This window comes from Aristolochia californica, unplaced genomic scaffold (genome assembly GCF_029961685.1).
Source record: "Aristolochia californica isolate CCGP_79_NKW_82.1479 unplaced genomic scaffold, dmAriCali1.0.hap1 SCAF_12, whole genome shotgun sequence".
NCBI lineage: Eukaryota > Viridiplantae > Streptophyta > Magnoliopsida > Piperales > Aristolochiaceae > Aristolochia > Aristolochia californica.
The window spans coordinates 28,638,326-28,744,231 of NW_027181793.1; the positions used below are offsets into that span (position 1 = coordinate 28,638,326).

At 39.2% G+C, this 105,906-nt stretch overlaps 17 protein-coding genes and 1 pseudogene across 22 annotated transcripts; 7 read left to right on the plus strand and 11 right to left on the minus strand.

The window, feature by feature from the left end:
* Window positions 1-206: 206 nt before the first annotated feature.
* Window positions 207-4,375, minus strand: LOC137946188 (protein OBERON 4-like). Its single transcript, XM_068792398.1, has 2 exons — window positions 1,136-4,375; window positions 207-826 (listed from the first exon to the last, which is right to left on the minus strand). Exons 1-2 carry the CDS (start codon window positions 4,101-4,103, stop codon window positions 264-266), a joined length of 3,531 nt encoding a protein of 1,176 aa, XP_068648499.1. The 5' UTR covers window positions 4,104-4,375; the 3' UTR covers window positions 207-263.
* A 2,075-nt stretch (window positions 4,376-6,450) lies between these two features.
* On the plus strand, window positions 6,451-21,923 carry LOC137945964 (protein SEMI-ROLLED LEAF 2-like). Its single transcript, XM_068792083.1, has 20 exons — window positions 6,451-6,845; window positions 6,977-7,260; window positions 8,091-8,165; window positions 9,570-9,685; window positions 10,288-10,402; window positions 10,518-10,646; window positions 10,832-10,879; window positions 13,489-13,667; window positions 13,751-13,947; window positions 14,075-14,367; window positions 14,655-14,804; window positions 14,894-15,325; window positions 15,438-15,587; window positions 18,956-19,031; window positions 19,529-19,656; window positions 19,855-20,055; window positions 20,153-20,290; window positions 20,373-20,498; window positions 20,884-21,108; window positions 21,252-21,923. Exons 2-20 carry the CDS (start codon window positions 7,126-7,128, stop codon window positions 21,414-21,416), a joined length of 3,078 nt encoding a protein of 1,025 aa, XP_068648184.1. The 5' UTR covers window positions 6,451-6,845; window positions 6,977-7,125; the 3' UTR covers window positions 21,417-21,923.
* A 485-nt stretch (window positions 21,924-22,408) lies between these two features.
* Window positions 22,409-28,895, plus strand: LOC137945840 (peptidyl-prolyl cis-trans isomerase FKBP42). Of its 3 annotated transcripts, XM_068791895.1 has the most exons (9): window positions 22,409-22,521; window positions 22,839-22,919; window positions 23,570-23,755; window positions 24,534-24,623; window positions 27,098-27,282; window positions 27,367-27,489; window positions 27,585-27,737; window positions 28,054-28,389; window positions 28,667-28,895. In XM_068791895.1, exons 2-8 carry the CDS (start codon window positions 22,886-22,888, stop codon window positions 28,372-28,374), a joined length of 1,092 nt encoding a protein of 363 aa, XP_068647996.1. In that variant the 5' UTR covers window positions 22,409-22,521; window positions 22,839-22,885; the 3' UTR covers window positions 28,375-28,389; window positions 28,667-28,895. The 3 variants fall into 3 exon arrangements, with proteins under 3 accessions (XP_068647996.1, XP_068647995.1, XP_068647997.1); XM_068791894.1 differs by lacking the exon at window positions 28,667-28,895 and having other exon boundaries at window positions 28,054-28,656; XM_068791896.1 differs by lacking the exons at window positions 22,409-22,521; window positions 28,667-28,895 and adding an exon at window positions 22,562-22,740 and having other exon boundaries at window positions 28,054-28,656.
* A 1,581-nt stretch (window positions 28,896-30,476) lies between these two features.
* Window positions 30,477-33,125, plus strand: LOC137946838 (cation/H(+) antiporter 28-like). Its single transcript, XM_068793131.1, has 3 exons — window positions 30,477-30,629; window positions 30,812-31,804; window positions 31,917-33,125. Exons 1-3 carry the CDS (start codon window positions 30,477-30,479, stop codon window positions 33,123-33,125), a joined length of 2,355 nt encoding a protein of 784 aa, XP_068649232.1.
* A 231-nt stretch (window positions 33,126-33,356) lies between these two features.
* On the minus strand, window positions 33,357-36,314 carry LOC137946508 (uncharacterized). The gene is made up of 5 exons (XM_068792837.1): window positions 35,845-36,314; window positions 35,419-35,724; window positions 34,802-34,978; window positions 34,250-34,474; window positions 33,357-33,888 (listed from the first exon to the last, which is right to left on the minus strand). The coding sequence occupies exons 1-5, from the start codon at window positions 36,286-36,288 to the stop codon at window positions 33,469-33,471; spliced, it is 1,572 nt and encodes a 523-aa protein (XP_068648938.1). The 5' UTR covers window positions 36,289-36,314; the 3' UTR covers window positions 33,357-33,468.
* Window positions 36,315-38,366: 2,052 nt separating this feature from the next.
* LOC137946380 (zinc finger AN1 and C2H2 domain-containing stress-associated protein 16-like) lies at window positions 38,367-40,960 on the minus strand. 2 transcript variants are annotated; one of them, XM_068792647.1, is made up of 3 exons: window positions 40,755-40,960; window positions 38,791-39,562; window positions 38,367-38,639 (listed from the first exon to the last, which is right to left on the minus strand). In XM_068792647.1, the coding sequence occupies exons 1-2, from the start codon at window positions 40,851-40,853 to the stop codon at window positions 38,792-38,794; spliced, it is 870 nt and encodes a 289-aa protein (XP_068648748.1). In that variant the 5' UTR covers window positions 40,854-40,960; the 3' UTR covers window positions 38,367-38,639; window position 38,791. The 2 variants fall into 2 exon arrangements, with proteins under 2 accessions (XP_068648748.1, XP_068648747.1); XM_068792646.1 differs by having other exon boundaries at window positions 38,367-39,562.
* A 3,736-nt stretch (window positions 40,961-44,696) lies between these two features.
* Window positions 44,697-52,340, plus strand: LOC137945989 (uncharacterized). The gene is made up of 13 exons (XM_068792119.1): window positions 44,697-44,839; window positions 44,928-45,255; window positions 46,057-46,246; window positions 46,378-46,427; window positions 46,725-46,817; window positions 46,911-46,999; window positions 47,939-48,017; window positions 48,375-48,457; window positions 49,112-49,190; window positions 49,303-50,008; window positions 50,248-50,337; window positions 50,596-51,217; window positions 51,663-52,340. The coding sequence occupies exons 1-13, from the start codon at window positions 44,808-44,810 to the stop codon at window positions 51,811-51,813; spliced, it is 2,592 nt and encodes an 863-aa protein (XP_068648220.1). The 5' UTR covers window positions 44,697-44,807; the 3' UTR covers window positions 51,814-52,340.
* A 164-nt stretch (window positions 52,341-52,504) lies between these two features.
* On the minus strand, window positions 52,505-54,568 carry LOC137946410 (protein TAB2 homolog, chloroplastic). Its single transcript, XM_068792688.1, has 5 exons — window positions 54,053-54,568; window positions 53,879-53,948; window positions 53,293-53,464; window positions 53,037-53,180; window positions 52,505-52,889 (listed from the first exon to the last, which is right to left on the minus strand). Exons 1-5 carry the CDS (start codon window positions 54,565-54,567, stop codon window positions 52,630-52,632), a joined length of 1,161 nt encoding a protein of 386 aa, XP_068648789.1. The 5' UTR covers window position 54,568; the 3' UTR covers window positions 52,505-52,629.
* Window positions 54,569-59,511: 4,943 nt separating this feature from the next.
* LOC137945531 (probable inactive poly [ADP-ribose] polymerase SRO1) lies at window positions 59,512-69,203 on the plus strand. Its single transcript, XM_068791467.1, has 6 exons — window positions 59,512-61,849; window positions 64,191-64,432; window positions 64,561-64,664; window positions 64,828-65,007; window positions 65,088-65,183; window positions 68,917-69,203. The coding sequence occupies exons 1-6, from the start codon at window positions 60,171-60,173 to the stop codon at window positions 68,920-68,922; spliced, it is 2,307 nt and encodes a 768-aa protein (XP_068647568.1). The 5' UTR covers window positions 59,512-60,170; the 3' UTR covers window positions 68,923-69,203.
* Window positions 69,204-70,689: 1,486 nt separating this feature from the next.
* Window positions 70,690-73,354, plus strand: LOC137947013 (uncharacterized). The gene is made up of 3 exons (XM_068793306.1): window positions 70,690-70,889; window positions 70,980-73,039; window positions 73,134-73,354. The coding sequence occupies exons 1-3, from the start codon at window positions 70,826-70,828 to the stop codon at window positions 73,209-73,211; spliced, it is 2,202 nt and encodes a 733-aa protein (XP_068649407.1). The 5' UTR covers window positions 70,690-70,825; the 3' UTR covers window positions 73,212-73,354.
* A 155-nt stretch (window positions 73,355-73,509) lies between these two features.
* LOC137946918 (uncharacterized) lies at window positions 73,510-75,798 on the minus strand. Of its 2 annotated transcripts, XR_011111086.1 has the most exons (3): window positions 75,033-75,798; window positions 73,803-74,558; window positions 73,510-73,541 (listed from the first exon to the last, which is right to left on the minus strand). XR_011111086.1 is itself a non-coding variant. In XM_068793199.1 (2 exons), the coding sequence occupies exons 1-2, from the start codon at window positions 75,629-75,631 to the stop codon at window positions 73,898-73,900; spliced, it is 1,260 nt and encodes a 419-aa protein (XP_068649300.1). In that variant the 5' UTR covers window positions 75,632-75,798; the 3' UTR covers window positions 73,590-73,897. The 2 variants fall into 2 exon arrangements, 1 of the variants encoding a protein (XP_068649300.1); XM_068793199.1 differs by lacking the exon at window positions 73,510-73,541 and having other exon boundaries at window positions 73,590-74,558.
* A 3,574-nt stretch (window positions 75,799-79,372) lies between these two features.
* On the minus strand, window positions 79,373-81,088 carry LOC137945751 (bifunctional pinoresinol-lariciresinol reductase 2-like). Its single transcript, XM_068791753.1, has 5 exons — window positions 80,661-81,088; window positions 80,399-80,545; window positions 80,068-80,308; window positions 79,792-79,995; window positions 79,373-79,699 (listed from the first exon to the last, which is right to left on the minus strand). The coding sequence occupies exons 1-5, from the start codon at window positions 80,847-80,849 to the stop codon at window positions 79,536-79,538; spliced, it is 945 nt and encodes a 314-aa protein (XP_068647854.1). The 5' UTR covers window positions 80,850-81,088; the 3' UTR covers window positions 79,373-79,535.
* LOC137946839 (bifunctional pinoresinol-lariciresinol reductase 2-like) lies at window positions 80,873-83,949 on the minus strand (annotated as a pseudogene).
* Window positions 83,950-86,128: 2,179 nt separating this feature from the next.
* On the minus strand, window positions 86,129-88,179 carry LOC137945892 (profilin-1). Its single transcript, XM_068791967.1, has 3 exons — window positions 87,952-88,179; window positions 86,690-86,827; window positions 86,129-86,516 (listed from the first exon to the last, which is right to left on the minus strand). The coding sequence occupies exons 1-3, from the start codon at window positions 88,072-88,074 to the stop codon at window positions 86,382-86,384; spliced, it is 396 nt and encodes a 131-aa protein (XP_068648068.1). The 5' UTR covers window positions 88,075-88,179; the 3' UTR covers window positions 86,129-86,381.
* A 419-nt stretch (window positions 88,180-88,598) lies between these two features.
* LOC137945524 (profilin-3-like) lies at window positions 88,599-90,273 on the minus strand. The gene is made up of 3 exons (XM_068791458.1): window positions 89,924-90,273; window positions 89,255-89,392; window positions 88,599-89,011 (listed from the first exon to the last, which is right to left on the minus strand). The coding sequence occupies exons 1-3, from the start codon at window positions 90,044-90,046 to the stop codon at window positions 88,877-88,879; spliced, it is 396 nt and encodes a 131-aa protein (XP_068647559.1). The 5' UTR covers window positions 90,047-90,273; the 3' UTR covers window positions 88,599-88,876.
* A 589-nt stretch (window positions 90,274-90,862) lies between these two features.
* LOC137946022 (derlin-1-like) lies at window positions 90,863-95,726 on the minus strand. The gene is made up of 7 exons (XM_068792170.1): window positions 95,556-95,726; window positions 93,845-93,980; window positions 92,264-92,337; window positions 91,971-92,064; window positions 91,685-91,828; window positions 91,298-91,458; window positions 90,863-91,144 (listed from the first exon to the last, which is right to left on the minus strand). The coding sequence occupies exons 1-7, from the start codon at window positions 95,570-95,572 to the stop codon at window positions 91,030-91,032; spliced, it is 741 nt and encodes a 246-aa protein (XP_068648271.1). The 5' UTR covers window positions 95,573-95,726; the 3' UTR covers window positions 90,863-91,029.
* A 456-nt stretch (window positions 95,727-96,182) lies between these two features.
* On the minus strand, window positions 96,183-99,043 carry LOC137945754 (glucan endo-1,3-beta-glucosidase 13-like). The gene is made up of 4 exons (XM_068791756.1): window positions 98,880-99,043; window positions 96,984-98,255; window positions 96,680-96,710; window positions 96,183-96,479 (listed from the first exon to the last, which is right to left on the minus strand). The coding sequence occupies exons 1-4, from the start codon at window positions 98,941-98,943 to the stop codon at window positions 96,344-96,346; spliced, it is 1,503 nt and encodes a 500-aa protein (XP_068647857.1). The 5' UTR covers window positions 98,944-99,043; the 3' UTR covers window positions 96,183-96,343.
* Window positions 99,044-99,345: 302 nt separating this feature from the next.
* LOC137946429 (early nodulin-93-like) lies at window positions 99,346-103,405 on the plus strand. Of its 2 annotated transcripts, none has more exons than XM_068792712.1 (4): window positions 99,346-100,048; window positions 100,828-100,889; window positions 101,179-101,254; window positions 103,086-103,405. In XM_068792712.1, exons 1-4 carry the CDS (start codon window positions 99,940-99,942, stop codon window positions 103,175-103,177), a joined length of 339 nt encoding a protein of 112 aa, XP_068648813.1. In that variant the 5' UTR covers window positions 99,346-99,939; the 3' UTR covers window positions 103,178-103,405. The 2 variants fall into 2 exon arrangements, with proteins under 2 accessions (XP_068648813.1, XP_068648814.1); XM_068792713.1 differs by lacking the exon at window positions 103,086-103,405 and adding an exon at window positions 102,590-102,714.
* Window positions 103,406-105,906: the final 2,501 nt, after the last annotated feature.

A 105,906-nucleotide genomic window follows, 5' to 3' on the forward strand; every position in this document is an offset into this window, starting at 1 on the left:
GAACCATGCATAGCACAAAAGATGGAGCATTCACTGTACAAACTCCAGTGAGAGAGAGGGAGAGAAGGCAGAAAGCTAACAGCTAAGCTATTGTACATTATATGAAGTCTAAAACTGTATGTTGCATGGAACATGTGAACAGATAGTACAACCTAGATGCCTGTATTCACCAGAGACTCCCCCCCCCCCCCCCACCCCCCTAAAATGGTATAGTTACACTGTGATGAGTCCTCAAAATCTTGCAAATATATGAGTCATAGGTATCATGTACTAAGGTTACGCTTTGTTGCTTCCATTTTTAATAACAGATCTTTAATATCTGCTTCCATCCTAACCTTCATATTGAAATACTCAAGATGTGCTCTCTCTAGAACCTGAAATTCTTCAAGTTTCTGTCTTCGTCTTTCCTCTGTCTCAACCAAACGCAACTTTGTGATTCGGCTTGCATACTCTTCCTCTATCTTTTCATTCTTGGCAATTGCAATTCGTTTCAGGCCTTCAGCTTCTCTTCTTGCATCATCAGCCCTTGCCTGAAACATTTTGGCCTCTGCTTGTTTAATCCGTACAATGCTTTCCAGCTCATCCACAATAGGCTTCTTTTCAACATTTACTAGCAATTCTGGAACCACAACACTTCTTCTGGCCCCTGTCTTCTCCCAGTCCAGCATAGGGACCCCACCAGCAGTAGGAGCTTTCTCTGTGGATGCAGGTCTTAGCCAAGCTGGTTCCTGGGTTGGACCAGCCATTACATTACTTCCTTCACCGGGATTCTTCTGTGGTGGGGGCTCCTTTATCGGAAAAGATGGAGTCTTGTTATAGTCAGTTTCTGGATTTTAAGAGAGAAAAGGATCTCATGTAAGTGAAATTACAAATAATCAGAACTTGACTTCAACCTAAAGTTAAATACTATTGCCTCAAATATATAACACAATTTTTTTGAACAAAAAAATTAGAGAATAAACAGTAAGCTAATTATGGTTACAGAACATAATGCATTTCTTTATAACACAAGAATAAATCACTAAAAAGAGCAGGTGAAGTATATTTAATAATCTTTTGTCGTCCTATGACAATTTGTTTTAATAATGATTCGTTTTAGAGAGAGACAGAGAGAGAGAGAGATAAGCCAATTTACCTGACATGAATCCATTGATACAATTGAAGACTTCAGGAAGACTGGACTTGTTCTCTAATTTACTGAGCATCCGTATGGCCACATCATGCAGTTGCTTTCCCCTTGCATCCTCACTGGCACAAAAGATTCTCTTGACATACTCCAGTTCTTTGTAAAGTGTTTCAGCCTTCCACTCCTTTGCGCAGGTTTTGAAAACTTCCTTTACAAAGCCAAACATCTCTGAAGGATGATCACAGGCAACACAAAAGAACTGCATCTCTGTTGTTCCATGGGAACCAGTTATACTCCTTCCATTTCTAATTTGAGCACCACGTAATGCACAATCAGTATGACACCAATGCACGCAAACATCACAACCAACCCAACTACATGTATTGGATGCCATATCAAACTTTGAACAAACAATGCACATGCATGCACTGCAGAAGCCATTCTTCTGAGAGCAGACTTTGCAATCACATTCTTCCACAGGGAGGATACTGCTACAAGCGAGATTTCTACATTTCAAATTCAAAAAAATCTCCACTAGATCAGGAGAAGGAATACTAGTGGCCCGCCGAAGAAAATCACGGAGACCAGTCCTAAGTGCAACCAAGATCTCTAACTGGACTCGATGGCAGCTAGCCAAAGCTTCTAGTGTAAGGTCAGACCTCCTCTGAAGCATTTCCTGCATAGCTCGAAGCTTAAGTTCATTCTCTATCATCTCGGAGACGCTTTCCTTTAAACACACTACAGACTGCTCGGGCATTTCTTTTATTACCCTTGCCACAGATTGTATTGGGTCCAAGATTATCTTTGCAACATACCATTCTGCAACACCTGGCCCAAATTGTTCTGTTTCCCCTTGGCTACACCTAAATAAAACGCCACCACTATTTCTCTCTCTCAAGATCCGTTTACAATCCCTACTATGTTCTGATCTAGCATCATGAGAACCAATACTTTGAGAGGGAGACCTGACCTCTTCTTGCCTAAAATGCCCTGACATTTGTTTCTGAAGACTTGCTTGTCTGTCCAGGCTAGGGACTCCAGCAGTTCCAGATTGACCATTCAAAATCCCAGGAGACACCTGAGAAGAATTTAGAGCACCACTTCCATTCTGAATTGCTCTTTGGTAAAGAGACACTTCCTTGAGCTTAGTATCATTTGGATACTGTGCATGCCAACTCCCGTGGGAAACTTGATCGATACCCTGAAATATGGGATGACTACCAACTGATTGCTCAAAGTTTTCAAATGAGTTTTGTGTGAGAGAGCAGCTAGGGTTGTGTATGAATGTCTGGGAACCTGAAAAGGAGATTGAGGCAGTGAACCCATCAGAATTTGTACGGAAAGTAGTCGTAGGTAAAGAGTGGGCACTCCTTCCATGACTTGGTGACTTTGCACCTTGCTTGGAATTTTCATGGGAAGGAGCTACTGACACATTTGGTAATCCAAGAGACAGCTCCAGAGGTTCCATTTTCAACTTCTCTTCCTTCTTCTTATTAATTCCAGAATTGCTGACTTTTGCCTGTTTAGTTAAATCAGAAGAAAAGAATAACTTGAATCCACTAGTGCTTGGTCCTTCCATAGGATCTTCTCTCCCAGCCATCGGATCCCTTCCCATGCACCCACTATCTTCTATAGAGTTGCCTTCATGGGACAGCACAACAGCAAGACGTTTACCTTTGTCCTTCCCATTGTCCGTGTTCAACTTATTAGCAATAAACCTTGAAACTACTTCTAATGTGCCGTTTCCTTGAACAGATTCTTTATTCCTACTGGGTGAATCATTCTCCTCTGCTTGGACCTCGAGGTTGATATCCTTGCTCTCTTTTGACTCCTCCTCCAAAGGTAGGACCTTCTCAACATCTGCTGTCCCTGTTGTCTCCTCTTTTTCAGGGGAAGGAAGAGACAAAGTTTCTTCCTTAAGTTTCTCTTCCTGCACTTCATTTTCATCAGCTTTAACCTCCTGTTTCGCACCAATATCATTAACTGTTCCCTCAGAATCATCCAATGCCTTATCGATTTCTTCCACTTCACCTGCAATAGTTTCTGCAGTCCCATCATCCTGTTTAACATCGAAAATAGCCAACTTATCATTGTCAGTCTCAAAGTTCTCTTCACCTTGAGGATTCCTTTCTGACCCAACCAGAGCTTCCTTCTGTATCTGGGACTCCTCACCAACCTCTGATTTCACAACAGTAGGCGGATCAGGTTCCGATTCAGGTCTAGGTTCGGGCTCTGGCGCTGGCTCTGGCTCTGCTTCCTGCTCCGGCTCCAGCTCCCCTTCTTCCATTTCGCTACTATTACCGCTCTCTCCGTGGGTTTCCTCGCTCTTCTTCGTCTCAACGTGGGTTTCCTCACTCTTCTTCGTCTCAACACTCTTTGATCTCTCGCCACTAGAATCTTTCGACCATTGCGGTGATTTGACAGCCTCTCTATGGCCCGGCGGAGATCTCACACTTCCCCTGTCCTCAGAACCCAACCGATTCCCTTTATCCACACCAAATCTCATGTCTTCATCAGAGTCTTTGTTGGCGCTCGGTCTTCGCCACGAGGAATCACTGTCCTCCCGCCTAGAGCGCTCCCTGTCTGACCTAAACCCTTTCGGAAAGTCCCTCCTTGATGAGGAGAAACTTTCCGAGCGATGAATCCTCTCAGTTCCATAAACATTACGCGGCGAAGAAGTCGAGAGCACCCGGTCGCCACAGTCACGGTACCGCTCGAAACTCTTTCTCCGGTCAAAACCATCTGACTCGTGATCAAAACGCTTCCTAGATGCTCTAGAGACTTCCCGGTCCTCATCCAAGGAACGATCATAAGCTGAGGATGAAGATGAGCCTTTGCGACCGTTTTCAGTCTTCAGATAGAACCTTCGATGAGACGACGAACGGTCGGACTCCTGATCTCTCCTCCCCCAATCTTTACAAACACTCTTATCGCCGATGGCGTCAAGATCTTCCCCGTAAGATCTCGGCCGTTTCATTGGAGATAATTGGAAAGACCAAACAGCAACCGAAAGTGAGGAAAATCCAATCACGGCCTGTAACCCTACCTATTCCAAACCCTAAAAGTTCGAAATCCCCCGGCTGAAATTTCAGAGCGCTAAAGACAAAAGAAGGGATAAGAATTCCAAGTACCTGCTTCTGCTGGATCATTCCATACGCGAAATGACCGGAAGGGCAGCGCCGTAGAAGGCCTTCCACAGGTTCCCGTTGGGATTTTTCCGGCGCGAAGGAGGGACGTTCAAGGTTTTATCCATGAAGCGACAATAAAAAATCCAGCCTTGAACGCGAGAGAGCGTCTTTGATAAGTTATACATGCAGTCAACGCAATTAAAAGTAGAGATACCAAATGACGCCGCGGTACAGTAAACCTTGGACCACGAATCTGCGACCATCAGCATCCACGTGGCATATCCGACTTGACTAGAAAAGCTCCATCTCCAGATGTGGGTCTAAGATGGGACTGAAGAGAGTTCCCGTCGTCCTCAATTTGTACATCCGCCGGGGAATCGAACGCAAGCTCGAATCTCGGAGCTCCTCCTCGAGAAGGAGAGCGGGCTAGAAAGACTTGTAGTCCCACACTCCCACTACTCCCCCGTTTGAGTTATTCAAGCAGGCTACGAAGTTTCAGTAATCCACAACTCTACTTGATGAGATGTTTGTGCCGTGCGCGCACACAATTACGATTTTTTTCCAACTTCATGAGGGAGAGGGTGCGGTCGTTGACAAAAGTGCAAAGGTAGGTAGGAGAAATTTCAGAAGGGACAGCTCACCAGCTCTGTCACTGCTTCTTTACCGTTCTCGGAGACGTTTTTATTTGACCCCTTTGACAGTCTCTTGACGCCCTGGTGTTGTCCGACTTACTTTATTGACTCGCTTCTCTTTCAAGCTTTTCGTTCGGACCAAGAACAAGCGCTTCGCCTCTCCTTGTTCCTCGAGGTGTGTGACGTGTGTACCGTGTTAGTACACTCATCAATTATTTTTCTTACCAAACGAAGTTGAGAGTGCTTAATTAATTTTTTTGGGAAATTTGTCTCTTATAACCGACCGGTGGGTATGTGTAAGGGTTGCACCAAGCGAACGTACTTGCTAACGTGATTCAAAAAAAGTTTGGCTCAATTTTGTTTTTATTTGAGTTCAGCTCAGAGTTCAAACTTAAAATGAGGTTCGTTAAGTATTACAAGTCAAACTCGGGATTTTCCCAACGAGCTAATTCGTTAATATAGATTATTTTATGAAATTACCTTTTTACTCTAATTCTTTTCATTGATTCCCTTTTTAGTTAATTGATAGTGGTTTTTATTTACTTCAAACCTCAAACATGATAGATTGTGTAGCTCTTTTGGGTCCGTCCATCAACATTATTGACAGAGGTGTTTTTTTTTTTTAGGTTTATTGAGTTGGTTATTACACATTAAGTATGTTTGATTGCAAAGTCTTTGATTCATCTTTGATAGCTTGGAGTTCAATAAGAATAAATTTATATCAATTCAAGTCAACTCGACTCGATACCACCCCTATGACATGTGTAATGCGTTAGTACACTAATCAAATATTTTTCTTACCAAAGGTAGTTAAGAGTGCTTAATTGATTTTTGGGAAGTTTCTCACCATCTTAAGGAGGGTATAATAAACCTCCCACCACTACCTCCAAGTGAGCCTCTTAAAGAACTAGAAAAGTATGGTCTCCGTTACAACAAAAATCTTTGTTATTCTAGGCTTTTAGCTACCAATTTGCTCAAATGATTAACACCCATTTTATGTGGGGTATTAATAGGGTGAATCGTAGACAACAAGATCTTTTGTGAGTTATTTTTTACCTATAATCAGTAGTTAGTGGCGTGCCAACTTCATTTTTTAAATTCAGATTTGTAACAATCATTTGCTTGTCGTGATTAAAGTAATCATCTATGATTAGTTAAATAGATGATGTTCAACTTTCGCTCAGCCAAGGTTTCTTACGATGGGCTGTCAAAGTTAAAGCATGGTCAATTCATGCTTTGATGGATTGACCTAATAAATAAAGTGAACTAAGTCATAATTGTTCTTTTAGCACCTAATTGAGACTCTTTTCTAAGGTTGAAGATCTGTCGAGCCTCAATGCAAATAGTTGAAGAAGACGAAGGGAATGCCTGCCGCCTGCCCATGTAGAACCGGATTGATTAGGCTTTTTGCTGTCACATAATTTTTTTTTTTAAGCCGGAGAAACGACCAACGACAACAACCCCGGCCATTCCGCGTCCATGAGAAAAGTGGAAAAAGACAAGAAAAAGAGCTTAACATTCAGAATACCCTCGTTCTTCACTATTACTTCAATAGTGTTTTCTGTGTCTCATTTGCTTCCCAAATTGTATACAAAATTTTTACTGATCACGGGCAAATATAGAAAGCTCATTCCGGTTAGATCGTCGATGATTCGTTGAAAGTAGTTAGTAATGAAATGCCTAGTGTCCAGCACAAAAAAACGCTTGTAATCTCGCCAGAAGATGGCGGTATGGCAAATGTCTTAAATTATTCCGAAAATGGTGAATTTTTATTCGGTGGACGAACTGTTGTTCGATCAGCGGGTTAGCAATAAAAGCCAAAAATAGGCGTGAGAGGAGAGGGCGAAGAGGGGAGGGTTTTTCAGAATGTCTCGCGGAGGGAGATGTCGGACATTCTGAGCTTTTCTGGCTGAACTTCAAGGGGTGTCCAGCCTCCGGGTTGCTTTCATCGCATTTGAGGTATTTCAGTATCACTTTCATAATTGCTGTTTGCGTTTTATTTACCTTTTGTCTGTTTGGCGATAGACGTTTGTGAAATCCGCTTTTAAGGTTCGAGAGACTGGGTTTTTAATTTTTACCTTTCATCTTAGGCTGGTTCCCGAGATCTGAAGGTCACTGATTGCGGGAGAGATCGCTCTTCTCCCTCTGCCTCCATTGCAATTGTTTGAACCGAGTCTTTCTCGGAATTTTGCTTTGAAGAAAAGGAAATTGGAATTTGGTTTCTACATATTGAGAGAAAATGGGGGTCATTTCAAGGAAGGTTTTGCCTATTTGCGGTAGTCTCTGCTTCTTCTGTCCTTCCATGCGAGCGAGATCAAGGCAACCCGTGAAGCGCTACAAGAAACTCCTAGCTGATATTTTTCCCCGATCACTGGTTAGATGTTTTGTTCATTAGTTTGTTTTTCATTTTGCTTTCTGGATTGGTTCAAATTTAGACATTGTGATTGATTTGGTTCTCTATGATGTTAGTTTTTTATGGTCTGTATGCCGTTGGTTAAACGAATTAAAATGTAAGTCTTCGGAAAGACGTTTATAATCTTTATTCGTCAATAATTAAGTGCAAGGAATTGGGAGCACCATATGTAAGGCTTTTTCTATTTGGTGGAAGAGTAAATATTATTTAAATCATCCTTAACATGAATGAAAATTTTCATTTGAAAATTCAGAAATTGGATGTGATATTTCATCTTAATAGTGCCACTTAGAATCAAGGAATTTTAGGGGGAAACTTTTATTTTTTAAACTGAATTTTGTAAGTTTCATATTGACCTGATTTCTCTTTTTTCCTTTAGCTGTATTCTCCAATTTTATTGCTTCTATAAGTTCAAGTTAGGTTTTGGGCACCATTCCCTACTTCAAGTTTGTTACTTACTGGAGTCTGGGTGTATGTTTCTCTTTTTCCAAACTCAAGTTTGGATGATTTTTTATCTTTTTTTTTTGTTTTTTGTTATTTTATTTTATTTTTGGTCAGAAGTTTGGATGTATTATTTATGACCAAAAATGCTAATATGCTAGTATAGGTTATATTTCATACGTGTGATTTTGAGGAAGTGATACTTTAAGTGAGACATAGTTAAAACTCTATTCAGTAGTCATTTGTCATGGTTCAACTAAAGTAGAGATGGGTATTCTGTTGTAATTGTGGTTATTCATTTTGTTTTATTATTGTCTCAACTTTGCAATTTTCTTATCTGACTTTGTTAGAGTGAACCACCAAATGATCGGAAGATTGCAAAGCTTTGTGAATATGCTTCAAGAAACCCAATGCGCATTCCAAAGGTATGACTATCTCGTGATTCCCTTAGAGTGAAAATGTGAAACTGTGGAGTCTATGTTCTTTTCTTTTTTTTCTATTTTCTCTTTATTTGAATAGAACCTTCTATCTTGTGTATAGTGACTATGAATTGTGGAATTCTGGAATCTGAATTATTCAGCAGTCTTTTTGTCTAATTCTTATTGCTTTTTTATTAAGAATAGGCACAGAATCTTGTGATCTAGTTTTTTAATTTTCCATTTGTTGTGGGAACAATCCTGCGTGGTTAAAATCTGGAAAAGTCTTGGGGTTATTAGTTGGGAAAAATGCATCATAACTTCAGCAAGTGTTTGTTTTGTTGGTTCCATTCTGTGCTCCATTTTAAGTTTATGCCTCGTTTTATGTTGTCCATGTCTTAAGCCGTTATTTGTTTGTCTAGGTTTGGACTCAAGAGGTAGTGCCCATATAGTTAAAACCTAGACAAGTCATGTGGTTATTATTTGAATATTTTTTCCTAACTTCAGGTGGTCATTTTAGCATTAGACACAGACTTAACTTTAACATGGTATTTATTTGTCAATGTTTTATGCTCCCCTTTTTTTTCTTTTTTTTGTTTAGATGTGTGCTTGAAAGGAGAGTATTAGTAGGAATAATCTCAAATAGTTAAAAGGGAAGAATCTTTTCATTATTAGTTGGGGAACAAACCTCGTAACTTTTGTTAGTCATACTGGGATGGACTTGGGGCCAACTTTACCATAACTGGGTGTTTGTTTGTTGAGCTTAGTCTGTTTGCATTTTGGGACTGTTTTATTTATTTAGTTTTGAATATGGGAGAGTATTAGTGGGAGTAACCCCACACAGTTAAAGTTTGAAAAAATCATGTGGTTATTACTTGGGAAAATGTTTCCTAACTTAGGTTAGTTATTTTGAGGTGGACTTGGACCTAGCTTTAACATGGTATTGGAGTATGACATCTAGTATATTGGGCCTCGTTTGTGCCTCGTTTATATTGTCCACATATCAAGCCTGTTGTTTGTTTGTTTAGGCATGAACATGAGGGAGAATATTAGTAGGAATAATCCCACATAGTTAAAGTTTAGAAAAATCTTGTGGTTATTAGTTGAGAAAATGCATTCTAACTTGGGCTTGTTATTGTTTAAAAAAGAAAAAAACTTAGGTTAGTTATTGTGGGGCGGACTTGGACCCAACTTTAACACTTTAAAGGACCAGTTTAGAAGAATAAAAATCAACAAAAGCAATATTGGAGTCTCCAACTTGGAACAAATTTCTCAATATGAAACTTATCACTTTCAATATTCATAATTTACCAACCAATGTCTAGTTAACAAATATTTGTTATCTATAGAACTACAATTTACTGAAATCTACAAATTTGCTTCACTGATGGAGTTTCCTCTATGGATTAGCAGATCACAAGCTTGCTGGAGCAAAAATGTTACAAGGAGCTAAGAAACGAGCGTTTTGGTTCTGCTAAAATTGTCATATGTATTTACAGGAAGTTGTTGTCTTTATGTAAGGAGCAAATGTGAGTTCTCCTACTGTTATTATGCCTTTCTTTTGTCTCTGTCCTATTTTCACCTCTTGAGTAAGTTTTGAGTGTGCCTGGGTTGCTTGAATGCATTTGCATGAGAAGATGCCATATTTGATTTTGGTTTATTTTAATGTCTCCTTTGGTAGCAGTCTTTTCTAGATCCTTATCACAAAAGGATTAGTTTTCACATTGTCAAGGAAAATTGATGGGTCTTTCATTTCTTTATAGCAGCATTGTTATAGTAATGCTTCTTGTTCTCTCATTATAAAGTTTACACAATTCTTCTTTTACGTTTTTTTAAATTCTTTTAAGGTTGTTATGTATATTTGTTTTTAAAACACCGTGTAAATCATTTTGTTGCATTGGGGTTCAGGATATGTAAACAAGAAAGTCTTTTTTCTTTATCTGCCCTTGATTTTGTTTATGGATTGTATATTAAGGTGACTATTTTTAATCTCTCCCAGTGAACTGTTGTTTGTTTTTGCTATTGTCATCGACTGAATGCATTCGTTTGTTTTATTTGAATTATGAGCAACATACCATGGAAAAAACACAAGGAAAAAGGGATTTGGTGAATCTAACTGAATGCATTACAGGCCACTTTTTGCGAGTAGTTTAGTCAGCATCATATACACATTGTTGGATCAAACACGGCAAGATGAGATGTGTATGCTAGGTTGCCTAGCTCTTTTTGACTTTGTAAATTGCCAGGTAGGTGCTGGTGATTTTTATTATTCCTTGTCAGGTAGGTGCTAGATGAGATTTTGGTACATTTTTGTGCAAGGAAAAACTCATCTTAATTCATTCAGAATGGTTGTGCTTGCAGGTTGATGGTACCTATATGTTCAACTTAGAGGGCTTGATCCCCAAACTCTGTCAATTAAGCCAGGAAACGGGAGAATACGAGAAGACTGTCCATCTGAGGTCATCCGCATTGCAGGCCCTCTCCTCAATGGTATGGCTTTTATCAATTATTTAAATCTAGTTTTATTTTTTCTCCTTGATTGGTTAACACTTTATTATGTTTTTCTTTTGTTACGAGAACAGTTCTGCTCCTTTTTTTATTTTCCTTATTGATCTATCATAAAGCCAGTTGTCCAAGTTCATTGATATTGGTTTTTCCCTTGTTCCAATGTATAGGTTTGGTTCATGGGTGAATATTCTCATATTTCAGCAGAATTTGATAATGTAAGCCAACTGTTCTGTAACTAGTCTCCGTTCTTTGAATTATCCAATATATAAGTTGCTGGTTTCCTACTGATGGGTATTCTTTTTACAATAACATTGAAGATGTATAAACTGAAACAATTATTTTTCACTTTCAAGTGATCCATCCAAATAGGAATTCAGAGGCATCAAAATTGCATGATTCTATTCTCTGTGTGATTTAAAAATTGATCATCTTGGAAAGGGAACATTTCATCATAACTTAGTATCAAATTTCAGTCTTTTCCATTTTGTACCTTTTTTTGCATTTCTTGAAATGGTGAATTTATTGTATAGAGTATGAAAAAAATAATGTCAAAGGGGTGGGAAAAGAATGTCTTCAAGCTTCTGATTACAGGAAAAGAGCTTTCCAGTTTCTCTACTTTATGGATATAAAAATTTTATGGTTTTTGATTAACATGAACACAACTATATAAATTGAGAAAGTGTATGCAAATATATAGCCTGCTTATATATATGTGTGTGTGTGTATATAAACACACAGAAATTTGAGGAATATTATTATTGTACAACAAGTGTAGGTAACTCCAAATCTCAAAGCACGGCAGGATCAGCACTTTTTTTTTTCTTTTCTCTGTACAATGGTTTGTATTAAAGTTGACTTGGTTCACTGGCTTAACACCTGATCTTCTCTTGATAAACCAATCATCTTAAGCAGATTTTCCATGGGCCTCGTTATCTAAATAAGATAAGTCCAGCAAGCTTACCCATCAATGTTTAACATGTTGTATAGTGTGCCCAAATGTAAGTAATAAAGATATTTTTATTCTTCAATCTCAAAAGTAGAGTACTTATAGCTATTAAAATGTAAATGAAGACTAGGAAAGATTTTTTTTTTTTTTTTGAGTGGCTAGTAAAGATTTATTGATAAAGATAAAAATACATTTCATTTTAGAATCCCTTATTTCAATATTATTGACAAATCCTCTATTCCAGTATCAAGATTGTGTGTTTTTTTTTTTTTATAAAGTTTTTACAATATACATTACAATAGTATTGCAATGTATGAAACTCAGGGAGTAAGATGTGCATGGAATCTAAAAAAAAAAAAAAAGCTCGAAGGTTTGATTACTCAATACTACCTTTAGGAATTTCTAATAGTTGCCTCCAGAATTGATATCTTGTCAAGACTCTCCTGTTACCCTTGTCTGGATCAAGACGGCACGTGTCTTGTTTGATTTAATGTCTCCTTCAATCTTGCTTTTTATTCTAGGCAACGACTCAACCTCCAATAGCTCAATCTGCTAGACCAATTTCTGGGTCTGGGTAAGTCCTCCCTTGGTTTCCCACTTGGGAACATTAAGCTCAATAAAACGGGGTAATTTGTGGTAGAACTGTTTGCTTTGTAATTTCCTTGTTCCTGAATGTGATTGTTCATTGTTTTGCATATTATGACAGAGATTAGTGAGAGGAGCCTTTTATTCTGTGGACAATTCCTTGTTTTCTGTTAATCTCAAGCATCAAATTTTGTTGATGGTTGACGCTTGCATTATGATTAATATATATAAAGAGTCGCCGAGTATATATTGGGCTGTAGTCAGTAGCTTCAATGTTCAATTTCCTTGATTCTTCCATTGATTGATGGCAATTCTTAATTTAGTTGTAAAGAATACAAAGCAAACTTTCAAAAAACAAAATAAGAATACAAAGAGGTGGGGGAAAATACCTCCATTCCATAAATAATGGAAGTAAAAGTTGTGCTACCTGCAACAAGAGATTGCAGGGCAACTTCTGATTTGGCTTAAGTATTGGCAACACAGTTACAAGATATGGGGGATTTGCTGCTAAGAGATAGTAAGGGAAGAGCAAAGGTCACAAAGCTCTTCAAAGGTGTGGATCAGGTGTCATGGAGGTTGTGAGCCTTTCTTCATCTAGCTAATTGCAATAGCAGAGCCTCCTTCAACTATCAGGTTGTGAAGGTTTGGAAGAGTTCTATAGAGTTTAATTACTGAAGGGGAGTAGCCAGCTCAGCCTCCATAGAATCAGTGTAGTCAGATGGCCTAGAATTGTAGTGAATATGCCTGCTTTTCTGATTAATTCTTCCCATCCTTGAAGGGCCAGATCTCCCTCAGGTGCCACAGCCAAAGTGTTAGGATAACCAATAGGTGTTGGCTCCAAGGAGGTAGGGGTGCTGGATTAGAAATTCATTGAAATGGACAACAGTTTCCACTATCTTCTGATTATGCCAGGAGGCAGCAAGATTAGTCTTTATGGCCACTGCCCTTCTAGAGAATGAGAGGAAGATTCTTCCAGTTAGACTCCCTAGTGAGGCTCGCTGAGGCAGATAATCTTCTTTTGATTGCACTTTTTCCCACTAATACCAAGGGACAGCAGCAATGGCCAGTTTCTACAAACAGTTTTCTCTATGTCAGTTTGTGTATTATTTTGTTGTTTAATAGAAAAATAATCGTATCTGAGGTGTGTTACACTTTTGAGCTGTAGGATTGTCTGACTCTCTCAGTGCGAACTACTTTTATACTTCTATAACCCTGGTCTCATTCTGTGAACTATTGCTTTTTACTGCTTATTGTCTGATAGTTCTTATATTTCGTTTCCTATTATTGGTGCAGGTTGTATCTGTAGTCTTGGAAAACTACGATGCTCCTAGAAAGAATTCAGATGAAAAACAAGGGCCCGTGACCCAGTGGGTCCAAGAAGTGCGGAAGGCTGAGGGCCATGCCCCTCCGCATGTCCTCACAACAGTTCCTTCTTGGAAAAGTATTGTGAAAGGCGAAGTAAATGTCAATGTGTAAGACTAAAAACTCTAAAACACTATAAATGAATGTGCTTTGGTGTGAATTGTGGACCAAGCCTTTCTCTCTTGTCTAACAGTGAAGATGCCTGTAATCCTCATTTCTGGGCAAAAATTTGTGTGCAAAACATGGCTAATCTGGCTAAGGAGGCTACTACTGTACGGCGGGTTCTGGAGTCCCTCTTTCGATTTTTTGATCATGAGAATCTTTGGTCAACTCAGCATGGGCTTGCTCTTCCTGTCTTGCAAGATATGCAGTTGTTAATGGAGAAATCTGGTACTGTTGTTTTTTGATTTCTTCCTATTCTTTCCAACTCTCTTATCAACAACTTTGAGATGATCTGCAGAATATTATTTTAAAATCAGATTTTTGACCTTCTTTTGGTTTCTTTGAATTATTTCAGGCCAACATACTAACTTACTCTTGTCCATCTTGGTCAAGCATCTTGACCATAAGACTGTTGTCAAACAACCTGAGATGCAGCTGAGCATTGTTGAGGTTACAACCATCCTCTCTCAACACTCAAAGGTTCAGTCTTCGGTAGCAATAATTGGTGCAGTGACTGACCTAATGAGGCATTTAAGGAGAAGCATACATTTGTCACTTGATGATGCCAATTTGGGAACTGATATTATAAAATGGAACATAAAATTTCGAACAGCAGTAGATGAGTGCCTTGTGCAAGTTGCCAATAAGGTAGAACACTCTGCTCATTCTTGCTATGAATTGTTGAGAAAATGATTTTGATGCTTTTTTTGTTTTTGAAAGTTGAATTGAGAGATTTTAATAATGAGGAAAGGGGGTACAAGCTTGCTCCTCAACAAGCCTGGGGGACTAGAGATTAAAAATGAAACAGACAATTGAAAGCTAAAAAAACCAATAGACATTAACCAATTGTTTTTTTTTGAACAGTATGTTATGTGATTCATTTCAAGAAATTTACACCTGAAAATGACTGGATAAAATGCAATTACCATGAATAGGTTGGGGATGCTGGTCCTGTTCTTGATGTGATGGCAGTTATGTTGGAGAACATCCCATCTTCTACCATCATGGCTCGAACAACTATTTCAACTATCTACCGTACTGCACAAATAATTGCAGCGGTACCAAATTTGTCATACTGCAACAAGGTAATTTGATTCAGTTCCTTCCTGTTCATTCTTTCACTTGCTAAATATTTGATTCGATGTGATTTGATAATCTGTCTGATATCCTGTAGGCTTTTCCTGAGTCACTATTTCATCAGTTACTTCTGGCAATGATCTTCCCTGACAAGGAAACAAGGGTTGTGGCCCACCGGGTCTTCTCCGTTATTCTTGTGCCATCTTCTGTTTGTCCAACTACTAGCACTGGTTCTATGGACTCTCCAGCACACAATCTTCGGAGGACTCTGTCTAGAACTGTATCTGTCTTTTCATCTTCTGCAGCTCTATTTGAGAAGCTGAGAAGAGAAAGAAGCTCCTTGACAGAAAGTGCTTGTCAGGATAGCTTGGAAAAAGCTATGATGAATGATGACAAAATATCGAAAGGAACTAATAGTTCCCCACTCATCAAACTGCAGTCCACAAAGAGCAGAGCTTTTAGCTTCAGAAATGGTTCACTCCCTTCTGCTACAGATGTTAAATCCTCTAACAATATGAGTAAGGAATTGGTAAGTACCTGACTTTAATTTTCTAAAGTTCTTACCGAGCAAAGCAATCTTACATTTTTAACAATTTTGCTACTAGTTAAGTCTGCTTTACTATTTGTCCTTTCTATGTCAGGACCCAATTACCCTTCGATTAAGCAGTCGTCAAATTACACTGATGTTTTCATCCATATGGGCACAGGCCACATGCCCTGAAAATACTCCTGATAACTTTGAAGCGATTGCTCATACATACAGCTTAGTTTTGCTGTTTTCGCGAACAAAGGTGATTATATTGTGTTTTGTGCTTTACAAGTGATGCAACAATTGTATTTGTTGGATTCATCCTGGTTTCACTCCAAATAATTAGACAATTAGGAAACCTATTCCTCAATCTCATAAACCAATAGCATTTCTTAACACTTATCAATGTGTGACTATTTTTACTACACTCTTCTTCATGTTTAGGCTTTCAAATGACTGAGCCTGAGATTTGAACAACACAACATAGCACAAACTAGGCCTAGGTCCAAACACGCATTTTATTTTGATACCACAGTTAGGTTTGGTTTTAGGGCCCAATTATTTTTCAACCACTCTTAGCTGTCTCACTTCCATGCCACTCACATTAAAGTTGTGTTTGACGAAATTGAGAGTATATGAAACCCTTGGGATTACTAAATTAGCACACAAATTCAACTGTCTTGGTTTTGAAGGAAGATGGACATAATTTTCTTTGAATTGGTTTTCATTTTTTTTAGCAATGCGGCCTCATGTAAATTCAATTTTCTCATTCTTTGGTGTAGTGGCTCATAAAATTGAACTTGTGTTTGAAATATTACCCTATTGATGCAAGTGCTTTTTGCATATACTATGTAATATACATCCAAAGTCTTATTGAATACTAATGTGTTAAGAATAACCATACATAGATCCACGATGACAAAGATTTGTGCTTATTACTTGGGAAGAAACTTTTAACTTTGCTAGTCATTTTAGAATAGATCTGGACCCAATTTTAACATGATCAAGTGGTGGATATGGGCTCCTACCCAATATAGTTCATATGTAGGAGCCATAAAAAGAGGGCCCATACGTGAGGGAGAGTGTTAAAAAGAGTACCACATGGATCCATGATGAGAAAGAGCTCGTGTTTATTACTTGAGAACACACATTCTAACTCAGCTAGTCATTTTGGATGGACTTGGACCCAACTTTAATAATCTGTTTTTATCTAATAAATATCAAATAAGATGTGATAAATATTGCATGAATCATGCTGTACTTTTTTTTTTTTGAGAACAGAGTGATTTTATTAAGGCTCAAGGGCGAAGCCGCAATACAAAAGTTAGAGAGAGGGGTCCCTAACAATGAGGGATTGGAGGGAAACCCCTTCCCTAGCAAGTGAGTCAACCAAACAATTGGCTGACCTCAATACATGCTTATAGCTGGTACATAAGTAGCAATATCCATTGGCTCAAAGAAAAGGTGTCTAAATCACCAAGGTGGTTGAGTATTTTTTCTTCACCAACTGATGACAACAAGAGAGTCGCTCACCACAATCAAGTCACCCTGGAGATGATCTCTGAATATCTTAGACCATGGATGAGCACCTCCAATTCAGCCTAGGTGATGTTAGTGTCAGGCCTAACGGCCCAGCATTAGAGAGGATGGTTGCACCGGTGCTTGATCTAAAAGCTCATCCAAATCCTATTGGCCCCGGGTTGCTCAAGGACCTGGGGCAGCGTTAGTTTAGCTTGATGGAGCCAATTAATGTGGGGTGGGGTGTTGTTCGGAACCAATGCTGGATCTGAGTGGGTTTTTGATCAGATAAGGTGGCGATCAGGTTCCATTTCTCCTGTATGAAGCCAGATTTATATTGCTGAAAGGGCTTCCGAGTGGACAGTCAAGTGGTGGTCCTATTCATCACGCACTAGGAGACTGAGATGACAGTTGTGCATTTTCCATGAAAATTTTTCTGGTTCCTTCCAATCCAGACCATCCAAGAAGTGAAAACGACATTAGAGTTTATATCTCCACTTCATTTGATAGCTCCATTCTTGGATTAACCTTCAAATCTATCCTTGCCTGTGCATTCAAGTCATTTAAGACTTCCTCTATTTCTTGACAATCAATCTACTTTCTTTCTCAAAATGCTTCTCGCTGTTGTACCATTCATCCTTTTCTTATTATCCAAGCCACCTGAAATGATTCCCTCTGAACATTTGCTTGTTTCTGCTTCACCTAGCTTACATTTGCACTTCGAAATTTGTTTTTCTAATTATTTGCTGCAAATTAATTTAAATATTCTCATTTCTGCCACCCCTATCTTCTGTTGGTTGGGTTTTATCACATCCCAACTGCCTGCTCCACAAAATTCTTTCAAGAAATTTGCTTTCCTTCTTGTTGCATGTGCATATTGCATAGCCCTTCAGATGCCAACCTCTGGCTTATTCATCCATCTTTTATGACACTGCATGTGACACTGACCTCTGCTTCAACAATCCACCCTTCATTCTAGTTTCATCCTTCTCAAACTCCTCTCATACCACTGATTCCCATTCTATTTTATCTTTCCTCTAAGCTTGCAGTGATTTCTGCAGTCTGAGATTGGGTAACTTTGAGATCACTAGATTCTAAGGCCTGGCTTCATGGTTTTACTTGCTGATTCATGCTATCTCTAGATTCAACAATTACTAATATGTTGTTCATAAACAGCTTCCACCTAGGGAGAGTTCTTCTGTAATTAATTATCATGATAACTTAGAAAAGCTATGGGAAAAGCTGATTTGAGCTTATTATGTAGGTTTAAAAGAAAACCGTAATTTTACTCAAGACCAGGATCAGAATGGTGATCTGGAGATGAGCATGGCCCAGAAAAATGAGTTTGAGTTGGATCCAGACGTAGATTTGGAGGATCTCTTACTTGTCAGGTTTAGACCCTAGACACAGGTTTCTGAATTGATCTCATCTGTTTTTTTCCGTGTGAGAAGCTAAGAGAGGGAAAAGTTGAAAATATTCCACACACAAGAGAGGGAAAATAGAAAAAGCGATACATGTGCGTTATGCATCCCTCAAACTACAGTAGTCTTGTGGCTTTGGGTATCTAGGACTACTGTTATTATATGAGTGCCTCTTCCATTTTGTGAGATGGAAATCCTTGTTGCTGCCTTTAATGACCACAGGCCCAACACTTTTGGCACCTGTACTTGTAAAAACATGAAGCATGATGGAAAGACTTGATCATATTGGTGGGTCCAGTGTGGTTACACAATGAAATAAATGAAGTCAATAGCTAATTTTTACCTTCTACTTTAGATGTCTCAGTTATGCAATGAATTGATGGGGTGGCAACATTTGTTTGATGGTAAAAATTTTATGTGTTTAAGGTATTCTAGAGAGGGTATTGAAAAGAAGAGAGTATTGTAGTGGTGGCTATTTGACTGCTACTGAATTTGAGTACACAGGGTACCAAGCCTATGGATTAGGTATCTTGTTTTCTTTTTTAAGTTTATTATATATGTATATCTAAATGTCATTGACCAAATGACAAATCTTTCTTTTTTATTTTCCAATATCTGTTTTAATCACTTTACTCTAGCTACATCCATGTTTATGGGAGTTCATGTCATATCTTTCTCAAACGTTGTGCAGGTTTCCAATCATGAGGCCTTGGTTCGAAGTTTTCAGCTTGCATTTTCCCTTCGGAGCATTGCCCTTAAAGATGGGGGTAAGCTTCTGCAGTTTCCTTCTTATCTGGTAGATTAACTAGCATTTTCACCTGGGAACTTGATCAAATATTTCTTAGTTATAAACTTTTCCATTTCTACTCTTTTACATTCTTACTACAGTATTATAAGAAATAAGCAGGAAAAGCTAGAGTTGTGAGGTTAGAATGTCTCTCTTTAGTATGAGATGTCCTTTCTTACAGTTCTGGGAGTGTTTGTGGCCTCAAAAGTCCTGCACTAAAGGTCAGTTGAAGCTGCAAATAAGATGTTGAATCTTTTCTGCTTCTGAAGTTATTTCAAGGTTTTACTTTTAATATTACTTTCAGTAAATATGTTTAATAGTCATAAACAAACTATCTCATGGTAAACAAAAAATATTTAAATTTATTTTCCACATTATGCATTTATCCGCCCTTGCAGAAACCCGTGTATCTTTCTCCTCTCATTTGTCCTTGTTACATTTTTTCAGTGAATAATGCCTGTTTCATTGCTTGTGCAGCTCGCTTGCAGCCATCTCGTCGCCGTTCCCTCTTCACTTTAGCAACATCTATGATTGTGTTTTCAGCGAAGGCTTACAATATTCTGTCCCTTATCACTTGTGTTAAGGCATCATTGACAGATAAAATGGTAACTATAACACACATTGTTGATAAGTTGCAATCCTAGATCTTGCACTTACTTGTTTGTTTATATATGATGAATCACATGATTCAAAATAATAAAAAAATAAATAAAAATGTGTGATGAACCTGGGTCAGTAAATAATTTAATTTGCATTTACTTTAACCTTTCTGTGATGATTGTAATTTGTTGTGTTTGTCTTAGGTTGATCCATTCCTTCGGTTGGTTGAAGATAACAAACTACAGGCTGTGAATATTGATGCTGACCATCGGCTGAAAGTTTATGGATCAAAAGAAGATGAAAATGCTGCATTAATGTCTCTGTCTGCCATTACTGTCATCGACAGTCAATCAGTAGAATCCTTGGCTTATACAATTGTTAAGAGCTTGGAAAACTTGTCAGATGTAAGTCCAAAGGGACTCGAGAAGCATCTCAGAACCTTTACTTAAAACACATTATTTTCTTTAAAACATTAATATTTTAAATGTGCTTCTTCTGCAGGCAGAGTCAGCCACCATAAGGCAACAACTTACCAGTGACTTTTTGCCTGATGATGTTTGTCCTTTGGGGGCTCAGTGGTTGGAAACACAGGGGCAAATCTCCCAAATTGGTTCTAAAGACTACAAATCCTTTGATGAGGTAATTTTTAGTGTAGTTATTGACTATGAACTTATCAATTAAGCATGTTTTTTGACTGACTGTGTCCTTTATGTACCTGCAGGCCTTGCCAGCTCTGTTAATAGAAGATGATGGTTTCTCTGACCCATTTGGGAGCCAGACAGATTCTCAATCTGAGTTTGATGTGAACACTAAAAATCTTTTGAGTGTCAATCAACTCCTGGAATCGGTATGCTACTCTATTTCCTCTTTTTTTTGTTTTTTTTGAATGGCTATTTGGATTTCATTGTGAAGGAAAGAGATGCATGATTCAGGCTCCCGGAAAAGAAACCGCGGAACAGGAATTTTATACCATTTCTCTAATGTTCTCTTCTTGTTGGAGTGAATTGCAAGAAAATGGGAGAGTAAAAATCACGGAAGGGAGTTGAAACCTGTGCTTCCTGCAGGAAAACATAGCACATGCTAGATAGATTGTGTTTCTTAATGTCTACTAGTAAGAAATTAAACTGTTAATGTCAAAATGAAGAGGCTATATTTTCTTATCTCTTTATTACCATTTTAAACAACTAAATTGAGTGCTTCTTTAACAAGTATATGTGTCGAGATCTGTGTAGGTTCTGGAGACAGCTCGACAAGTTGGGAGATTTTCAGTGTCAACTGCACCTGATGTACCTTATAAAGAAATCGCTAGTCACTGTGAGGCCCTACTTGTTGGAAAACAACAGAAAATGTCTGTCTTTATGAGTCAACAACTGAAACCAGAAACTTTTCTGATTGACTTTGGACCAGATCCAGTGAAGCAGCCTCCGTATTCACTAATGGACCAAGGCTTTCAACCGGTAAGGGGAAGGGGAATAAGTCTTCCATTATAACATCCATGGATAAACGTTATTACTTCTAAACAAAATAGATACTGCTATCTGACTTTCCATCAGAATTTGTTAGTGATCTCAGAGTAAGTGATTAATGTTTGAAACCACAGGTAGGCAATCCTTTTGTTGAACAGAATTTCAGCCCTGCGCCACTCAAATTATCCAATGGATCTGCTTTGCCATCTTGTGTAACTGAGTTCCATCATCAGCCACTGATGTATAGGCTACCTGCATCAAGTCCATTTGACAACTTCTTAAAAGCTGCTGGTTGTTAACTGCGCTGGAATTCGATAGCTCAAGACCCCATTGGTTTGTATTCATATTTGGAGCTTGTTGTTTGAGGCCAAGAACTTTCAAAGATTTGGGCACGCTGCATGTGGGCACCTGTTATCATTTTGTTAATAAACAAAGGCTCGAATAGCTTTAGAGATGGGGATGCTGAAGAAAGCAGGGACGAGTTAGTGTAAATCACTGTATATGATCCTACCATTGTTTTGATTGTATATGCGTTGGGCTTGGAATTTCCCATTGATGTGTGAGAGGCTGTTGCCCCCCTCCCCTCAACAACAACAAAAAAAAAAAAAGATGAACTGAGTGACTCTTATATTGACTTGAAACACAGGTATCAGTTCATTTCATTTATTTTGTATAACTTTATTATTTATTTATTATTTATTTATTTTTACCCCGTTACAGTGGAGGTTGTTGTACGGAAAATAAACTTCAGATTGTTATATGTCAAAATATTGAAGAAAATGAAATGAGATATTTGACATTGTTAATTTCTTGCATTAGCGGACGTATCCGATACCAAAAGTTATTTGGTGAGAAACATGTGAAATATTATCATGATTAACGACTATTTTAACTGTCGAATCACCGGCTTTTGCATTTGTCTGATCAATAATTATTTCAATCGTCCCATCATGATCGGATATCTTAGATAGCTGTTTCCTACCCAATAACTTTTTGTATTGGACCAGTTTCCTCATCCGGATAATAGCATAGAAAAACTTATATACGAACGCAAAAGAATTATAATATCGTATTACTTACAGGTATTTTTCACAAACTAAAGTTAATTTAATTGACTATTTTTATACATTAAAGAAGCATTAGCATCAAAATAAATAGAATGCCAATCTTCGTGTTGCCAATTGTCACCGAGCCGGATCAAGACAAACGTGGGTTTGCACTTGTACGCCCGCTCTGTGATCCATCCATCGGTCGGGTACCCTCTTCTTAAGGTGCCCGTGATCATTCCAAGATTCCGGAATACCCGTTCACCTCGTGGACTTCTCTGGACTTTTTGTTCGTATCTGTTTCTCTCAAAGCGGAAGAAAGTCGAAAAATTCGCTTGGTCCGTCTATAATCGCTCAGGTAGGCGTGGATCTTTTCTTGTTTGCATCCCTTATTCTATCCAATCCTTTTTTCAGCTGCGGTTCGCTTTGTTCTTTTTGTTCTGTCGACGAATTGTGAATTCCATATCTGGAAGTCGATTTCTTTTTTTTTGTTTTTTGCTTGATCTTCTCTCGGTGCTTGCTTGCACGGTGGTACCCCTCTACTTTTTTTTACATTTCGATGGTTGATGTAACAAAGGTGGAGCTTCTTAAATGAGGACCTTTGATCAGTTACAGAATTTTTACTTCGACTTGGTTTAGTGCTGCCCCTCCCTCATATTGACAATTCTTTTGCAGGAATTCGCTGAGCTGCTGCCGTAGGAGAAAAAAGTTCCAATCCAGACATGGAGAGTGCTGACGATCAACCCACTCAATTGAGTAATGACTAATCATTTTCTTTAACGATAAAACTCTAGCTCTTGTTTTATGCTGTAAAACATTTAAGAGACTCTCAATTCTTCTCCTTTTGCCTCGTTATATTGAACATAACGTTCAGGGAAAGGAAACTGACCTAGCCCGCAGAAGTGCTCCACGCCTCGTGTTATAGGTGGATTATCGAAAGGTTTACCTTCATCACCGGTGGAACGATTCTATGAAAATGTATTACCTAAAAAAACATTTATAATAATTTATTAATGTGGGTAAAATTCTACTGTTCAAATGGCTCAGTAAGAGCAACACATTTTATAATGCCTTTCCATTGGATATAACGTCCTGGCTTATGTTTTTCCTGTGGTGCAATGATGATCGACTTTTCCAGGTAACATTTACTCTAGAGGAAACTCTTCTCCACTGGGGATCTCGTACCAGTATCAAATACATATATGGTCTTTGAGTCCTCCTGATTCTCTTATTGCCTTGTTTAAAATGATCAGTTCCAATTTATTTCTATTGCAAAGAGTCTTTATTTTTTGGTCCATCTGGAGTACTAGAATCATTGTTTTGTTTCAAGTTAGTCATTTTTATCCAGTTAGAAGTGTGTTCTCTAGCAAATATCACATAAATCAAGCTTGTTTCACTCCTCGCAGGTCCAATTGATGATAGTGAGGTTGTTGCTGAAGAGGCTTCATTTGTGCATGGTGAACATATTCAAGGAACACAAGGTCCTCCAAAGGTTGACTCTGTAGTTGAAATCCTTCATGAGAAAGTTACAAAACAAATAATTAAGGAAGGTCATGGCCACAACAAAGCAGCAAAATTCTCCACATGCTTCTGTGAGTACCATTCAGTGACCAGCTTCTCATTTCTTCTTTTTGTAAATGTAGACGAGGCTATATGCTGCTCCAGTTGCAATTCTCTGCTTTTTGCGTTTTCTTTCTTTAATGTTGCCACAGAAAACAAAGCAATGTAAAATGTTACACTGCAAGCCCAATTATCATGAAAGAAGTCATATTTATTCATTACCTTTTTGTAAAGATATGATGCCAAGTCAAATGGCTGTTTCTTTCTTTTTGCATCATATTGAAACCATTTCCTCACGGTAGAATTTTTTTAGTCTCAATACCTGTTTAGAATTTATTCTCTGTTTACAATAACTCACACCAACATGCAAAGGAAAACTTTTGGTGATGATACAGGAGTCAAGTCAGCAGATTAGCTGGCTTCCCACAACTGAATGACACAACATTCATGTGGGAGGGAAGGATTGGTATGAACTTCCTTTTATAAGTAGATGTCCTGAAAAGGGTTGAGAGATAGAAGAGAATTCAGCTTATTTTCATTTTTTTAAAAATTTTTTAGAAGACTTTCTTTCTGTTATTTCTTTAATTTTTCTTAAGTTTCCTGACTATGATTATTTGTTATTTCTGCAGTTTCTTATGTTGTTTCCTGAGATAAAGATCATAACTCTCTTCTTATAGTTTTTGTTATTGGTCAAAATCTTAAAGAAGCCTTGGATAGCTGCCTTGATTTTTTTGGCTACTGAGCTGAACTTTGTGTTCCTGTATTGTTCTACATTAGATCATAACAGGTGACCTTGTGTTGTTGGTGTAGTGCACTATAGAGCTTGGGCTGAAAGCACCATGCATAAATTTGAGGACACTTGGGAAGAGCTGCAACCTGTTGAACTAGTCTTGGGGAAAGGTAACTGTGTCCTATGAAGTTTGCCTTACTCTCTTTGAGTTTTCTTCAATGGAGTCGTGTGGAAATCTTGAAAGAGCATTACATATTTGTGGATTTCAGTCAGGATTATTTATTTTTTAAAAAGGAAAATGATTACATTACAGTAGAAACATGGTTGGTTGACTTGTTTTCCTTAGTAATAGTGCTTCTATTACATTTATAAGAAGCAATAAAAAACTCCCATACACTCCATAAATAGCTTCTTTGTTCATATACAGGTTTGAATTCGATCTTTTCTGCTATTTTATAAAGAAATTGTGATTAAATTTCCTTGTTATGGCAACACAAATTTACTTGTTGTGATACCGGTTTGTTTTGATTTTTCTAGATAAAGTAGTCGAAATATATAAGTCCCATACACTAAAAAAATATCAATTCCGTTGGAATGTAAATATGGTTCTTTTTATATTGTTTTTTTCTTCCATGTGGTACAAAATTAGAGCACTGAATAGATAATCACACATTACAAGGCAAAGCTGAAAGATTCTGGTGTCACTGATCACTCCTGTTTGGACTCCTTGAGTTGGTTTCTCGCTTGTGGAAGAGAATTCTTTGTTTGAAGGACAAGGTGCAGCAATGTATTTTAGAGTTAGATGGGGCAACAATGTGAATTTTTGGGTAGGGGAGAGACCCCTTGCTGTTGAATTCCCCGAGCTATACCTCTTAGCGCAATAGGAAGATGCTGGTTGTACAAGCTAGATCAGGAAATGGATGGATTTTTTCTTTGAAGAAATCTTCATGATGAGGAGGCTTTGGATGCTTGTAGTCGACGAATAATCTTGAGACTCGTTCGTTTTCTTTTTTATAACAATGAGAAGAGGCTTTGGATGCTTGTAGTCTGATGAATATTCTTGAGATTTGTTCTTTCTTTTTGTCAAATAATAGCACTGGGAAGATGAGAGGTGTCGGGGAGTTTGCTTGCCCAAACGAACACATAGTGTATTGATGTTTCAGTGATACCTCCAATAGACTTTTGCTTCAAAAGTCTGTTGATTTCTTTCCTTCCAAACTTTCCAAATTATTGCATAAGGGCACACATCCAGAAATTCTTACCTTTTTTTCCCCTTGGAGGGAGAGTTTTTTGTTTCAGGAGTGAACGGAGTGGGGAGGATATTCTTAAGTTCCAATGCTTAAGAAACAGACACGAAAAACTTATCTTTCAGAAATGGACATCGAACAACACCTATTCCATTGCATCATTTCATAAAAGAAGACTGATTTCATGACTCTTCGATAAATGAGGCCACTGCTATATTTGGAGACAGTTGGAGCTTCCTAAGACCCTCTGTTTTGGTTGGTGTACCATATGACACAGAATTTTCACTTATGACAGGCTGCTCAAAAGGGGAACCATAGCAGTAAACCCTGTTTTTATGGTATGTGGTGAGGTGGATGAAAATGTGGATCGTCTCCTACTTTGGTGCCCTTACACTTCCAAGGTTTGGCACTGCGTGCTTCAAATAGTGAATATTATTATGTGTTTTCCATCCACATTCTGCCGAATTAATCACCATGCACCCTATGGCCCCTTCCTTACTCGAGCATATTGTTATGGCTGTCAAACCATGGTTTTTCTGGACAGAGAGGAACAACCGTGTGTTTCAAGGCAAATCAGTGTAGGTCGATAAGGTTGCTGGAAGGACAATGTGGTTCACTCTCTCATGTTTTCACACTTGGAAAGACTTTTGATGATTTCAGTGTTCCTATATGATGAACAACTGGTCATCCGTTGCCTCTCTTAGGCTTATTCACCCTAGTGTTATTACTGCTTGAACTCCTCACTGGGGTCTTTCAAACTGAACTTTGATGGTAGTGCATGTGAGAATCCTGGCCCCATTGATGTGATCATGATGGAAAACTCCTCTTTTATGCTGGTTCACTTGACCTGTGTGATTTGCTACTTGCCGAAACTCAAGCTATTTCACATGGCATCCCATTGCTACTGAGAGGTTCCTCACACTTCACACCATCTAAAGAGACTCTTAAGTTGAAATAGACTGGTGTAATAAGGGGGCAGAACCTCCATGTAGATTGCTTCCTCCTGTTAAGGAAATTTTCACCAAGGCTCTGCACTTGGATGTCACATGGGGTTCACAGTCCTAGGTCAGCTAATTCAGCTGCAGACACTCACGCTGGGGAGGGACACTTCCTCTTGGAAATGGCCATCCTCTATTTTTAATGAGTTTCTATTTTCTGATGTTGTTGCCTGGCTGATTTCAATTGGTTTGTGCAGTTGTTTCTCTTATCTCTCCTTTTGCGGGGAGGCTGCTTGTATCCCCTCTCTTACTTGATAAAATCTCATTTGCATTTTCAAAAATGAAAAGAAAAGAAAATTTTGGACATCTTAGGATAATATTCTTGCTTAGCTTGCTTGAATGTTAAAAAGTCAATATCTGAATTGACATTTTCTATCCTTTCACTGGATTTTACAACAGAGAAAGCTCAGATGGCAGGGTTAGCCATTGGTTTGTCAAGTATGAAAGCTGGAGAACGTGCCCTACTGCATGTTGGCTGGGAATTAGGCTATGGTGAAGAGGGAAGCTTTTCTTTTCCCAATGTTCCACCCAAGGCAGACCTCTTATATGAAGTTGAGCTCATTGGTTTTGATGAAGCAAAAGAAGTAAGTTCTGATGTTGGGACTGTAGTGCTTTACTTTTGTTCAGGGGGATATGAATTTGATTTCCATCCACCTTTTCTTCTTCAGGGGAAAGCACGTAGTGACATGACAGTTGAAGAAAGGATTGAAGCAGCGGATAGAAGGAAGATGGAAGGGAATGCTCTTTTCAAGGATGAGAAGTTAGAGGAGGCTATGCAACAGTATGAAATGGTCACTAACGTCTAATTTTCTTGGCTTCGCACATTTTTTTTTTATTTAAGCTGGATCTCTTTCTGATGATTTGTTATTTTCTTTTCCAATGTCAGGCAATTGCATACATGGGAGATGATTTTATGTTCCAGCTATTTGGTAAATATAGGGACATGGCTCTTGCCGTGAAGAACCCATGCCACCTCAACATGTCAGCTTGCTTCATAAAGCTTAAGCGTTTTGATGAAGCCATAGTCCAATGCAGCATTGTATGTGAGGAGCTGATTTCCTTTGAGTATTTTTTTTTTTTTATGTTTCTGTAGGTTGATGATATGAACTCTCTCTCTCTCTCTCTCTCTCTCTCCCTCTCCTTCTCTGTGGATACCTTTCCTGTATTTTTAGCACTTTTAGAACCATCCACCATTATAGACACCAAGTTGGTATAATTATCACTCGCTATTCAAATTAAAGAGGGTTGTGTTTCTTTATCTGGTGGGGTTTGTTACAACTTTCTCACTGCCATCAACATTTCCATGAATAAAATGATTGAGTTGATCTTGCTCAACAAGCTGTACAATGTGTCAGGTGCTGTCTGAGGATGAAAATAATGTCAAAGCACTATTTAGGCGAGGGAAAGCTCGAGCAGAACTTGGCCAGACAGATGCTGCAAGGGAAGATTTGCAAAAAGCCAGAAAACATGCCCCTGAAGATAAAGCAATATTGAGGGAGCTTCATTTGCTTGCTGAAGTGGACAAAGCTGTTTACCAAAAGCAAAAGGAGATCTATAAGGGAATTTTTGGGCCAAGACCAGAGCCAAAACCCAAGCGACTAAATTGGTTGGTCGTGTTTTGGCAGTGGCTTGTAGCTCTGGCGACGTGTCTCTTCAGAAAGCGCAAGGCAGACTAAATTTTGATCTATGTGGTAAGCGTCAGTGTAACTGTACTCTTGTTATGATGTTAACGTCTTGTACTGCTAGTAATGGTCAAAATTGGCTGAAGTTGCTTAAATATTTTTCTGTGCTTCTGTCATTTATAAACAAACTGCCTTTTTTTCCTAAAAGCTGATGGGGGAGATACACAAGCTTGTCTCACCGCCTTCTAGTTTGTGGAGTTATTATTAATATCTTGGAAAACTGAGATTCAACAATCGCAAGTTTGTTGCTCATATTTAACTCCACCTTATGTTGCACTTGCTACAGTTTAATATGTATGTCAGCTGAACAGAAAGGATCATGGTGTTAGGGCAGTAAATGGCGTTCCCTTCTTATCAGGGCATTTTAAAACTATTATCGTCTAGTTTTGTGCAGTAAGTTGAATTTTATTTGCGAAATTCTTCTGCTAGTATTCTTTCTAGTCACTGTAAGTCTTCAAGTTTTGAATGCTGTCATCAGTAGTATGGTGGTTTGATATAACCGATTTCAGGAGAAGTTTTGAGCTCAGATTATTAATTATTCAGTTCAAGCTTGCATGTTTTGGATGCTTCTTTTTATGTGCTCAAATCTATTTCATATTTCTAAGACAATTAGGTGTAAGTGCCATAAGTAAAATTATGAAACTAACTGGAATTCTGAGTGATCACAAACAAAAGCAATCTGATTTAGGTGTGATAGTCTTGGCGAGTCCTGACGAAGGGGGATTATCATACCTATCTCTATATTTGGGAATTGGTAATTGATGGATGAAAACTTATTTTATGATTCTTCTCGAAAGAAATTCCTATGGAAAATAAACCTTGAAAGGGGAAGTGAGACTCACGGTAGTAATTTCGTAGGAGGATGGAGTTTGAATAATTTTCATTCAACCAGTTGGTCTGGTATGCATTACTATAACATTTGATCAAATCCCAAACTTTGAATTTCAAATATAAGCACAAAGAAATTTGGAAAATGACATTAATTGATAACAGAATCTAGCTTTGTGTTATCGAATGGAGCTTACACAATTCATTAATGAAGTCAGACCGCCTGGGAGAACCATTTTTTTCTGGACTTCCAATCTAAAAGTAGCAAGTTTACAAACATAAAAAGCTAATGTATAAATGGGCAATTTGTTATAACTGTTAAACCCTCACAAAAATATGGTAAGATTAGCAGTAGTGCAGCAGATAATGAGCGTGAGAAACCCCCGTGATGCCCCAATACACAGAAGACAAGGTTAAATTCCGCAAGCAACCAGAATACGGAATTACGAATCAAAACCACTTTATTTAGAAGAGTTAAAGTACAGATTCTGCGGATTTCAGAGGCACAATCAAACTACTGGAATTGTTTCAGCATGGATATATGAGCAAAATAAGCACAAACAAGCAGCTGGGATATGTACACATAAACTGCAAATGAAAAGCTCATTAGGAGCAAATCCTTCCAGTCCCCTTTTTGCTTGGGGCTTAAATTATCCTTCAAATACTTGCCCAGCTTCACCATCTCACCGTGAGCTCCCAACATCCATCGCTTAATCTGCGTCGCCTTTCTCTTCTCGTCCGAATCGGGAGAGCCCGACGGATCACGGCCTTGACAAGAAACAGAAGCCGGAGTTCTCGAGGAGGGTTCCCTCCGCGGCAACGAGCCTTGTTTTGTGTGGAAAGACTGCCCGATGGAGAGGGCAGCCATTGAGAGAGAGAGAGAGAGAGAGGATGGCTTTTCTGCTCGCAGTAGCTCGATTCTGAAATGGATGATCACCGAGGGATGAGAGAGAGCAGAAGAGAAGAATCCGCAGAAGGCTTTCTAATGTGACCGAAGAGAAGAAAATATCTGAGCAATCATCCAAACATCGTGGGTCCAGCCGTCCCAAGCGAGAGTCTGACTGCTTTGTCAGCACGAAGGGATGGGTATGCTGACTGGGATTGTCTGGGCGGTCGTCGCTTCGGAAAACAACAACGACCCAGCCACTCGGAAAACAGATTTTGTACCAAAAATAGGAGAGAAACTGAATCCTCAGTCCTTGAGATAGGCCTATAGGAGAGAAGGAAAGGTGGAAGAAAGGAAGAAAAGAAGAGAAGAAGAAAGAACTATGGCATCTGCAATACCGGATGATTGTCATAACGGCTATGCTGGAAGCTTTGACACCTTCTTCGTCAGCCTTTTGGCGATTCTCTTCGCCTCCAGACTCTTGCATTTCTTCCTCAAGTACCTGGGTCAGCCCCGAGTAATCTCGGAAATTTTCGTACGCTTTTTACATCTGATCACCATTTTTTTTTTCAAGTTTTTTTCTGGTATCGTGATCATATCGATTAAATCTTGCCGTAAATGTGCCATGCACCTGGTAGAGATAGAAAGAAAATACAAGAAAGATGTACGAGGAACATAATCGTTTTTTTTTTTAACGAACAAAAAAAAAAATCACAGGTGGGGATGGTGATAGGCAACTCCGAATTGATTAACTCGTTTGACCCGAAGTTGGCTCGGATGGTTCGTCTAATCGCTGAGTATGGGATCATGAGCCACTTCTTTGTGTTGGGCCTGGGGATGGAGCCGAAGGATCTGTTTAGGAAGCGGCCGACTCGGGAGGCCGTGCTGTCCACCGCCGGCATCGTCGGTACCTATCTGTTAATCTCCTGCATACAGTCCATCTTTCTAAAAGGGTTAGGCACCGGTGACACAGTCAAATACATCATCTCCTTGGGCCTGAGTCTCTCCAACACCTCCTCCACCGTTCTTACCCGCCTCATCACCGACCTCAAGATTGGGAAATCGGAGATTGGTCGGCTAGCCGTCAACGCCGCCGTCCACAACGACATGACCACGATGAGCCTCATGTCCTTGTTCCTCATCATGCAGACCAACATCGTCGGCCGGGAAATCCTTTTCGATCTTAATCGCACCTTCGTCGTCATCCCGTTGCTCATCTTCCAGACGTGGTTCCTCCTCAATGCCGGAAAGCGTGGTATGGACTGGGTCAATGAGAGGAACCCCGAGGGGAAGCCCATGAATAAGTGGCATCTCTTTCTAACCATCCTCCTCCTCTCTTCATTGTGCTGGTACTCCCCTCTGATGGGCTACAACGGCACCCTCAATGCCTTCGTCATTGGCCTAACACTTCCCAGGGAGGGCCGCCTCTCCAGAACCCTCATCAGGAAGATCAATACCTGGCTCACGGGTTTCATTTTCCCTTTTTATTATGCCTTTGTAGGTTCTGCTCTGAAGTTTAACAGTTGGAAAGGCTGGGCTTCGTTCAAGGATCTCTGCGTCCTCGTTCTGCTTGCCATGGGAGGAAAGGTCGTGGGGAGCGTCATCGCCGCCATTTCCATGGGTTTTGGCTTCCCCGAGGCCCTTTGCATCGGCTTGCTTCTTAATGTCAAGGGACATTATAACATCTTAGCTGCTGTTAACGCGCTCGAAGTGAGAGTCTCTCTTTTCTCTTTAATTGATTGATCCACCCCCAAGGTTTTTTTCGATTTCTTAATCCTTAGGTCATTCGTCTGATACTGCGACCTGCTGCTGCCCTACACAGAATGGTGTCATGGACACCACCGCCTTTCTGATCAACGTCACCACCGTGATGATCACAATCGTGTATATCCCTCTTGTGGCGGTGGTCATCGTGAGGCGAGCTCGGAAGCAGCACAGCAAACTCCAAATGGCCCTGCAATGGCAGGATCCTGCGTCGGAATTTCGGATTATGACCTGCCTTCACGGCCTCCACAACGTTCCCTCAATCATCAATATCATCGAGGCAACGAGAGGCGGGCCGCTCTTTCCGCGCCTCACCGCCTATGCCGTGGACCTTGTGGAGCTCACCTCTCGGACCGCCGCCACGCTCACGTATGGCCAAGGCCTCGATGCGGTGGACGTTTCGGACGAGGCGGTTGTGGAGATGCGAGACCAGATAACCCTAGCATTCGACGCCTATCAGCAGGAGTCCGGGGAAGGCGTCTCCATTCGCCGCCTCCTCGTCGTTTCCTCGTTTAGCTCCATGTATCTCGACATTTGCAATGCAGCGCAGGACGCCCTCACCGTTCTCGTCATCTTGCCCTTCCACAAGAAACAAAGGGTCGACGGCACCATGGATGATGGCCACGACCAATTCCGGATTGTCAATAGGAAGGTACTTCATAACGCGCCGTGTTCGGTGGGGATATTCGTGGACCGTGGACTAGGGGCAAGCCAAATGACGTCCTCTCTCGAGTTTTTGCATGCGGCCGTGGTATTCATCGGTGGGCCGGACGACCGGGAGGCGTTAAGCTATGCCAGCCGAGTGGCCAATTATCCTGGTGTAAGGCTGACGGCCATTCGCTTCCTCCAGCGAGACGATCAGGACGTCGCCTCTTATCCTGGTAGCATTGGCCAATACTTTAAAAATGCATCTGAGCAGGGGTTAATGAGCCACCCGGAGGACGATGAGTGCTTCTCTGATTTCTATGACCGTCATCTCAACAGTGGCCACGTCCACTATATCGAGAAGTTCGTCTCCAACAGCGCAGAGACCTTCTCTTCTCTCCGTGCACTCGAGGGGCAGTTCAACTTCTTCATCGTCGGCCGAGGTGGCACACCTTTGACGGCAGGGATGACCGTTTGGGAAGAGTGTCCAGAACTGGGTCCGCTAGGGGATAGCCTTACCTCTTCCGATTTCTCTATAACCGCATCCGTTTTGGTCATTCAGCAACACAACCCAGGAAGAGAGAAGGAGAACCCCAGTCTCGAGGATTTCTCGCTCCAGTGAAGGGAAAGGTCCTTTTGCTCCCCCCCCCCCCCCCCCCACCACCATTTTTTGTCATTTCTTTCCCTTATCTACTCTGGTAAATTCAATATGCTCTCTTCTCCCTTAAAATGTAAGCAATGCTGAAAATCATCATCCCGAAGACAATGTATATGTTAGGTGTTTCCCTGCACAGTTTTTAACATTTTTTTCCTTCCTATTTATGCTGTCTACTCTTTTATTATTAGTGGTAATTAGACGGCAAAGATGCTCATAGAAATGGTCAAAGTAGCAAGAGGAAATTGAAGAGAGGGAAACAGAGCAGCCTCAACTCGCTTTGTGTACAATCTTCTGGTGCTTGTCATCCCTATCCGCATTGGGAGGATGAGGGGGAGTGTGAAGGGAACACAGACGTGCTGCTTTGTCTTCTCCACGGAGAGGAAGAATTTCCCAACTCTTGAAGAGGCAAACGCTTGGGAAGTGTTCCACAGGGGCATGCCCTCTTCCTCTGATCTCCTTCACCTTCCTTCCGCCTCGGTTTCTCCTTCAAACGACAAACCAACACCCGCTTCTCCTTCTCTTTCTGTGAATCCGCAACTCTATCCAAGTCCTCGATCCTCGCAGCTCCCCATGCGTTCTCAATATACTGTGGGATTTCAGGCGTGGTGGACTGTTTCCTATCTGCATTTATCAATCTTTCCAGCTCAACTTGGAGCCGCGACACCTCTTTCTCCAGTTCCGATACTTTTGTCTCGGACATCTGAGCTCTCTGTCTCCACTCGTGCATCTGTAAAACCCAAAGAGGATCAAGTTAAAGTCCACGGAAATGATAGTGCCGTGAGCCTCATCTCTCTCTACATTAAAAACACCTTGATATTGTTGCAATTATCGAAGCAAAAGTTCGAAACTTATAAAAAGGAGAGAATCTGTGTGGACGAATTTAACATATAAAATGTCTCTATTTCTATGATATGACAAGCCTGTGAGTGTTCAAATGCGATATGGCCTGTTTACCTGGAACTTATTCAATCCCGGTCGGCTTAGACAATTAGAATTTAAAAAATGAAGCTTAGGAAATTACTTGATGGTGACTATGGAGCAAACAGTGATAAACCTAGACAAACAGTAGTAATTGTAAAGGTACTTACATCACTTTGAACAGCCAGGAGCCGATCTTGAGACTCGATCGCTCGATTTTGCCATAAATCTCTGGAAGCCCTCAGTTCTTCCATCTCTTCTCTAACTTGGCCGAGCATTACTTGCATCTGAGACCACTGTTCAGTCTCTGATCTGACTTGTTCCACAATCTTCCTCACGATCGCCTTACAGCGCCCTCCACAACGACCACCCTTTTCTTCTCCACACCTCCTCTCCTGCAAAAAAAATTTCCAAGAGTTACTACAATTCCTCAATGTTTAAACTCTCAACATAAATGCAGGTCAATATTTTAATTTGAAAACTGTCTAGTCATCAGGGTTCAGATCGATGAGGTTGGGCCTCTGTGGGCTACTCGAAGCCCACATAAAGGCTCATAGAACATTTTATACAGGCTTCGGGTATCTACGGAGGCCTTTTTCATTCTGGCACCCGGGGACGGGTTCATTAAACACATTCAGTGCATGTTAGTACATCTCCATTAAATCAAGTGGTGGTGTGATTGTAATTACAAATAAGTACTGTTTGTGCTGTCATTTTCTTGCCTGCTGCGACGTCTCTGTTTCCGGAAATTCGATTCTCCTCGACGTGGAAGCAGAGCTGCTGTTGCTGCTGCTTCTGCTGCCGGTGGTGGTGGTGGTACCCAGCAGGTTACCGTACTCTTCCATTCGCTCCAACATCCCCTTCGACAGACACTCCATCTTCCTTCGAATCATCTCCACCTTCATGAAAATAACAGAAAAGGATAAATAAAGTTCTCCATTTTCACAGCATAAGAAGGTGAATCATATTAAGTTTCAAATGGTCAATGGACAGGCTCCTCATGCGTATACACTAAAGTTAGCTTTCCTTTATAACAGATGGTCTGGCTCGTTGAAGATCGTAATTAGTGAGATTTCTGTGAGAAAGTAATATGTCAGATCCTATACTCGATCGGTTCGCTGACTCTCGTTAATGGAACAATAACCAGTGAAGATGAATATAGCGCCAAACCGATCAGTAGAAATGATGAAACTAAAGTACAAGGTTAGAAGACAAGACCAGGAGAAAAAAGAATGTCATGCTTCGCGGATGTAAACATTTATGAAAGAAGAAAGAAGGGTTACTTAAATGGAAGTCAGAGTACTCCATGAAACGAGGTAAGCAACAGATAATTTCTTACATCGGCGAGTTGGGATCTCCGGTTTGAAAAGACACGATTATCTGAGCTACTCTCCATCCTTAAGCTAGCCTCCGCCATTTCTCGAATTTCTCGGACGCATTTCTTCTCCTCCGAGATTGTTTCCAACTTTTCGATACGACGGCGAAGAAAGGAAGCTTTCTTATCAAAATTACAGCATCTTCGAGTTTCGTAATCTCGACGAACGCGAGAGCTCTTTTGCAACTCCGCCAGCTTCTCTTCCAGTTCCTCGATCTCTTCTTCGAGCAGAGTCCCTGGGTTTTTCCCTTCGAACACCTTCTTTCTCCCCTAAGATACCGACGATAAATTTTGAAAAGACAAGAATGTCAACAGAAGTGATAAAACTTGTAACCGATTGAAAGATTGAAAGAAGTTGCAACACCATAAGAGGGAGAAGGATGCTCTCACCAAAATTAGGGACTGCACGGTAGACTGTAGCGTTTTCTCCATTTGAATCCGGTTCCTCTCCAACTTCTTCAACGCGACTTCCCTCTCCATCCTCAGAAAATTACATTCAGCTCGTAGGAACTCAGCCTGGAACTTCCATTCCTCTCCATCGACCTGTACACTGCTTTGATGGCTTCCACTCTCTTCACCACGGTCTCGATCGTCTCCATCGCCAGCGTTTAACAAAATGACAGGGACCGAGCGAGAGAACGTACGTTCTCGGTCGAAGAGAGACTCAAGCCTTCCTCGTGGACACAAGTTGTTTTCCTGTTCACCACCGCCGGGAACCACCTTTCCGGCAACAGGCTTAACCGCTCTCGACCGCCGACAAGTCCGTCGCGGAAGGTGGAGGATTTTAGGGCTAGGAGGCGGAGGTGGATACCATTTGGGCTTTCTCACAGCCATCTTCCTTCTCTTCCACTTCTTGAATCTAGACAACAGTCTTTTTTAAACAAAAAAGAGTTGGGAGAAAGAGACCGGTTTGAAAAAGAAAAAAAAAAAACCAAGGAAATCGAACTCTTCCCACTGTCGTTGCCTGCTTCTGGGTGGTTTTATTCACAACGGGTGGGTGGAGAGAGAAGAAAAAAAGACGGGAGTGAATGCAGAGCAGGCTGTGAGCGTGCTTTCTCGTTTTGTACAAAAAGAGGTTGAATTCCGTTTAAATCTGGAGTTTTTTCAAATTTTAAAGCATCCGCATCGATTTTATTTGGGAACTAATAAATAGATGACCCGTTGGAAATTCACGCTCCGGAGAGTGAGACTCAGCATCTGGACAGTTGGTGGACCCAGCGAGTCGACGCGGGTACGTGGTTTAGGTCCGTGGCTGGAGATGGGACCACTTAGGAGACCGCGTGGTGACATGGCGAGTAGCAATAGCGGGGGACAGGACACGTGGAAAGACAAGTGGTGGTGGACCTCGTGATGAGGGTTACAAGTTGGCAGGGTTTATTAATGAATAAAAAGTTGGAGAGGGTGCGTACTGTAGTACTCTCACGGTCTGGTCTGGTCTGGTCTGGTCGGACCGGTTTCTATTTATTTTTTAGATTCTGGGGTTCAGTGACAATTAATGGTGTCCGTGCCGTCGAAGGTGATTGTTGGTTTAATAATAATAATATAACGATTTTGGGGGGGTTTTAAGTTTCAAAGTTTCAAAGTTTCTAATTAATGGTGGCGCGGCTGACAAAGAGGGACAAAGTACATGCCTTCGCCTCTCCCGAATTGGCTCCGATTCACGAGCTTTCCCCCCACTACGATAAAGTAGCTCTGTTCTGCACTGTAATCTGGACAATTTTGAGAGACGGGTCCAATCAAATCTCCACCGTCCCTGCCACTTCACCCCTCGTAGGCCCCATCACCTACCTCTTACAATCTTCCATGATTTGAAATCACCCGCGCATTCAAAGTTTAAAAGCCTTTTTCAAGAAAAAAAAAATTATTATTATTATTATTATTCTGTTATTTTTATTGTCAACTTTTGCCTAATTGAATTAATAGAAATTAAAAATAATAATTTGGATTTTATGAAGCATGAAATGCACGCCCAAGGGTAAATTTATGGAGGGAGTTGTACCGAACGGATTTGAAAACCATACGAAAGACACATTAAAAAACGATGACCTTATGTGGCATCTCGGACGTCGCACGTGAGTCTTCTATTGTAGGCATTTCTTTCTATTTTAAAAAACCGTGATTCAAATGGAAGGGCCTGAGGTGTTTGTCCGCTGCAGAGATTGTCGTCAGGAACGAAGCTCGCTGCTATAAAACAAACAGAGGAACAAAGCTTCGCAAGAAGACAATCACAGAGCAGAAATCGAAGGTACAAGTCAATAATCTATATCCCCCATCCAACCGTTGACCGTGTGATATCCCGTTGTTCTTTAAATAAATCGAACTCTGGCTGGTTCGCCGGAAAGACGACGAAGCAGAGTTTAAAAGGAAAAAGAAATGAGAACAGTGGTCCATCCAACGGAGAAGAAGACAGCCGCGAAAGCCGGTGAGAAGGGGAAACGGGATCCCTCGGAAAGGGAGGAAACCAGATTCTTCTTCCACCGGATCAGTCGATTTAGAATCCTTTTTCCATTTCATTTGAGTTGACGTGCTTCGTAAACAATAAAATAAAAGGTGAGTTCAAATTGTAATACCGAAGAAAGCATGTTCTTGTCGTATATTGTTGGCGTTTCAGTCCAGGTGTCTCGTCGTACATGACATGGCCTCCCTTCGGACTCGGTCTCAGAGCACCAATGCCGCAGGGGCCATCGTGCTTGCCGCCGAGGCTCGTACCCTCCGCCTCGGCAGCCCTCCGGTCTCTCGCGCTCTGGTTTCTCTAAGAGAACCCTAACGGCGAAGATTTCGATTCCATTTCGGGGGGCGTCGGCTCTGCAGGCCTCGAGTACCTGGAACCACTCGTTCGATATCTGACAATGATAGTGAACGGATTCTGATGGAACTTGGAAGGGTTTGTTCGGAACCAGAAAAAAAAAGTAAAAATAAAAAATCGTCAAATTCTCATTTTCAGACCAACTCCAATAATTGGACATGGATGAGCCTATCTGAACTCACTCAGAAAACTCTTGAAATTCAAGTATTCAACATCAGAAATCAATTTTCATTTCTTGTCCGGATTGTCAATTAAATCAGACTTCAAGAGGGCACAAATTTTGAAGATTCACGGGAACTGGCCAGTAAATGAACTCAGTTGGTACTTCAAGTGGACTAAAAGATCTCGCAGACTCAGATACTCTGCTGACAAGGAGTACCTGCAGATTAAGGGGAAATTTTTGAGTCCAAAATCTGCAGCCGCCTAAGTAGATTTAACCGGGTGCCAGACGAACTCATCACTGAGTGAAGTTTCTTTACTGTGCGTTCCTCCAAGGATATAGGTGACAAGAAAGAGGGTATGGATCTTACCTCAAGCCACTGAAGTCCCTCCGTGGTCCCTTTCCACATGCTCCACCAAGGAAACTGCGTCCCTGAACCCTCTATTACATTTAGGACACACCTCAAATGTAACCTTCTTAGGACCTATTCGACCACCTTGCTCATGAACTCTCTCAACATGCTCTATTAGAGCTCCAACGGAGGCGAACTTTGCTTGACACTGGGGACAGTATTCCTCCTCTCCAGCACCAGAACTGCTACTCTGCGCGATTCCTTCCCTTGCTTTTGTTAAGGCTTGGTTTGTGGCAATACTCAACTTTGTCATTCCAGCCTCAGCTGAGGCTCGAACACTTGAAGCTGCATTGAGCAAGTTTGTGGCCCATCCAGATGGTGCATTTGATCTTTGAGTGGTTTTAGAATCATACTTCTGGCTCCTTTTCAGAAGACCGATAAAGGGAAATCCTGCATCAGACTTCTTGGGTGGTCCTGGGCACTTGTGGTCAGGCCCAAATCTATGTTTCAAACAATGCTCTCTCATGCAGTCCCTGCAACGGATTGTTTTAGAGAATGTTAAGACTTCTTTGCACCCTGGGGCAGGGCAACGCTTCTTTTTCGTTACTTTTTCATAATTTGATGGGTCACAATCCGTGTTTACATGTGATTCCCAATTCATATTTGGGTCTTCATTTGGAATTACCCGAACTCCTTTGGCGCATAAGGGGCAGATGAGGACAGTCACATCATTCAGGTCAACACTCGGACACTGGTGTTTAACGTAACTTCTGTGCTCTAAACAGAATACCTACATAGAAGATTATTGAAGTTAAAAGACATGGAGATATGCCAAAAAAACCCAGTCGAGCAGCAGTAAAGCAAAATATCTATTCTCATCATTCAAAATGTCTGCATCAGCTTAAAAGCGGTAAACACAGACCAGGTTTTCCTAAACACAGCCTGTTTTAACAACTGAAGTACAATTCCCCTTATTGTTTTGAACTCTTCAAAGATTTCAAGTATTAAACAAGTTTTCAAGTTCTGTAAACTTACTATATTCAGGACAAAAATTCTTGTTTGCACTAAATTGAGCCAGAATATGGGCAGAGAAATGGCACCAATTAGCAGGGTGAAGGGAATAATATTATCAAAAGGAGGACAGGGAGAAAATAGTTTTCCCAAACAAACAGGTGTTTCAAAACAGAAAAGAATGGAAACCAAACAATCATAACAACATCATAAGAAAATGTGAGCCCATACAAGGTTTTTGGCATCTTCTACTACTCATGACGAGGTTAGATGACATGCTCATGAATAATTATGCAAGCTGAATAGAAGAAACAGCTGATATTGTGACATCCTCTCTTTCAGTGCTTCATAATGGTATACCCAAATTTAGGAGGCAAGGGATGGAAAGAGAAGATCTTCCTTTTTAAGTACTAACTCGAGGTTTTGACGGTTTGTGCATTTGGGAAGAAAAAGATCTTCCTTTTTTAAGTGCTAACTAGAGGTTTTGAGGATTTGTGAGTTTGGAAAGAAAGGCCTTTGCATAACAAGAACTCTGGAAGGCTTCACGGAACCCCTTTGCATAACAACAATGTTACTATATTTTATTGGCAATTCATCAACTATTGATGTACAGAAACTAGAAAGTATGATGCTTCATCAAAAAATAAGATTCAATCAAAGAATATACCGTTTGGAGAGTATTTTTGCAATTCAATCTTTTTTCAAAACGTAGGAAACTGATGACGACAACCACCTTCTTCAACTCAATTAAGAGTCATTCTGATCTCCGAACAGGGTACCACATCATAAAATGCATCACTATACACCATCCTCAAAACCGAAATAATGCAGAAGACAAAAAAAAAAAAAAAAAAAAAAACGGAAGCTCCTACATGGAATTAGACTCCGCAGGGTCGACCTGAGGAGCTTGATCCTTGAACCAGAAAACGATGATGTAAGAAGAAAACTAAAAAAAACTGAATAAACCTAACCTTTTTGCATCTATCGCAATTGAATGGCAAGAAGTCGATTTGCTTGCAGTCATCGACGCTACAGTGCTTCCCGAGATCAGGAATTTCGGGCGTTCCCATCAATTCGACGACGTGCAAACAGATTCCAGAAGATTAGAGGAAAGGACCAGTATGTTCCTATAGAATTCCTACTTAATTTATTCAAAATCAGTCTTCCGCGACCAGAAATCAAGGAATCGAAAATTGTCTGAAGTCGTCCGTGGACGCGCTTGAAATTTCCGGGAATGTAGACATGGAATGACGGAAACGGTGTTCATGTTTTCACTTATTTACTATAGTGTCCTATTTAAATTACCTTTCTACCCTTATCTGTTTATGTATGGTTTACAGTAATGGGCACCCATTTTGATAAAAATTATCCGATTATATTCAAGAGGAATTTAATAAATTTGTATTTAAATGAATATACATTTAAATTAAAATATAATTCAAGTGAATTTTTAAATAAATTTATTATATACTAAATAGACTATATATTTATTTATTTATTTATGACATATGGAATAGCTTATTTTATATTCAAATACACCTTTTATTGTCAATACATATGGGGGGGTGTTTGCGTCATTTCAGGCTGATGAGACCGATACAGGGGAGTGTTATCTGATACGTATTAAAAAACTGATACAGTGCCGATAAGTTTTATGTGTTAGCTATAACAGTCCAACAACTTTCAATAATTAAATTCCAACGCACCGAAAGAACCGATTTGCGTAAAGCGTTAAAAATCGCTGAAGCGGCTGAGGGCCTCTCTCTTTGGAGCTGTGCTATGAAAAAGTGATTCCGCCGAATCATTCCAACGAAGTTTCGTAAGAAGCAGCGGAGCGACCAATCTGGAGAGACGAGGTCACGTCAACAGCGCCGTGCCGGTGCAGTACCAGTTACCACCTTTCCGGCAAATAAAAAACGAATCAAGATAATCATCTACGCTACGGTGAGGCGGCCAGAAGTGCAGAGCCGTAGAAGGTTTCCAATTTTCATTCGGATCTGCGTGCAATTGGAGAAGCATCAAGTTGTCATTTGCTAATCTTGTAAAGAGCAAGAAAGACTGGAGCCTGTTACGTTCTGGTGCTCTCTTTTCTCTCCCTTTTCTATTTGTAGGCTAAAATAGATGAAACCTTGCACATTTGAAGTAGAAAATTAATCGGCCTCCCAGATAAAATGCCTTCATTTCATGAAACACAGTCACTCTTAAAGAGCTCATTCAAGATGAGAATGTTTTATGGTTAAATGCTGCAGTAAAGAAGGGTGAGTAATCGAAACTTACGCCATTGTTGTGAATTCACAAAAATATTGAACAGTTTAACAAAAAAACATGTGGGGACTTCAGTAATTGATTGGAGAATAAGGAAGAGTAAGTATATAAGAGCTAATAACCCTCCCCATTGGCAACAGAGACGAGAGGAGGGTACCCTTCCCTCCCTTTACCATCTGACCAGACAGAAACAGGGAGGGACATTGGGAGCCCTCCCCTGATTCCTTCACTAAGTGCAAGATATTCCATTACTACTATGAAGTGGAATTTAAAAGGAAAAATGACTTTTCCAACAAATAGTTGAGCTACTTGCCTAAAAGTATCTATTTAGATATCACATTCTTTACCTGTAGCATGAATTGTTCTTCTCTTTCCTTCCTTTTTTTAGTATTTGGGTTGTTCAAAAAATTATCGATAAAGGAGAAGAGGATATTGAAGTAATATGGGGTTGTGAGAAACTATGGAGGCAAGTGACTCAATCAGGAGGGGGAGATTCATGGAGTTGTGAGAAACTCTGGAGGTCAGTTGCTCAATCATTTAGATCCAAACACCTAAAACATGAAGCTGTAGAAGCAGATTAGCGGTTCCCATGTAATATAAGACAGAACAGCAGTGATAAAAATGTTATTCCAGCATTCATGGTTCAAATCCACCTGCTTCCTTGAGGAACAACAAAGAGAAAAACAGAGAAGAAATTCACTACCTTCTTGTTCCTTGAGGGACAACAAAGCGCTCATAACGATCGGGAGCATTCATGGTTCAAATCCACCTGCTTCCTCTCAAGAAGTAATACAGTATTTCATTCCCTCCTATGAACCAGATAGGCAAAACATCATTTTTCTTGTAATTGCAAACATTCCAGGAAAACCAACACCAAGATGAGCACATCAACAACCTCAAACTTCTCAACCCAATATTAAATTATCAAACCAACAGTTAGTCTAACTGCACAACTGGTAGCCTAGAAAGCTGTATGGGCAAATCACCTATACAACCTGAATCACAAAGTAAACTAGAAGAGACCACCGATGGCACAATAAGGAGATACCCAGAAAAAGGAAACTTCAACAATTAAGACAGAAGAGCCCGAGCAATGAGAGAGTTATGGAGACTATCAGAAGATAAAGGAAGAACCTCCTTGTGGCCTTTTGACAAACATTACTTGTGCCTTGTAACCAGTATTTAGATGCAAGAAATAGACTAATAGCCACTAGCTAGTTTTAGAACTCACTTTGACAATATACAAACATCTAGACCTGGATGTTTTCTTGCATCCACTCTAGGTTGAGGCATGTGTATAAGCATACATTCTATACTAGATTAAAATGGCTCTAGGTCCAGTAAAAAAGGATTAATTCAAGCTAAGAACTCTTTTTGCAAGTGATAAACACATGATTTTTCTTGTCTTTGATCCATATGAAACTACTAACAAAACGAAAGTAGAAAATGTGAACGAATTTGGAGCTAAGAGACCCTAGGGTTTGTTTGGAACCCCTATAATGTAAAAGAAACGAAAAGAAAATGTTAATTTGACCGTTATTATTTTAAAAAATAGTTAATAAAAATGAGATAATGATCAAATTATCTTTCATTTTTTTGGAATAATAATGATCAAATTCTCATTTTCTTTTATTTTTCATAAAGTTCCAACACGGACCCTAAGAGCTTGTTTGGAACCGACATAAAAGAAAATAGAAGGAGAGAGAAATATATTTTATGTTGTTTGGCAATAGAAAATCATTGAAGAAAAATAAAATCACTTTATATCTCAGTTTAATAAAATTTCTATCTGACGGAATTTGAAGAGAAAATACAATGAATATAAATTTGAAAGAAATTTTTAATCATAATTTTTTTTTTCATTTTTCACACATATCTAAACAAGAGAAATTATATTTATCTTCCATTTTCTCTCTCATTTTCTATGGGTATTAAAATAAAAAAAATAAATATTTTTATTTTATTTTATTTTATCTTTGTCTTCACTTTTTATGCTCCAAACACAACCTAGGGCCCTATTTGGAACCCACATAAAAAAAAAAATGGGAGAGAAAATTATTTTTTGTTGTTTGGGAGCAGAGATCACTGATTGATAATAAAATAAGAGAAAAAATCCCACAAAATTATATAATTTGGGGAGAAAATAAAAGAAATAAAAAATCAAAAGAAAATCTTAATCATCAAATTTTAATTTTTTTTTTTTTTATTTTTTTATTTTCAACTTATATCCAATCAAGAAAAACTATATTCGTCTTCTATTTTCTCTTTTGTTTTCTATGGGTATCCGAATAAGAGAAAAAACCTTTTTTTTTTTTCCTCTTCACTTTGAAACTCAGCTTACAATTTAGTAGACTTAAAGCACATGTTTAAAGATAATTATTTTTTTATTTTATTTTTATTTAATTTTCTTATGAGTCCGAGTCGAAACACCCGTGGAAAGCCGAGGAAGAGAACTCGGTAGTCAGAACTCAGAGGTGACTCCGGCATTTTTTCTGTAAACCGTAAAATCTCCGAAAAAGGGAGAAGAGGAGAAAAAGGTTAAAAGGAGCGGGGTAGTTTGGGAGATAAAAAACGACGGACGGCCTCCGGAAGTCTTCTCTCTTAAGAGGAGTATACTACTCCGCCCTTTGCCTTGCTCGCTTACAATCCCTCTTTTTTGCTTCCCTATTTCCCATTTTTTCTTTTTTATTTTTTTGCTATTTTTTCAAATATTACAGGAGAGAAACCCCGCTAAAATAACCTCCCAAACATCGAATCCCATGGCCTTTCACGTCGCATGCCCAATTACATGGTCTTTCCCTCTTCCCCTCTCTCTTACCTCTCCCTCTTTTGTTTCTCTCTTTCTCTTCTTTCGTTCTCATTGCCTTATTTCTCTGCAGCAAACGCATCTGCTTCTGTACGCTCGGCTTTCCCGGTAGACTCAAAAGCCAGTCGAGGAGGACCGAATTCTTTGAAGAGGTGCTTCTGGTTCAGCAGTTTTTGAGTGATCAGTGGCCGATTAGGGTTCAGCGGGAGGGAACTGTGCAGGTTGCGGTTCCGAGGATCGTCCCGGCCGTGACGGTGGTCGATGGCGGAGATGGCCTTGCTGGGGATGGAGATGAGATGTTGTCAGCGCAAACTAAGAGGGCCACGCTGCAACGGAGGGCTGTCGCTGCCTCCCTGGCTGCCGAGGATTACGCGAGGAGGTTTGAGACTGGCAATTTGGCGGTGAGTCTTTTTTGTGTTAGTGTTCTCTTTCCTCGTTAATTTTATTATTTTTCGGGGGATTTATGTTTCTTTAGAGTTTATTGTCATCGATGGAGCTAAATATGTTAAGTTTTTGGCTGGATTGCTTCAGATTTCGTGTTTCGTTTGTAAGTTGTGCTTTTCTGTGAGTTGCATTGGTTGTTTGGTCTCATTATTCTTCCATCTGCTCGTGGTTATAGGATAGAGTGACTTAGCAATAGATATGCTTTCCCCATTTTGTCTTAGTGGAGATTTGAATTTTGAAGTGTTGGCGTATTTGGCCTGTTCTTGCTTGAAGGTGAACTTTGGTTTCTCGTTTTATAGATTGGTTGTTTGGGCTCACTTGCTGGGATTTGGAGTATTGGAGGGCAATTTTCAGTATTTACTTGCTCATATTTTCTCTCTTACTTTCAATTGGCAGTTTTTGTTTCATTTTAAGGTTCTTGAATTTCTGGTTTGATGTTTGAGTTTATTCTTCTGTCATTGTTACCTTGTGCTAGAACTATGGTGATTCTCTGTTCTTTATGGGAATTTTGAGTTGTTGTGTTCTTTATAATCAATGTTCTCTTCCTTTTATTACCTCATGATCATCCAACGTGTATCACTAGTGTTCGAATGTTGTTAACTCCTTATTTTACTTTGTTGACACTTAAATTCAACTTGGACTTGAATGGTTGGTCATTGGTTCATTTTACCTTGTGATTCACTTTTTTCCTCCTTTTTTTTTTCTTTTCAATATCCAACTTTCCTTGAACCGGCTTTTATTTTTTACTATATTCTCAGGAAGTTTCTGGAGAAGCTGCTCAAGACATTGCTAGAGAAGAACAAGGTTTATCTGTTCCTAAGGTTATGTGTCGGATATGCTTTTCTGGTGAAAATGAAGGAAGTGAGAGAGCAAGGAGAATGCTCTCTTGCAAACTTTGCAGCAAGAAGTATCATAGGAACTGCTTGAAGTCCTGGGCTGAATGTAGAGGTTATAGCTACCTCCTTTTGCTATTGTCTTGTCAATTTTCAGATATCAGTGTTATTCGTCGTTAAAAAATTTGAACTGGAAAAGGGATTCAATTTGTGTTTTTTAACCTTCTCAATGACACTTATGTGCAGATCTATTTCACTGGAATTCATGGGCTTGCCCGTCTTGTCGCATTTGTGAGGTTTAGTTACCTCTCTAAACTATAAACAATTATTATTATTACATTTTTTGGGGGTTGAATCTGCATCTGCAACTTGGTTCTGTCCATGATGACATTATTTCAATTTTCAGTTTGCTTCCTTGATAGAGATACACATTAATAGATCTGTCTTTTTTTTTTTTTTTTTTTTGTGAATGTTAGAACCCTTTATGCTGGTGAGACTTTGAACCCAAGACTTCACACTAGAAACCTCCCATGTGACTACTTAGCCAAAGGCCCAAGTAATCTATTTAAAGTGTTTGATTTCATCTTTTGAAGGTATGCCGAAGAGCTGGAGATCCAAATAAGTTCATGTTCTGCAAAAGATGTGATGGAGCTTATCATTGCTACTGTCAACAGCCTCCACACAAGGTTAGCCCTTATAACATTCTTTTACTTTTACTAGCAATTGTCCAATTTTAAGGAGGTTGAATAAAATGGTCCTGATTCTATTTTGTTCCACAGAATCGAACTCCTGGACCTTTTCTGTGTCCAAAACACACAAAGTGTCACAGTTGTGGGTCCACTGTCCCTGGAAGTGGTCTTAGCACAAGGTACTATTGGTTTTAACATTTATGCTCTATAATCAGAGGGTATGGTTAAACTCTGAGTGTTTGAGATTGAATTAACTGGTAATAGTTCAGTTTTTATGTCATCGCAGCCCTAATAAGTTGTTTAGCTATTACTACCTCTATCATTAATCAATCATAAACCTGTCAAGCCTAAGAAGATTCCACATCATCCTTGTCCAAGCCATGAGCCAGTCCTTCTGGGTAAATACAAGAGACCTTGATTCGTGTTGTACAATGTGACAAAATGTTTATGCCAGGTTGCCAGCTGTCAATTTACCTGAAGCAACCTCCTCCTTTACCCAGGATTGCGAAGCCATTTTAATATTAAGTGGTGGATTTTTCAAAATTGAGAGACTAATATTCTAAAATATCCTTTGTTACCACTATGGATATGGAGTTGAGAAATCTGAAGCTATACACGCTTGGGCTTTGGAGTTTGGTTGTTTTGCTATTATTGTATTCATTATTAACATCATTTTCACCATTGTCATTATTATCACACTCTATTGAATTATAATTATAACAACTTTATTATTGTTGTTGTGGATATTATTATTATTATTATTATTGTTGTTGTTGTTATTGTTATTATTTATTATTTATTATTTATTATTATAAATTGTTATTATTATTACTACAAGCAGTAGTCATAGTAGTTTTAATAACAGTATTAAGAGAATTAATAGTAGTAGGGGTATCATCTTGTGTGGTTTTGTACGTTGTGGCTGTAATTAGAATATTTTATTTCAGAACTTAGACAACCTAATATTGCAAAGTTTCCATACGATAGCCTTAAAATGGCATTTCTTTCTTAAGTCTTAATTAACCTTTCAATGCTGGACTGGTTTAGCCTTGAACAGAATGTTGAAAATTTTGATTTGTTATTTGCTGATAAATGATGGTTGCATGTAAAACTTGTAGGTGGTTTTTGGGGTATACTTGCTGTGATGCTTGTGGGAGATTGTTCGTGAAGGGAAAGTACTGTCCTGTTTGTTTAAAGGTAATTCTTCTTCTTTTTTTTTTTTTTCTTGACATTCCCAGACTCAGAGGATAGGGTTATTTTTTTCCTTATATGGATGTCTTTTACCTATCATAATTGCTATTCTTGTCTCAGACTTGCTTTTCCCACAACTTGAGTATTTTCTGTTAGGTAACTGGTGTTTTCTCATACCTAGATGTTTGGATTGTGTAACTAGGTGTGCTTTTTGCAGATATCTTTTCACTCAATTTTATAAATGGCTTCTCTCTGTGTTCTCAAAAAAAAAAAAAAAAAGGGTTCTGTCTGGTGTATATCTGCATGTAAAGGAATATTCTTGTGTTTCTTTGTCACTATGATGCTGACACTTGTCACTTATAGGTGTATAGAGATTCAGAATCAACACCTATGGTCTGTTGTGATGCATGTCAACGCTGGGTCCACTGCGAGTGCGACGGCATCAGGTTTGTGTTGAGATCCTTATCTACGGCAGTGAATGATTAATACAATCAGTTGATACATCCAATAAATTATATTTGCTTCTTAAATTTTCTGATAGATTTTTCTTTGGGGGAAAACTCACTTTTGATACTTTTTTACATGAAATGTAAATAACTGGAATGCTACAGTGTGCAATAACAACTGGAAATGGCCAAAATTGGACTCAAAGTTGATAAGCCCCAGCAACTGAATTTACTTAATTTTTCTGCTTGGCCTGCCAAGACAAGTTCAGCCTGGAACTCATCTCAGTTTAGAAGAAACTGATTGGGAAGGCTTGTGATGGCGCATATCGAAATATAGATTGTGAAAATTTAACTCCGGATTTCATTGGAAGTTCCAGCTGGACCTAAATTTCTTTTTTTCAAATATTGCAATAGGATTGGTTATTCTAGTATTCAGGAAGAACAATATTGGTAATTAATGCAAGAATGTGGCTGAAACATTAATTTAGGTTTAATCTCATCTAAAACTGATTGACACGGTTGGATGTGAATATGTAATATGGCTGAAACATTACTTTAGTTGGAGTAGTTCCGATAACTTGGCCCTTCTAGGGACTAAGGTACTCCTTTTTAAAGTTATTCTCAATCCCTATTTCTGATATATGTATTATGCAGTGATGAAAAGTATCAACAATTTCAAGCAGATGGAAACCTATATTACAAATGTGCTGCTTGTCGTGGAGATTGTTACCAGGTCTGTCTGTTTTGGAATGTCATGTCTTAACATTTCCAAAAAAGTATAAGCGTGGTGTCCTGTTTCTATACAACTGGTTATGTATGATGATAAGTTTTCAATAATGTGACAGGTGAGGGATCTTGATGATGCAGTTCAAGAGATATGGAGAAGGAGAGACAAAGCTGATCGAGAACAGATTGCTAGCTTGAGGGCTGCAGCTGGGTTGCCGTCTCAGGAGGATGTGTTTTCTGTTTCTCCTTATTCCGATGAGGAAGAAAATGGACCTGTTATATTAAAAAGTGATCAAGGGCATACTTTAAAGATTTCTGTCAAAGGCTTTGTTGAAAAAGCAACAAAGAACACAAAAGAGTATGGGAAGAAATTGACAAAGTCACATTCTTACAAGAAGAACACGAAGAAGGAGTACCATGTCTCTCAAACTAGGAGAACTGAAGAGCCCTATCAAAGTTTTGAAAAATATCAGGAAACACAGTCATTTGACAACAGTTTGGCATACGAAAGTGATGATGTTAAATCACATAGATCTGAAGGGTTTGACTTTGTTTCGCCTCCTAGCAATAAAATGGAGAAATCTAATATTATTCAGACTGGACCAAAAAAAAATAAGTTTGTTGAGGAGATTGGACTTAACAGTGAGGAAAGAGTAGACAAGCATATTCAGATTCAGACAACTGGAAAGCATGCAAGCAAGCCTGACAATGTGAAAGGCAGAAAGTTAGTCATACATCTCGGAGCAAGAAATAAAAATGTTACCAACTCTCCAAGGTCTGAAGCTTCAAGCTATCAAAAGGAGCAAGACACACCAACCTCCAATGGTATACATGCTGTTTTGTTCAATTTATTTGTTCAGTGCTGTGGAGATTTTTCTCACTACCTACAAGTTCTTACATTCCTGTGTAACCTCTTACTTGAATTGTTATGCGTATCCCGAGATTTACTGGAGTATCTTTAGTGCCTTTTATATTCTATTTCTGAGATAAATGGAAATCAGCTGTACTTAACTATCCATGTATAGTCCTGCACCACTGGCTTATTGGTCAATTTACATGTCTAGGAAGTGAAGATAATGGCCAGAATAGGATTAATGATAAGAAGCAGATACCAGGGGGACATGATGGAACATCCAAATTAGACTACATGAAAGGTACTTCTTCAGGATCTTTTCTGTTAGTTCTTTTAACATTTACTCCTGTGTAAGCTTATTCAAGACATTGGGTGTTTCAGAGTTCTTCAATTTATACTTCTTTCTCAGTGTTAGATGCCTGTCTAGCATATTAAGGTTTCATCTTACATCAATTTTTGAACATGGAAGTGTTTAGCTTCCCGTTTAGAAAAATAAAGGGGGAGGTGCTTAACTCAGCTTTGTGGTCAGAAAATGTCCTAAACCCTTTTATACTTGCAGGTGTTAAAGCTGATGATGAGAATGTGTTAAAAGGTGTTAAGCATAAAGGAAGAGAGGGTGGCTTGATAAAACTTGGAAAAGTCAAGTCTGAAGTTTCAGATTCCACTCCTAATAGTGGACAAGGTAATGCAAAAGACGAACTACAATCCACTCACAAGCAAAGAACTTCAGTTGTATTTGCAAGAGCTGTGGAGAAAATGACTGAGACCACATTGAGAAATGATGAGGTTATGCAGAAGAAGCATCATAAAACCGCATCTATTACACTCCGCAGTGAGAACCATGAAAACTCATCTTCACAATCAGCTTCTAACCAATCCATTAAAGACCCCAAGCCCTTGCTGAGGCTGAAGTTCAAGAACCCCTATCTTGAAAATAGGAGTCTGTGGGCTCCACTTGGTGATGAAGATAAAAGTTCTATTAAAGGGCAGAGGTCAAAAAGGAAGAGACCGTCTCCTTTTATAGAGAAAGCTCCTCTTCATGAAGATGAGTGTGAAGAGGGGCAGACACACAGGGATAGTCCAATAGAAGAAGTCATGGATGCAAACTGGATATTGAAGAAATTGGGAAAAGATGCAATTGGGAAGAGAGTTGAAGTTCATCAGTCCTCTGATAATTCTTGGTGAGTGCTGGTTCTTATTTTTTGGTAGAGAATTTGCTAAGCTGCTGCTTGGTTTTGTGTACTTTTCAAACTTCGTGAACCCCATGTCTGCTTTAGTCTTTGGTCCTCATAACCTCTTAAATATAAGGATTTCTCGTGGAAGTGTCTTATTGACCGCTGGCCACTGCCATATGGGTTTCCCCTTTTCCGCTGGTGCTGGATCCTCTCTGTTCTCTTGGTGTCTGAATTGGCAAAAGCCCCACACAACTGAATGCATGGGCAAGTTTCTCTTTCTGTAATCCTAAGTGGCTCAAAGAAAAGGTTTAGTAGAACCCTTTAATGGCCCTTTGGACCTACATTCTGAAGTTTTGTTTTTAAAAGTTTTGCATGTTTTGTGTAGAAATATGACACATAGCTTAAACAAGCTGACAAAGATCTTTGACTGATAGATGTACTCCATTTGTAGGCATAAAGGTGTGATTACCAATGCGATTGAAGGTGCAGCAGCTTTATCTGTTAGTCTGGATGATGGAAGAGCTAGGACCTTGGAGCTTGGGAAACAAGGTATCCGCTTTGTTTCTCAGAAACAGAAGCGAACAAAAACACTCCGTTTATGAAGGTCATTACGTTTCAGAAGATTCATCCTTTTATGAAGCCTGAAGGTCATTACATTTCAGAAGGTTCATTACACATTGATTGCTGGCTGGTTGTATTCAACTTCAGCCACTGCAAATATGAGCTCTGTGATCTGCAGTTCTTTTTCGGCAGTAGGCTCAATCTTCACTATCTGCCGGCATTTCCTGGACAAAAAGCTACTGAGATGGTTGTATCATATGGAGAGCTACCTATTTAAAATGGGGCCATCCATGGACAAGTGGGTTTGCATTTGGCGTCCACTTTTTCTTTTCACCCCCTCTCTCATTAGAAAGAAGTCGGTGTTCTCATGGAACTTACAGCACTTCTGCGCCATATGGCTCCATGGGATTTTTTGAGTTAGGCAAAAGAAAAGTTGTACGAGTTCTTGCAATCAATTGTTTCAGCAGAGCAAAATGCAGGACATGATATTTATCATGCATGACTGATTTCGGTGGTTTTAGCATAATTGCATGAGGATAATCGGTGGTGGTATGATATATTTTAGAGAAATTGCAAATTGGTTTCTTCACCAATCACCATCTTCTGTCATTCTTGAACTAGTTGAGTATTTTATATGATGATGATGATGTAAATATCCGGTGCCTTCAACAGTAGAGAATAAGAAGCTGGGACTCGCTGACACTCAATTGTTAGAGGCAAATTCCAGTCCAGAGCTCAAAAGGAAATTCCTCTGCTTGATATGGTTTTCTCTAGTAGTGTCAGGTATTCGAACAGATACAGTTGAGCTCCTTTTTTTGACAAAGGAGGTAAAGATTAAGCAAGCGCGACAAATAAAATCATACAGGAGGTCGTGGCAAGTCAAGTAGGAGCCAGAACCCAACACAATCATCAGAGTCTAAACTCTCCTGAACTGCTAGAAAATGCAAGCCCCCGCAGGCCTTTTTAGCAGCTTCCCAAGCTTCGGCCTCCTCCGTTGTTGTGGCAGTCTTCCTGTATGTGGCGTAGACATACCTAGTGGCCACCCCGACTGAGAGAATCAAGCTCGCCCTTGAAGTGTCAGCCTCCAGTGAACAAACTTCCAACCCATTCATCCAAGCTGGGTCAAACGAGAGTACCAGTCAGTTTGAGGAATGCGTTAGATGCTATTTCCTTTCTTAACAGTGATGAAATGAATTTCATTCCGAAAACAGAGTCGATAAAACCATTTTTGAAACCTTCAAATTGGTGAATGATGGTCACTTGCCTGCAAGAGGTTTAGCACGGGATGATGCAACGGCAAGGCCAGGGACCAACGTCTTATCATCAATTTCAAGGCCTAAGAGATCCAAATCTAAATTTGCACCGAAAGCAATTCTCGTTTCCACTGAAGATGCCTCCTCTTTGACAGCTGCAATTACGAATTACAATCAGTGCCTGGAAACTTGTTTTTAAAGACAATTTAGGCTTCACCGTTTCAATATGAAAGCTTTAGAACTCGGAAATTGTAAAGATTTCAGTACCCGAGAATGGTAGCTGGACAAAAGCCCACTGCTCCCCAACGAGGTTCTCTGGGAGCTCCATTGGGAATGGCTCATCTAACGCAAGCAGTGGCTTTGATCCTTTCTGGAAACCAGGATGTCGTGTATACACAGTCTCATACCTTTCTTCGAGCCAGAGAAGCATAGCTAAACACTGGCATTATAGACCGCAGAATGAAGTGATTAGTCAGATGTTTCATCCAGTAGAGCATGTTATGATTATCGAAACTGTATATTAACTGTCTAGACCACATCAAAAAATATCACGGAAACAGAAGAATCATACTGAAAGCTAGCAGAACAAGAGTTCTGATTTACGACTCAGGTGTTTTAAATTTATCGTTTTTTCTTTATCAATCTTTTGATGGAGTTCTCCAAAGATTATGATATTCGCACAAGCTAGGCAGATTTCCGTCAATCTCGCTTATCTTTTCGATAAACAACAGAGATTTGCTCACTGGTGAGATACTAAAACAGATTTGATGGAAAGCAGAAGTTTATAATGTAGTGAACCAAGCAAAAAACGAAATTTCAAACCCCGAAACTGAAACAAAGATTACAAGCTTACCCGCTTACTGGGGACAGGCTTTATACCGAGCTCTGTGCAGGCTTTTGTTATAATCGTTTGCATCTGTGACCTTGAAGCAAAGTTAATCGGTGCTAGTTATTCTCCTAATGTGTCCAAGTAAGAGAACAGTTACAAAGGAGGAATGTAAGAGAGATCAATAGCATCAAAACTTACCTGAAAAAACGAATTTTTTCCGGCAAGGGCACATCTAAAGTATCACATATCGATACAAAGGCGTCCTTCAAAGTAATGCTGTTGATCACGTTATTCGGAAAGCACTTAGTATACTGCAGTGAAAGCGTGGAATCGCAAACAACAAGTTCCCATATCTTCTTCCCCCTGATATCTAAAATGGGTCTGGAACAGAAATCCAGTTCCCAATCCAAAATACTCTCCGGATCAACTTCCGGGTCTAGATAACTCAATTCTGCTAATGGGTCATCAACTTCATCTTCAGCTAATGCCGGAACTCCAGAATTCTCCGATGTTGGGGATACAGAGCTTTCGAAGACGGAGTTCGAGCTAGTCTGCGACGAATTTTGTCGAAAAAGCGGTTTCTTGGGCGAGATTCGGGAGACTGGGAATGAAACTTTGATGGGTTTAGCATCGGATAACGAGTTAGAGATAAGCTTCGGCGGATAGAGCTTCAGAGCACGGAGTTTGGAGGCATTGAACGTCAGAGTGGCCATAGTTTCGAGCTACTGTGTTGAGCGATGGAACTTATCGACCACATATAGAAAATCTGTAGGTGACAGTTCCAGAGTCTCGTGCGCAGGATAGGGTGCTCAGGCCGGGTCAGTGATCTCAAAGGGGAGTCTCTAACTTGCGCCGGCATTTTTTACATTAACCAGTCAACCGTTAAACTGTTATCAAATCCTAACGCTAATTCAACCTCTACTTATCTACTTTCTCAACACACACACAAAAAAAATAAAAAATAAATCCGACTATTTATTTAATGAATATATAAAATAATTAGGTGGTAAGAATCTAGGTTTAAATGAGTTCTGAAGTAGTAAATAATTTAGGTTTCCATTGGTGATAAATTGGGAAAATACTAGTGATTGTATTAGTTGTGGAGATTGTTAACTACCTAAAAATAATTCGACTTTTTGTTGATTTCTAGGGACAAGACATAAACACAAGAGATCTAAAACGAATGAGTGAAGAGAGGAATTCTAGCTCCTGGGAGAGAGGATAAAAGAAACCAAGGGAAAGAAGGAAGAAGAAAAGAGAGAAAGGTGTATGGACGAATTTTAACCAAGAGGAAAAGTTTGAATACTCTAATCCATGCATTGATGCTATATTTATAGTTGTGTGAAGGTGTTTATAATGACTACAATGCCCTTAGGGATCCATGCTTCAAAAGAAAAAAAAACATAAGAGGATATACTCCATTTTGCATAATTACAATTCTATGCCATCTTTATGAAAATTCCCCTTATTTACTAGCCATACCGCCCCTACACTCATGTGTCTTTTAACACACACCCTCAAGTTGATGTTTGTAACTCCACGTTGAAAATAATATTGGTTAAAAAACTTGTGTGCTTGAAAAGAAATTCTGATCTTGTGTGGCTTGAGAAGAAATTTCGATTGCCTTGCTTTGATTCATCTTGTTGTTGTTGACATCTTGCTTGTAGTCTTCATCTTGTTCTCATCTTGTCTCTCCCTTACTTGGATATTCTAGTCACATAAAATTTGATTACCACAACACGTGGAATTCTTCATTATTAGTTACATCTTTCTTGCACTTTTTCTTCTACTTCTTCCCCTCAAGTTGAGGATCTCTTTGGTCTTTACCAAGAGACCCAGTTTGCACATTACAATGGTGAGAGAAGAAAAATCACTCTTAGTTGTACGAAAAAACTCCATACACCAATTAAAAAAGTCATAGTTTGAAACACATTCCGCTCATTTCAATGGCGAAAAAATAGCCCAACTTTAAGGCACAACAAAGAGACTATTCACTTTTTAAGGGTGGCTCAAACACAAATCACCTATCGGGTGAAGAATAAAAGACTTAACTCAAGTTGGATGTTGGGCAAAATCGTATTCTTTTTAGATAGTGGGTCTATTGGCATTGCTAAGTGATTTTAACAAACACAAATTGAAGGAAGTACTTTGATGAATTAAGGGTGTGAATAAAAAGATATTAGTTCACGTACTTCAAAATGAAAGAGGCGCACAATGTAGTTCTTCATACTTCCAAGTAAGAAAGAGACACATTTAGACTAATAGATGAATTAAAAGTGACCACATTTGACTCAAGAGGGGGGTTAAAAAAAATCCTCTATGAACATGATGATTAAGGAAACTTAAAAACCCCCGATAAAAGTTTTGAGATGGAACATAATAATGGAAACTTTTTAAGCATAAACTTCTCATACTAGGTAACTATTGTTTAAAAAATGAGCTACCTGAATATGATACTATACCTGGGGCTGAAGTTCATGCATTATCTCATACATGTCTAGAAGTACAAACAACTTCTCTGGTGACCTTTTACTTCTGGCAATTGCCTCCCAAAAACTCAGTAGCATTGCCACACTGTTTGCAGTTACTTCTGCAAAACAGATGTCCCGAAGATCAACTCCTTCAAAAATTTGATCGCATACTTTCTTTTCAGCTGCAAAAAGCAATTTGACCTGTTTGAAGCACAATCAATGTTTCAAAATTTTCAATAAAATCAATAAATAAGCTAATAAAAAGCTTTTGCCAAAGCTTCTGATTCAAATTTAAAATTCTTACAGCAATCCGCATGTAATGAATCCAGTTCCCTATCTTAGCCTCCAACACCTCCCACTGCAGTTTTTGCACATCATCTTTAGTTAGTCTTTCTACACCTAGCTTTTAGGAAACAAAACTCTTTCTAAATCAAATTTTCAGACTTTGTCGAAAAGGAAACTAAACTAATAATGGGAAAGATTTCACTTAAGGAAACTAATGTAATGTGAGATCAAACAAAAGGCACTTTTAAGGAAGGAAAGATACTCATGTTGGTAAAATATTAAATATATTTAAAAAAAAAAATTCAACCAACTTTAGTAACTCAAAAAGTGAAGCAAAAAAATCGGCTTAAATTCGAATATTCGCATGCAACAAGATACCAACATGACCTTTAATTCTTCCAATGTAGATATATCTCTCTAGAAGGATCAAATTTAGAAACGGTTTATTGGGATGGAAAGTAGACGCATATAGATTTCTTTTGAGATATAATTCTCAATATAATCCTTAGAAATATTGGTACAAACAATTCAGGAAGTTGAGACTTTCTACTGCTACACAAAACTTTTTGGCTGTTTGACCTTTGCTACCCCATATGTCGATTTCTCTTTCTAGAAAAATTTGATTTCAATGATTCTTTTAAGTTGGAAACTAGAATCAAAGTTATTTTCAATGCTATATAATTTGTTATAGGATACATATGGTAAGAGAGTAAAACATCTAATGAAAAATAGGAATTACAAAATACTTAAGAGAAAATGAGAATTTTTTTTTCTTCCTCCATTTTTTCTCCATTTTCTTCTCCTTTTCCATCTTAGATATTTGCCCGCTCTGATACTATATTGATTTCTAAGAACAAGACATAAACATAAGAGATCTCAAGGGAATGAGAGAATAGAGGAATTCTAGCTATTGGGAGAGAGGAGAGAAGGAAGAGGAAACGGGAGAGGGGTGTATGGGCTAATTTGAGCCAAGAAGGAGATGTTTGAATGTTCTACCCCATGCCTTTGTGTTATATTTATAGTTGTGTAAATGTGTTTATATTTACCACAATGCCCTTAAGGATCCTTTTCCAATTCAATCCTTTAAGGTTACCAAAATTACAAATATGTCTCATAGTTGGAGTTCCCTTTCTAATTTCACTAATCTTCCTTTCAGACTTATAAAATTAATTACAAGCATAAACCCTATTGTTCTATCATATTACAACTCAATGAAATCAAGGGAGTTTTTTTATTAACGATGTTTTGTGTTAAAATCTCACTACACTTGGGAATAGTTAGATATAAACCCATTAATGCAGATTAAAAAAAATGTCTTACCAAATATAAAAGTCCATAGGAGATGGCATATTTCTCTTGCAATAAGATGAAAATACCTTTACGGATAATTTCATTTTACAGGAACCAACCACAACTTGTTTTCCTTTTGATTTGTTCATTTCCTTTTCCAGATATGATAAAACTTTTTGTAATATTGTACACTTTAATTGGACTTAAAAATAAAGGGTAAATTTGTCAACTTCAAAAACATTCAAGGTAGAAAAAAAAAATTTCATTCACTATTTTTCCTAATCTACTTGTAAGCGTACTATTTTTCAATTACGAAAAAGGATAATTCCACCTTTTCCTAGGCAGTCGGAGGAGAGGGCACCTCTGCCCCTCCTCATATGTACGAAAAGGAGCGAGGGGCTTCCCTTCTTTTTTTTCCCCTCTCATACATGGGGTAGTGTCGCCCTTTCCAATTTAAAAAGAAAAAGAAAAAGAAAAAGAGAGATGGGTCCTTTTATTTTTTTAAAATATCATACTATAAATATTATTAATTAAAATTCATTAAAAAAATTCTAATTTATTTTTAATTAAGATATACATGTTATTTTAATTATCCACTTAGAATTCGTATCTTAATTATAAAAACCCTAAAATATGACATTTAAAACTACTACTTTTTAAAATTCCAATTGAGAAAGTTGGGAACCGGAACGGAGTTGGTGACCAACTAGTGGAGATCCGATCCACCCTTATCCAACACCGAATCAACCCGGCCGATTCAGGCGTTGACTCGTCAGGTGGAAGATAACAAGCCCGCAGATCAAACGTAATCACCAAAGATTCCATCCGGTAAAGGCGCAGCATATTTTCCCTTTAGGAAATGGACCTTCCACATTTATTCATACTCGTAAAGCCCGTTCCTTAGGGCCCAAGCAAGAACGAATAAAGACGGAATCTATTCGTCAAATTAGTGGTGGTCCTTAGTATCACCGAAATTGATGTGCCCGCAACCTTTAACAGTCGTATCGTACGACACGCGGCCGCCTTCCCCCTCCTATTAAATGCGTGGTATACTTGGAGAACAAGTTTTGCGTCAGCAACAACTGAATCGGTTTCCTTTGCTCTTAACTTCGTGCGCAACGCCCACTCAATCACCTCAAACATCGCAAATATCACAAAAGTACCCCCGTTTATAGGTAGATAGTGGATATTTTTATGACAGAAATGCCCTTCTTCGTGGCCAATCTTTCTCTTTTCACCTTTTATGATTTTAATAAAAAATTAAATTTTAATATTTAAAATACAAAAATAGTTAAATTTATAAATTAAAAGTTTCAAAAATATTTTTTTAGGGTTTAATAATCACATATGGAATTATAATTACAGCAAATCTTTGATTTGATCATAACTTACATTGAAAAAGTACCGAAAAAAGAAACGAAGAACCTGCCAATAGTATAAGGATATTTTCGTCAATTTCACTGCCTAAATGGAGTCAGGGCATATTCCATTCTGTAAAAAACTGTATGGCAGAATCCGTAATTCTATCCGAACTTTAAGGTGCTAGTATAAGGGCTAGTGTCTATAAATTTCTGAGCTCGGGCCATTGCAGAGGGTGGAAGTAGACGAAGAGTTGCGACGAGCAGAGATTTCTGATCCTTCGTTTCTTTTCTTGTCCTTCTCACGGGAACGTTTCGAAGAAAAGGTGTGGACGAGTTCCGAGTAACTTACAAGAATTGTCGCCGGTCGGATCTCGCAGTTGCTCGGTCATCTACCAGCTCTTCTTCAGTCCGTTTTTCGTTCTACCTCCATCTGTATCTTTCGCTAATCCTTCACCAATAAATCTCCCGTAGTTTCCTTTCTTCAGGTAATACTGACTATATCCTGTTTTCTTCTATATAAAAATTTCGATTTGGCTTTCGAGCTTGCAAACAGACGTTAGAATCGCTGCCGTTTTGCAAGTCCAGCACCTAGTAGGAGAAACGGGAAGAAGAGAAAGATAAATTCCGTCATTTAGCAATTCTTTTTTATGAAGCTTGGACGGCTGGAACAAGAAAAACGTTGAAGTTTGGCTTTTCGCTGGGTGCTGCGTATTTTCAGTCTATTGATTTTGTTTATTCAGGTTGAAGAAAATTCGCCCCTTTTATAGATACCATCTCATTGGGCACCAGGAACTCCAAACTCGTGACCTTCTTTAGGTCCAAATCCTACTCGAAACCCTAATTTTTACTTGACCAACATAATCTTTTTGTTTTGCCTCCGTGTATATACAATTCTGCAACTGCAACGTGATGATGAAGTCCCAAGACGTAAATTGTGTTGTTGCCACTCCAAAGAAGGGCAATGTGTACGCTGCCAAGGTGGTTTTGAATAGGAGGAAAGACGCGTCCATTAGCAGAAAATCTGAAAATTCAATTCTCATTCCAAATGGACAGTCTTGCGGAACTCCCAGCCAACGTCTACCGTCGGACTGCTTAGCGTTACTTGAGAACCGCGAAAATTTTGAGAAAAGCGCGGTCCCTGCAAGAGTCATGTTCTTTCAAAATGGTAAATGGAACGACTTTCCAGTCGAAGGCCTGGAGGAATTCAGACAAGCTTTCACTGACAAAAAACTGTGTGTCTTCGTGGAAACCGAAAGCTCTCGGTACCTGGTAGATTTTCTCCGGATGCTTCAGTTTGATCTTGAAACTGGCTTTGAGCGATCTGTTGCTTGGATCGATGTTCACGGAAAATGTTTCTTTCCAAAAACTTTTGTTGGGGAAGGAGGAAACGGAGCTATAGACTCGGCTGCACTTAAGTTAGAAATTGAAATAAATATTGACAAGTCTGAAGAGTTGGCACCAGCTGAGGGAGTTTCTGAGGCGCAGTCCAAGACTAGGGCTTTGGAGGGTGGGGAGAATAAGTCCCAGCAACATGGTGTTAGACTGTGTGGCCGTGATGCTGCTGCCTGCAAGACCAAGTCAGATGTGAAACCAAGTGAGGATGGGATTGGAAGGAGGGAGGACAGCTGTGAGAGAGTGACCTGCCAAGTTGGCTTTGAGAACGGATGTAATGAGAAAAGAGATGAGAATGTGGCACATGATGCTGATGCGGGCGAAAGAGGTTGTCAGGAAGGAAACAAGATAAGCAACCTTGAGGTTGACATGGAGGATGGAAGTACTGAGCCTGAAGCTGAGAATGGTTGCACAAAAGAAGCAACTGGCAATGTGGGATACGGGCAGAGCTTTGGAGAGCACAATGAAATCTTCGCTAGAATTCCTGATTTGAACAAGAGAGAGGCTGATTTTGAAGACAACGAGGTTCTTAATAATGCTTTGAGAACTGGAAATATTGGTGAGAGTCTTGCTAACAATTGTAACGTGACCACCCTCGAGGAGGTTACCTCTGTGAAAGACAATCAAACTGATACTGTTAATACTTCTGGTTTACAGAATGATCCTCACGGTGGAATGACTAAAAAAGGAGCTAATGGTGCTTCACGAAAGCGAGCTATTGGTTGCATTGTTGGTCCAGCTGGAAGGAAGGATCAAGATCAGAGATTCGGCTTGGCAAAACGGACTTGTCAGTATCGGTTTACCAAACCTGTAACTCTGCATGAAAAACCCGGTTTTAGTTCAATGGGTATAGTTTTAGCAAAATTATCAGAAAGCAACAAAGCTTGTATATCAGTCAAGAATCTATTTTTGGAAGGCATGACAAAGATGGATCACTATACCATGGTGAATGCCGTTTACTGGTGTTCACATGCAAGTCCAATGGGTAGTGCTCGATTGGAGGCCTTCCAGAAGACTGTGCAGATGACAAAGGCAACTCGTGGAGATGCAAATGTTAGACTGGCCTGGTATGGTTCAACTCCTAGCATTATTGAGAGCACAGTGGTGCATGGATTTTCAAAGGTTGGTACCTGGAGTGGAGCAACTCCATATGGCATTGGGATCTATCTCACTCCTGAAAACCATCCCTATGTGAGGTAATCATCGAGTTTATACGGTTTTCATATTTAGTTTGATTTCAATCACTTCACTGATTTTCTTTATGAAATGGTGATGATACCATTAAAGCTGAAGGCAAGACTGCTGGAGACCAGCTATGCAATCAGGAGGGAGAGAGCCTAACAACGAGAGATTGGCGCCCCACTCCCTCTTTAGCGAATGCTTCATCTACATCATTTGGTGATCTTTTTACATGAAACTAGTTAGTACAATCTTGTGAGAAAGGTCTAGCAAGGAGGTTCAGCACTGCTTAAACACCAGGAGATCATGGATTTAGAATCCACCTCTGTTCAAAGGGGGCCCTTTCTATATAAACTGCAAACGAAGTAGTGTTTGAAAGCACTTCTAGAATCAGAAATACCCAATGGCTCAGCATAGGATAGAATGACAGACGCTTCATACTTATAAAAAATCCTTTGAAACTTAGCATGGCCAGGATTTCCAAAAGAGCAGCCATCAAAATTTAGTTTAATAGTTTACGAATTGGGGAGACTAGATAACAAGAGATGGAAGTTTAGGCACATCATGTTAGATGAATTGCCGTGTATTTGATCCCCATTGAACTCATTAATGTCATCAAGTCAACAAACCCATAAAAGTACATGCTTAACAATATAGTCAATGACCTTTTCAACAGCTGCATATTTCTGCCTGAATCGTCTTTGATTCCTTCCAGCAAAATATTCTGAGGAATTTAGGCAAGAAAAGATTACTGTAATAATCTCTCAATCTGAGGAAGGTTGTCAAAAGGACAGGGGTCAAGTAAAGTCCTTTGAAGTGGCTTGGGCGCTTATTTGCATATTAAGCTTAGGTAAGAAAACCATCCATTTCTTTCATAAGAAGTGATAGTGTAACAAAAGACGGTCAATAGACTTGTCAAATTACACACAAAGGGTGCAAGTTGAATTGCTAATAGCCATACCTGTGCCATGTAAGTTGTCAAAAATGAGGATTCTACCTCACAGTGAGTTGCAAACGGAGAAGAAAATCTTGGCAGGGCCACCCAGCTTCCAAGATAAGGAAGCAACATGAATATAGAGAACATCATAATTAGACTGCTTCAGCCAATTTTGACGGGTTTTATAAAGTTTGTGTCACAGTTGGCTAGCCTGCAGATCTCTTTAATTTTCTTGAAGCTTGCTGTTCTATGTTCTGCAAACTTTGACAGTCCTTATGGTGTTTTGATTTGTCAGCAAGCTCAACTCAATTTATATTTCTGCATGTGTGCTGCTAGAATTTCGCATGATTAACGTCTGTTTCCATTGTGGGTATGCCGAAAGTAAATGCGTCTGTTTCTTTTGTGGGTATGCCAAAATTAAATTCTCTGTTTTTAAGTTTCACATAGATGGGTACGACTCTACTAGTATGTAGTTATCTAACATATAGAGTTGTACTCATATGTCTATAGGTAGAAGCATTCCTGTATTACTATTAATACTATAGCATCCATATCTAGATTATTATGTAGAGTACTTCCTTCATGTTCTACAGGAAGACAACTTAAATAAATTTTGTATATCCACATAATATTTCTAACGATATTGTTTTATGAATGAGGTCATTTTTGTTGACTAAGAATTGGGAACTGATTTGTGCAACTCAAGTGGAAAGATATGCCCTAGAATAAATCTACAGTGTACATGCCTTAAAAAATATGTGATGGGCTCTTCCATTGAAGCTCTATCTTGTGTTGCATTAAAAAAATAAAGCTGTCTTGTGTTTAAGAAACTATTGAGAAAAAATGACTGAGGCACTACAACGGCCACGTGCCTATACTTGTGCTGTTCATCACTTGTTCAATGCCAAAAAAAACTTTTATAAGTGGTCTATTTTCCTCTTTTTATTTTTAGAAAGGGCTCTATTTTCCTCGATGGATGTTAATAACATTAATTTAGGAACTTTGGTAAATGAACAAGACATGTAAGAGCCGATAGCGTAGTTCACCTGATCAACTAAGACATATGTGAGGTGAGATCACCTGGTTAATGGATTTTTTGGGTTGATATGGGAAGAATGCAAGCAATTCATGAGTCATAAGTGATGATTCTGTATGGAAGCGCAAAGTTTCCTTGTAGGATGTGAATTGTTTCATAGAAGCCATAAAGTTTGCTAATTAAGGCATGTGCTATATGCCATTATGGTGGGAACAATCCTTATTTTGCTCATATTTCTTAATCAGAAAGGTTAAGTTTTTGAATTTGATCTGTTCAGTGCCATCATGTTGTTTCGATAGTCCACTTGAATATGAAAATCAGATTTTTATATCTGATAAGATATTTGTGGCATTTTACTGAGTACCCAACTCTTGCAATTTTCTAGTGCATCTAGTTCAGAGCCCGATGTGGACAACGAATTTCATGTGGTGCTTTGTCGTGTTGTAATGGGGAACATGGAAAAAGTTGAGCTTGGATCACGCCAATTCCACCCAAGCAAAGAAAGCTTTGACAATGGAGTTGATAACTTAAAAGAACCAAAGTGGTATATTGTGTGGAGCACCTATATGAATACCCACATTCTCCCTGAATATGTTGTGAGCTTCACAGTTTCAGGTCAGCTTCAAGGTAATTTACGTGCACTAGTCATTTAATCTTAAAGAGCTTGTATTCTTTTTTCTTAGCAATTTTATGGTTCAATTTGCGATAACGAACTTAAAAGAGTATCTGACATTGTTACTATATGATATTTCTAGAGACGTGGAGAAAAAACCACGTGCGACATTTTGGTACTGCTCCTCAACATCATACACCAGCAAGAGAAATTCCAAGTGCCATCCCGAGTTCTTCTGTTCCACCAGTAAGACATGGTTTTCAGTACACGGGTATTATTTTAGTTGTAAAGCCTATCACCCTCTTCTATGTATCATTAACTTCTGGAGGCTTTATTGTTTAATTATTTCTTACCAAATGCATTCTACAAAAGGTGTTCCTTCTTTAAGAGGTGTTCCTTGGCGGGATAGTTTTCAGGTGTTCAGAGTCCTCATTGCTCTATGGTGAAAGCCCAAGAACAGGGACAGGAAAGAGCTACGCTCCATGGACTTCCTCCAAACATGTCGTTCCCTATATTGTTTTCTGCAATGAGAGGACATATACCTCAGAATACCATGAAATCCTTGGAGAAAGTGTTTAATGATTATAAGGTAATTGCTTATTATTGAATAGGTTGTCAGACATAAATTAGCAGAGGATTTTGTCATCTCATTGTCTATGTGCATTTCAGGAAGGAAAATTTTCAACCAATACACTTGCCGAAACTATAATCTTGATTGCTGGGAATGAACCCCTCGTTGCTGCCTTACATAAGATTCGTAGCCAGGTATTGAACATAAACCAATAGTGTTTGGTGTTGTACTGCTTAATGATGACCTTAGGATCCATTCTGGAATTTGATTTGCATCAGTTTAAATTTATTTGTGAGCTGCAGCAAATTTGGTGCATTTAAAGCTTTCATCTCTTCAGTCAGAAACTGTTAGTTTCTTTTTGCTGTCTGGGTATTGTTTACTGGTTGCTTCTTTGTCTTTTGATCAACTTTTAGATATGGGCATTCTATACAAAAATATTGTTGACTTCTCTCTTTTTCTCTTACTCTTTATGTATTCAAAGGTACTCATCGTAAAACATAGTTTTAGATTTATTATTAAAGTTTAAAAGAAATGCAAGAGTTACGGAGGCGAAAGGACGTCTTGTTATGTCAGACTTCATGCCTTAAGTACTTTTGTTTAGCATAAGTAGAAGTGATCGCTGGAGGGAGACTTCAACCTGCCTTGTGATTTAAACCTGCACCCCTCTCCCAGGTTGCCCCCAACCAACATGTGACTGGGCCCTACCCACATTCCTATCCTTACCTCTGTCCTTATACTGCCCTGCCTTGTCTGGGTCAGAATTATGGATAAAAAAAGTGAAGGAAGAACAACAAAACCTAAAAAGTAAACTAGTAGAGAACTCCAGAAGTTATAACAATACTGTTTCGAACCAATGAAGAAGTAAGAGAAAAAAAAAGGAACAACAAGATCACAAATAGAGAGGTGGTGGCACCTGAAAGTAACTCCAAAAACACAGAAAGTGGAAAATGCAGATTATTGGGTCACAAATAAAACAATCATATTGAGCTCAATTGACAACTAATATACTCTACATGTGCACTTGAGAACAAGAGCATACCTGACAGTTGCTTTGCCTTATCCTTTCTTGTCCTTGTCAGCTTCCTTGTATGTGCATTTATTATTTCTGGAACATTTATAAAAATGACTGTATTGAGTGATTAAATGTCCTTTGGTATAGGAGACTGTGTGCTTGTGTGCACTATTGCAGAACGTAGGCTGTCTGCTGCTGTTTTTTTGGTTTCATTAAGAAAGTTGCAGGCTTCCAATAGGAAGGACAAACACAAGTATAAAGGAGTATATAACTACATAAGGAAAGGTTTTTTTTAGACACTTACCCAGTGAGGGTTGGAAAATAAAAAAATACCTTATCTTATTTGGGTAATCGGATTCAAGACGACCTTTACCCATTTCTGTTCCATTTGATAAACAATGTATGGATAAACGGGACACCCTTTAATGGATAATGATTTATGTTTGATATGTGTTTAAATGCGGACAGATGGACTTGTAAAATTGGTAATTAGGTGAAATTGCTAGCCTACATTCCTACCACCCTTTAAAGATAAAAGTCAGGTTGATATTTCAATTAATTTGATTACTTAGGCAAACTTGTAAAATTGGTAAATAGGTGAAATTGCTAGCCTGCATTCCTAACACCCTTGAAATATAAAAGTCAGGTTGATATCTGAATTAATTTGGTTACTTAGGCATAGCCCGTTGGCTTATATGGATTTAGTTAATGTGGAGTTCATCAAGGGTAAACTGGAAGACAGATTGCAATCCTTATCTAGAAACCTTAGATCTCCTATGGTACCAAGGTGTTCGTTAGGTTTTAGAAAGGTTAAGTTGTTTTGGATCTCAACAATTTTTCTTGTTAAAAAGTTTATTTAAATTCATTATTATGAAAGTATGGTCCAAATCTATTCCAAATTGACTAGTGAAAGTTAGGAGACCTCTTTCTAAGTAATACACATAGGATCTTTCTAGTCGTAGTCCGCATAAGACTATTCGTAACACCTCCTCACGTGCGAGCCTTCTTTGTGGTGCCTACAAGGGAACAACTTTGGGTGGCCTGTTCCACTTGGATACAATATTAAAAGTTGAATCCATACCCACCCTAAATGACTAGTCGAAGTTAAGAGGACTCTCTAGTGATATGCACATGATCTTCCTAATAAAATTTGTTGATTGGAGGGTGATATTTAGAAGCAATTTGAGAGTGCCATTCCTTGGCCCTACATTCAATAGTTGTTGCCTTGACAAGCGATCAGGTTGCATTTGGTTTGAGAGAATATAGAGAGAAAAGAAGTAGAAAGAGAAAAAGCAGGAAAAAATAAGGTTTCTTTTCTTGTGTAGTAGAAAGATGAGAGAGAGAGAATAGAAGAGATGCGTTATAGAAAGTGCAAAAAGAAATTTTTTAAAATAAAATGTTTCAGAAACTTAAGAGAATCAAAATAAAGTAGATTAATAGAAAATTTTCATTCATTACACTGGAATTGCTTTTAATGATTTGTAGCCTCTCATTTTCTTGACTTTCAAGGTGTTATTATTTCATTACCTTACTTAATTAATTGCTTCAGTCCAGATATGTTAAAATTTTATCACTTCAATTGTAGTGGCTTTTTAGAGTAAGCTATTTAATTGAAGTTTTTCAGCCGCACTCTTCCTGGGACTATAGAATTTCTGCCTGCAGGGTCAATTCCAACATAAGTATGCATCTGATCTTAGATACAGATTTCTCACATAGAGGGCTCTCTCTCTCTCTCTCTCTCTCTCCAGCAGGCTCTCAACAGCATAAAAACACTGCCTGACACTGCAGTCCAATCCAATGTCAGTCTGGGTTGGGGCATCTCACTATAAGGTCTCATGTTAGGAACCTTAAAACCCAGTATGAAATGCCTGATGTAAGACATGTAACTTGTTTAGGTCCAACTAGGGGAAAGAAGACTCAATAAATAGTTAAAATAGAAACTGTTTGCATTGGGTATCATTTCGTATCTTCAAAGCTGGACAACATGAACCACCTGATGTGTGAGCCACACTGACATATGGATAGCTCGGAAATCAGTCCTGATTTTTCTAAGCTGATAATTTATGTAAATAAATTTTTAGAGATAAGTAAATAAAAAATTTAGCTTGAAACAAGTAAGGCAAGCAGAGTCCTGATTTAGCAAGAAAAAAAAGTTAAAAGGATGAGGTTGATTTAGAGACAATAAATGCAATTTACTTCTTTCATGAGGCAGAAAACAGTTAACAGTCTTTTCAGTTAATTGGAACTTCTAGCAGAATATTCAAACAGAGATTGATAAGGCGATTAGGAGCTGGATTCGGTAACTATGTTGTCTAGATCTGTTATCTGGCTCATTTTTTTCATTTATTGAGGTAAAAGTGAATCAGCTTCTCCAGTCTAGAGCAGTATCATGTGCAGCCACCATGAATGCTATGGAATTGGAGGGGTTCCTGTTATTTCCATAAATGCGTTTATTGTACTGGTTGATCCTTATGCAAGGTTGATCTTGGAGGTTGACTGTTGCTTTTAGGTTCTGCTTTTGATCTTGGGGAACTGGATGGAAAACACACAGCAGAGGAGGATCATTGTTTTCATAGATGGGAGGAACAGAAGGAAAACAGGCTTCACCTATTTGGTTTTCTCTCCATATTTTTCTCAAACCAAACAAATGAAAATGTCTTTTCCCGCCTCCCTCCTTTTTCTCATTCCATTTGTCTCCATAACAAACAGGACCTTGATAAGTATTAGGGGACTTTAGAATATCCCTGTTTCTGTGTTACATCTCCGATCAATCAGCTATTGTTTTAGTACGCTCTGGCTATCTTACACCATGGTTTTCTTCTCTGTCTCGCCTTAGTAAGATTCTTTTTTCCACTATCTTTTCTCTTATTTATTTCTCACTTAGAATGCATTTGGGTTTTTTAATGATTTTGTAGGTATGATTTCCGTTGGAGGAGAAACTTAGCTGAGTAGCAAAGGCGAAGATCTAGAATGGAATAGTTTAACATCAATAGATCTTGTGAATGTCTCAAGGAATTCACTCTCAGGGAAGGTTAACTGTACCTTGTCTGGTTAGTTGCAATATTTCTTATTTCCGATTAGTGGTCTGCCTTGTTTCTTATGTCCAATTAGTGAAATATGTGATGTTCTTGAACTGCTTTTGTTCTGGCTTCATGAACACCGAAAGACGGATTCACAGTAAAATAGTTGATTTTTCCTGTCTTTTTCTGTGTCAGATTTCATAAAATCTATTTGGTTGGTGGTAGGGGTGGGCATGGGTGGGGGGTTTTACGGGGGAACCTGACCTGACCAGACGTGAAAAACCCAGGTTCGGGTTTTAAAAAAATTGCCGGGTTTTGGGTGGGGGACGGGTTTTCCCAAACCCAACCTGAACCTGACTTGAACCCAACCCACATATGAGACAAATATAAAACGGGATTGAGACGGGTTGGGTTGGGTTGGGTTTAAGTTGGGTTTATGGGGTCGGGGTTACAAGGAAGGTGATGGGGTTGGGATTGGGTTTGATGAATAGGGTTTTTTGGGTTTGGGTAAGAATTTCTATTGTGCCAACCCCCTGTTGGTGGTCTGCACAGTGTGTTCGTAGAGTGCTTTTTACCCTACTACTATGTATATTAAGAAGAGAATATAGAAGTGCGTAGGAGGGGGGAGAGACCAATTTTCAATCACGTCCCTATATCATTAAGAATATTAGATCATTTCAGGTTTAGTTTATAGTAAGCTTCTTTTTGAATGTTTTCTCACATAGACTCTTTAAAAGTTTTGAGGTGATGCTGCTCTTACTCCCGGATAGAAATTCTTGTATCCGATTGCCTCGGTTCTCTTTTAAAAAAATAAGGTCGAGTTACCACTTCCAATTGGTTTAGGTAAAAGAAAGAGGATATAGCACCCTGTCACCCCCATATCGTCCTCTTCACAAGGGAATGGAGACTGTTTCACGAAAGATTCGGTATCTTTCACGGACTGAACCTTAATTTGATTTCAATTTGTGCCCAGTTTGAGCTGCCTGCTTGGACACTCATTGATAGCACAAAGAACAAATGATTTTTTTCTTTGATTCTTTTGATGCTGCAGCGTTTCTCTTTTGTCAATCAATACTTTGATACAACTATATCCATTGTAAGCATCTTTAAAGTAAGATTCGTAAGATATCCCCTTCATTTTCTACTAGAATTGATCTGTACCATCTATCTTGATCGAAAATTGGACTGGACGAACCTCCAAAACTTTCAAACCTCAATCTGTATTGTGGATTTTGATGATAATTGTTACATCCACAGAGACTTTTTGGGCACCACTTGTTCAGATAAACCTTTAGAATGGTGGCAAAAAACAAAAACCCTTTTGTTGATCTTGAACTTTAATAGAGTAAAACCCATGATTTATACCCCTTTCAGGAATTATCTAAACAAAAAGAACAATTATTTGCACAAGGACTTATAAGTGTATGAGATAAAAATGAGGAAAAATTCGAATGGTCATTAAGGTTTAATTGATTAAGGTAGAAGAGTTTTAATGAAATGAGGTGATACCATTTGTCGATCTATTATTAAATAACAATTATTTCATAATTATTCTTTCGTTTAAACGTTCGTAGCCGTTGGGACCACCTCGGTTCTCCCCATAGTCCGATATCTCTTAAGCCGTTTGGTTGATGTGGATTATTTATATACTGACACGCTCCAACGGTCGAATCTCTAAGAATTCAAAACTGCTACTCGCTGTTCGACTCGTTCTGCATTGTTCTCTCGATCGTCAAGCAGCAAGCCGACTGAATCAATTTTTCTTGCGAGATCGAAAGAGGGAGAGAACCCCGCTGAAGATCAGATGCACAGTCCGTTCTCGCCAAATATGGCAAAGAACTCTTCTCCCAGTCTGAGGTTCTCTTCTGGTAAGATTCTTCCTTAGTTTCCGTCAGTTTGGAATAAATCCTTGTGTGTTTTCTTCCAGGTTTTTCAAGTTAATCGACTCGTTTCTGCAGATTCTCATCAAATGTGTCCTTGCAAGGGGGTGTGTCCTGAAGAAATTGACGAGAACCAACAACATATCGGTAAGCACGTTGCCTTGAAACCTCTGTTTCAGAAGAAAGCAACCAAACATTTCATGTCCCCTACCATCTCTGCTGCTTCAAAGGTGGCTTCCACGAGCAAAAAGATTTTGGCCGAAAGGAACGAGTCTCTTGGAATCACTTATGAGAGACTGGCTGAGGAATCTCCAGCTCCTGATCATTTAGGCGTCTTGTCCTATAGAACCCCATCGTCTTCAAAGATTTCTCTACCTGATAGCCAGAGTCTTCCTGACCCTGATACGTCTTCTCTTTCCTACGATCCGCTTACCAATTACCTGTCTCCGAGGCCACGATTTCTTCGTTACAATCCCAACAGGCGCTTCGAATTTCTGCGCAGAGAAAAACTTAAAGAAGAGTTGGGCCTTAGCCATGGACTGTCTCCTGAGTCGAAGAAACTAACCGGAGAAGAACCTAAGGTCTCGCTGACTGATTCTGTTGTTTCTCTGGAAAAAGACTATGAACAACAAGAAGTGTCTCATCAGCTAGCTGAAAATATCGATACAGAATTTTGCCGAGGACAAGAAATTCAAAAGAGTGATGGTGATCTTGCAGAAGATGAGGAAGAGGAAGAGGAAGAGGAAGAGGAAGAGGAAGAAAGGTCTTGGCGTGGGAGCTCCCTATTACCACGTATCTTTGTTTTAGGTTTTCTGTTTTTCGGACTGTGCTTCCTTTCATCAATATATCCCTATCCTTCTTCTTTGCTACCTATTTTACCGGATCTGGGAAGTTTCGACGAAGGGTTTCTAGAGATTCAGGATCCTCTGCCCTACTTGAGGAAATCGGATCTAAACAATTTCTCTAAGCAGTTTTTGAGTTTGTCCAAAACGTTGTATACCCTTGTTGGAGGTAGTATTTGCCGGACTTCCAAGTTTGATTCATTTACAGATGAACAGTTCCTGATAGCTCATCCTCCAGTGGTTCAAAATGATGAAACGTTAAGCGGCAACCCTAATGCCAAGGGAGGGAGTATTTCGTCGTCAGACGAAGTTGAATGGTTTGATTTGGAAGAGCAGCAATATGATCATACAGACTTTGCCATGATTCCAGTAACTGCAGGAGAACTACCCGTTGGAACTGACGGTAATCCTCTGTTCGAAAATGTAGGTGGTGAATCAAGCGAGTTAGATGCTTCAAGGAATGCTCATTTGGTGCAGCAGGATCAAGAGTCGATGGAGGGAAATAATGATGGGGAAATCAGTGAAGAGAATATTGTCGAACAAGAAATTCCAGAGATGCAAAGTACTGAAATTTCTGAATCTCAAGTTATACCATTTGAATCTGTGTCTGAGCCAGACCAACTCCTCCAGTTTATGTCAAACGCAACTCCTGAGATGGAACCCTCCTCGATAACGATTCAGGCAACACAATCTGCTTCTGATGCAATCGATGTTCACCACTCCGAATCTGATACTGGAACCACTCTTGAAACAGAGCTAAATGAGCAATACAGAGAAAATTCATGGGCTAAATACGTGAAGGACGTATTTACTTCCAATGCTGCTTTGGGAATGTCTCTGTCCTTGATACTGGCGACATCTATAACTTTTGCATTGATTCGTCTCAAGACCAAGAAAGCTTCTGAATCAGCCTCTCCACCGTTTACCACCACTGTCCAACTACAGGCTTCTGAATCAACTTCTTTGGAGAAGAGTGCCGAGAAAGAAGACGGTGAACGGCAAAATAATTCCCATGTCAATCTTTCTTCAGCAGCGCAGCCGCTTCCTGCTGATAATTTCAGACCGTTGTACGCAACCCACCCACCAACCGTTGAGTTGCTCGGACTGGTAGAACAGGTCGGCAGCTCAGAAAAGGGTCCTTCCCTGAAATTAAAAACCGCATCTAAGCAGGAAAAGTTGAGGGCAAGCATTTCGTTCTCCAGCAATAAAGTGAAGCCATCCGTTCCAGAATTTTCAACTGCAGAGTCCCTTTCGTACGGAAGCTTCATTGTTCAGGGAAAGTTAACAAAGAAGCAGGTGAGAAAGCATTAGTAAAAATTCTTAAGAATTTTCCGATGAAACCGTGTTTTCGTCTTCGCTAACTAACAAAAAAATTTACCTTTTCTCACAGGAGGGAGAGGTTGTCACGGCGGTCACAACTCCTGTTCGACGCTCAAGCAGAGTGCGCAATCAGGTCAAGTCTCCATGAGGGCAACAATTTTCTTTCTTAATTCTGCACAGAAACAGCTTCCTGTTGTTCTGCTAAACGGATTCTTCTTCTTTTCATTTTTTCTCTCTTCTTGTAATCTCAATGAGGAAGAATTACACTGATGGCTAATCTGCATTTTGCAATTTAATATTTCAATGCTATCCCGGATTCCCCCGATCGTGGTTGCAACTAAGATTAAAATACAAATTGATCGTGATGCAATTTTTTCATATCTGTAATAGTTAAACCGTAAACCACCGAGAGATCATCAGTACTCATTTTCCTTCTTGAAATTTTACCATAGACGAGACGAAACAGATATGAGAAAAGCTGCAAAAAAATTATCGAACTGGTAAAGAATTCGGATGAGTATAGAATTATAAAAGATTACATCAGACATTCTCTATCATTTTTGGACAACTCAACTCCAAAAACCAAAAACGCAAAAAAGAATGGATTGATAGAGATCAAAGTAACAAACAATCGATCCAGGTAGCCTGTAACAAACAAAACCAGACTCAACCCAAAAGAGATTGAAGCAAAAAATTGGGAAATCAGAAGGAAAAAAACCGCAAAGTCATTCGTTCATACTCGAATCAATGGATTTTCGATCATGATTTAACAACAGACCAAAAACCCATTGATCGTCACTGCACGGTAACTCCACATTTGGATGGCAGAAGCGTTTACGAGACATTATCTTGATGATCATAGCACAGTTCCTTCCGGAGTTTGTGTGAGAATAGTTGGCAAGCATCCATGCTCAAATCAATGGCCGCTGAGAGTGCAAGAAACAGGGCCGCATCAGCCATGCATGCCACATGCTGCATCCCCACCTCCACAGTTGGCTTACTAACCTTTCCTTCGCCTTCCACGGAGGAGCCCATCACAAAATCTCCCATAGAGGGCCCGGAGCCGGGCGTTTGGTCTTCAATCATGCTTCTGTCGATGCAGAACTGGCCACCTTTCCGGACGCTCAGTCGTGATTCGACGATGGGTATACTAGACGTAGGGCCCGTGTCGGTGATGAGCTCCAGCTTGTAGCCCAAGGCGTCGATAGGGCTTTTCTCTCGCCAGGCTTCGAGGCGTGCCCAAGGCTTCCAGGCCTTGTGTGAGTAGCCGTTGGGGCGGAGAATGAGCCAAGCGCCGGGGTTTGAGCGGGACACACGGTCAGAACCAGGGGAGGGGACGAATGGGGTGGTCATGGATGCTGCAGCCACGGGTGAACCAGAGAGGTCGAATATCATCACTCTCCACCCTTTGCGTTCTCTACCAGAGCGCTCCTTCTCCATTCTGTAAGACCCCATCCATCCTCTACTGGTATTGGTGTAATCCAGCTGCAGAGATCTGATCGTTCAACACATGAGAAACGGCCGTCAACAAAATACAATATTCTTCACAAAACCAAGACCACGAAAAACCCTTTTTTTTCAGCTTTCTGCCATCAATTAATCAAAATGGTTCTTCTTTACTGCAATAATACAATTCCTAACAATCAATTCAAGTATCCAAAGATTATTGACGAGTCATGTGGAGCACATGTGGGTGGAGGAATTGATTATTGAAGTCAATAAATGTAGGGAAATACATCTAAAGTAAATAACTCCTATCGATCTAAATCCAGAAAATTAATATGGATCACGCAGGTAGTTCACCATGGAAGTGTGAAGAACAAGGCACGAGCAGGATCTTCGTTTTTCTCGTTAGAAGTATGGTTGCGCCGAAAGCATATAATATTTGACTACATGGTTGTATTCTTATTATTTTTGGTCGAAACTCGGAAACTGGAAGTCGTGTTGGAGGTGGTAACCGGTAACTCACCGTGGTGCGGCGGTACGGCCGGCGGTGAACTTGCAGGTGAAGACAGGCTGGCGTATGTTGCCTTGAATTTGGAAAACCACCGGGCTGCACTCCGGCTCGCCGCCGAACTGGAACACGAACCGGGGTTCGGGTTCGGAGCGAACCACCAGATGGAGGCGAGCCGACGGCTTCTTCTCCTCCCCGTGCTTCCCGATCTTCGCCCATCCGTTACGGTACAAGCAAGCCCGCGTCTCCGCCCCAGACAGGTCAAGATCAACTCGTAGCCGGCCTAGAAGCTTCCCTGACCTGATTCCGCAGGCAGCGCCCATCCGGCCGGTGTAGACGGCGACGTGAAGAGCAGCGGACTTGGGAAGACGAGAGAGAAGGACAGGGTCGAGTTGGAAGCGGACGTAGGCGGAGGAAGACGTGGTCGTAACATCGTCGGAAGCGGAAGAGGAAAGCGGGAGTGGAGTCGTCTGCGAGGAGAAGTTATGAAGACGGATCTTGCAGAAGCAAGGACTGGTGGAAGGATGCACGCCAGGTCCAGCCGGCCTCGAAGCGAACGGAAGTTTGAGAGCGAGTGACTCTACTGTTAGTCGTACGAAGGGGCACGGATCCATAGTCTCTTTCTCTTCCTCCCTGCTTCCAATACTACTACACCTTCTTGCGCCGCCCGCTTCTCTCCTCGAGTACAAGTATAGAAGGTTCGCTCGATCGGGATCAGGGAAAGAGAAGCAGAAAGCAGAAAGAGGAGCGAATGGCGTAACCAACTAACGATTCTGTGGAAAGAAATGCTTTTATCTCGTTGGAGTCTGGTCTGGTGATTAGCTATGACTGTATATGAGAGAAAACGAGCTCTGGAAATCTCTTCTGTCCTCTTAACTGGTAAGACGGCGCGACTAGGTGACGTGCTCGATTTCTCGCGACGTTTGCGTTTCTCTTTCTCGTCGAACCAAACGAAAAACGTATCGTATTATTATTCCATTAACGGATTGTTATTCGGATTTGCCTATTAAAATAGATAAAAGCTTAGGAGGCGAAGGAATCTTATTTAACATTAGCAAGCACGATCTCTGCGCCGATCTTGAACAATGATTGGGCAAATGATGGGCCCATCCTCTTTATTCGGACCCACAGCGCCGCAATGAAAGTAGTCAAAACCTTCCGGTTCTCCCCGAAACTTGTGGCTTCGATACCAAGACGAGAAATTTAAAATTTAAAATTTATATTTAATTTCTTAAAAAGAAAAAAGAAAAGCAAAATAAAGACGTACGAGATGGAGACATTAGCGAGAAGAAGAGAGAGCGCGAGCGGGGAAATTGGGGGAAAAAGCGCGAGCTGGGTCCTCGCTGTCACCAGGCTGGCACCAACAACTTGAATCGTTATCTTTAAATCTTCTGAACGCAAATATCGCTATTTATGACATGGCATTGTTGTGGACCCGCAGTCTCTTAAATCCTTGATATTGACGGTTGTCTTGCGGCGCTCAACCATATGACCTTGGGCCCACTCACAATCTGGCACCGCTTAGCTGTATGTAATCCTTCCTTCTTAATCTCCGGGCCCACTTAAACGGGCAGGCGGCAGCAAGCTTTTGGATCCGCTAAGGCAGAATTATCCCGTACTTAGTATTTAATTGTCCATAAACGTATAAGAAAACAAGCTCTAATTAAACGGTGTTAGCGTTAATGCTGTTTGGATGTAGTTCTTCTGCTAAACGGCGTTCGAACGTGGCCGGAGGTGATGACCGGAAACCGGTGAGTACGTCCGTCGTCGACTGGTCGTTTCCTCTAAAGAGACAACTAGGATAACCTTTGGAGCTTCGTGCTTAGGAATAACTCTTCTCTTTTTCGTCTTTAGTTAAGACCTTTCTGTGTTGTCTCCAGACACAAGGGATCTATACCAGATGACCATTAACACGGCTCGCCCGCTGTGTCTACATGGTTCTGGAAATTGGAATGGAGGAGTGTGAAAACAAGAAATAAACCAGAGAACGCAATTGGGTTCAACAGTTTCTTATCTTTACGGAGGATCTCATTCTGAGACAGTAAAGACGGATCTAACTTGTCATTCAATTTTCCCGAAATGATACTCGAAGAAATCGACAAGACTGAGTGGAAGAAGCAGCGCATTGGAGTTTGAATCCACGAATGTCCCCAGTGATCAGAAGACCCACTACTCAGCCATCTGCAACGGCAATTGGAGGCCATCACTCGTCTGCCATCGCCATCACCATCACCATCACCACCGCACAGAAGGATAAAATATACTAATTTACTCTGTATCAGTGGGTATTTTCAGAAAATACCTGAAAAGACCGAACGACTATGGATCAATAGAAACTTCATCTGTGAAATTAAAACAAGAGAATAATCATTAAAATCCCACATCGTTTTATCAGTAAAAAGGAGTCCAAATTTGGTCAGAGTTGACTTGGTTTAAAATCGATCATGCTGAACCTCAGTAGGAGATTTCCGGATTTTCTGCCCATTAAATTCCACTTCTGGATGCGATCATTCAGTGAGGAGTGGCTTAGCAATTCCACTAATGCGGATTTTGTAGTTTAATTGGTTTCTGGCTTGCGACAATCTCAACGATTATGGCTTTAGAAATAAGTGTTTGTCATGGGCGTAATTGAGCAGCAGGAGATCTCAGTGTGATTAATTAATTAAACAGTGCCTTGGCACGCCTAAATTAGAGCCAAATAGTTAATGGATTTAAGAATTATATGATGTGGATAAGCAAGGGATTATGGTCGGTAAGTCTCGCTTTATTTGAGTATTTTCTCATTATTAAGGTTCATTTAGAGGTTCCATGCGTACGGTTTTAACTAAGCATTCATGTAATACCATCATAAATCCTGAACAGAACAGTTGACCCAACCCTCCCGGTCCCATATCCGAGATAATCCGGAGAGGGTTAGTCTAAAAAGAAGCAGAGATGAATTATCTATGCATGACTCTGTTCATTCGATAAGGTCGTTAGTGGTGAATGAGCGCCTCTTCATTTGAATCACGCCAGTTAATCTTCTTAGGCAAAAAATTGGGGAATCGTGTTTCGTACGTATTTTGAAAATCATTCACAAGAAGCAATCGCCAGGATGCTTCTTTCACTCCCCCAACAAAATTTTTTCCTCGTTTTGCTTTGTTCTCCCTCTCTCTGGGGATTCCTCTCCCAAAATGTTTTTTCCTACTCTCTTCTCCCTCTCGGCTTCTTCTCCCTCCACTTCTTGTCTGCTTCTCCCTCTCGATCACTGTCACAGAGCCGCCTTTGCAGAGCACGAGAAGCCGACCCTATCGAATAGCACAAGAGGTCAAGCCTATCGCAAAGCCCCTCGGCCTCCCTCTTGGCATACGGTCGGAACGCCACTTCCGTCACTGTTGTCTCCCCCCATTATCAGCGCCGTGAGGAAGACGACACTTAGAAAAAATTAAACTAGCATCATAATTTCATTATATTTATTTTTAAAAATAATCCACATTTTATTATTTATAAAATTATTATTTTTATTTATTCAATATATTCAATTTTTAATTACTGTATTAAATTAGTGATTTAATAGTCGTAATTAAAATATTGTTAAAGTAAATATTTAATAATTAATTAAACCAATAGTTTTAAATTTTATGGTAATATATTATTAATTAATAATACTTAAAAATATATATTATGTTATTGATAAAATAATATATATTTATTTGTTATTAGTATATTAAAGTAGTGATTTTTAATGTTAAAATATATCTTATGTTATTAAAAAATAATTTATTTATTAATTATATTCACTTAAGTAATTTTTAATTTTTAATTTTTTATAATTTATTCTAGTCATACGTAAATATTATATTAATTTATAATAAATTATAATCATTAAGTAATATAACATGATCTTTCATTAATTAGTTTATTAATATATTTTAATACTACACATTAAATCACGTATAAGTATAGTAACCACGTTTATTTTGGATAATTATCTATTTAAGTATATTATAAAAAATTAATCATTCTCTTATTTATATCATATTTTTCATTTTGGGACACTAACACTATAATATATTTTCTAATACACTTGAACTTATTTACGTTAACACCCAAGGATGAATTAAATTTGAAATCTTAACTTCATTTAAAGTTCATTGTGGACCAACCTGAGGTGGATTGGCTAGTTGGTTGTTGTAAACTCTGACTCGAGTCCTCGACCAAATGGTGGCACACCCCAAGTGATTCAATAGGGCACAAGCCCAACGAATTTCTTATAGACTAATTGCCCGTCTTTAGAAAATTTAAAGAAAAGCTAGGTAAAATTTCAACAAACAATCCTAAGAGTATGAAGCTATTCTAGGTTCATTTCATGTCCCTGAACACATAAAAGGCATTAGCCAACAATAGAGATATTGTCCATTTCATTTAGACGGACACTGCCCTAGAGCAGTGCAACCACACTTTAATGACAGAAACTGCATCACAAACGATTTAAGTAAACCCAGCAATTCGTGCTGCTGAAACGGAATCCAGAAATCCTCAGACAAATCGCTTCAGGTATTCTTCCACTGTCACGTACTTGTATTCCGGATAGAGATCGTGGCTGTCCACCTTATCCGACCCCTCCAATGGAAAATATAGGTCCCCGACGCAGAAGATCTGATAAACGTGGGCGATTCCTATCTGGTGAGGAAGCTCATATTCTGCATTCATCATAAAGCAACCGTTAACATCACCCCCATTTCATCAATTTCTCAGTATCGGATTTCAAGGAGACCAACACCGTGAGACTTACTCTCCATCATCGCAAGAAATTCTTCGTCAGACACGAAGGTCTTCTGTAGCTCTGTCCCTGCGAGTTTCTCCCAAATATTGACCACCTCCAGCTGGCTTAAGATGTTGGCGGGCGGCCGGAGGTAGACGGTCTTATTCAAGGTACGAGGATCGTCTACCGTCTTCATCACGTACATGGCTATGTCGTCTTCGTCCAGCCAAATACCTGCAAATGATCTATGTTTCAATATTCAGCGAGATGGGAATATACGATCAAGGAATTTCGCGTCGTTGTTACATTTCTTATCTCCGGAGCCGTAGATGAGGACGTGGTCGGAGGGAGGCATGAAACAGCCGATCTGCGCCAGCCCCGGAAGGAAGAAAGCGGCGAAGCAATTGGCCGAGACGTACGTGTGAGGGATGCCAGCTTTCTCGATGGCCCGCCGGACCACCCGCTTTTCGGCGAAGATCTGGTCACCTGGTGGGATTGCGTGTTCCATCCGACCCGCGTCCATACCGAATTCCGAGGGGAGGAACCGCTACAGGGTCGTCGTTTTAATTGGTTACAGAACAATATATAAACAGTAAACTCTGACTCGGGAAGGGAAAGGAGCTTGATTTTGACCAACCTTGATGGTTCCGACTTCTTTGATGGCTTCTACGAGCGTGAGTTGTTCGAGGATAGCTAGGCGCAAATGGTTCCCTGCGAGCGCCGAGATGACCACATCCACTTGCTTCAGTGCTGAGACCAAGCTCCGGAGGTCGTTCAAGGAGCCCTGAGCAAACCAGGAAGGATGATCTCGATCAATTGAAGATGCTATCGAGATTAATTAAGAATATGATCATCCAATGTAAGAAAAGGAGTTTCCATGAAGTGGTAACTGGATTTACTTTGAGTAGGGTAGCCCCTTTTCTCTTCAAACCAAAGAGCATCTGAACTTTCTCGGGATCAGAAGCGATCTCCGGCCGATAGAGGACGAAGGTGGGATAGCCGAGAGCCAAGCTTGCCTGGACTAGTCTTCTTCCCAGGTACCCGGTACCACCCACGATCAAGACTCTGTCTTTCTGCTTCTGCTCCATCTTCCCTACGACGAAACTTCGAACTACTCCGCTACAGCTCCCAAGGGGAGTGCTCCGAGTGAACTGCTATGGAGGACCTTGTTAACAACCTTCGCTGAACCGTCGACGGTATTTGATCGACCACCGAAACCCACTACGAGTCGAGAATCTCGGAGTTGAGAGGGAAGGGGATCGTGGTCAGCGCCGACTGCTTCCTCTGATCATAGAGGTAGCAGATAAGAAAATTTTAAGGTAGTGGTTGGTAGCAGGTCGAGTAAAAGGGCAATGTCATGATTTGGTAGAGCACTAATATTTAAAATATTAATTGATTTTATCTTTTCAATCAATCTCTCTGTTCGATTGAAAGCTAAAGAAATAGAAAACAGCCAACACCCATTGAAAAAAGGTTTCGTATTGACTGGTGTGCAGCGAGCAAAGATATTGAAATTCAGAAGCAGACTCGTCAAAAAGGGTAAAGAGGTTTGAAGAAAACGATAAGCGTCTTCTCGCGGAAAATACTTGGGGTAAGTCCACAATTAACTTGAAGTGCATAATTGAATTCAACATAAATAAATTTACTATACCAAATAAAAAGTATGATATAAATAAAAGAACGAGTAATATTTTATAATATACTTAAATATAACATATATTTATATCTTAAACTTTACAGGGGTGGCATCAAACTTAACCGAATTGGTTCGCAAACTGGTCGAATTTTGTTCGGTTTCGACTCATTTGAGTTAACGAGTTTAGTTCAACCAAACCATGGTTTGGTTCGAAAATTCACAAGGTGGCTCGTTAACGGGCTCGAGAGTCGGGAGCGGGAGCATAAGCTAGAGAGAGGGGGGGAAAATCCTTCTTCCCCTTGTCACCGTAGAGGCCCTTTCGCCCGGTGATGTGGCCGCTTCTGTTGCCATCGCCATGTCACCTTTCATGTGTACGCCAAGTTACTAAAAAAATCTTAATTTTATAGTTTATTATTATACATATAAGGTAATCAAATATGTAGAGACAAATAAGATTTTTGAAAACTAATTTTTTTATAATATATATTTTTAATTAGAAAATATCTTAAATTAATAATGTAAGGTGTTCATTACAATAGAAAATTTTATTTTTAAATAATTAATATAAAAACAGATTTTTATTACAATAAATAGAAGGTAATGAAATGCATATTAGTAAATAATCTTTTTAAAAAATAAAATAAATTTTTAAAATTATTTTTAAATGAAAAATTTTCTTAAATCAATAATGAAATATGTGAATAACATTAGAAAAATATTTTTAAATAATCAATATAAAATATTTGATATTTTACTACAATAAATAGAAGGTAATGAAACGTGTATCAATAAATAAAAATTTTAAAACTAAAACAAAAATTTCAAATTATTTTTATATTAAATCATAATGAAAGGTGTTAAGTACATTAAAATATTTTTAAAAAAATGAATATAAAACTTTGATATTTTATTTCAATAAATATAAATTAATGAAACTTGTACCAATAAATTAACATTCTAAAAATAAAAACAAAAATTTTAAAAATATTTTTTTAATTTAAAAATATCTTTAATCGTTAATGAAAGGTGTTAAATAGGTAAGAATATAATTTTTTAATGACTTAATATACAAAAATTATATTTTTTATTATAAAAAAGAAGGTAATAAAATATATACCAACAAATAAGTTTTGTAAAAACTAAATTAAAATTTTTAAATAATTATATTAAAATAATAATATTTTAAGTCGATAATGTAATGTAAGGTATTAATTACAGTACAAAATTATTTTTAAATAATTAATAAATTTTATTTTTATTATATTAAATAAAAATTAATGAAATGTGTAAGATTTTTAAAATATTTTTTAAATTACGAAACAACTTAAATCAATAATGAAAGGAAAGAGTGCTGATGTAACGCATGATGACATGTTTTGTACGACGACTGAGTCTTCAAGCGAAACGCTTCAGATACTCTTCAGCTGTCACATACTTGTGGTCTGGATACAGATCCTGGCTATCTACACACCATGTGGAGCTTCTGGTTCGAATTCCAGGTCCCCATGGTAGAAGATCTGGTACAAGTGGGCAACGCCAATTTGGAGAGGCGGCGGCATTTCTGCATCGCAAAGTTAGCTATTAATCCTGAAAAAGAGTTAATTACAGCCTCCTGATCGAGTATACGTACCGTCCATGGTGCCAAGCCACTCCTCCTGTGAAAGATAGGTGTTTTTTGAGCTCTTTCCCTATGAGCTTCTCCCGTATCTTGATCACCTCCATCTGGGTCAATATGTTCTCATGTGGCCGGAGGTAAAGGGTCTTGTTCACCGTCCGTGGGTCATCAACGGCAAGCATCGTGTATATGGCCATATTGTAAGAGGTAGACTTTCATACATTTCTTGTCGCCGTTGTCGTAGACGAGAACATCGTCCGTCGGGGGCATGAATGGCCGATCTGTGCAATTGCAACCAAGAAGTAGCCCGCACAGCAATTGGCGGAGACGTAAGTGTAGGGAATGTTGGCCTTCTCGATGGCCCGTCGGATGACTCGTTTTTGGCGAAGACGTAGTCTCCCGGCCGGATGGCTTTCTCCATTCGGTCAACGTCCATGCCGAACTCCGATGGAAGGAAGCGCTGTCATGCGTTACGATTAGTTGATTCAATTCTCCTTGATCATAAATTAATCGAAGAAAAAATAAAATGAAATTATATATCTCTGCCTCTCTGCGTTGATGACTCGTAGGTTCACCACTGCATAGTTAAACTAAAAACCAGATTTCAGAATAACAGGAAGATAGAAAACCGGCGGCATCTTCAGAACAAAATCGATCCCGTAGTTGGACCTGTCCGAGTAGAGGCATGGGATCTATCTTCATTTCCAGCCTACACCTTGATCGTTCCGACTTCTTTGATGGCTTCGATCCTCAAGTGGTTTGCTGCAACAGTGGCTCCCTCCGTTTTGAAACCGATGAGCATCTGAACTTTCTCGGCGTCGGAGGCGACTTCCAAGACGAAGGTGGGATGGCCGAGGGCCATGCTGGCCTTCACAAGCCGTCGTCCTAAATACCCAGTAGCTCCTACGATCAGAACCTTATCTTTTTTTCCAGCCATCTCTTTCTCTCACACTAAATCGTCATGCACCGTCCCAACAACCGAGAGAGCTAGCTTCTCTGTCCAGTTCTGGTGAGAGAACGCAGAGTACACCTGGGTATTTTATACACAAAGTGTGACAACCATGGTTCCAAGCTCACAAGCTATTTTTCCCTTTTATTAATCTCTTCATAGAAAGAAAAGAACAGGGCCAATGCATCAAACAGGTTACGAAACAGCAAAAAGTTAACGCCAAAACTAAGAACAAATGAAAACTAAAAGAGTCCAGAGTCTGCGAAGAGGTTTTTGGCATCTGCCCAGAAACACTAATTAATTGATCAGTTACAGAACTTTGCATATCCTTCCAGAATACCGTCTCTTTGCTCGGAATAAATTACTTGTTCTAGCTCAAGCTGATTTTAAATGGTTCACCTTGGCTTTGGATGAAACAAAACTACCTTGTCTTCTTCGTACCTGAATCGATCGATTAAACCCTTAACAGGGTCTTACCTTATTGAGAAGAGAGGCATCAGCATGATATCAGTCTACTCAATTTTGTTTGATTTAGCAGCTTTGATCGAGTATATGCATTATTGCTCTTTTAAGTATTTGTAAAGTTATACATAAAGCTACAGTCCTTGGAATTATTAGTGTCACCTTCGTCACGCCACATCAGCACCCAAAGAGACTTAACAACAAATCAAACTTCACATCATTGGTAAGCCACGTCATCCTCCATGTCGTATGGCATGTCATCCTATCATATCACCGAATGCCACATAAGCCTTTTACATTAGTTTACATTTTTTCTCTCATTTTCTTTTCATAATTGATTTAGGCTATTTTGTAATTAAAAATATTTTAAAAAAAGCTTACACATTTCATTTCATTACCTTCACTTTAATATAATAAAAGTATAAATTTGATTATTAGTTATCTAAACATATTTTTTTATGTAATTAATACCTTAATGTAATTATTTTACTTTAAGATATTATTTAATTAAACATAATATTTAGCAAAAAATAATTTAGTTTTTAAAGTTCTTATTTGTTGGTACAATTTTTTACCTTCTTTTTATAATAAAAAAATAAAAAATACTTATATTAATTAATAAAAAATTATTCTTACCTATTTAACACCTTTATTATCCATTTAAAATATTTTTAATTAAAAAATATTTTAGATTTTAAAATTTTAATTTATTGATACACATTTTATTACCTTATATTTTAAAATATTTTAAAATTAATTTATTTTAAAAAATTATCTCTTAATTTTTTAATTTTTTAGAAAATAAATATTTTAATTTTTAGAAAAAACATACTTTTCAAAAAATAAAATAAAAATAAATAAATATTTTAAATATTTTTAAAAAGTATTTGAATATTTAATTTTTAATTTTTAATTTTAAAATTATTATTTTTTTAAATATTTATTCGATGGCATACATCCGACATAGAGGATGATGACATGGTTTCCGATGACGCACCACATGTTGTTAGACTCTTCAGGTACTGATGTGGCCACCACATAAACTGTCTTACATATCATATTTTATTGTACGCAATGTGTAGTTGATGGGTTAAATTTGGGTATTTGTGATATTAAATTAAAATTTTGGTTATTTATGTTATTATTTAAAAAAAATAGGTAGTACAGTGAAGAGATCCAATTTTTTCATTCCACTCTTTCCGCCTCTAGTCGAGTACTGACCAGCAAGTGTTGTTTCTTGCACAAGCACCAATTTTTTGGGGCAATCGACTTCGCAAATGAGCGTTAATTTGGTCCCTCCAATGGTGAAGTGTGTCCCATCTAAGACCAATGAGTGGCACAAGAAGCGTGGCAACACCTGCTGAAGTGTGGACCATCTTCTGAGGTTACCTGTGTAGAGCCTGCCGTCGTAAGAACTGAACCTCAAAAGCCAGGAGAAACAAGTCCACAAAAGTAGAGGCTATTTATAAGATGGCTTTCCGAAAGTAACGAATTAAACAAGCTTCTTTTATATGCCCTCATGTATTTTCTATCATCCAAGACCACTAAACGAGAATCATCTCATCTGTTTTTTTTCAAATTTGTTTTCTGGCCTTTTCTCATGTAAGCATTACCAATGAATGGACCTCTCTAGCACACCGATTTTACTGAACGAATTGAAATTTTCCACAAGCAAAAGTAGCTTTTTGAGGGTAAGGTTCAGAAGTATGGAGAGAGGAACAAATTCAATCAGAAATGATTCTTCATACCCACCTTACAAACACCTATTAAAAACCTTTTTTTCTTCCCACACAGATTAGCCCCCTATGGCCTTATCAGATTCAATATATACTTTGCAAGTGCAACCACTCCAATGCCAAGTAGTATTTCGATGCCACAAGCTGGTGTTAACTATTACAGCTCAAAGAAGGAACTCATGAAAAAATCACCAAGACATTACATAATACCCAATAGGCAACCTAAAGACCTTGTTCAATGAGATAATCCCCAAGCCTCTCAACAATCATGTTGCATTGCCCACCAGTCAGAGGCTCGTCATAGATGCCAATAATCAAAGCCTGGTTCGTTCTTTTCACAGTAACACCTCCAGACCCCTAAATTATTCCGATTATATAATTCATGTTAGTAATCTGATCATACTTGATAAAGACAGGTCAAATAACCACCAAAACAACTTATTTATGAGTTTCAATAGGAAATGATAAACAACTGTGAGCAGACCCTCCACAAACTACAGAAAAGTAGCATTGAGAGTCAAGATCATCACCTTCTTCCCTCGAATGACAGCACCTGGTTCACCTTGGATCACCATATATTTGGTGCCTCCAAGGTATAAACCAGTTGGTGCCAGTGATCCAGGTTCATTGAAGTCATTCATGATAGCAGTGATTTCTTCAGGCTTAAACTGTGAATTCAAAAAAAAATCAACAGATAATAATCAGCACAAAATAACTACTCATCCATGAGGAAAGAACAAGAACATATATATAGACTTCCATTAGCGTAGGATACACAAAAGTGCTGCCAATACATAAACAAGAAAATGAATCCAAGTGTGAACATACTATGCTAAAGAGGCACAGAAAGAAGACATTTATATCTCAAAAGGAAACCACTGGCACCTATTCCAGACCAAGATAAAATAGACCACTAGAACTAGTCATTTTTCTGTACATCAGTCTTCCATTAACCATTCATCCTTCTTCTGTTACCATTTAAAGTTCTATACCCTTACCAGCTTGTTCATGCTTAGCCAAACCCAGAATCTATATCCTCCTTTGGCAAAACCCTGGTAAATTCTTTATAGCCAGTCACTGGAACAAGCTTGTGGAAATAAATTAAACTAACTCCAAATCCAGTAAGGATATATTGGAGGATCTGTTTTGAATCTAACTAATGGACATTGCTCCATTCCAGCAGAGGCCAGAAGTTGATAGAATAACACAGAAATGCCCTCTGCCCTTATGCAGACAATAATTTCCTCCAAAAGCAAATCGAACTAACGTGTGGCTGATATTAATTGGCTTACATCATAAAAAAAATACTCAAATAATAATTAATTCATAAGTTACATACTTACATTAACAAACAAGAAAAAAAAAAATTAGCTAGACCTATAGAATACTTCACATGCTCAAAATCACTACCCATTAGAAAACTAACTCCACCACATGCACATAAGATCCAAATATCTATCGACAAATTAGAACTATATCCGATCATTGAGGATCAAGGTAAAGAAAAAGCCCGATAAGGAATAACAGAACCATGTCTCATTCTCTCTATAAGGACTTACAAGAATCAAATCTGGCAGAAATGAACAAGAACAAAATATCCAAATGGACCGAGAATGTTAAAAAAGAACATTTTAAACAACGATTTAACGGTTTCTTTAATACCACTAGCTTAAAATAAAATTAGACAATAAAGACGGCGACATAAGCAACGCAGTCAAAATAGAAGAACAGAAGTTCAGATCCAATCGGCATAGTTAAAAGAGAAAGAGAAGCAGTTGAGATCGAACTGAACCTGAGGGAAGGTGTCACTTTGAGCCCAGACGCTTCCGTCGTGCCCGATAATTGCAGCTGCGGTGAGATGGTTGCCCTCGATCTCGCACATCAAATGATCATCGACGTAAGTTTGCCACGACATCTTGGCCCTTAGCTTCTCAGACTATAATTATTTGGGGAGGGGGGAGAGTCCTGTGTCTGCGCAAAAGGGAAAGGAAAGAACAGCTGAAGGAGAGAGGACACGAACGAAGAAATAAATAAAGAAAGGAGAGAGTTTTCACTCGGCAACAACCCATTGAATCAGATTGAATAAAATGCCCCTCACGTCCGCTGCGTTCCAAAAATTACAAATTCATCCCTTATCTTTCTCACCGTAACGGTTCGCTCCTCGAGTTCCGTACTCTTGCTTTGTCAGCCACCGACTCAACCACTGCCTTTTGAACACTTTATAATGACTAATTACTAATTAATATCTGTTCTTTTTTTTTTTTTGTATTTTCTGATTTATTAGTTGGCTGATAGCTCTACCTCAGCCCCTCATTGGCGAGAGGGTGACCCGCTTTGACTAGATATTTTTCCAGTTTATCGGCAAAAAACAAAAAAAAACAAGTTCAGAACCCAAATACATTCTTTTCCTGGAGTTCTGTCACGACAAGAGAGTTGGAATAAAAGAAAAAGAAAAGAAAAGAAAAATATCTTAGAGAAATATTGTCTGCAAACTATAACACTGGAATTAACTGAAAAAAAGGCTGCAATCGGAAAAGAAGGGGCTGATGACGGAAAATGTGTCGACTCTAGATACCAAATCTTGTCCTCACGAGATTATTGTCTCCAAAATCAGTAGCGCCAATTCGTGGGCATAGAAAGTAAATACGAAGCTCAACACCCGTAGGCTAAGTACATTCCATTAAAAAACAGGAAAAAGAAAATGCGAAGAATCTGAACTACAGGCCCTGCTCAAGGAGGTAATCGCCCATCCTCTCCACAATCATGTTGCATTGCCCTGGAGTCAAGGGCTCATCGTAGATTCCGACGATGATAGATTGCCCAGTCTTTTTAATGGTGATGCCACCAGAGCCCTGTCCCATGAAAAAAATGTTCAAATTAATAATAAAGCAGCAAACCGGAATTAAATTTAAACAAAAACTTTGGCATTTATAATGTAGAAAATCGCATGATATTGCTGAGACAAAGCCCTTGTGATGATTCAAACTTAAAATTGAGTTCAAAATTGCCATTCACCCTCCATACAATTTGCCGAATCCTTTATTTTAGGAAAACCTCGTGAAAGACAAATTCAGAATAAAAAAATTGGAAATCACCTTCTTTCCACGTATAACCGATCCAGGCTCGCCTTGAATGACCATATACTTTGTACCACCAAGGTACAAACCAGTCGGTGCAAGGAATCCAGGTTCGTTGAAATCATTCATGATGCCAGTGATCTCCTCAGCCTTAAACTATGATTCCACAATAAAAGCACGCAATGTTAACTACGAGCAGATACAAGCGACAGCAAACAGAGTTCAGGGAATAAGTGAAAAACTGCGATCAGCTAACAGGAGATAACAACTTTTTCAAAATTACCAACTCCTAGGCCGTTTCCTAACATTGTAGAAAGGTCTTACAAATGAAGTAACAAGATAAAGCGAATCGACTAAACTAGAATCCAGTGAGACAGTATACAATTCGATCTTAGGAGCTCCAAATATAACAATCTGACAGTCTGCATTGAGCAGACTCCGATCTACAATGATGCAACTCCAAACTCCTAAAACATCATACACGATGAAATGAACTATGTCAACTCGCTTACGCAATCACTAAATCCAAACCGCTACTACGATCATTGATCGTGACAGTAGAAAATCTAAAAATTCAATTAAAACAGGAGCAAACCCAAATGCCACTGAATCAAGGACCGAAAGGCAGGTGCTACGTCATCCAGATCGATCAAATAAAGATGACAGAGAAGGAGAAAAAAGAAGAACCTGAGGAAAGGAAGTGCTCTGCGCCCAGACGCTGCCCTCGTGTCCGATGATCGCCGCTGCCGTGAGATGGTGCCCATCGATTTCGCACATTAAGTGATCATCGACGTAGGTCTGCCACGACATTGTGGTTGCTACAAGGTTTAGTTTTGCTTAGCTAGGTGGGGAGCGAGAGAGCGAGCAAGGGAGATAGAGAAGGGGAGAGAGAGAGAGGGAGAGGGAGAGAGGGAGAGAGAGAGAGAGGAGATGGGAGCAACGGTAAGAGTGGCTTTCGGTCTGAGATGCGCGGATTCGGAACGAATAAATAAGTAGTCGGGATGGGAGCACGGAAGTTTCACCGGCCGTTCATTCAAAAGTTGCCTTCACGTTCGCCTGCCTTCGAGGGAGAAAGAGTCTAAAGCGACCGAAACCTCCACAGGCTTTACCGGCACAATCATTACCATGAGACGTCCATTAGAAGCCGTGTCAATGAGCCACCTTGACTGGCCTGGCTGTGACGGTAACTAGTAAGAGTGCTCACCCTTTGCCCTTTTCCCTCTAGGCTGGCCAAATCCATTGGCTATGATTGCGTCTTTTAACATGTGCAATGTGGGTTCATTTACCTTTTTCATGCATAATGATGGGCCTTTAAAAAGTCCCACCCTTTATAGATGTGATAGTACGCCCAAGTTGAAAGCTATATTGCCTTCAGGTAATAATGGGCCGCATTGAAATTAACATCTCAGTCTATCATCGTGACACTTAAATTGTGACTTTAGGGACTTGAGAGCATAACTATAAATATTAAGATTTCTATGTGGCAAGTGACACATATTAATCCATATATAGGAGGTAAAAACTATTCTTAATAAATTAAACTATTGTAACACTTAACAGTAAAAAGATGCCAAAATAAATTGAACGGATAGGATTTAATAATAAATTCGATTGACTAAACAGACATAGCTAAGTAATTAATTAACCAAAACGATTGGTTTATCAACTGCTTCTGCAACTTTAAATTAGAAAGAAAATCAGAATACACAAAGCATGGGGTGGGAAAACTCATGAACTCCTAGTCCTTGTAAAATGTGCTTCTCCGGCAAGAAAATGGATTCTGTGAGTATGTTTCATCCATTGAGCCTATAGCTTCTTCCTCTGAAAGTCGTACCAGCAGTCCTATTGGCCTGTGCTGCCCCTGGATATGATGGGCCTTCCAACCCCATCCGAGCAACAAGTTTGTGCCTGCAATTATTGTCAAGGATCTTACCTTTGAAGACAGAGACAAAAGGGTCGTGATAAATAAGATTAGGGCAAGAAGAAATGAAGACTTCACACTTCAACCTCAGATTAATGAAATTAGAAACACTGAGAAAGAGAATAAATAAGGAAGGATACACCCAAAGTGGAGTCCTAAGCAGGTTTGGTCCACCCGCCAGGGGATATAACACCGAAAAGAAGTAGTACATGTGTCCAGCAACAATTCCAAGGAGGTCTGGAGCAATATGCGAGCCAAATATAACATCTAGTGCAAGCATAGCCCATGGTAGATAAAATGCCTGACCACACAAATACACATAAAATTTCAAAGATCATATTAGTAACCTAGATAAAGGGTATGATGCTTTCGATAATAAGCATTTTCACTTTTTTTTTTTGGGTTCAGTCAATCCATCCGTAGAGATCATACAGAAACTTTGCACAGTCAAGAATGCAGTGTTACAAGGAAATACAAAGACCACTGCCTGAGAAAAACATCAACACCAAATTGTGGAAAGAAAATACCTTTAGTGTGACAAGGCCATAAATGCTGATTTGGGCATTTGGGAACTCTCTGCTCCAAAGATAGAGAAGCATGAAAACCAAAGAAACTCCAAGGAACGGAGGAGCCAAGTATAATGGGAGAAAAAAGGGGATAGCAGATAATACCTAACACCCCAATTACAAAGATGACAGGTTAATGTTAATTCAGATCAACTAGCAGCCAAGAATAACTTCAAAAGTTGAGGCAAAAACTAAAATAAATACTCCAATAAGAAATACTCAATAAGAGGAAGCAGAAAATACATACAAGTAAACTGAGGGCCCCAAACATTATCATCCACAAAAAATCAGCCGTACGCTTTTCAAACGGCCCTTTCTCTAGTTGTACGCCATATCTGGCACTACAGATTCAAATGCCACAGTCAAAAATAATTCCTGTAAGCTTATTTTACTTCAGTTAAGTAGAAAACAGGAACACCTTAGGTAAGATGCATGTCAAGGGCATCGGTACCAGGATACAAGTCACTATTCACTAACATAACAATAGAAGCAGAATGAACTATGTATCTGACAGGTTTTCAGAGCACAACAGAGACTCACAGCATTAGGAGATGAATACCAAAGTTAATTGAGAACTTGCCAAGGAAGAAAAAGTTTGTAATAAGTCTCCACACCTGCAAATGTGCAAAAAAAGAAAAAGAAATAAAATCAACCAAAAAGTGAGCAAATAAGACAAGAAAACAGAAGATAAAGTAGATATAGAAGGATCAAACTCCACAGGCACGTCCAAATTTTTTTATTCAACAGTTAAAACTGTACAGGTTAAATCAAAGAAACTATCACCCTCATGAATCATGATTAGAAGATCTTTGCTTGAAGCAGCCTACCAAAATCTAATTATTGCAAGGAGACAACAATAATTCCTAACCAAAAGACGACCATTCATATGGCATACAAAGACAAGTAAAAACAATTTCTTGGATGGTGTATCATCATCTGACTGAGCAAAGGTGTGTTGTCATCTGACAGAACAAATTTCACATTATACAAACAGAAAAAGGAAAATAAAATGATCGTAGATGATAAACAGGAGAGAAAGACACATCAAGTAGCAGGTTCAGACACTATACAAGTAAAAAACACTACTTGCTTCACTAAGAGTGGAGCTTGCATCTTCCGATGAAAACTTGACAAAGAGCAAGTGCTTAACAGGAAAAAAGAAGCAATGAAACTGCAGTAGCAGTTGCAACAGATGTCATACAGTGTCATTTGCACAGACAACAATGTTCATTTTGGTAACATGGTCTTCACTCTGGGCACTTAAACTATAGCACTTGTCATTAACAAAAAAATATTATAATATGCATCACTGGCAGAAATGAATCCAAAATTGAAATCCACCAAAAACTGGTACAGAAATGAAAAATAAAGTTTTTTAGAACCACTTGTTCAACCTAAAGCATTTCTTTTTTCTTTTTCTAATGAAAGCCATGCTCATCTGCTAGTTGAAAAGCTCGACTTGATCATCAACTTTAACTACCAAGAAAGCAACTAAGAATCTTTGCTAGAGAATTTTGGAACTAAGTTGTTCCTTTAAAGCCATGAAATAAATAACAAGTCCTTAGGCAATGTAATGCTTTTCTTTTCTAAAAACTAGGATTTGAATTGTTAAGAATCTGACTGCAGGACCTGATTAGATATGATTTTTACCAATGACTAACCACAGGAGTTTAGGACATTCCCTGAGATCCAATATATGTCAGCATTTAAAAAGTAAATGGGTAGCACATATTCTTTTATCTGATACAGTAGAAAAAATGCACCACCCATGGTCTGAAAGCTTCATCTTTAACAAACAAACATAAAAATCAAACTCAAGAAGAAAAAGGAAAAATAAAGAGAATACAACTAAAGTTGAACTTTCATGGATCAGCCTTAGCTCATTAAACTTCCTCAGCATAGTCGACCTTCATCCTTTAGTAGGAACAGCTTCTTGTTGATGGCACAAGACCCCAAAAATAAGTTAAACTATCAAGCAGCTTAAACCTTCACTTAACCAACAAACTAGATATTCATTTCCTCCATAGTTACCATGAAAATCCAATAGAATATGGATTATAACAATTAACATGATAGTGTAAATAAAAACACTGAGACATGATAGGTCATATGCAATCATACCTGAAAATGAGAAAATACAGGATCATAATTTAACGCAATAATTGCAGGGTGATACAATCCTAAGTGGAATGCTGCAGTAGCCAGCACACAGATGGTCCCATAAGCCTTGGTAATAGGGGGAAGTGTTTTGTAGAATCTGGAGCAAAATGACAATAGGTCAGACAAATAAAATAAAAGGCAATGACAGTGAAAAAATTACAACAAAGAGACAACGGCATACAAGGAAGAGAGTAACTACATTAGAATATGGAACTAGAAAAAGCAAAGCTTTGTTCACCAGAAGTTTCAGATTTCATCTTCCCCCAGTGAAGAAGATTTATTCACTAATTGCTCCTCAATTCTAGATACAACAAATCCAGGGTGATAGTGCGAGAAAAAAATCAGCTTGTGAAATAATTTTTTTTTAAAAATGAGACATAAGATATATTTTATATTTAGGATGGCAACATTTGAGATGAATCTAAAGATACTGAACCTCAAACATTAAGACCTGAGTTTCATGTACAGCTAAAGTATATTGCAGCAAATACGAATTTCACATTCATATCAACCAGATCATAGGTTTTATATTGAGTAAGTATGTCAAGAACTCTGAAATGAAAAGAAAAAAACGATCATAAGGCAGCACAAAAATTTCCCCCCATAGGATGTGCCAGCGGCATTAATGAGAAACATAGATGCAAGGGAACAAATCAAATGAGAAAATAATCTCCGACTCCAAAACCATTTGTATTATAGGATATGTTGTTTTTGCCTTCTAATATAACCACTGCATACTAGACATTTCATACTTTTATAATGTTAGTCTATGATTATGGGATGAAGTCCTATCATCATTTTTTTTTGCACTTTATAAGCCCCAACCCACTCTTAACCTTCTGACAATCTATCCCATATCAAAGTTAATCTCAAGATCCCTGAATACGGACATCATGTATTTGAACCATCCTATTGCTTCTGTCTTAGTCAAGGCCCTGAGGCTGCACAGAGCACCAAAATCAACATCAAGGACCTGAAGGAAGAAATTGTGTATTTTGGACAAACATATTGCCTCCTTCATAATGAAGGTCCTAACAAAGAAAAATGAACAAGAATCCTCAGAAACAGAACTACACACAAGTTCCAGTCTTCAATCACAAAACAACTCCAAATGGCTTGTGGTGACGCCAGCAGCTTGAATGTAAACTGACAATGGAACTAACCAAATCCTGAACTACAGATAAGAAACTAATACTCGGATACTAATCTTCTATCACAAACAATCGGCCCGAACAACACTGCTACCAGCATATTGAATATGCAAAATTTCACAAAGAACACTAACGAGCCCAACATGAAAGCCATTCCAGCTCAAACCGTACATTCAAAACCACGCGTGCATTAACATCCTCTAACACAGCTAAATTATTGAAAATGGGAAAACGCTAAACCCTTCAAAATTAACAACGGGAAGATCTCGAAACTGACAAGGAGGAAGAAGTGAACAACTGATAAGTTAGCACAAGAGGGTCCCAATCCCGGAACTATAATTTAAAGCCAACGACCTTTAACTACAATCTTGTAACCCCCTCAGGTTTCAACACGAAATGAGATCAAAATCAGGTTCTCAACATCCAAGACGAAAGAACAACAAAAATATATATATATACAAAAAAAAAGATAAGAAAAGAAAAGAAAAACTGAAAGTAAACGATACAAATAGCAAACTTACTCCGCGGGGGACGACATTGCTCCAAAGTGCGTGAAATTGATCGTAAGAGAGATCCTCAGAGGACAATGACCAGCGAAGACGTCAAATAACAAAGGAGCGCGCCGAAAGGCGAGAAGCTTCTGGTTTGGCACGTGGAAATAGCGTGACTTGGGATGTGCAGCAATGAGTTGAGAGCTCTCTGACTTAAGACTTGAGCGGTATTTAATTTTGTCATTCTCGGATTTGATTGGCTAAGGTTTGACCAGCATGCGTGGCCTAACCAATCAGAACACGAAATAGCTTGACACGATGTGTTCCAATATATCAAAGGTGGCTTTCTGACCCATCGAACGTGAACCGGGTTCGCAAGATGGGAGGAGATTCGCTTTAACTAGAAGGATCGAATCCGGTAAATAATGTTTTTCAATATAATTTACTTAACCCTTGATTGAGTCATATCTCAATAATCGATCTAGATTTTGAAAAAATCTGATCATTTAACTTTGACCATATTGATCAATCAGGACTCAAATTTCTTCAATTTTGGCCATCGATCGATACTCATGATGTGGATTACTTTGGTGATTAAATTTCAACCAGTAATAAGATACCAGAGTAAGGTAGAGAATCGCTATGAACCAGAGCCTGGGAAAAAAATGGTGGTTAATAAGTTGTTCGTCTTCTTCATCCTGCACCCCTGCCAATGCCTACAAATGAAGACAAAATTAAGCACAGCAGATTCTGTTATAGATACATCACAAATTCCATTCCGCATTCTTCCAAGACATCACCCTCTTCCGGGCAGCTCTTCACAAGCCACGATGAATCAAGCATGAGAAATAGAATATAATCGCCATTCCCAACCTCCATGCAGAGACGCCACCCTCTCTGGAGGATGATACTTGAGATACTGCTGTGCCATTATTATTAGTGGTCAAGTTGTTCCTGTCAAAGATCAAACAATAAAAAAATTCAATCTCCTTATATACTAAATCACAGGCACGAGAATTTGTTCCCACATCATGCGAAGCAAATAACCTTTTCGATTTACCAAGATGAATATTGCTATTCTAGATACAGATTATTTACAGGATTATGTGCAGATTTCGAAAAACTGAAACAGATGAAGCCATGAGTGAGCTTACCCAGTGGTAGCATATATGCAGCTATCATAACCTGCAAACAATTCCAGTAACTTCGTCATAACTGAATCTAAAATTCTAAACACAACTCAAATGAGAAATGACACAAACGAGTTGCAGTTTTTGCTCCGTCCTAGACAATGGCTATCAAATACAAACAGAAACAAGGAAGAGGAGAACTGACTGAATACATCAAAATACAAATAAGCATTTTCAGAGTAAACTCAAGAAAATCAAGCAGGAGAGTTTTTCAAAGAAATGCAAGATCATTGCTTGTAAAAGGGTGCCTTGGAAGAGGAATACTTACTTGGGTTCTTATTCGTTTTGACTCCTGCACCTCCGAAGCTGCAAGCAACATCGGAGGCTCCGTTCTGCTGATAATAGCTATTGAAAGCATAGGAAGCATGGGACTGCATTGTATCGGGTTGATAACAAGCTTGGCTAGGTTGAATAGGAGAACAATCCACATTTCCTGGTCCACAGGCCCAATCCAACGCGCTCTGCAAGTCTAATTCCTTGGCATTTGGGGATGCAATGCACCATGTCCCTTTGGAACTTGTAATGTTCGCTTCTGTAGTAGTATCTATAATGCCGTTTCCAGTCAAATCTAAATTGTATACACTCGTCTCATCAGGATAAAACAAACCCCAGTTCCTCTCGGATTCCAATCCCGGCTTTCTATTTTCATTGAAAAGCGAGAAGATATAAACATCAATTTCTTCTCCAGGCTTCGCCGGAGTTCCACTGTTCTTAATAACATGGCGGATCAGATTGGTGTTATAAGTTTGTGCATTGTCTGGCGTTGCAGCTGTCTCCTTTGGCGACCCTTTCGAAGGCCATCCCGTCTCGGTCACCATGACTTTCAGAGTTTTGAAGTTCAGAGCCATCAAGGCGAAATACAGAGAATCTATTTGAGCATCAAACATATTCGTATAAATCATTCCGGTATTCGGGTCTATAACTTCGGATGAAGACGAAGAAAACAGAGCATAGTCAAGAGAAACTTTGGAAGGAGAATTCCTATAAGCGTAGTAAGGATAAATGTCCACCATGAACGGGGACTGATTTTCTGCTAGAAATTCCAACAATGGCTTCAAAAAGAACGCGTATCTGCTATTAAAAGCCCCTGCAGAAGGTGGGAAAGACCGTGACATGATTCCAAGAGAAAGGGTACTGGAGACTTTGATCTTCTTGTGAAGCCCAACTTTTTTAAGAGCCATCAAGACGTTTCTCATGGCAGGAACCACCAGAGCCGACACATTACCGGGAATTTCAGTAACTTCTGCACCTACGGTAATGTAGGTGATTTTTGTTGTTGGGTAATAAGGAAGAATGTTGTTCTTCATCCAAGAATCAACATTTGATTGGTATTGAGAAAAGGGAAGTAAATCCGAATTCGGAACGCCAATCATGAGTTCTACATCAGTGTTGCCAAATGCTTTCAGAACTTGGACATTGGAGTCATAGATTCTCACGTATTTAATATGGTGGAGCCGGACCAGTTGAGCAACCTTGTCCGGGGTTGGAAGGTCATCAGCATTTCGTCCATAACACGCGCCAATTTTGCTTCCTCTGCAGTCTGTTACAGAATAACTTGTGAATTTAATGGATGTCACAGACGAACTGAGATCCTACTTCTCAGCAGTGAAAAAATGGCAGAATGACTAGCATTTTTAATGAATGTACATAGCAGTAGTATAGCAGAATTGAGATAAAGAGTAGAATGAAAAAGCTTTCAACAGAAAGATCAAGCTGGCTAAATAAAACAGGCACTTGGAAACGGAGAATAAGTATGAGCACCAATTTCTCTCTAAGTTCAACGGGAGGCAATGAAGAGAGAACAGGGGACTCAGGAATGCCGGCATTCCTTTAGAACAAGTAAAAAAAAAAACGAAATGGAACTGTAGAAGAAATGGACATCTGCATCAAAAAGATCAAACGAAAAGGCGCAAACTGAGACGCCGGTGGAAATACAAGGGAAAGCTGCAAGTCAAACAAGCCGCAACGGCACATACGGAAGAAATGGAGCAGCAAAGTTAGAAATGCACCTCAACAGAGCACAGACAAGTAAAACAGAGCGAATATAACGCGGATGGCGGCTCTCCAAAGTAAGCAACAAAACACCAGAAACTATCCGGCAACCCGCGAAAAAAAACCCAGCAATAATAAAGAAAATCCATGAAATAGAACCCGTTAAACAAACCTGAGAACAGAGAAAAGAACAGCAAGATGATCCCAGTTGCAAACATGGAAAACGCTCTCGCCATTGCCGAGAAAGAAAAAACAGAAGGACGAAGCCCTAGCTCCTTCGAACTCTGATTCTTCCAGATATCACAGTCCTTTCCTCTTTATATCGGCAAACATAGTAATAGCCTACTACGTTACTGTTCTTCCTGAGGCTCCGAGCTCGAATAAATATCGTACAAAGGGCAGACCGCAGTCTGTAACTCGGTAACGGACGTCACATGGTCGATATCAAATATGACTTGTAAAGTCTCTCGGTTCCGTGTGGGGACGACAGCATCAGGTACATGCCCACGGTAAAGAAAGCAGAGATTATTGGTTCCTGCAGATTTGGAAATTGGAACAATTGGGGCGCGCCTTTTCGTCCCGAGTTTCAATAATAAAAAAAACGAGTTGATTCTACAAAGCGATTCAGAAATGGAAGTGGGTCATCGTCTTCAACAACGGAAATGGGAACCAGACGAATGACGGGTTTAGTCTCGACTGTATATTCTCAATGGAATAATGGCGATGCCTCTACTCCCTACTTGCCAGGGGAGAAACTTACTGCAAGTATAAACCGTTTCAAGTCTTGACATTAATCATGTAGCAGTGACATAAATGTTGCCTCGTCACTCATTAGCGATAATACTTGGAAGGCGTATATTTTAGATAATCAGAAAAAGGCAACAGGAAACAAATGACGACGACCGGTGGAGTCCTGCTTCTCGGTTCGGCATTGCGGCGATTGGCGCCAAATTCATTCAGGGTTAGCAATTAGGATGGCGGCGCCGGCGGCGAGAAGGTTTTGGAATTTGGATTTGAAGTTGAACTCTTCAAGTCTCGTGTTTAAGGCTCTGAGAACCCGCCAAGTGGTCTACCGTGAGTCAACTATTGGACAAGGGACGTATGGATTTCGAGACCGCTCGCCGCACCCAGATTCGGTAAACAGTTCTCGATCCTCTTCGTATATATAAAGGGCAGAATAAGGAAGCCAGAAACCCCATCGAAGTCGTGACTGGGAGATACTCGAACGAACCATGGGAATTCCTTCGGAAATGAGGGACATTTGGATCAACAGAAGGAAGACTTTACTGATTGCTTCTCCCGAGGAGGATAGAATCCTTGCTTCAAAACGCTGTCAACAAGGTATGCGAAACTCTTCTTCTTATTTTGTTTCCGATTGAAATTGATAAAATGATCCATCGGCATTCCTTTTTCTCTTGATGACCTCGGTGGAGTAAAGTGAAGCATAAATCATCATTTTGGGAACCTGTCGGATGCAAAGTTCCAGTTAAAAATTGAATCACGATCAGCTCCAACTACGAAAACTTCATTATGAAATTAAGAATTTCGTTTTTTTTTTCTTTCTTTCTTTCGTTTTCTTGTCATCGAGGATTCATCTTTCGCTGAGTCTGCTCACTAATTCAGGGTCACTCCCTCAATCCTTTCTCTCCTTGAAATTCTCTATCCTTCTCCCGTCCGAAGCCCAACAGTAGGAAATTCGCAAACTTTTTGCCTTCTTGAAGTTTCATTTTTAACTGGCACATAAATGTTTGCTCATAATCAACCCTCTGAAAAGAAAAAAAAAAAAAAAAGTTGGCTGATAATCCTCCCATTTCTATCATCCTAAGTTTGGATGCTGAAGATAACTGCCGCGGCTCTCATTATGTCTTCATTGGTAAGAAATGAAAATAAACAAGTTTATATCTTTTCATACCATATATTCGTCTTGTTTCCAAACAAATCCACTTTGCCAATATAAATCGCAGATTGCCATCTTACTCTGGTTTTTTTAAATTACTGAAAGCTTCCCGATCTTGTAGCGCCTGTGGTACTTTTCGTGAAAAAGGCTCCCATAATCCAAGTTTATATACTTCTGATATTTACGTCTATACTGACCATCTTCGATGCACAATCCTATACAGAAGGAATTCGTCAAGGTCTCAAGGCTGCCTCAATCGTGCGCGTTGTAACTGCTGTACCAACGGTGTTAACCTTACCTTTCACCTTGGCTACTTATTTGTGTTTGTTAAAATTGCTGGTTCTTTTATTTCTTTGAAAGAACTTATCTGATCATAAAGGTGATACCAGTTAGGTGTCATGTATGGTATTTTTGCCATTACTCCAGTGATATCTTGAAACAAGATAGGCAGCTGGTACCATCCACTGGCTACTTCAGGCCATGGTTCTCCATTTAGTGGTCTGTTTTTCTCAACCGATATAGAGATAATGGATTCTATATTGTATCTGACTTTTTTCAATGTTCTATCTTTCAGTTAGTAGGTGTTCGTGTTATTCCATGGGCAAAAGCTAACCTCAACCACACTGCACAAGCACTCATTATATCAGCAGGTATGATAAAAAAATTATACTACTCTTGATATTTTCTTTACATGAAGATGTTTTAGACATAAAACTGCACCATTTGATTCTCATTTTTTGTTGATGCTTTCCTCCATTTGTGAGTTGAAAAGCTTCATAAGATAGGAAAAGAAAAGCAATGTTTGCTATTCCTCTTTATGTTATCTGTCATTCATTGATGGAAAGTAATTTATACAAGTTCACTGTTGGGAACTGTATGGACTTCTAAAAGAACAATTAGAATACTGCAAGATTATTGTGAGTGTCATTTTAGAGTATGTTAGATTCATCTACTCTTTGGGCTTTGGTCAGATCATGTGCCAGTGCTTAAGGACAGGCAAGCTAGAAAACACAAAGAATTGAGAAAACAGATATTGTGGAGTGACTTAAGAATTGTATCATCTATTATTATTGTTGTGTACTGGATAATATATAACAAAAGGCTCAAAGTAAAAAATTGTAAGAGAGCTCAAATAATGTCCTAAAACTATGATTTGGTGTCTTGAAAGAAAATCACTGTATAAAACAAGTCTATTATGATTTCTACCTCTTCCTCTTGGAGAATTTTCTTGTTAAAATGAAAAATGTATATTTCAAGTTTTTACATGGTACTGGTTGAATCTTCTTATGCATTTGAATGGTTGCATTCAGTTGGTGGCTCTTAATTAGAGATTTAATGCATCTTTTTGCAATGTGTGCTTGGCTGGTATTTATAATGGTGTAGTATAAGCAAGCACCCCGTTTTCTTGTCAAAGAGAAAAGCAGGTACCCTGTTTCGTTCCTGTGGTACTTCAGGCTGAGGCTTCTTAAGGATGAGAATTAGTTCAGTAATATTAAAACTTTTACTGGACATTCTAGCTACCAAATTAAAGAAGGCAAAGATCAAGGTGTTGGGTTTGTGGCTGATAGCAGCAATGGCTGTGGACTTCAAATTACACACATGAGAAGCTAAATACTGAAGTTCTAATATTAACTCGGCTTCTTAAGGATGAGAATTAGTTCAGTAATATTAAAACTTTTACTGGACATTCTAGCTACCAAATTAAAGAAGGCAAAGATCAAGGTGTTGGGTTTGTGGACTGCAGCAATGGCTGTGGACTTCAAATTACACACATGAGAATCTAAATACTGAAGTTCTAATATTAACTCCACCACTCTTGTTTCTGAAATAAACAAGATCTTTTTTCCTGCTTCAAATAGTGCAAGGAAAATTAAAGTACCTTCTAAACTTGTTACAATAAAAACACAAATTCTTTCTAAACTTTGTCTGAATATCTTTCTGATTGCTATTTTTTTTTTTTTTTTTTTTAATTTTTATGGTTGAAGAAAGGGCTCCAGTTCTTGAGGGCCTTACTCCTCTACATTGTCTCCTCTCCACCACTGTCTTGTTTATATGTTGATCACAGAAAGATATACACTTCTGGAAGTATTTAAATTCTTGGATTCTTCATCTAATGCCACACTATGGAAAACTTTGTTTTCTTTGATCTAATTGTAGTATGAAATGTGGTTGTCGTATTGGAGGCTTCGAAATACAAACTCCATCCTTTAAAAAAATGTATGTCTGCACAGTTAATGGAAATGGTCACCAACTATAACTACATTAGCTAGGCTTTCTTCGATTTCGTAATGATTTGTAATTTTTTTTTGTTCAATTTTTTTGGTCTAGAACTAGGAGTTGGTGTTCTCATAAAGATGATATTAGTGTTGCCAGATGAGTTTGCTAGTTGTGTTTCTTGATACTGAAATGCTCATCCATAAAGATTATAAGTGCTGAAACGATGATAAATCTTACGATTATTTCTTTCTGACTGTTGAACAGCCTCCATTGCGGCCTACTTCATCACTGCTGATAAAACTATTTTGGAATGTGCACGGAAAAACAGTATTGGAACTTTAGAAAAAAAATCTTGATGATGACATTCGATGCAAAATTGGCATCTTCCTCAGTCTTGCTGACGCTGTCTCTTCCTTGGGTGAGTTTTTGTGAGAGGAGCAATCTCAGGAAGATTTGGCATTTTGTTCTCGATGTGTCTTCATAGGCTAGAAAATCTATTTCCCGTCTTTTCTTTAAAAAAATTTCGTTTTCCTGTTTTGTCAATGTAACGTAAAGATTGAAGAATAAGGGGTTGTGTTTATCGGCGTTGTGCTTTCTCAATCCGCATCTTCCCCACATTTTGGTCTTCCACGATATCTTTTTCTTTTTCGTTGAATTTCTTTGTCAATCCGTCGGTCGTCCTCAATCTGGCCATTTCTGGGAAAAGGGGATGGGCAGAAGCTTCTCTCGAAACATTTCTGTCTATACATTTCCGTGGTGTATGAGAGAGCTCTGCTACCAGTAATGGCGCTGCCGTGCTCCTTATTCTAACCGATCTTAAACTTAAACACAAGCGTTGATTAACCAGGAATCTGATTTTGAAAGCTTGGTCGAAATTTTCCAATGGTAGAATCTGGACGACACGAAACGAAATCCATTCAATCAGGAACTTGAAATAGAACTGATCAGATACTGGATATCCCAACTGAACTCACTAATGATTTATGTCAAACCATGAAATGTTAAACTACGTGTTGAATTAGAATGGTGGAGGTCAACGACGATGGTGAGAGGGGATCGGTGACAAGTCTATTCCATCCTCTGAAGCAGCCTTGTGGTTTTTACTTTATTAAGATTGGTGTTAGAGATAAGGACGAGCAGAAAAGCCACGGAACGCGGCAGGAACCGGGGGAGCGAGTGGTGGCTGTTCCACTGCGAGTCAAACGTCAATTTCACACCAGGATGACTCCTTGCCCCGTCAGCGCCCTTTTATTCTTATCTGTAATCGCTCTCCTTCCTTGTTTTCCAGTTTCTGTCATTCACATGTCACACCCCTCTGTGTCTCCCTCTCTCCTTCCCTCTGTAACCCATACACTACGCAACTTTGCTTCCCATCCACCCCTTTTTCTCCCCCGACATGATTCTTCTTCCCTTCCATTCAACTTCTTTCTTTTCCTTTTTGAACACTCTCCTACGTTTAGGTTTCTTCCTTGTCCGCTCCTTTATGATCAGATTATCCAAGTTCCTTTCCGATAATTACTTAAGCAACCCCCTCAAATATAGTAAACTTCGAGAATTAAAATTTCTGGTAATTTCAAACAGTTGATTTTAATTTGTCTGATTAAAGTTTTCTTGATCAAACGATTGAGTTGTAATTTTTTTACTTTCAGATGGGACAAATCTCTGACTTCGATCACCGTGATGCTTTTCAGGAGACTCCCCCAATGGAAATCCTGATCACGAGCCAATCGGGTGAAGGTGAGAAACCCACAGTAAAACATCTTGTTGCCTGTGGTCTGTGGTCTCGTCTTACGCAGCCACTGGTTTCGCAAGGAAATGGATATGGATTACGCGACCCTTATCCTGCTGCTACGATGGAAGACAATTCAAACCCATTACACGAAACGTTCTGATAATGACGAATCTGTGATTAATAAACTAAATATTATAATATTATTATAAGTTTTAATCTCCCTGTTTTTTTTTTTTTTTTTTCTTTCGTTGTCTTCGTGTTTGCCACCACGGAATTTTATCCGGTTTCAATTTAATAATATGAGGAGGTATATCTGCTGCCAAATACTGTACAATCCACCGTCCAAGGCAATGCCGACCCTCCTTTGATCATATAAATATATATCCGGACTTTCTGGCACCTGATCTTCCTGTTCTGAGTTTCCTTTCAGAGGTGAAAACTGAAAACTCCCCCTCCCGTTGGACCAACAAAGATATGGGTGAAGTTGCAGAGCAGATGTTTCCTGGGTATTCTTCGATGCTTCAGGTTACCTCTCCGTTGGTTGCAGCTTACAGTGGGAGGATCATGGACGACCACGATGATGACGATGATTTCTGTCATTCTATTACCACGTCTGAGGATTCTAATGCGTCGGGAGACTCTTCGTCTCTGGATTTTGCAGATGACGCGACTTCTTCGGGTTCTTCTTCTCCAGCTCAAGTAGTTCTGGCTGGGCCTCTCTATCAGTTGTCGTCGCTCATGGAGAACCTCCCCATCAAGTGAGTATGAATATAGCTTCACCATTCGTTGTACAGAAAGTAATCCAGCTTTCATGGCTGACATCACTTGGTTCCAAGGATTTCTGAAAAACGTATTTGATCGTTACTTTAAATGCAAAATCTTCTAAATCTTATAGAAACAAAGGTTTCATGTTTTTGAATCCACCCGTTTTCTACTGTCTAATGATTTACGTATCTAAAAGGGAATGAATTCTGTACTTAGAATTTACTTCTCTGAAGAGAATGATCTTAAATATTCACAGGGAAGATATAATTTCATTACGTTTATTCTGGAATAGCTGCAATCCTCTTCACAGAGTAGCCACTAAAACGATTTCTGAATAAAATCGAACCCATGACATCATAGCAAAGTTCAACCTCTTCAGATGATTTCAGTCGGAAAGAATTCCAATTTCCACTCTGTAGAGTCTGTACAGTAGCAAGTTCATTTCTTTCCAATTACCTCGAAAGAATGAGAGATTTTGTTCCGGAGCATGGAATGTCCTCTTTTTGATTCACTATTTTTGCAGGAGAGGGCTCTCCAAGTTTTATCAAGGCAAGTCCCAGTCTTTTACGTCTCTATCTGAAGCGAGAT

Bases quoted from the DNA above. Each gene is read 5' to 3' on its own strand.
- LOC137946188 (XM_068792398.1), bottom strand. From the start codon at position 4,103: ATGAAACGGCCGAGATCTTACGGGGAAGATCTTGACGCCATCGGCGAT. The intron at 827-1,135 runs GTAAATTGGCTT...CTTAAAATCCAG, and splicing joins TATCAATGGATTCATGTCAG to AAACTGACTATAACAAGACT.
- LOC137945964 (XM_068792083.1), top strand. From the start codon at position 7,126: ATGGGGGTCATTTCAAGGAAGGTTTTGCCTATTTGCGGTAGTCTCTGC. The intron at 15,588-18,955 runs GTGATTATATTG...AACGTTGTGCAG, and splicing joins TGCTGTTTTCGCGAACAAAG to GTTTCCAATCATGAGGCCTT. The intron at 20,056-20,152 runs GTAAGTCCAAAG...CTTCTTCTGCAG, and splicing joins GCTTGGAAAACTTGTCAGAT to GCAGAGTCAGCCACCATAAG.
- LOC137945840 (XM_068791895.1), top strand. From the start codon at position 22,886: ATGGAGAGTGCTGACGATCAACCCACTCAATTGA. The intron at 23,756-24,533 runs GTGAGTACCATT...TTGTTGGTGTAG, and splicing joins AAAATTCTCCACATGCTTCT to TGCACTATAGAGCTTGGGCT. The intron at 27,738-28,053 runs GTATGTGAGGAG...ACAATGTGTCAG, and splicing joins CCATAGTCCAATGCAGCATT to GTGCTGTCTGAGGATGAAAA.
- LOC137946838 (XM_068793131.1), top strand. From the start codon at position 30,477: ATGGCATCTGCAATACCGGATGATTGTCATAACGGCTATGCTGGAAGC. The intron at 30,630-30,811 runs GTACGCTTTTTA...AAAAAATCACAG, and splicing joins GAGTAATCTCGGAAATTTTC to GTGGGGATGGTGATAGGCAA. The intron at 31,805-31,916 runs GTGAGAGTCTCT...TGCCCTACACAG, and splicing joins CTGCTGTTAACGCGCTCGAA to AATGGTGTCATGGACACCAC.
- LOC137946508 (XM_068792837.1), bottom strand. From the start codon at position 36,288: ATGGCTGTGAGAAAGCCCAAATGGTATCCACCTCCGCCTCCTAGCCCT. The intron at 34,979-35,418 runs GTAAGAAATTAT...ATTTTCATGAAG, and splicing joins GGAGATCCCAACTCGCCGAT to GTGGAGATGATTCGAAGGAA. The intron at 33,889-34,249 runs GTAAGTACCTTT...TGGGTTTTACAG, and splicing joins TCCTGGCTGTTCAAAGTGAT to ATGCACGAGTGGAGACAGAG.
- LOC137946380 (XM_068792647.1), bottom strand. From the start codon at position 40,853: ATGGGAACGCCCGAAATTCCTGATCTCGGGAAGCACTGTAGCGTCGAT. The intron at 39,563-40,754 runs GTTAGGTTTATT...TCTTCTATGTAG, and splicing joins ATTGCGATAGATGCAAAAAG to GTATTCTGTTTAGAGCACAG.
- LOC137945989 (XM_068792119.1), top strand. From the start codon at position 44,808: ATGGCCTTTCACGTCGCATGCCCAATTACATG. The intron at 46,428-46,724 runs GTTTAGTTACCT...CATCTTTTGAAG, and splicing joins CGTCTTGTCGCATTTGTGAG to GTATGCCGAAGAGCTGGAGA. The intron at 48,018-48,374 runs GTAATTCTTCTT...TGTCACTTATAG, and splicing joins ACTGTCCTGTTTGTTTAAAG to GTGTATAGAGATTCAGAATC.
- LOC137946410 (XM_068792688.1), bottom strand. From the start codon at position 54,567: ATGGCCACTCTGACGTTCAATGCCTCCAAACTCCGTGCTCTGAAGCTC. The intron at 53,181-53,292 runs GTACTGAAATCT...TCGTAATTGCAG, and splicing joins TGTCCAGCTACCATTCTCGG to CTGTCAAAGAGGAGGCATCT. The intron at 52,890-53,036 runs GCAAGTGACCAT...CGTTTGACCCAG, and splicing joins CCGTGCTAAACCTCTTGCAG to CTTGGATGAATGGGTTGGAA.
- LOC137945531 (XM_068791467.1), top strand. From the start codon at position 60,171: ATGATGAAGTCCCAAGACGTAAATTGTGTTGTTGCCACTCCAAAGAAG. The intron at 64,433-64,560 runs GTAATTTACGTG...TGATATTTCTAG, and splicing joins AGTTTCAGGTCAGCTTCAAG to AGACGTGGAGAAAAAACCAC. The intron at 65,008-65,087 runs GTAATTGCTTAT...TGTGCATTTCAG, and splicing joins AAGTGTTTAATGATTATAAG to GAAGGAAAATTTTCAACCAA.
- LOC137947013 (XM_068793306.1), top strand. From the start codon at position 70,826: ATGCACAGTCCGTTCTCGCCAAATATGGCAAAGAACTCTTCTCCCAGT. The intron at 70,890-70,979 runs GTAAGATTCTTC...TCGTTTCTGCAG, and splicing joins CAGTCTGAGGTTCTCTTCTG to ATTCTCATCAAATGTGTCCT. The intron at 73,040-73,133 runs GTGAGAAAGCAT...CTTTTCTCACAG, and splicing joins GAAAGTTAACAAAGAAGCAG to GAGGGAGAGGTTGTCACGGC.
- LOC137946918 (XM_068793199.1), bottom strand. From the start codon at position 75,631: ATGGATCCGTGCCCCTTCGTACGACTAACAGTAGAGTCACTCGCTCTC. The intron at 74,559-75,032 runs GTGAGTTACCGG...TTGAACGATCAG, and splicing joins GGCCGTACCGCCGCACCACG to ATCTCTGCAGCTGGATTACA.
- LOC137945751 (XM_068791753.1), bottom strand. From the start codon at position 80,849: ATGGAGCAGAAGCAGAAAGACAGAGTCTTGATCGTGGGTGGTACCGGG. The intron at 80,546-80,660 runs GTAAATCCAGTT...TGGTTTGCTCAG, and splicing joins AAGGGGCTACCCTACTCAAA to GGCTCCTTGAACGACCTCCG. The intron at 80,309-80,398 runs GTTGGTCAAAAT...ACGACCCTGTAG, and splicing joins AAGAAGTCGGAACCATCAAG to CGGTTCCTCCCCTCGGAATT.
- LOC137945892 (XM_068791967.1), bottom strand. From the start codon at position 88,074: ATGTCGTGGCAAACTTACGTCGATGATCATTTGATGTGCGAGATCGAG. The intron at 86,828-87,951 runs GTTCAGTTCGAT...TTGAATTCACAG, and splicing joins AAAGTGACACCTTCCCTCAG to TTTAAGCCTGAAGAAATCAC. The intron at 86,517-86,689 runs GTGATGATCTTG...GGAATAATTTAG, and splicing joins CTGTCATTCGAGGGAAGAAG to GGGTCTGGAGGTGTTACTGT.
- LOC137945524 (XM_068791458.1), bottom strand. From the start codon at position 90,046: ATGTCGTGGCAGACCTACGTCGATGATCACTTAATGTGCGAAATCGAT. The intron at 89,393-89,923 runs GTTCTTCTTTTT...GTGGAATCATAG, and splicing joins AGAGCACTTCCTTTCCTCAG to TTTAAGGCTGAGGAGATCAC. The intron at 89,012-89,254 runs GTGATTTCCAAT...TTCATGGGACAG, and splicing joins CGGTTATACGTGGAAAGAAG to GGCTCTGGTGGCATCACCAT.
- LOC137946022 (XM_068792170.1), bottom strand. The intron at 92,065-92,263 runs GTGAGTCTCTGT...TTGAATCTGTAG, and splicing joins GGTATTCATCTCCTAATGCT to TGCCAGATATGGCGTACAAC. The intron at 91,829-91,970 runs GTATGTATTTTC...TTGGGGTGTTAG, and splicing joins TTGGGGCCCTCAGTTTACTT to GTATTATCTGCTATCCCCTT.
- LOC137945754 (XM_068791756.1), bottom strand. From the start codon at position 98,943: ATGGCGAGAGCGTTTTCCATGTTTGCAACTGGGATCATCTTGCTGTTC. The intron at 96,711-96,983 runs GTAAGTATTCCT...AATTGTTTGCAG, and splicing joins CAAAACGAATAAGAACCCAA to GTTATGATAGCTGCATATAT. The intron at 96,480-96,679 runs GTAAGCTCACTC...GATCTTTGACAG, and splicing joins TGCATATATGCTACCACTGG to GAACAACTTGACCACTAATA.
- LOC137946429 (XM_068792712.1), top strand. From the start codon at position 99,940: ATGGGAATTCCTTCGGAAATGAGGGACATTTGGATCAACAGAAGGAAG. The intron at 100,049-100,827 runs GTATGCGAAACT...AATCCTATACAG, and splicing joins TTCAAAACGCTGTCAACAAG to AAGGAATTCGTCAAGGTCTC. The intron at 101,255-103,085 runs GTATGATAAAAA...ACTGTTGAACAG, and splicing joins AGCACTCATTATATCAGCAG to CCTCCATTGCGGCCTACTTC.